Here is a 144,179-nt window from a genome sequence, read left to right on the forward strand (position 1 = left end):
GATATCTAAATAACTTTAATCTGATTACGCAACAAGGAAGTTGTCTCTTTTTTAAAAAAATTATTTATATGACTTTGAAGAGCAATTCAGAATGCAGGTGTTCATAAAATTGCAAGAATAACAAGCTCGGCGAAATCTCCAGTAGTGCTTCCAAGAGGTCAGAAGGTTTTAGAGTTGACATAAGGTGATAAACAAGTTAGAACTAAGCCTTGGCACTGGCACATCACCAGAATTTTTGCTTTGTTTTATGCATATAACCTAGATCTGAGATAAACACTAAAGTTAATTTACACATATGTGAATATAGATGCAGATAACTTGTTTTATGATAGCCTGCTGAATCTATACAAATAAATCTGATCTGCATGTAAAGGATCAGACAGAAGTAACTCATCATTTTAATGACACATTGATATATTCGCTGAGTCATTTGTACACATTCCAAAGTGTGTTGAAGAATATACCATTGCCTTACAGTACCAATTGAGAAATCTTTATTAGGCATTACTCTTGCCATTTATGAAACAAGGTTCACTGGAATCCATAAAACGTCTTTAGCACGATCAATATGAAAGCTCATTGAGACAGGCAAGGTGCTCTTTAGGCAAATCTGTAGACCATTTACTGTATGTTCTTTTACTCAAAAAAAAAATCATTAATAAGCTACTCTGGAAGCTTCAGAACAGGGTACTGGAAGTCTGCTCAACAGGCAAGTGTATAAAATTCCTACAAACTATATATTTATTCAAACAATTTTTCTAAAGAGTCACATTTATTACATTTACTCATCACAATATTCCATTAACAAAACAAAAACAAAACAGTCCCAGTTGCCTTGAATAGCATGGGAAAAACTTTAATGAGTGTTTTGGTTTTTCCCCACATCAGCACCAAATACAATTCTTAGGCACAATAAATGTTCAAAGCACAAAGAGAATACAAAGGGTTTGAAGCTTTTTCTTGTAAGACTTGTACAAGTATACTACGTTTACAAACATAAGTAATTTGCTGTGAGCTGTAGGTTACATCCAAGGAACAGCAATGCTAAACTATAAAAACAGATAGTAGTGCCAATTTTGGGGGTTCAGGTTAAAAATTTCCTAACTGATCCATCAGTTTAAGTTTCCATATGTAGTCCTGCTGTAGATAGACAATACTACTGCCATTTTCCAGTAACTCTTTAGAAACCAAGAAAGAAAGCCAAAATTTCTCCACTTTCCTTCTGATTCATACACCTGACTGAGGTTTGGCATGCATAGCTATTTTTCCTGATAGGTTTTGGAGTCAACTGGAACCACTAGTTCATCAATGTTTTACAAACTTGGCAATTTTAAGATGTTCCAAGTCCTGAAATTTCCCAGTCAGCAAGCTGTCAGGTAGGAAAAACATTGATGTATTATTCTATGTATATATTTGATTTGGGCTAATGTATAAATGTATTTATTATGGTTTGAAAATCCTGACTAAATGTCAGCAAATCTATCAAGGACTAAGTTACTTTGTGCAAAAGAAAATTATTATAGAAAGCAATCCCAACAGTGATGATAATTATGAGTCTATATACTTATATGATAGTTTATTAATTAAACTTATATACAAAATCTAAATATGAAGATCAACCGACCAGAGTATTTACAATTTTACAAAATGTTTTACAAGAAACACTGCCTCGAAATAACATGACGCACAATTAATTCTTTTGTATTACATAGATAAATAAATACTGACTTTTAAATGACTGTTATAAAAATGTAATTTCTACAGTCAGCTGAGTTAGCAAATATGTGGCTCTGTTTTCTTTATGCTACAATATAATTACATAAAAGGGAGGAGTATTTTTACATATGGATAATCTATTAATTATTTTTTAAATTGTACCTTACCATTATATTCAATAGAGGTAAACAGTCATACAATTCATGCCTCTAACTGAATTATGATTTTTGGCATGCAAAACCTATAGATCCAACAACATCTGGAGGCATTAATTTCCTTTTTTTTAAAAATGAAGTTTGAAGTCTTAAAAAAACATGCAACCATTAAAAACCATTAAAAGCATATTTCTGTAGTACAATGTACAACTTATATGACATTTATAGTTATATGTCTACAGGTATTAATCAAAGATTTAAGAATACTTAGACAAATAACATAAAAGTAATGCCATCTAAAATAAATAAGTTATCATCACAACTGCTTTTATATGCCCTTTTTTAAAATAAGAGGAAATAAAATAAAATTGCTAGCTTCCATTCTTACAGTTTTTGAAGATTAATTTGTAATTAAATGCCACTCCTGCGTAAAAGAGCACTAATATAGTTTGATAAATCTTCGTGTTTTCAATACAATTGTTTTTAAAATCTGATTAACAGAAACTGATTAATAGCTTTTTCGATATATTTTCCACACACATATATAACAATTGTTTTCAACTGAATGAAGAAACAAATTGCACCGAACAGTGTTGTGTTGGCAGCATTTGGCAATTTCTGTTTTTTTAAACAGTCAAATCATTGAAAACACTGGACTAATTTATAAAACATACTGTAGACACCCAAAATCAAATTGGTCTTATTTGGATCAAAACTTTTGTTTTAATAAAATCGTTGTTGGGTTTTTGTTTTGTTTTAAGTTAGAAAAATAAAAACATTGAAAGTGAATACATAAGGACTACCTCTTGCTAACTTGAACCTTTTTTGAAATGTCTTTTCAGTGTTTTTCCATTATCTGAATGAAAACCAGCCATTATTATATATAGACTCTTAAGCATATTTTATGCATGCAAGTCTTTATAGATGTAGCAAGCAATGAATATGTGCAAATCTTCTCTTAATCATCTCCATATACAAGCTGTCAAACATATGCTCACAAGTACGATACATTTTCTGAAATAATTCAAAGATATTGTTTTCCTATATGCTCTTCAAAAACATTTATTTGGCCTCTTTTTTCTTTTAAGAGGGATATTTTAATCTTATTTATGAAAATTAAAAAATAATGTATCTTGTTATTGATTAAACATGTATGCAAAAAAGTGTCGCAACCTTTTAATTTTTTACTGCACTGGTTATGGACAGCATTGTTTTTCCCTTCACTTGATATACATTAAAGCATGTAATGGAGAGATAATGTCCCTGTAAGAATACAGGATGCTATTTTTTTTCTAATAAACAAGATGAAAGAAAATTAAATCTGAAATGTAATCTAAAACTGTATTGTTAAAACATATGGTTACTATTTAGTTAATAAAGTGTGTCAATGATGTTTCCTATACATCATTGTATAATTCAATAACGTTTTATTTAGAGGTGCAGGAAATTTTTAGATTTAGTTTAATTCAATTGATGCCGTCAATATTTTATTATTTAATAAAATAACTTTGACTTCATGAACTTGGTCAACACCAATCTTCTCCTTATATGAGGATTCAGTTTTTCAGAGTAATTAGATAAGCATCCTTCTATTTGCCAAAGATATTCCTATAGTGAAATGAAAAACAAGCTCCTTCTGGGTGGAATATACAGTGTCTATATTGTTGGATGCATCTTTATTGGTGGTCAAGTTCTGAAAAGGGTAACTATAAAATGTCTGGTTTCTCTTCCTTTCTGACATACCTTTGCAGTATCAATTGCTTCTTCTATAGAACTTAAATGTTGCCAGGCTAGAGTTCCTTTTTGTTACCTTGTGGGAGTGTACAAAAACCTACATTCATTTCCTCTACCACCCCAGCCCTCTAATAGGCCATTATTTGCATAAACCAAGAAAGCTACTTCTTAATGTGACTGTGAGATACCAGGATGGTGGCAACAGATTATGGTAGAAGGGAGACTCCCAGGAATTAGCATGAGGCAATTTCTGGTAATAAGAATGGGAAGTGGTAAAGGGAGAGAAATTGTCCAGAAGAAATGCTGGAAAACTGTTTTAGAACTGTCATGGAACAACTTGCAGCACCAGGTGTAAAAAGGCCCTAGATCTTACATGACAAACTTCTTCTAAAGTAAAAGTCTAGTTCAAAGACCTTAACCTTAACCCCTCCTCTTTAAATTCATTCATTTCATAATATATTGGGTGATACTAGTAGCATCCAGCTATAAGACAGAGGTTATTTACATTTCAATTAGTATTGTAGTGCTGCTTTAAGTATTCCATCTGGTTTCAGTTCCAGTCTGAAAAACTTCTGGAAAAAACAACAGTTTGATCATTTTTCTTCATAACTCAGGAAAAACAATCTCCACTTAATGAAACCCTCAAAAGTTAATGTGTCTACTTCATGGAAACAAGATAATATTTCTTCATCGAATGGACAGGAATCTTTCTCCATTTAATGGGATTTCTGAAAGCAAATTAGATAGAATATTGAAATTCTACTCAGCTACTAAACAGATATTATTAGGTCATGTATATCATATATCATGAAATGGACAGGGATTGTTGTTATGCTGTTATGCCTGTAGCAGCCACAGATAACTTGGATGGACTGATCTGTTTAAAAAGCATGTAAAGATATTAATGGGAAGTGATAAAGCAGGGTGTCGTGTAGCATATGCAACAGTAACAGGTAAATTGGTGTGTGTGTGTGAGAGAGAGAGAGAGAGAGAAAGAGAGGGAGGGAGGGAGGGAGGGAGAGAGAGAGAGAGAGAGAATAGATGTTAAATGCTCTGATAATATGAATACAGCTGATCTTTGCATCCTATACTGTACTGTATCCTAAAATTAGTACAAACATGCTTTCTTCAATCCATTTCATACAGATTTATACACAACTCATACTTGGCAAACATTTATTAAAACAAAAGCTCATTCCATAACTCAATAAAGGTGCATTTTTCTGGTCTTCTTTCAAGAACTTCTTCGCATTGTTTTCCAGCTGATTAATAATTTATGGCAATTTAGTATTTTTCAGGGGGTGATTTGTAGTGACGTGGATGGTGCTGCTTCAGATGAGGTCCTAAAAAGAAAAAAAATACTATAACCCTAGTTCATAATTATTAGTTGTTAGCAATCTTTAAATCCCTACTGGTTTGTCCTACAACAGTATAACATTGTTATTTTTCTGGCCAAAACAATATTATTCCGTGACTTCTATTAGCTTCAGAAATAAATCAATTAATTTTTTTGTTTGACTCCAGCATCCCCCTCCCCAAAAAAACTCTAAACTGTGAGCTACTTGATGTTCCTTACCTATTCCCTATAATCTGAATCAAAATTCTCAGAGTGACCTAAGAAAACTGGATACTGATACAATTAGGGTTTGATCAAGGATCCATTTCATACACTGTCAAAGTATGTGAAATACTATGGAGTCACTTTTGGTATTTATTTATATTATTTTACATTCATACATACATACAATTTATGGGATGCCTGACTCCAAACAACTCTGGATGCTTAAAATAAAAAATACGAAAAGGGATAAAGATCAAAAGACATCATGAGCATCCCTAAGACAACATATGAGAAGACAAAAACTCATTCACCAGAGCCTCAACCTTTACAAGTGAAGGTCTGTAGACTCTATGTCTTCATCCCATAAAAAAACTATAGAAAATAGTCATAAAGAAAGGATGAGAACCGCTGCAAAATGGTGCCTCCACATCCAAAACTTGTAGCTGGCCCAGATGATTACTGAGATCAATGGCAAGGAGCACAAAGAAGGATGTACCCTATTCCAGTTCTGCCATGACACCAACAACAAGTCATCTTTTGGCTAGCCTTGACCAATCATGTTGGACAAGGATCAAACAGATGTCCAACAATCATGTTGGACAAGGATCAAACAGATGTCCAACTATCATGTTGGACAAGAACAAACAGATGTCTTAAAGAACTAAGAAGATGCTTTTGTTTGATTTAGAGAGTTCTTGAGAAAGAGCCTAATTCTGAGTTTATTAGGCTTAGCCTAGTCTATTAAGCTTTTGGCTTGCTTGAATAACCTTGAATAAGGTTTTTTTCTTGCTATCCTTTTCTAAATATGCAGAAGATTTGACAGCAATTGCTACATTCCAAATATCTGTGATCATCAGTGAAGTAAAATCCTGTTTTTAGTATTATCATCCTTTCTTTCTTCCCCATACAGGGCCATTATAACTTTATTGTTTAAATCTATGTCCCAAGAATCTCACCAGGCTGCTTCCCTTTCCCTGGGAACAACTAGTTAAGGCTTCATGGATATTGGAGGGGGTCATGCTTATGCCACTTGCAGCTGTACAATGATTCCAAACTAGCCCCTCACTTGACCCTCCTTTGGCCTAGCTAGCAATTCCCCAGTATCAACTCTTCATGTTCTTATCTGGCAAAACAGAATTACCCACCTTAGATCTCTTTGTTTTTATCATGCCTATTGCAAATAACAAGAAAACAATCTATTAATAATATGAATTAAATATACCTAGTTGGCCCATATCTCAAATGAAACAAACATGTACCCTCACGAGTATTGCAGTCTAAGATGTTAACTGTTTTGATGTAATATTTGGCAAGTTGAAGTATTCATTTAACTTGGAAAAGTATACTTTTTTACTAGCATCATGAATAGAATTTGAATGCTTAATAAATCACATGAATAATTATAATAATTATGAATTGATTTCATACTAACCCATAAACGTTTTGGATTCCTATATTTGCCAGTGTATCAAGAAAAAGGCTATGGCTGAATGATAGAAAAAAGTGTATGTGAAGAAAGTTCATCTCCCAGAAATTCCAAACAGGATTACCAAAGATTCCTGTCTGAAGCTCTGGAGAGACTGCCAATTCTGTAATGTTGTCTGATTATGCATGGCAAAATTGAAGTACTTTCTTCCTTCTCGAAATTGCTGCTTCCTTTGTCCAAAACTTACTTGAAGATGGCAGATTGCTTGAAAATAGGCCCATACCATAGCTTAGAAAAATCCTAAAACTAATGTTTAGCAGCATACAAAATTTGAAAACATTCCAAGATGGTAGTTTTTGAGATTCTTGAATGAAAAGGATAAATATTCAATGTAACATCTAGAGAACTATAGGAAAGCCAGATATGACAGAAAATAAAGATTTGGAATGCACCTGTTGATTACATTCTGGATTTTGTTCTAGATAGATTTTACCAACTTTCCTTTGTTGAAACTATTATAATGTAAGATTTAATCTATTAATGAGAAAGACTATAAGCAAGGTAAATCAAAGTTGAGCTATATATAAGTTAAGCAGCCATTTCAGACCAAACTGACTACTAATTTCAGAATGATTATTCAGTATTTTTATCCTAAATAAATCAAACACTATGTTCAGGCTGTTAGGTCAGATGGAGAAGAATATGTCTAAAAATACTCATAATGTATTATGTTCCATATAAGAAAGAGACGCCAATGCATGCATCAGAATAAGTTCTTGTAGCATGTCAACACTCACTCTGTGGTGATATCAGCAAATTGGGTGTTCGGAATGATTTTATTGTAGCTGGTCCCTCACCACTTGTGGTTAACGCTTGAACCTCTAAACGGTAAAGAGTTGATGGTCTTAGGTTGGGTACTGTCAACATAGGGTGATCCTAAAAGGAAATGGAAATAGTTATTTGAAGTAAAAGAAATATATTTGAGGCATTCAGCACGATCAATAACTCAGCTTCTTCCTTGCTTCTTCCCTCCTATCTATCCCTCTCCCCTACTGAAGAGGCACAGACTTACTACTGGCAATATTTGTGATTGGGAGATAATGCTGTTTGGTAAGCTGTTTTGCCTGCTTTCTGTAGTGACTTCTGCCCAAGTGACTTGAAATCCTGTCATTGGTTGGTGAAGATTTGTTTTTGATATTTTCCAGGAAAAGTGGCCTGTAATATTAATGTCCTGAACAATAAAAGAAGCAGAAAGATTCTCTGGTTTTGCCAATATTTTTGAAATAACAGGATCTGTAAAACAAACAGCACCACAAAGAGAAAAGTTAGCATCTCTCTCAATCTTATGTACAATTTTAAAAAGATATACATTAAATTAAGAGAGACTACAACAATATGTCATATAAACTTCGCTCTTATATGAGGAGGATGGAATGTTTACTCTCAAATGAATTGCTCACTATATCATTTATTTTATCTACCATGAATATAGTATTCTTTCACAAATTACACTTCAATGAATAAACATTACCACAAATTCTAATTTCATGATTTGATATTGTTCTGTAAATGATATAGACTCATTTATATTATTATATTATATAGTATTATGTAAATCAACATTATGTATATGTTTTATATATGACTAAAATGTGTTTTTAAAAAAACATACGGTAACTGCTTTATTACTATTTATTGAATTGAGTACAATGAAAACATTGTGTAATTTATTTATATAAAATTTAAACAGGAAACATATTCTTCCTTCATATTTTAAAAATACCAATTAATATTTGAAGATATTAAATTCATTGTATGGCTATAAGGATATCAAATATCAAAATTATAATATCATTTGTATTATATTCTGATCCACTTAAAACTAATTAAATATGATACATTTGAGGCCAATGCAGTTATTGATCTTGTTCTGGAATAAGCATGTATGTATTTTATAGTGTATAAAATATAAAATAAAATTCCACATTCCTGATCAATCCCACATTCTGTTCTCTAAAGGTCCAATGCTTTTGGAAATTTTTTCTTGCTGTTTAATCAAGAAAAAAACTTGGTTTTAAAACCAGCATTTCCTAAATATTCTTTTGGCTTTAGTTTCAAAGGTGAGTCATGTGACTCATTCAAAAATCTAAGATGTTGGAGAATATTTGACAGCATTTAGCATTATTTATTGTAAAAGTTTTAACAAATGTTAAGACAATTTTTGGTGTCAGAACTGAAACTATTACTTACAATACTATATTTTTCTATCTAAGAAATTGCCCCAAAGAAATGTGACCTATCAAAGAAAATATAAAATGTTTGGAGGTAGCTAGACCAGTTGTGAAAGGAATCTTATCAAGTTTTTAAAAAGCATACAAATGTGTAGCATTTTGATGTATCTAATGCCTAAACTGTATTCTTCTATTACATATAAAACTTGTAAAATAATTCTATTTAATGTAGCGTAAAAAGAAGAAGGTAATAATGAAGGTCATATTGAGAACTTCTAACTTTCTGTCTGTAAAATTACATTACAAAGAAAATTAAACTTGTGGTTGTTTCTTTTGCATTTTGTATTCTTATTAATTAATCTGCTTTTGCAATACTAATTAGTACTTGTAAGTGGTTACATTAATTATTTTAAAGCTCTTCATATAATGTTGGAAGCAATTCATTTTAAAAAACTGGTGTTTGAATGTTTAGCTACTTAAGTATTTTATGTCACTGTAAATTGTTTTGAATCTTACCTCCTTTAGCCACGCAGCTTACATACTTGTGTTTTTTCCCTTTTAGATCAGAACAAGATGGAGTCATAAAGAAAATGCTTTCAGATTTCAACTGACCATTGGATCCTACTGGCTGAACTGTAACCTTATACTTGCATGAAAAGGACAGGTTCTGAAGAATTATATAGTTTTCCTATTGAGAGACATAAAATACTTTATTATCCTCATTTTGGGTTTAAATTTAATATTTTCCAAGCCATCAATGCAAAAATACATTTTTAGAAAACAAGACAGCTTAAAAAACATGTAAATATTCTCATATATCATTTATTTATTATAGGGAGATGAAATAGGCGATGAAATAGATAGGGCTGAAGGCAACACATTCAGCCCAAATCTCTAGATGACTTCTTCATATAGAGGAAATTTCATAATATGGCACAAGTTGAAAAGGGGAAAAATGTGCCACATATTTCAATGGAACTGCAAAAGATATTGATATCTTCAATATGAATTCCTCTACCACACGGGTGGGCAGTAATTCTCTATCCAAAAGCCTGCACAAACACATGTCTATTTGGTAGAAAGGAATAAAAAATAAACTATATTGGATAATTTAATCCAATTAAGTGCATGAAGACAATAGTTGATTTTTGCAAAGCATACTTGAGAATTAAACACAAAATTTTATTTAATAGATGTAATATTACACTGCATATTGCACTACACACTGCACTGCACATACAGGAAAAGTTTCTGATTGCTATTAATAAGGATTTTCTAACTAGCTTAAATGAATTTAAATAATTTGTAAAAGTTGATAGAAGAAAATATACAAAAATGTGCATCAGTTAAATGGAAATAATATAGCTTGTTCTACCTAATCCTACAAAAATCAGTTTGTACCACAAACAAAAGATGGAACAATTCTCTTCCAGTCTCAACTTCTTGAAATAACTACAATTGGTAAGAACCACAATGAATCAATACTTCTTTTTATGATGCCTTATATAATTACATATTTAAAATTACAAGTGTATGACTTCAAGTGTTAGCAATCTGGAGTCACAGCTAGGATAAAGTTGGACAAGTAGGCAAATTCTTGAACTTCTTGTTAATTTCCCCAAGGCATACTACTATATTTGTTCAACAAACTTCAGAAAAATGGAAACATAATTCATGCCAGTTTTAATAGATGCTTTTTTTAAAAAAAAAAAAAATTCAATTTCCCCTACAAAATAACCCCAGAAACCCTAGTGCTATCTTCATCTACAATACAATTGCCATCCCAGCTGCAGTTAGTAACCATCCAAAAGAATTAATTAACAATCTGGTTCTTCATACAACAAATAAACTAAATCAAGTAGCCTTCCTCAACATAGACCACTTCAAAGGATTCAAGTCATATATAATGCACATTTATTAGAGCTAATGGCCAATTGGCCATATTCAATCTATAGCACGGTTGTCAAACTGGTGTCATCACGGCGGCATCATGTGATGTATCACGCCTTTTTTCCCTTTTGCTAAACCAGGCTTGGCCAGCGTGTGACGCATTTGGGCTGCAAGTATGACAGCCCTTATCTATAGGAACTGCAGCCAAATATACGTGGAAGAGTCTGAGGAACTGAAGTTACAATAGCTTTTCATTACAAAGGACAAAATGGATGCTTTGAAGCATAGAATAAATTTGTATTTGAAATGTAAAGGGAACATAATGGGATCTTTCAAAGTCATTTATTCTCTTCCTCACAAAATAGAGGATCATATCTTTACAGTTTTTGATATTTAAAAGTTAACTTACATATGTTACATCATTGAATTTTTCAGGTTCTTCGGTACTGTTGTAAGAACATAATTCTGGGAACCACTGAACATGATATCCTTCTCTGCTGGTGGCATCTATCAATGAAATAACATAACAAGGGAAAAGTAATAGAAGCGTACACTTTAAAATCTTCAATTTTTTTAAATAGTTCATGCAGAGATACACATAAATACTGGATGTATTTATCATTTATGGAAAAATGTATACAATGAAAATGTATATGCCTTTTAGAATATTGGGAGCAATAATGTCTAAGCAAATTCCAAAGATCTCAGGCTGACCTGTTGAATCAGTTTTTACACAGCTGTGTGGCACCATTAAAATATTACCCAGGAGAATGGGATTTGCAGTTTTAAAAGCCCTCCAAAAAGTGGAAATGGAAAGTGCAGAAAAATGGACACAATTCTATACTAAATAATTATTACAAATTTATGACAGAATGCTACCCATTTAGATAATCTAAATGTATAAGAGTAGAAGAGAACAAAAAAGGTAAATTAATCATTTTACTAATATTCATTTCATTCTGCATGTGATTTTACTAATTTGCTTTAAAAAAAATCATGAAAGTTCTCTCTCAATTTTCTCATTTCTAGTTTTTTCCCCATAGATGGGAAACACAATCATGCAGATTAATCTGCATTTAGTTGCCAGGCTGACACCTTTGATATCCATACTCAATGCACATTCAGGTTTCAAAGCACCCGGGGTAGTAGCAATCAAGATTTGGAGCAAGGTAAGTCTGGCCTGCTTATGTGAATTAAGAAGGCATGACAGTCATGATAGAGAATTGTTAATACATTTTCTTCATGAAAATACACTGCATTTAGAATGCAGACTGTTATATCAATCATACAAAAACTAAATAGTGATGTTTAAACTATAGTATGCGCTACATTTTATTTGCAACTAACTATTTTGGCTCTGCTCAAATGCGTACAATGAGTAACTCAAAAGCAATGCAAGATAGTAGTATCACATATTTCTTTCTTATGCAGAAAAAAAAGCTTCAGTAGAACTTTTGTTTGCTTTCCCATAATATTTGTTTTATTCTGTCTTGCTTTTCCAAGCAATCCAGTTTAACAAGTTTATCTCACATATTTCCAGATCCCTTTTTTTCCTTACCTAAATTTATTATTTGCTTTATTCTAGGCAAACATTAAAATAAGTAGTTCAGATGCTAAGTTAATTGATAGTTGTTTAAGATATAGGAAGAATAGACAATCTGAGACCAAATCAAACACAGTTTCCACTGATTAAAGAATAATGCAACACAGAAAATGCCCTTTTTAACAGAAAATTGACATTATTATGTCAAAATTCTACCTTATTCTTGAAAAAGAAGTTTTAAGCCGTGCTGAACCGAAATGTAAGTTTAGAACACACATCTAAGTACATACCACTAATGCAAATATTTGCCTATACAAATAGCTTCCTATACAATTGTGCTATGGCTGTTCCAGTGTGTTATTTGCTAATGGCTTCTGCATCTGAAATGACTTATGACTCAGTCTTGTTATTCAATAATCTGTATGCATACAAAGAAAGATACAGGCTATGATCAAGCTAAAAGTTTGGGGGTGAGTTTGGAAACTGTAACTATGCTCTGGAGTTTTTTTCAGATGATTTGTCCTAAATGCTGCATAGGAAACTGATGTTCACATCCACTCTGAGATCCTACATGGCAATGCTTTTTTCATCTTGACCATCAAAGGCTATGGCTAGGTCATTTCTTGAGTCATTTGTACAGCAATATTAGTCTCCCATAGGGAATCTTCTACAGATCACTTAACTACTGTTTCCTTTTTAATATAGTTAATGGTTTCCTAGACCCATTAAGATTCTGACTGATCTGTCAAGAGAAGCCTTGTACCTGAAACAAAGAACAAAAGGCCTCTATAATTGATTAACAAAGATAACCTGATTTGTGTTTTATCCATTATCCTATATGCTTATCGACATTGATAACAAGTATTGAAATGCTGCAAGTCACAGAAATGAGCAGCCTAATCAAACATTTAGAGACAGTATTGACACAAGCCCTGCTTTAGTCAGAACATGAGAATTCAAATGGCATTTTCTCTTCACTTACATCTATTAACTCAGGGCACAGGAAGGATACAGGTGGCTATAGAAGAGGGCATGGCCAGAAAGCCTAATACAGACAGTGGTATCAGTTTAATAAGGAAAGTGGTTAGTTCCATTCCTACTGCAGGCTTCATTACATGCCTTCCTGCCTTCTCAATGAGCCAGCAACTTCCTTGCATCAGTGGAAATGGTAGTGATAAGCAAACACATTTTTTCCTTTCCTTTTGCTATGTAGCTTTTGATTCTAGTTAATATGCCCACCAACACCATCTCCATTGCAGCAAGAGAGTTGCTGCTTCCATAGATGTAACACGAAGGAGGCTTGTTATGCCAACAGCTTATGAGAAACTAAATACCATTAGTTTGGAGATTTCCCCGCTTTGTATTATAGTAACCCCTGAGGAAGCTAGAAAATGGAAACATAAAACTGTTATTATTAGGGTTGAAAAGATGGGGAAAAAACCTTTTAATTATGGCATTTAGGTCAAATCGACACTATAGAAAAAGAGGGTCATATTGATGATGAACACTTTATATGTATGTGTATATATGCAAATTAATAGTAAACAGAATGCATATTTGTAAGCAAGATTCTTCTCCTCCACTCTCCTCCAAATATATGCTTAGAAGTTGGAAATCTTTGCTTCTACATTAACTTAAATAATAAATAACAGCTCATATTAATTATAATATGTTTAATAATACCAACAGTATATCACAAAGCAGTCAGACTTTCTATATTTGTATATCTAAAATTATCAGGAAGCTATCTGAATCAGTGTTTATTAATAACCAACAAATTATTTAGGCAAGGTAACATGGTTTTGCAACTACCTTCTGTTTTCTTCCAGTAGACTTTCACTTGAAGTTGGTCATCTTGGAAAAAAGGCACTCCAATTTCAAGAAGACGATTAAGTCTACTTCTTTTGAAGAATGAAACATCAGTTGCTTTACCAATGGTAGATGTCCATTCTTCTGTAAAAGAAAATATTTCTGAAAATTTGCCAGTTGCATAGATGGCTGAATAACAAAGGTTATTCAAATCATATTTGAAATGCATCTAATAAGAGATCAATGGATTACAAATAAAAAGAATAAAAATGCAATAACAGGAACAATAATGAATATTTATTTATAAAACAGGAGTAAACATACTTTACAGTTGTTGGCAGCTAATTCTAAAAGAAAATGATTGATTCCAGAATATTTAGAAATTTTCAAATTTTCTTGTTTGTTAAAATACAATATGATCAATCCTAGCTGGTAACCTAGCTATTCTATTTTCAAAGATAGTCCCATACATATGGCATTGTATTCAGGTAAACAGAAGATTATTACAGTGTAGATAACTTTTATTCTATTAATTAATAATGTAATAACAAAACAATAATGAATTCCAGTACTCCTGAATTCATCATAGTAACTCAACATTTAACAAAAATGAAAACAAGTTTTAATAGTGTAGCTCAGGGGTGTCCAAACTTGGGAACTTTAAGACTTGTGGACTTCAACTCCCAGAATTCCCCAGCCAGCCATGCTGGGGAATTCTGGGAGTTGAAGTCCACAAGTCTTAAAGTTCCCAAGTTTGGACACCCCTGGTGTAGCTGTTACTGACAATGCATCCAGAGCCAAACAAATCAAGAAAGTAATAAAGTGTTAAGTTTTATCAATAATAGCCACCACAAAAATGCAAATTGACTAATGTGAAGAAGAATATACTAAAAATGAAGATAAAGTTATATTACAGTTGTTTTTTTAGAAATGGAAAAGAATATTACAGTTCTAAAACAATATTTTTAAACTAGGTTTAGTGATGAAAAAGAATAAACTATTATTAAACAATGAGATAAATTTGCATTGAAATGTTCATGTTATACTATTGAATTAATGCATTAATATTCAAGGAGCCATAACCATTTACTCCTAATTTACCAAGCATAGTTCAGATAATGTGTATATCTATTTTTCATAAGCTAATTATTAAAGCAAAACACACAAGAGAAACACTGCTTTAAAACTGTCAAGCATTATCAAATATGTCCATGAATTGAAATAGCTGTCATACTAGAACCAGGACAAATATTGGATTTCAGCAAATCATATATAATCACCAATGGTCATATATTCTCTGATGCTGCTTTTACTCAGCTGTAAAACTAAAATATGAAAATCCACTAACAGGAAGGAAAAAAGATGACAAATTCCATAGCGTTCACAAAAATATAAACTCTTATGGGGGAAAATGAAGAATAATAAAGTAGTGAAAATAATTCTGCATTTTCCAAAGCATCTTAAAGAATGAATCAAAGATTAATTGTGAAATAAGAAAGAAAGGGTGCCCTCCAACTGAATGTAATTTGATGAAATTGTGGAAATCAGGGTAACTGGACCTTGATTAGCAAAGGTTTTATCTGCAATGTAAATTGAATACGATCTGCAGCAGGAGACAGAAACTGGTATCCATAAAAAAGGTATTTGTTTCAGTTACCCTGGTGTAATATGGATACAGAGATTAGATGAGAAGTTTCAAAGCAAGCACTAAAGGGAACAAAATATGGTGTATCTTTAAATCTGTTTTGTAATCCTCTAAGAAGTCCTTGGAAATAAAATATTTAACATTAACTAGCACTAATCCTAACATCCTACAGTAGAATATTCCTAGTGTACTTAAATAGTGAAGAATTAGACATATGCAGAAGACATGCATTAATTTGCTTAATGTCACAAAAACCAAAACATCTAGCACTTCTTAATATTTCCAAAATATATGACAGACTCATGCTTTCCCTATTGTATGTTGTATGTGTTTCTTAAGGATTAGGTGTATATTCTACTTTTTACTCATGACCCAAAGATGCAGTTTACATAGTGCTCCCACCTCCCACTCCCCCACAAACAGTCTATGGGATAGTTTGGAGTATGATTGGCTAAAAGTCATTCAATGAGCTTTCATGATTGTGGATAAATAAAACTTTAGGTCTTTCCATTCATTGTCCTTAACTACTAAATCATGTTGAGATAATTATGATTTCTTTTTATATTTGGAGAAGCTCCAAATATGTATATATTGTAAGAAATGAACATCAGTATTGATTTTCTATATGTGCCCAGACAAAAGATTATTAAATTCACAGTATCTCCATCTAAGAAGTATTTCTAACCAAAGTTAGAATATTCTGGACCAAGGAGAACATACCCAGTAGACTACTTAGGAATGGAATAAAGACATAGAGTTAGAGAGATAGAGATAGAGACTTAGAGACAAAAACTTTACTATTTTTTATGGAAACACCACTTACTGTTGCTGACAGTTGTCTGAGTAGAACTAAAGTAGAGAGACACTTTTGCACTTTTCAGACGTATTTGACCCCAGTATGTAACTGCCTGCAGTTCCACCATGTAATTACTATTGGGTTGAAGGTGTTCAAGGATCACATAATTTTGAAACTATAATGGAACAAAGTTAAGTTGCATAAATCAATTATGGTTTTGCTAACTCTTTATTCATGTCAGAAGCAAATAATAAACAGATAGCATTCAACAGTGAGAAAATAAAATAGGTCATAAAATTATAACGTTTAAAAAATATGTAAAATAAATAGGATTAAAACTAAATGACATTTGCCCAGTATTGAGCCACGTCGACAGCATTTTCTCTCACCAACATGAAGTCTTTCTCCATACACGTTGAAGGACATTGTATGCATATATGAGATGGATTGTTGTTTTCCACATTAACACAGATGTAATGCTAACACTGAAACAATTTAGCTGTTATATATTCTATCAAATGAATAGGCTACTGTTGATCTCTCAGAACCTTCCAATTACTGAGGTTCAAGAAAAAGAATCATTTTATTGACTATAATTATTATTTTTATTAATAGTATTTTCATTAATATTCTGAATTTTACCAGAGTCTACATAATGAAAACATGTAAGCATTATGTACAATAGGATATTATAAAGCCTAGTACCCTAAACACAGAGTAAAATAATCCTTCTCAAAATATAAAAACAGCAAGAAAAATCAGAAGCAGTCCATTAAACTTTGAATGCCTGCCTGGATAAAACCGCTTTAGCAATTTAGCAAGGAAGTAATTTAAATAATGTAATGTAATTCATTTAATGTTTGTCCTTCTGCCATGAACTTCTAAAATATTTTAAGTGCCCATTTCCCCTGTCCTCTTTTACAAAGTGTTCTTCAAGATGCTGTTTGGAGACTGGAAGGCTTCTAGCATAAAGAAAATTAAACGCACTAGGCAGAAGCAATTGAGACATTTATTTTTAGAATTTCATTCTATTTCCTTTTTTTTTTACTTACTCCATCTGTAGTCTTCCTTCTCTTCTTTTTTGCTGGGACAACAGCCTTGCTGCTGACAGTCCAGCTCCAAAAGATTTTGTAATGATGGACTGGAATATCTGGCTCTTCTGGGACATCCCAAATAATCCTTATATTTATACTTCCATCATTGTTTACTGTAGAGTTGGCAATCCTGAGATTAGATGGAGCAGGTGGAGCTGATGGATCTGATGGGGGGAAAGAGCTTTGTAGGAATGAATAATTTCTTTATAATCAATATCAACATGTTCCAAAGGTTTTGGATAGGAACTCTTTTGCCCTTTTTGACAAATGCTTCAAACAAATGCTTGTTTAGTGGTTTAGTGCAAGCATCGTCCTTTTCCAATCCTCTCAAATCAAAACATCTAGGATGTGATTTGCAAAATTGAAGTTGAACTGTCAGTGCTTATGCCAAAATGAGCTTTCCCATAAGCTAAAGCAAAGAAATTAACAACGGGAAAAATAACTAGTACACAATTGTTGTGGATTATGTATCATACAGAAAAAACTTGTTTAATGCAGATCAAAATTTCTATTGCTTTGTTCAGGGCGCAATTTTAAAGATGGGTGATTTGAATCCTAGTACCTACTCCAATAAGCCTAATTTGAGGCAAATATTATTTCTTTCAGCACATTTGGCTAATCCAAAACACATTAACCTAAAGTTGTCCTTTGATTGAGCCACTGATTCAGCTGATTAAGATTTATGCACAGCATGAGTGAATATAGGAAATGCAACAATAACTCAACCACAGATTTTTTTTGTTCCATTTTGGTGCTAAAATATAGGGCATATTATATAACAAGTGGCAGATATCTAGAAGCTTCCTTAATTGAACTTGAACCTAAACACAGGTGATAGGGAAGAAGTCAAGGAGGATTGTGTAAATACAGCAGAACTCTTCACAGTCAGCCCAGCTGTAAGGATCTTTACATGAATCAACCAGTAGAGAAGCAGGACTGATGGAAAGCAGAGGTGTTCTTCCATCCTATTAGCTCAGAGAACCTTGATCTGTCTGAGCACTATCATCATCGCAACCCTTAAAAAGTAAAATATATCACATCTGGGGGAATGTTAATGGTCTGTACTAAAGTGGTGAAAGGGAACAAAAGAATAAATTCACTCTGCAATCTAGGCGATTCAGGGGAAAATGGAAAAGTCATTTACAATTATATATGTAACATCTGTTTAGCTATACGTGAAATATTTTTAACACTTTAAATTAAAATGTTTCTCTTCTAATTACAGTTAGATCATTAATTGTACTTTTTTAAAAGCTGCAAATCTAAACTACAGAATTTATACCATAGATAAAGGGTCTAAGATTTTATAGCATAAGCAAAGTGATAGTGTTTGTCTGTCAGAATTGGTAACCTCCCCCCCCCCCAAAAAAAAGTACAATACAAAAATAACTAACAGGGGAAAAGATGTGAGTGTTAGAAATGGGTATCTGTTCATTCTATTTGTGCATAAGCATGAAATTACATTTAGCATTGGCATTTATATAGTATGAAATCATTGCTGTTAGCTACATCTACTATGCTTTTATGAAATATTTTTTTTTTAAAAAATGAATAGTACAAACCACCATTTAAAAAATTCAGGAAGCATAGCTCCAAAATGTATGCAGCAATTGTAATGTGTATTGTCATAAATCTTGCAAATATAATCCAATTTTGTTGTAAACAATAATTATTACAGAATTATGTTTGCATTGTCACATGATGCTATACTATTAAATAATTCATTCATATTCAGTCTGCACATGAATAGAGAACTGAGTTCCCTTTTATCAATATTCACTGATTCGCATCAGGTTATCTAGTGAAATAAAATTTGCCATACAATACTGTACATTAGTCAACTATAGCACATCTCTAAGATTAAACTAAATTTAATCTTCCCTTCTCATGGAACTGGAACTGTAAAACTTACTACCCACAGACAAGGAAATACATCAGCAGATTTAAAGATAATTCTAAATATGGCAGTAACACAACCAACCCATAGACAGGCAGAACCCATTCTTAAGGTGACAGCCACAAATGAGTTCAATAGCGTGCACTGTTAGGAAATTGGGAAAGATAGAATTAGAACTGGAATGGGAGGGGGGATTTAGACAAAAAGAAAAAGAAAAGAGCCAATAAGCCTTTTTAGGATTCAAATTGAGACTTTAAAATACCATAGACACTGAAGTGAGAGTTGGCCACAAAAATCGATTAAGAAATCCAAAGTGTAATGAGCATTGAACATCACTGTGCCCTTCCAAAAAAGAACAAGGGGAAGAAAGAGCTCACTATGCACAGAATATTATTCATGAACAAAACGGATAAAACCAAAGGAAAAAAATAAATTTTGCATCAGAAATTGTTCAACTGCTGTAATTACAATTAATCTACAAGAAAATAACTTGTTACAAAAACTTGTTACAAAAAAAGTCTCATTTCTGTAAAGAAAATTCTTTTCAAATATCTCCACTTTTTAAATATGAAACTTATGTAGAGAAATTAGCATGTCACAGAGTTTTTATTTCGATTGCTCGTAACCCTTGCTCAAAATTATTTAGAAAATGTTCTCTCACTTTCTCTCTTTTGCTTTCCAATTTATCTCATATGCTGCTCTGATGTGACAAAAATTGGGATAAAGATTAAAAAATTATTGAAAGATCTACTACTATTATACCGTCTTATTTCACTCTTTACTTCAAGTGAGATAAATACCCACTACTGCAGTGGTGGGTTCTGATAGAGACTATTGCTCATTCATCAGGGGCGCGCTGCGCATGCACACTTGATGCACGCTATGCACGCATGCACAGTACAACTAAAATGGCTCAAGATGGCAGTGCCTATGGCGCTGCCAGGAGAACCAATTCGGGAGCGTGGCAGGCCTGGGTTGCTGCCGGTTCCAGCGACCCAGGCCACCAAGCTACTACCGGTTTGGCTGAACCAGTCCGAACCAGTAGGAACCCACCATTGTACTACTCTCTTAATCTAATGAAAGGAATTCATGAACAGAATCACAAATAGCCCCAAACATTCTGTGTAACACAAATGTTATATCCCTAAATGTGCTCAAAACTCTCATAGGACACGGTATAAATAGAATAAATTCTATCTTCAAATACTTCAAATAACCTATGTATTCCAAATACACAATGTTATTTTTGAGCACAGCGAAGTTCTCTCTGCTTTCTAAGATTCTCCAAATAATGAACTAAATATTATCTAGGGACTGAAAAGATACTTGAATCCCATTAAACTTTAGCCAATTGGACTTAAATATACAGATATGAGTTTAAGCAACTATAAGTATAATGGTTTAAAGCATACTTAATTCACTGGATTTCAATGCAGACTTTACATATACTGTTCCAGTAATATCTTCAACTGTACAACTCAGTTCATGAGGACTAACTACTAATCCCTTCTCTAAATTATATTGCTGAAATCACTGTAGACCTTTCTCTCCCTGGGCATAATTGTCAGTATACAGGAATCCTTCACATACAAAGACTTCTACATGACATGGGACCCTAATATTGCATGTAAAAGCATTTGCATATACTGTATGTGCAGGCTTAGAAAATAAAGGGACTTAAAGAAATAACTTAGAGGAAGGACTTTTTTCATCATGAATTCAGCATTGGGTTGGTTGCTTGTGTATGTATAGTTCTCTTAAGTTGCATTAGTGGTGAGTTGCAGACAGTATGCCCTGGTATGGGCATACCGGAGGCTGCCCAGAACACCTGATATCGTTCTGGTACAGTGCTCTGGAGGGCCCACCTGCCCGCCTGAGCTCCTTACCTGTCTTTTAAGGCTTCCGCGCTTCTGTGCTTCCACGCCCACATATGGCGCGTACAGCGCTTACACGATGCTCCGCTGAGCAGCTGGAGCATCGTGGAGGCTCGCGGAGCCGCTAAGACGCATGCACATGCTGCGTACATCCATGTGGATGCTGCCAGGCCCATTCCAACTGTACCGGTTGTAACGGGATCTGGAACCCACCACTGAGTTGCATAGAAAACATATTGCACACGAATATATCACAAAGATCTTCATCTGGGCTTTAAAAACCTTCTCATCATAGTGGTAGAAGTGTTTCCAGAGTACAATTCTTCTAGTAGATGATCTCACCAGCAAAGGTGGGGAATGCTCCAACTAAGCATAAATACATGCTGGTTTTCATGTATGTTGGCAAAATACTCATGTTTATCTCCTGCTGTACTATTATGGCTGCCTATTATATACAAAGAATCACTTGGATTGTAAAAATATTCTATGTTCAGATTGATGTCACCAGCAATCATACATTTCAGCTATACAAATTTTAAGTGAATCATCTGGAATCTGATTCTTGCTCCCTTTCGAAAACATAGTCATGACTGTAATTCACTTAATTCTCCAAAATTTATCTGAAAGAACTACTTTTAACTCTCAAGAGAAGTTTCCAAGCTGTTTGAATCAGAAAGAAAAGGAAATCTTAGCCTCGGTAATAATTACAAATTATATCTGGCAGGAGTCATTGTAACATTACATACAGTGTTCAGCATGTAGCTGTGCCTGCCAAACTTCACAGCAATCAGATTCTATATATTTATTCAAATAAGTAAACAAAAAGCAATTAATACCAACTTTTTTCATATGTTTATTTTTGTTGAGATTCAGTATGATTAAGTCCAGCTCTCAAGTTGTATGTAGACCTACGTATGCAATTTTATCTTTAACATTCTTTTGATCTTATAAAAATAAAGTTCCTAAAGTTTTTGTTATTATAATATTTGTAATTTTGCTAAGCAACATCAAAAATTCACCTTCATTTCAACAAGCACCTGCAATATATATTAAATTCCTATAAATATATTTATTTAGGAAATAATCTGAGTATCATATTGAGTGCATTAATATTGCAATTCCTTAAAGGTGGAGATACAAGCTGATATTGTACACAGGTTCTTAACAGTACATCCTATTCAATGGAATGAAATGTACTTACAAATAAAAATATATAGGATTAAACAATATAATACTTAATTGCAGTCAGATAATACATCTTCTCTGAATTAAGTGGGTAATTTTATACAGGAGAGAAATACATGTACATTTTATTAACCTGGAAGGAAGGAATTGACCATAATCTACCACACTGGTCCAATGTGGTTGGCAGATGTTATCAGTGCTAGTTTGGGGTATTTATCATGTCCTGTTCACCTTGGGAGACCGTTCTGGACATATACATGTCCGACAACATAACCTACGATTTCATTTACCCACACAAGCCCCTTTACCTCGTTAAGGCCTGAATGGTTTTATATGGTTTCCAAATTCAATGTGACTCTGGCAAATATACAACAACAAATGAACAGAAAAAAATAATAGCACTGCATTAAAAAACAACCCAATATCTAAAACATAAAATAATTGAAAATTGTAATTAAACAACCAAAAGGAGACTCCATTGAACTGACCCCCGATGCCTGGGGGAAATGTCAGGTCATGTTGACTTTTCTAAAGGCAAGCAGAGTTGGGCCCTGTTATGTATAGGGAAATAATTTCATAGCCTAGGGTTAGCCAACAAAAAGGCACACTGTCTAGATCCCTTGAGATGACAAAGGTTAATAGGAGTGTTGGCAGGAAAATGCTCACTAAAAGCAAAATCAGAGCATTTGGAAATAGAAACAATAAAGTATACTTCATGGGAAATACTTCCAGTGAGTTCCCTGTCAGCAGACTGCAGGAGAGAGACACAAGCAAGCTTCTCACAACATATGTGTTGGCAAAAAATATTGGAACAAGCAGATAAAAGATAAACAGGGTAATGTAATCACCCAATGCCTTATCCTGTACCTGTGATTAGAGTATTTTTCAGACTTGTGGCATCCTCCCTGATGTTATCAATATGTACCATAAACATTGGTGTTTACTTGTACTCTCTATTCACATAAGCGTAAGCATTTGGGTTCTGCTAATTGTTTCCACTTTAGGGTTGCAGCACTGGAATTTAGGTTATGTATTTATCTATTGCTACTAAAAGCCATACCACCTGATACATTTATATATGCTCACTATAGATTGGATGCTTTTTGCCACTAGCCTTCATATGGCAACATATGGGACAGAGACATGTTCTTGGGAGAAAGCAATATAGGACTTTAAAGCTGATAACCAGCACCTTGAATCATGTCTCAAAGCCTATTGAGAGCTAGTGTACTTTGCAGTGCAACAGCGATACAAAGAGGTAATTCCCTTAATTATCCACACCATTAAATTCTGGCCAATTTCAGAATAGTTTTCAAGGCCATTCCCATAAGTGAGAAGGGCATGAGTGACAAAAAGCAAGGTTTCCAAGTCCTGGAATGGCCACAACTGGTGGACATGACAAAGAACCTGCCATCACTGCTGCCACCTATTCTTTGAACATGAACTGCAAGTCCAGGAGCATATCCAGATTATGTTCCAAATCTGGAGTGAAAATTTGGTATTGCCACTGCTTGTACAATCAAAGATTCAGAGGCCATAGAAGATCTTCAGAGACATTGGGCATTGGGATGGAATCTTGATCACTTCAATTAATGGCTGGGGTAGAGGTATACAAATGACACTGACAATGATGGCCCTCTGAACCAGGACAACCATCTTTTCAGCAGGACTGAAAGAGATTTGTTCAGATTATTCAGAAGGGAAACCTTTCAGAGGCAGCAGAACCATAACATCCGGAGCATTTACTACTCCCTGAATCCAGGTCATATTGAGGTGAACTGAAGAATAATCTTGTGATGGTATCTGGGATGGGTTCAAGCCTGGTAGTCTCGAGAAAGTGAACAAGATCTTTGGAACTACAAATGTGGTTATCCATTTTCTATCTATCCATTTCTTTGGGACTACCTGGTTATCCAGATAACGAGGATAACTGTCAGGAACTCTACCCTCAGCACAGAGATTGCCTAATGCAGAACAGGTAAAGATGCTCCTAGGGAGCAGGGAGTCTGTTACAAAAGAACTTCCAAATGATCCCTAAAATCCAACCTCACCAGTACAGCCTAACATCTGCCTATCTGTGGAGCAGCATCTTTGACAACATTCAGAGTCTCTCTATGGACAACACACATACCCCATGCACCCATGGGAGTTCTGACTGACTATTAATTGTTAGTATATTTATTTTATTTTATGAATGAATAAATGTACTGCTATCACACATTTTCAACCAACTTCTAAGAATCCTGAGACTGACCAAATTTAAAGAAAATTAAGTATGGCAATGAAAACTAAGAAACAAGATTACAAAAGTAAAGCTAAATATATTAACTCCTCCCCTTTCATATAATTCATTCTGATAGAGATAAAAACAAGAGAAAGGAAATCTGATAAACAACAAGGAAGGAAGGAAGCTGCTGAAGGCAAGCTAAAATAAGGAAGTGTGGAGTATCTTTAAAGAAAATTGATTGAGAAACATAAATGCAGAAAGTTGTGGTTCTAGTTTATTATTTTAGTAATTTTTAGCTTGGCCTGCTTTAGTGTGGGTGGCTAAAACTTTCTGATTTTTATGAATTGATTGGCCAGCAATTCTTAAGTGACTTACAAAAAAGCTATTCTTTGACTAGAGAGTGAGTTAAGAAGATTTATTAAGAATATTAAGAAAATTATTAGAGATGTATTTGAAAAATATTTAAATAAAATCTATCAGTTCATAGATTAGCTATGATCCAAGGATATTTCAAACAACTTTTCAAACTACTTCAGAGATACAAATATGTGTAGGAAGTTACCAAACCACTGAGGCAATTTCACAAGTAGCTGACAATGAAGATGAGTCAATTGCAATTTTGGAATGTAAACCTGACACCAATCTCCAAGAAAATCTGTAATTTTAAAAGGATAAGTTTGGGATGTCTTCTTCATGGACATTAACAAAGTTGAAAAATCCTTGATAAAAAGAGAAGCTTATAACTACTTGACAAATATTCTTCTTCCTGTGTCATATCTGTCATCAAACATTGGCGATCATGTCCGTAATCTATTTTTGTCAACAACCACATGAAAAAGTGCTGCCAAGCTTTGTCCAAATGAATCCCTTAGGTTTTGAAGCCATGATGTTCTTCTTCTGCCTGGACCTTGTTTGCCTTCAATCTTTCCCTGGAGGATTAAGTGAAGTATGCCCTATTTTTCTGGGGGGTCACATCACATGTCCAAAATACCCTAACTTTCACTTTTTAATGGCTTTGATTATTTCCCTTGGCTTTCCCAGGAGGCTTATCACCTTCTCATTTGTAATTTTGTCACCCAGCTTATACGTAACATCCATCTGTAAATCCACATTTCAAATGCTTCTAGTCTTTTCAAGTGGCTTTCTGTCAGAGACCAAATATTCACTCCGTAGAGCGGGATAGAAAAGATGTGGCATCTGTCAAGCCTGATTTTCAGTCTTAGGCTTATGTTGTCACAGCAGAAGACCTTTTTACATTTTGAAGAATGTTGTTTGAGCTTTTTTACTTTGGTGCTCACTTTCCAGCTTTTATGTAAATTAGAACCGAGGTATGTGATTCTTCGACCTTTTCTAGTAGTATTCCTTCTGAAGTTATCAGTGGTAAATTTATGGGTTGTTTGCTGATGACCATGATCTTGCTTTTTGAGGTGTTAAGTTTCAAACCATATTGTTCAGATATTTCTGAGACTCTGCTGATGAGGAACTGAAGGTCTTCATACTTACTGGCAAGCAGAACTGTATCATCATCATATCTTAAATTGTTGATCTGAACACCGTTTACTTTGAGGCCAGCATCAATGTTTTCCAGTGCTTCGTTGAAAATTGACTCAGAGTAGATATTAAATCTACGGAGCCAGAATACAGCCCTGTCTGACCCCTCTTCGTATTTCTGCATCATCTGAGTATTTTTGGCCTAGTCTCACATTTGCTACCTAATGCCAATATAGATTCTTTATTATTTGGATGTTTGTCATCTAGTCCAGCTTGTTTCAGGATTTGTAATAGTTTGCTGTGTCTTATTTTATCAAATGTGTTTTCAAAATCAATGAAGCACATGTAAACACTGTGATGTACAAGAACTTGAATGCTGAATAGGGCATCTTGTGTACCAAGATTGTTTCTGAAACCAAATTGTGTATTGCTGAAATACTCCTCAATTTTATTGTATATTTTTGTGTGAATTATTCTCAGGAATATTTTCAGGGCATGACTCATTAAGCTAACATTCAAACATTCTAGACAAACATTTTAGAGAAGAAAAATATTTTATATCATGATTGAGTGAGTTAAAGTTAATAAGTCAATTGGAATTAGGATGGATTTCTATCGGTCTGATATTTGTAATTGAAAGGAAGTTTTAATCTAAGGTTTGAAAATGTATTTTTCCTTTATCTATAATGCTTACATAATTCTGAAAGTTTGTAAAATATTATTGAAAGTGTATTTGAAAGTATCTATGTTAAGAGAAAGTTAAAGAAATAGATGTATTAGCTTAAAGAAAAGTTCAGAGTTTTTAAAAGGATGTATAGAAGAAGAAGAAATTATTCTGTGAGGGTACCTTGGAGCAAATGATCTAAATTTAATGAGTTAATTGGAATTTTATTGGTCTGAAAGTAAACTTTATGTATCTTAAGAGAAAGTTTTAAAAGATTATTAGAAAGTTTTGATTTTAGAAAAGTTTTTAAAGAAAAGATCAGTGTTTTAAAAGGGGGGGGGAGTATTTTCCCTTTAAGGTTAAAGAATCTGAAAGTACACAGTGAAATTTATTTATATAAATGGTAATAGTTTATAAAGATTATTATATGCAAATAAAAATACACATTATTTCTACAGCAACGAAAATTTTATTTTCATGCTTTATTGTGTCACATTGAAGTAAATAGCCTTAATTATTACTGCTAATGTGTTTTGTATTGTAAAAGGGAAGCAACTTCATTCAGAGAACTTGTAGCACGAAGCATTAATTGAACCTTAAATTCTATGTGGTTACTTCAAAAAATAAAATTATTTATCTTTAGAGTTATTTGTGTTATTTGTTTAAACCTTCTGCTGCTCACATACTGATTCATCCAAAGATGACTGTACAATGAAGAACATTAACACAAACCTTTTGAGGAGCGAAAATGTTTGCTGGGAGCTGTAAAACCTCTTGTTCCATGCACATTTATGGCTGCCACCCTAAACTGGTACCACCTACTAGGTCTGATGTCAGTCAGTTGTAATCTCTCATCTGTGATCTGCAAAATAAAATCCAGTTAAGATACACATTTACTATTTTTATGACCTCCATCATTGGACCTTTCATGCTTTGCTTATTGAAAGAGGAATCCCTTTTCCTATTTTTCATGAAATAAAAATTGGACTAGGTAAGATTTTTCAAACCATCTACTTCAGCCATCCATAAGTCTTCAGGATCCATCCCAAAGAACTTTTGTCTGGCTGAATTAAAAAAACAAAAAACGCTGAAGTTACTAAAGGTTGAATCTGGTATCTTTAATAGATGCAATCCATACTAGATGTACATGCATCATCTTATATGCATTTTTTCACACCATACCTTTATACACACATCTTACCAGTTCATTTTATTTCTTTGTATAGTGATGAGCAGAGCACCCTCATATGCAAACATCAACATGTACCAACTCTTTCAAAGTTGTTGTTGTTGTTTTTTGCTATAAATGCTGCTGGAATCCATCCCACAGCATTGAGTAGAAACAGACAGTTTGCCTATTACACATATATAGTGTATATGTGTATGTGTTTTATACCCTCTGTGTGTATAATATGCATACTGTCCACTTCTCTCTCTCTCTCTCTCTTTCACACACACTAAGAGAGAGAGAAAGACATAAATTCTTGCACATCTTGCTATTATAAGTCAACATGCAAATAAGCCCTAGTCTTCCCTTTAAGACATCCTCCTAAACTGAAGGCCACAGAAAATGATTTCTATTATCTCTTCTTGCTGTAAAAAGTTCATTAACCATTATTAAACCCTGTTCCAAATCAGAGTTAAAAATACAGGTGCATGCAGGAAATGCCTCCATTCTGTTCCCAGAATAAAACAGTTACATCTATAACATATTCAACAATGGCCCAAATGGGGAAGACTGGTAGTATCTTTTTCAAGTCCAAAGCACAGAATTACCTGACATGTTTCTACCAAAACAAGAGATGGCCTACTTATTTGTGTTGCTCCACATACTTGGCAAGTTGCAGAATGAAAGCTGCAATGACTTATTTTCAAATTAAGCATGATACCAATAGCAATAATATTTAAAATTATAAATTTCCTCATAGTGCTTTACAGCACTCTCTAGGTCAGGGGTGTCAAACTGGATTTATTCAAGGGCTGGATTAGCATTGTAGTTCTCCTCCATGGGCCGGGCATGGGGATGGGGATGCATGTGCCCCCCCATGCCCTGTTTTCAGCCTGGATGGCCTCCTGCAGCCCCCTGTTTTGGCCAGCAGAGTGCTGCAGGAGGCCGTCCAGGCCGAAAATATGCTGCAGGGGAGGTGCGTGCGGATCTTCGTGCCCCCTTTTGGCTGCCAGAGGTACCATAGGCTGGTCCTTTGCCCAGGCTGGCCCAGCAGGAAAGGTTTAAGCACCCCACAGGCCGGTTTCAACCCGCGGGCCTTTGAATTTGACATCCCTGTTCTAGGTTGTTTACAATGTCAGCATTATCTGCATATTGCTCCCAACAATCTGTGTCCTCATTTTACCAACCTCAGAAGGATGGAAGACTGAGTCAACCTTGAGCCCTGCCAGAATCAAACTCCAGGTTATAGGCAAAATTAACCTGCAATAGTGCATTCTAACCACTGCACCACCAGGACTTTCTTGGTCTCCCTTTCTCCTCTACTCCTTCTGAAGCAGACTGTCAAGCATCGAGGAAATCAGAAGATTCATGGAGTTCAAATGAGTATAAAGATTTATTGCAAGCTTAAGCTCCTACAAGAATCTGAGCAAGGGAAATTAGCGGGAATCAAGAAGGCATTCAAGGTGGGTTGGACTTAGATCTCTTGTGGTTGTGCAGGGATTCATGACTTATGACACATTTGACCCGTTCCTTGGTCTCAGCCTGGTCATCTCCTATACAGACTGGAAGAAAGAAATGAGAACTTTTCTTTGACCTTACACAGTATTTCAGATCTGCAGCACAAACTTCAAAGAGAGAACTCCAGGTCCTGGGTATGTTTGATGTTTGATGGCAATTAATATCAGCCAAAAATGTTTAATATCTGATTAACAAAAATAATATTAAGGAAAATCTTAAAGGTAACAGAACTCTATTCAAAGTACTGACCTGTGCTACAGTTTGCCAACTTGTTGCATCATCTTCACTGGGATGAATCCCATAATTCCATCTCCTTTGTACCACATAGAGCACAGGCTCAATGGAGATATTGAACTTTGAAGACCATTTAATTTCCAGCTGTCCAGACTGAAGTTCACTAAATTTTAATTCCTTTCTGGGTTTTAAAGGAACACCTAAAATATATAATATCCATAAAAAGAAATTGTGTTCACAACTATTTGGAGAAGCAAGTGTATATCATATAAATAGAACACCTACCCTCACATTTTATCCCAATAACAAATACATTTTTGCCTGTGTTGTTTTAAAATATGTCATGTGCTGCCTTTAATACTGAAAATACCTATCAGCTGTACTGTGAATGTATTATGGAGATAAGCTATCATTTCTATGATTTGGTAGTTGTAATAAACAATTTAATATTTACAGAAGTTGTTCCTATTTTCTGTTTTCAGGTGCTGACACTTTTTTCCAACTGATTTAATATCCAGAAGAGTTTACATGGGAAAGCATGGTCAGCTTGAGACTCTAGGGTGAAATTAGAAGATCTGTCATATAAAGAATTAAAAATTATCCTATAATTTTATAAGAAATATAATATGTGTGATTCTTTCTTATATGTAGAAATTAATTGTTCATATATGACTTAACTGATTCATTACGATAAATATGGGGTCTCAGTACAAATAGTAAAACTATTTCAAGTTTATTTCTACTGCTTCCACATGTTTACTAGATTTTTCGAAAAAACTGGTAAGACTTTAAGTGTGGCATATGTGAACATTTAACCAGAAGTAATACTTCTTTCTAGGATAGGCTATTTTCTCTAAACTTAAATCTAAGAAAACTGTTTCTTTAAGAAACTACCAAAGTGCTACAATTGCTAGAGTTATTTTTTGCTTCTGTTTTGAACTTGTTACAATTGTTTGTGCCACTTAAATCATCCGCAGAATAAATCAGGTTTATTTTTTGCCAGCCTCCACACTTTTCTTGTTAAATCAATTGTGTTTTCTATAAATTTAGGATTTTCTCTAACAAAGAACGTAGAATTCTAAAACTGTCAAGAATAAAAAATATTGTAAGCAAAATTATTTTTATATTAGTCTTCTTAAGAGGAACTATGCAGCTTCTCAATAAAAAATATGTTATTATTATGTGTAATAATCCTATAGCCTCCATTCTAAGGAACTTCCCATCTGCTTTGCATTATGGTCACTAGAATTCACTTGATTGGAACTAACTCCAACAACACCAACTAACCACTAATGGCCGTAATTGTGTGCAGATGGGTGTCATGCAGTAGAGCAGGGTTTCTCAACTTTGCTAACTTTAGGAGGGTGGACTTCAACTCCCAGAATTTCCCAGAAGAATTGGATTTTTGATGATAAATGTATATTTTTTCATCTTATTCTGAAGAAATATCTGAAAAAATTCTTGGCGTGACAATTACTTGGCATGCCAAGTTTAGATTTCACCCCTCAGAAATACGGGTATAAATTCATTAGTTTCAAGACATAATAAATAGTGTTCATGACAATTTTTCAAAATCCTATTTCATGGTCTAGGACACAAACTGTCTCCAAAGAAGCTGCTGCGGATGAACCAATAGAATGTCAGCATCGAGAGATACCAAGCCAGGAATCATTATGGTTTCATTTGCTGACACACCACTCTTTATACCCATAGAACCAGAAATAGCAAAAGAATCCACAGCAGCAGTATTCTATGACATACCTGAGATAGGCAAATACATTAAGATCAAAATATCCAGAATCATGGACTTCATCAACCTCTGCCATCAACTACTTTCAGTTTAATAAACAGGTACACAAAAAAAAAACCTTACCACCATTCTCAGAACTCAAAGCAGAGACTGTAATGCAGGGTGTAGAAACTATAGAACATTCATATAATCAAAAGCATGGATCCATTATGTGGACAATACCTTTGTCATAATAAAGGGACAAGTATCCTGTATATGAAATGAAAACATCTTCAAAAGAATAACATTCACAAGAGAATGAGAAAGTAACACACTACCTTTCCTGGATACTATACTAGCAGAGGAAATTACAGAAAACTAGAAATGCAAGTCTACCCAAAATGGCCATGCTAAGTGCTCATTACCAAAATAATAACCAGCCTCCATAAAAGGAGCTGTATAAGAGGATTACTCAGAGGAATATAAATGTACTACAGCAATCCTGAACACCAGAAAAAAAGAAATGCACTGCCTATATGACATATTCCAACAAAATTACACTCACAATTTTATCAAAAAGTGTCTGACCAGTCAACCCACTACAGTATAACCAATGCAAGCAATGAAAAATATAAAATTAGTATACATCAAAAACATCTCAGAAATATCAGACTATTACAATCATACAGCATTATCATAACACACAAATGAACTAAAGCTATCCAAAACATCAAAAGACCAGTAGCCAAGAAGGAAAAAAGAGTAGTCACCTGTCACATACAATGTAAGGACTGTAAGTTACTAGTAGGGCATACAGGCAGAATAGCACATCCATGAACACCAACTAGCAGTTAAAAAAACACATGATGAAACTGTAATTTCATAATACATGGACATATTCAATCATAGTTTCAACTGGGCAACAGTAAGCATTCTAGACCAAGCTAAATACAAAATGCTAGGATATTCCTAGAAGATTGGCATTCAGATAAATCAGCCATCAACAGACATCCAGAATCTATTTACAAGTCAGTAAGATCATTCTGGATTCTACAGGTTTTCTTATTAAGAACTTCTTTCTGAAGGACAAGCGAGTGATCACACAGTTTCATTTTGACTGGATAAGTCCTACTGCACCTGGGTTTTCACCCAGCCATCAATCTTCACTATTTTCTCTACCTGGAACTCTCCATTGTTCATTGTTTTTTTAGTTATTGTTTTGGGGAGGGGAGGGAATGCTCAGTCAAATCATTCAATCTACCACAGTAAAATGGTCATTAATTATAGAGTGACCTATTTCCACTAAACCTAAGAAGAGGAATGAGAACTTGATTTCAAATAGCTTTTTGGATCTTCAATTCAAATTTATTTATTTAACTGTTTAAACTAACTATACATGAGATTTTATTATTTGATGTGCTACTTCTTTGAAATATACAGTAAATTCATTATTCTATAAAAATGTCTATGATACCAATTAAATTTTATTTTTAAATTTTATAACCATTTTTTTTTAAAATGAAGGAATTTATGAACTGTAGGTATTATATAGTTCTTATATCAGTTTGGTTTTATGGCTTTATGACTAGGAGTTATATTCTATAAATAATATATAATATAACATTTTTGTCACAATTTTGAACCATGTTGCCCTTTAGGCAATAATTGCTTAAGGGAAACATTTTGCCTCCTTGAAGCCATACTTCATTTATCAAAAAAAGACACTTAACATCTTCAAAGTCTCATCCCATTGGAAATGAAACTATAAAACCTATTCCTTGTTTGAGGTGTTTGAATAACTCTAGAAAATGCTATAAGGCATTCACTGAGAAGTGCCCTATGTCTCCTGATCTATTTGTAGATCTATTAATAGGCTTCTAAACAGGTATTATGTCTATTCTGAGGCCTCTTTGACTTTGCCAAAGATTGTTGGAGAAGGCTGAGGAAAAAGTGTTGCCTTGCTGTTTTTTCTATATTTTCTAGCAGCACTCATTAGAGTCAGAAGACGATGTTTCTACTGTTCTTAGAAGTTGCACAGAAAAAGCTGATTGTATAGACCAGTTGTTTTCAAAGACTAATTCAGATTAAGAAGTCTCTCCAAAATTCATTGTATTAATTTGTATGAGTCAAACCATGCAGAATCTTAGCACAAGTATTCTGCTTAGTCGTTTAACATAAAACTTTCCAACCAAAAATCAATTAATGAAGAAAGGGAAGTGCTACATATTTAGATTCAGTAAAGAGTTAGGTAAGATCCAATTAATATTCACTTCTGTTGCTGAAACAGATTTTTTAAAACTGCAATCCTAAGTGTTAGAAAAAGAAAATATAAGAGTAACATTTGAGTATACACATAAACAAGTCATACTTGTTTGATAGTCAACAACCTACAGAAACCTATTGAGAAAATATGAACAATTGTGAATGTCATCATCTACCGTAATTCTTCACTTCTATACTTTAAGCATATTTTAAAAAATGATTAAATGTTTCAGCATCCCAGGATGAATTCTCCCTATCCACTTTAATACAACTTTATCACAATGCTAATTGTTAACACAAACTATTATACATTCCTCACTTGAATTTTTAACCGGTATCAGACCTGAAATTTGTTTTCAATTAAAATCTAACCTTGGCTTGACTTGGCATCACAACCCAAGAACAGTGTGGGAATGTTGGCATACTTAAATGACACACTTTTTCTCTAGTCACTTCTAATAATAAACTCTACCTTTATAAAGATTTTTGGGCACTTGACATGTATGTCCACATCCATTGGAACAGCACTTTTTCACCCCAGAACATTCATTGTCAGTCTCACAACTTTCAACACAGGCAGCTGCAAAGCCACTGGCCTTCTCAGGTGCTGGGCAATCTCCTTGCTTCACTGACAGGATGTATTTCAGGAACTCACAGCTAGTTAGACATTCATAGTTCTTCCTGGGGAAAAGAGGCTAAAGGAAAAATAAGAAAATGGGGGGGGGGATCACAGTGAAATATGTTGGTTGGCTTTCCAGGAAATTCTTGACTTTCTTTCTTATTGACCACTTCCTCATTCAGAGGATAAGAAAATGTATGACTTTAAAGCATCAATGCATTAAGTCCTTGACATGATGTAAACAATTACAGATGAAGGAGTAGAAACAGCTGAAACACTAGATGAAACTGACTGTGCAATAATGAATTCCTTCATTTGGAGACAAATGCACTCAAATGTATCATTTGGACTTTAAAATATGGCTTTTTTTTCCCAAAAAAGAAAAGAGTCAATGGAATCATTGCTTAATAAAAATAGTAAAATGCTAGCAGATAACATATAAATGACAAAAGTACTTAATCCCTATTTTGCCTCATGTCATCAAGTAGTGGGTAGGTGCTACATCAAACAATTATGTAAAAAAGATGAAGTGCAGAATCAATGCTTGAAATTGATACAAACTTGGTCAGGGAACTCATTTAATTTGAATGTTTAAAACTGCAACCTGTATATTTGCATTTTTGGGTATTAAAGGAACTATCATGGTGTTTTCATCTATACTTGCAACAAAAGGGCAACATCTAATGAGGGAGCAAAAGATTTTAGAAACAAACCACTGGCTTAAAAACTGGTGTCATTAAGAGAACTTCAGAAGTCCCAGAAGTCTGATTTTCGGGTCGCGCATGCATGCATGGGGGGGTGGAGGGGGTCATGCACATACGGAGGGGGGCAGGGGGGGCAGTGCACCCCCAAGCCCATTTTTGCTCCCAGGAGGCTGCAGGGAGGCCTACTAGGCCTTAAACAGGACATAGGAGGGCCGCACGTACATGCACAGGGGGTAGGGGGGAGTCATGCATGCATTATATTATGGGTGCAGGCAGGATGCACACATGCACATGCACTACTTGCGTGTAGTCAACATGTAACCACAAAAAGTTTAGGCCTAGAGCATGCATTGGTTATTCTAGATGTTATTATAATTACAAAATAATGAAGTGTGATATAGAAAGTATGGCAATTAGATGAATTCATAACTGGATCAAAACTGGTACTCAACTGGTACTCAATCAAACTTGACTGCTCATCAAACTAGACATAGGCATGGAGGCACATCTTATACTCAAGGCATATATTAATAACTTGCATGAAAGAAGGAATGTTTATAAATCTATATATCTTATAAATATAAATGAAATCACTAAGCACATAAAAATGCAAGCAAACTTCAAAATTGCCTTGAAAATTAGAAGCCGTTTTCAAAATATGGGTCATGACCCACCCAGGGCCCCACAGGAAACTAGGCAGAGGATGCAAATATTTCTAATATTAAGCACACACAGGCAAAAGTGCTGTCAACACTTCTTCTGCTCGCGAGATGCCAACACTTGCTTTTTGAGGATAAGTCCAGCATGGGCTTTTACAGGCTAAATGGGTAACAAAGCTCAGAGCAAGTTTGAGAAATGACTAAACTGATGGGTCTAGCTTTTACAAAGTTGTTAAAAATGACTTATTTAGTTTTAGTCACAGGAAGCTAACATGAATTCATTTACTATTTTAGGTTAGGATTCCCAAATTGTGAATCATGACTTGCTAGAAGTCAATAGCAAATCTGAGGAATTGCATATATAAATGTGGATTGCTGCCTAAAGTTGCAACTGGTTTTTTTAAGCAAAGGTACTGACAAAGCTACTTACATTTTGTGCAGACTAAATAACTTCAGTCAACTTTTCTTATAGCATGAATAAAATATACACAAGTGACTCTACGGATTTTTTTCACAACTAACATACCTCACAAAAATTTTGGCAATGGTTTTTCTTCAGATCCCAGGACTCTTTGCAAGGTTCCAAACACTGAAAAGAATAATTTGAAAGCATGTCAGAGAGTAAATGAGATACCTATTTCTTTAATCAAGATAGGAATTTAAAACATTGCTTTTGAAAAAAACAAGAACTGTATTAGTGCAGAAAAATGAACATATAATGTATTTTGAAAGAATAATAGCATAGCTAATTGCCTTCAGCATGGAAAACTTCAATTAAATTACAATTTTGATGTTTCTTATTTATAATAGTATTTATTTCTTTTTCTCATGCTCCATAAATATGATCATCAACACCTCATCAGTGACTTATGATATCAAAAAGTTTAGAAAAGCCTCATTTTCTGCAATGGCAGTAGATGAGTTGATTTAAAAGATTTGGTTATCAATTCTCTTTAAAGTGGCTGTGGATCAAGCATTTATCATTCATGAATCATAAGAGAATACAATTCTGATTCTAACATGTGTGATTCCTTGTCCAAAAACATGGCTTAAACAATATTAATGGCAAACTGAGTTTACTTTATTGATTAGCCCTTGATTGAGCCATATCAAAGTTTAATGGCAAACTGATGAGGTTCCTGCCCATCATCTCCTCTAACTTTTGATTGCGATGACAACAACCTAACTGATGTCTCTTTTAGAGGAAAGGGGAGAAAGAGGGAACAAGACAAATGGACACATTTCCAAACAGCAGAATTACCTATGACATTTTAGAATTCTTAGCAATGAATTCCTTGGCTCTACTTTATATTATTATTAGATTCTGTTATATTTTATTATGTGAAATAGTTTTCCATTTATTTTAAATTTTAAAAATCCAAAAAGAAGTAAATGAAATGGATCATGTTTCCTGGCTCATGACAACAGACCTTCTGTTGGTGACATTGGCGCCTACAGATGCTATGTTGGGAACCTAGAAGTCACAGACAAAAAACTCCATAGATTTTGATTGTATTAAAACCTTAATCATGCATGATTATATCTTATGTAATGTCCACAAGAACGTATTTCCCTACAAAGTATTGAGACTATCATTTAAGCAATCTTTCATGACTGTATTCAGATGTTAAGACTGATTAAATCACGGGAATAGAAACAATCTGTCATGCAAACATAAGGGTTGAATATTTTTGTATGGTTTCTACTATACACAATCCGAAACAGGGAAGAGAAAGATTGTCTAACCATTACCAAGCTTCTCTTTTTAGCTTTTCACTTTCTTCCTAGCAATCCACATTGACAGATTCAGCATTACTAAACAGCAAGAGCTATAGGGCTCTTCACTTTAATTTCACGCTTTAATAAGATACAGTGGTTGTTTCACTAAGGGACTGAAAGCTTTTCTTTGTAAGACCTATTTGATGGTCAAGTTAAGTATCACATTCTGGCAATGGGCATCTGTTCTCCAAGGAGAAATGGTAGTCAGAAATGAAAAACACAGGGAAGAAAGATGTGGAAACTTTTCAAAAGTCATCTTCCTCATTAAAGAAATTAGGCCTATTCAGGTCCCTTTACATCAATGCAAGTGAAGTGCAAATCAAATTAGCTTCTCATTGGTGAGCTGACAGATTATTTAAGGTTTACTATACAATGGGGTCAGCTGTTTATTCTAATCACATTCAGCACTAAACTAGTTACTGTTAATGAACCCTATAGTTACACTGTATCAAAGCAAGTAGGGGGATAACATGATTTCCTGCCAGAAGATTCCAAACTTAAAGTTCTTCAATTCTTCCAATATGAACAAAACTGTAAAAAAAAATCTGGCGTTTCCAGAATTTCTTGTATTGTATTGTACAGAGCCAACGTAACTTTGTATTCTTCATTACTACAAAGTCAATGCCCTCGGATGACATAGAGCACGTCTATGAAATAGTAAGGGGTAGGATGGTTATCACAGGATATTCAAACCACTTTCACATTGATTTGTGAAAGTGGAAATTTCTGAAAGTGGAAATCCGATAATCACACACAGAGCTCTGCATTTAGATTGCCAAAACTGGCACATATTTAGGTGGAGCTTTTTTGAGACGAGACAGCTTACAAGGACCTTCCCATAATTTTCTTATATATAATATAATCTTCAAAAGCCAACCAGCTATTGTGGAAGGTTGGCCTAACTCCCACAAAGCACAGATTTACTGTATGTCCATATGATAGCGACCACAAGAAGATAATAAAGGGATTTCCCCCCTTAAATTCATGACTGATTATGTAAAGACTTAGGGTTGCTCATTAAGCTTGTGATTAATATTTAGAATATGGTGATGAACTAAATTTAATTCCATACATCAGGGGACAAATTATTCCAACAGGATTTTATTTTTCTACTGCCTGTTTTGAGCATGTCCTTTAAAAACGTCTTCATCCCAAAACCCAAAATATTTTATTTTAAAGGTGTATATTGAATTTAATAGGATGAAGTAAAACTCCATCCATTTACTCAGCAAATTCAGGCAGAAGGTGAGGAATATTCCTTTTTCCCCTTTATTTTACTGATAGCATATTCTGATTTTATAATCAGATAATCTGACTTTATAATAGCAATGTATTAAAAACTGAATCCTTATATACTCTGAGAAGAATATTTTCACTGTAAATTTAGATATAGATTAACTGATTATAGATATAGATATATACAGAGACATAGAGACATAGACATAGATATATAGAGGCTAAAGGGCCTCTTTATTCTTCTTTATTCCTATTTTAATAGTTCAGCATAGCATTGGATTTATTCTTGGCTATTACTTATTACTTATTGCTTGAAATAACAGGGAAAAGCCAAGGATCTTGATTCTAATCTGGTTTAGTCCTGTGCTGGCTACAGAATTTTAGCCAAGAATCTTGTAGTCTACCTGAAAATGCCAGAGATTAAATTTTGGTCTTTTCGCACACAAATACAGCAACAAATGTTTTTGCTTTTAATTGACTGGCTCAGCAATGTCAGAGACAGGATCTATAGCTGTTGCATTCAGTTTATCAGTCCACTCAAAGCAGTTACAAGATAAACTATGTAACAGCTGTCTACTTATTTGCATTAAGACAAAGACAGCTTGTAAAATCTTTGTTGTAGAGGAAATTAAATTCCAAGCACATTTACAAACAAACCAGTTGATCAGATAATCAATATTTAAGCTCTAATAAAAGCTGTATCTAACAACCACTCTATTGGTATGATATAATTCCCAATTTATTTGCATAACTGTCATACATTTTATAACAATCAAGCCAAGTTTTTTTTAAAAAAATGCACAGGTTGCTCAATCTAAAACTGTTAATTATTTACATAGACTCAAAATTAGTATTCACAGTCTGCTTTTCACTAACAAGAAGCTTTCAAGCTGCAATACTTTGTAATTCAAAAAAGACAGTCTGGTCAATAGACTGAGCATGTGAAACATGTTTTGCACTTAAAAAGTCCAAGACCTGTTGAGTGCATAAAGTATTGGCTTTCATGTTCTTTCAGTTAGTGAAAAATAATTACAATGGATGTGCAATATGTGAGAAATTGATTGCTTCTATGGCAGCAAATTCATGTATCTTAATCACATAAGATCACATTTATCGAAGCTATATTGAAAATTGAATTAGTGTTTTAAACATTCAATATACAAACTGCACATATTAAGATTTTTTTCCAGTGTAATTTTAGTTTTAGAATTTACTATTTTACCAACTTCTTTGAAGAAATAACTGAAGCAATTGAAAAAGCTAATTTCCAAAGCAGTGTAGTATTTATTATGCAATTACACATAGATTATCTTTAATAAGATGGAGTTGTCATATGGATGTAATATTTTAAAAGCATGATTGAATTAGCAGAAATTCACTCACATGACTCTGAATCCAAGATCGAATTTTTATTTCAATAAAAGTTGTCCCATACATACTGCCAAAATAGAGAGATAAAGGGAAAGCATTCTAAATCTGAAGAGACTTTTATATATACACAATACAGGTAGTCCTTGAGTTATAAAAGTAATGGAGCCTGTCAATTGCCATTGGAGTGAATCAGATAAAATGAACATCAAAACTCCCTGCTTTTCCCACACATTCGCTAATCAAATAGACAGGTCATTAAGTTCACATGAGGTATATCAAGGTGGGAAGACCATGGGAGGCCTAGTAATGGAACATGCCACCTGCTTAAGACCATCCAAGGCCTCCCCCAACCCACTGAGATACCTCATGCTCCCCACAATTGCTTTCCCCCATCCTGCCATGATGGGACACTTACTTTGTGAAGATCTAGCAAGCTGTCTCCTCTCCAGCCTCTCTGCTGTGCAAGATCATGGCCCTCAGAAGTTTCCACGCAAAAAGTTTGCAAGCCAATGGAATGCTTTGAGGCAGCATGATTTCGCTCCCTCAAAGCATCCCGTCAGCTTACAAATGTTTTGTAGGAAACATTTGTCAACAAATATCAGGAAGCTTCTGGGGGTCATGATCTCATGGTCTGAAGTCCTGCAAGATCATGGCCCCCAGAAGCTTCCAGTCTCTGCACAAAACATTTACAAACCAATGAGATGCTGGAAGTGAAATCATCCTACTCTCAAAGAAACCACGGCAGAGAGGAAGCAGATCTTCACAAGGTAGGTGAATTCAGGGTGGCATGACAGGATGGGGGAAGCAATTGTGGAGAACCAGCTTTGGGAGGGGGATAGCAGGGTGAATGTTGCAGTGCTCTGCAATTGTTTGTAAGAGTGAATAACTGCTGTGGTGCTGCAACATTTGTAATTTCGGGACAGTAACACTAATATTTGGGGGGAGGGGGTATTGTATAACTTTGAACAGTCACTAAGTGAACTGTTGTAACTTGAGGATTACCTGTATAAGAATAGAATATATGACAGCTAAGATATATAGTATCTCCATACAAAATGTTTCTGTATAGGTTGGTTCTTGTTCCATGCTTCTACATAATACAATCTAAGCATATTGGAAACCTAAAGGCAAATATTTCCTCTTAAAAGTTGAGAACTGTTGGGAATTGAACATAATGCAAATTTGATAAATTATTATTATGACAACATTTTATTGTATGTCCCACTTGTTTTAAAAACCACAAGCTAGACTATTAGAATGGATCATATTTCATACTCCCAAAGATCATTTTATACACACATGCATATGAATCCAAGCTGATAAAAATTTCTAAGAGTTTTTATATTGTTTTATAAAAAGTTGGCTAAAAGTATTGTTTTATCGTGTTTTAGCATCTCTGTAATAGATGCTCTCTATTGCAAAATGATAGCTCTCTACTGCAACCATAGCTGAAGAATTAAAGTGTTTATTGAACACTTATCAACTGGATTACTGTAACTACCAGTTCATTAATTAAAACAGTCACTTCCACATACTTAACCCACTAAAATTATCACACTAATTTTATTATGACTATATATTAACTCTTGAAAACCCAAGGTAACTCTTGTCACCTTTAACCGGTCATTGCTAGTGCAAAGAAAGAAAAATAAAAATTAATGAAATGTTACCTTGTTAAGATATGCAGGGCAGGGCAGGGAAACTAAGTTCATGTGGCTCTAAAGACTTTTGAAGGAAGGATAATGCAGAAAGAAAAAGATGATCTGCAAAGAAAGCCCAGCCAAAGAAGGCCTGAAAAACTCCAAGACTAACAACCATCACGAGTCGAATTCCAGAAATATTTCTACTGGGTGACCTAAAAATTCTCTGCACTACTTCATGACCCTTCACAAACGCACCAATTGACTTGTAATGTAAATTAGGTTAGACATGCAAACTCAATCCTTTAGATATTTGTACATGAAATATGAAATACTGGAACTTACATTGGGATCCTGTGCATCACTGTGGTTAGGAATAAATGCCTATGTGGGTAGAATGACCAGGTAATTGCTAGTAAATCTACTACTCAGAAGATAAGCGCCTCTTTTACAAGACATCAAAAAGGTAAAGAATCCATAAACTAAAACATACGGTTTAACAAACAGTACAAATGAGATAGAAAAATCTTGCACAAAAACAAGTTCTTTTCTCTAAATAAATTACTTTTGGGATTTCCATAACAAAGCAGCTTAATCAATTTGGTATTTACATTTTTCTTCCATATAGTTAAGACACACAAAAAAGCTTTAAATCTTGAAGGATTTGAATGAGTTAAATTTCTAGAGTGTATCCAAGTGGCACCCTTTGACTTTACAAATGAACAGGGAAAATATTATATATTGTGGAATTTCTTTGGTCCTTAAAAATTTGTTTCAGAAGATTCTGAATCTGTGGGATACATCTTGGTGTGCTGAAACGTAATGAAATTGCCTTTTTCTTTGTTATAACAAGAATTAAATTCTATCAGCAGAACACGGAATAAAGCAATATAACATCTAATATTATCTTATTAATCTAATAATCAGAATATATTTTATGCACATAATCTAAATAAATAGTTATCATAGATTAACCATTGCGGCATTTTCACTGTTATTTTCTTTTCAGATTTTTAAAACCAAACATCTGCTTGACATTCACAATTGGAAAAACAGTAAAAATCTATCAAACCAAGATCAATTCTGAAGTTCTTATTCTGGCTGCATGGTTCCTGTTATACTGTTATGTATATCAAATTTCCATTTTTAGAAAATTTTCAATCAAAATTTATCAGCAATAATGCTTCCAGCTGCTGTTCCAAATAAAGCAGAAGCCAGATTTGCACCATAGATATTTGTTGAGCAAACAAACATTTGATCCAATATTTGGCTTCTATTTGCTCTACACTTTGAATATGAGGGAAATATGCAATTAATCATATAAGTAAATAGAATTTGTTTTTATTAAGCAAACAAATGAACCATTGTAAAGCAAATTAAGCAAACAATTACCATGCTGTAGCATTTTTGAAATTTTGCCTTCAGAATTGCAAATCTACACTGTTCTGTACAAGTGCATCTTCGGCTTGGTATCTTGTGTTCTGCAATCAATTGGGAAAGGGAAGGGGGAACAAATGGCTAATAAAGCTGCATACTTTTATGATGGGAAATTGGAAATGGGGATTGACAGTTGAGGAAGAACAGAGTACTTTGGAATTCAGTTTGTGCTGGTACATTGGCATCTTCAAGGCTGTTTGCCCTGAGAGTGGAATTTCACCAGCCCAAACACCTCAGCATTTCCCAAAACATCTTGACAGTGCCAGATTGGCTATACATGGATGGCCCACGGGAGGGGAGGGCTAGGGGAAACCAAGGGTTTAGTTTTGCATTGGTGCATGGGAATTTTAGATACCACTTCACTTTACTGCAATCAGCACCTCGTATTAAAAATACCTTTTCTTTTTCTTTTTCAATAATTTTTATTATACATATTTCAACTTTAACACCACAATTCCACTCTTAACAGCGTGTCAGTATCACTATCATTCATGTTTACCTCATGGCTACTTCAACTTTCTTTATACATCATTCTATATACTGTATGCTTATTCATATGTGTACATTAACAAATCAATATTTACAAATATATACAATATTTCCCCTTTTTAATATATCTTTCTAGTAGTTTTATAAATGCTCTTTATTTCTGTTTTCTAGCCAATTATACCATATATTCCAAATCATGTAGTACTCTGTTTCTTCTCTATCTTTTAATGTTATAGTTATCCTGTCTATTTCAGCACAATCAAGTACCTTTTTATTACCATTACGTCAGAAGGGGTAAAAATACCTTTTCACTTCAACCAAATGAAGTTGAGAGCTTTACTTCCCAAAGGAATCAGACTGGGGCAGATCTGATATTAAGCAGAATCTTCAATTGTGATCAACCCGGAGAGGATATCATATCTACCATGGATACCGTACGTGCAATATTAGCTCAAGGGAGCGACCAGGAGAAAATCGAATGCTGGAGGGAGGCTTCATCAGGGCCTCCTCTTGGCCTGGATCTCTCTGAGTAGACAAGAGATGCAGTGATCCAGCTGTAGTCCCTGGACATGGGTCTATGACAATTCACCACAGCCAACTCACCATGGCCAACTTGCCACAGTGAACTTGCCATGGCCAACTCGCTGCAGGACACCTTGCCACAGTTGGACAATAGTTACACTAATACCAAAGAAATGGTGGAATAGAATCAATAAAGAAAGGATGCAAAAGGAGGGACAGAGTAAAATGTGAATGCCAAAAATTAAAATAATTTTATTTATTTTAAATAATTAAATAGAATTGTTAAATTGTCCCATGGTGAGTTGTTCCATGGTGGCCATGGTAAGCTATCCTGCAGAGAGTTGGCCATGATGGGTTGGCCGTGGCGAGTTGGCCCATTCCCAAGGGCATTGGGAGGAAGGAGAACTTGAAAGAGAAGTCTGCAATGGTGACTTTTACTGACAGACGCTGCAGAAGCCACCAATGGGAACAGGGGATGGAGCTGAAAGAATAAGAGAAGGAGGAAGAGATGGGCAGAGAGCCCGGCCAGGCAGACTGAATGATGAAGCAAGCCATCAAGTTTACATGAGGGGCTTTCAAAAATCTCGATGTACGTGAAAACCAAGCCCGAGCTTCCCAGCCAGATGATCAACCCCATCCAACCTCAGCAACTGATGGGGTGACTGCATTCACCACAGAAGGCAATGGGGGAGCTGGATCTGTGGCAGAAGCCACCTATGCAGCCCCAGCACCTGGAATAATGGTCCAGCATGGGCCTCCTGTGTGATTGACACTAGTGAGAAGGAGCCACAAAACCCCACCACTGGGTGTAAAATTTGAGAGAGATCCTCAGCAGCTGGGGTTCTTCCTGGTGGTGTCACTTAAAGACATTCAAAGTTATGTACTAGCTGCCCAGTTTGTGCTTCATCCAAGTGGCAGCAAGGGAGAACACCAGGACTCCTTCAACCAGTGGTGGACCCTAATGCTCACTGGAAGGAAATTTCTATGGACTTCATTGTAGTTACTGGAAAGCTCAGGAAACACCATAATCTGCTTGATCACGAATTTGTTCTGTAAATAAGTGCATGTTGTGGCCTACAAAAGGCTCCTTTCTGCCCACACCTCAGCTAAGTTGTTTATCTACCACATCTATAGTCTCCACGGTGCTCCACAATGACTAATTTCCAACCACAGAGTAAAATTAATTTGCAAATTCTGGCAGGAGTTCCTAAAGCTTTTTGGGACATCCCAAGGGCTCAATTCGTCATCATCTTGAAAGGGTGGCGTGAACGTGTGAATGGGGTTCTAGAACAATATCTGAGATGTTACATTAATCACCAACAGGACACTTGAAGAGACCTCCACCCATTCACTGAAGTAGACTATAATGATTCTGTACATAGCAACAGCAAGTTTATCCCTTTCAAGGTGGCTATGGGACACGACTTTGTGCCCGTGCCTGAGCTGTCCTTGGTGAGCCCTCCCCCCTCATTTCATGCTTAAAAGACTGGTCAGCTGCAGAATTCCTAGCCAGTGGCCAGAAGATCATTGGAAGAGGAAAGAGAAACCTACAAAAAACACACAGACAAAAAGTGAACAAAGCCCAAATACTTTAAAATAGGGGACTGGGATTACCTCTCCACAAAATATCTGCAATCCAGACAGCCTTCCAAAAAACTGGGACCAAAATATGTTGGCCCTTTCTTCATCAAAAGGATCATCAACCTGGTCACAGTCGAACTCGAGCTGTCAAAATCCCTTAGGTGCATTCATCTGATTTTCCATTGTAATCTACTAAAACCAGAAACTCGGTCCACTCTGTGCCCAATGCTGCCCCCGCCACCCGAGCCACTTATGATTGAGGGGGAACAACATTTTGAATCTAAGAACATTTTAGACTCTCATAAACACTGAGGAAAGCCCCAGTTATCTAGTTGCATGGAAAGACTTTCCTCCTTCAGAAACTGAATGGATGGATCTTAAAGTGGCTAAGCTCTTCAAATGCTTCCATAATCAGTATTCTGATAAACCAAAATAATTCCATTATCTGACTGTATATCTACCTTGTTTCTCTCTTTGTTGTATCTTTTCATTTGTTTTTCAGGACTCATATCCTTGTCAAGGGGAAGCAGTATGTCAGATGCACCATCTTCGGCACCTTGCTGGTGTTCTGCCATCAATAGGCTATAAAGATGTATACTTTTATGACAACAAATTGGAAAGGGGGAATTGACAGCTGAGGAAGAACAGAGTGCTTTGTAATCCAGTTTGTGCTGGCACCCTGGCATCTTCAAGGCCGTTTGCCTGGAATTTCACCAGCCCAAATACCTCAGCATTTCTCAAAACATCTCAGTGGGGCTGGATTGGCTACATATGGATGGACCATGGGGGGAGGGGGAAAACCAGGGGTTTAGTTCTGCATTGGTGCATGGAAATTTTAGATTCTGCTTGACCTTACTGCAATCAGCATTGATTAATAAAAGTGCCTTTTCACTTCAACCAAATAAAGTCGAGAGTTTTACTTCCCAAGATCAGACTGGGACAGATCTGACACACTATAATCCCCATCTTCTTGCAGCAGCTAACTCGGTGGTCCATTGTTTCTTCAACTTCTTTGCAGAGGCCGTATTTGCTGTCTATTGCTGTCTTTGAATTCTGATTTTGCATGTATTTGTTCTTAAGACTTGGTGTTATGTAACCAGAACTAGCCCCTCTGTCTATTCCTTTAACTTTCCTGCTCTTAGACATTGTAAGGTTCATTGTTGTCATTTGCTTTACCTGCTTAGTTTTTTCATGTAATATTTTGTCTCTTTTGTATTCTTTATTTGATCTTTTTTGTAAGCAATTTTAGTCTCTCTGATATTTAGTAAGCCTTCATGGCACAACTGTCTTCTGTATTTGTAACATTCCAGACCCACATATGTTCGTTGGTGAGTAGACTCTTGTTTTACTTGAAAGTAATCTATTTTAAATGATACTTTAAGGATAAATTGGGGTGCACTGCCAATTAATCTACCACGTCATACAGATTCTTTATGAATTGCTTTCAACTAATTGAGTAAAGAGTAGAGAGAAGAGAGAAGAGCAACGAAGATGATTAGGGGACTGGAGGCTAAAACATATAAAGAATGGTTGCACAAATTGGGAATGTCTAGTTTAAGAAAGTCTAGAAAAGGAGGACTGGGGATGACAAAATAGCAATATTCCAATATTTAAAGGGCTGCCACAAAGAAGAGAGGATCAACCTATTCTCCAAAGCACTTGAAGACAGGACAAGAAGCAACAGATGAAAACTAATCAAGGAGAGAAGCAACCTAGAACTAAGGAGAAATTCTCTGACAGTTAGAACAATTGATCAGTGAAATGACTTGCCTCTAGAAGTTGTGAGTGCTCCAACACTATTTTTAAGAAGATATAGGACAACCATTTGTATGAAATGGTGTAGGGTTTCCTACCTGAGCAAGAGATTGGACTAAAAGATCCCCAAGGTACCTTCCAACTCTGTTATTCTGTTATTAATTATTCATATATTAAATATAGTTGTTAAAAATAAAATTGAGCACTAAACAGCTCCTCTGTAGGGCTTAAAATGCTGGCTAACTTATTTGAAAGGTGGCTAGAGAAAAATGAAAAGGTACAAGAGGGAAAGGCAAGCAAGAAGGAACAGGGATATGTAGGGTTGATAATAGAAATAATAAAAGGAGGCAACAAAAGCTGAAAAGAAAACCCAAAGGGAAATTAAAAGGGAGACCGAACATTAAAATCATATAGATTTCCCTATTTGCAGAGGACCAGTGATTTTATTCATATAGTTCACAAATGTCAAAAGATAAAGAATGGGGAGAGAGGGAGGGAGGGAGGGAGGGAGGGAGGGAGGGAGGGAGGGAGGGAGGGAGGGAGAGAGAGAGAGAGAGAGAGAGAGAGAGAGAGAGAGAGAGAGAGATTTTATCGTTCCAAGTGATTAATATTCCCTCAGGTGTCAACCATCTGAAGTTTAGATGGTTGACACCTGAGAACTGAAAACTATAGAACTGAGGCTAATGGAATTTTAGATCACTTCAAAAGCTAAAAAAGGCCACCAAGACTAGTACAATATCTTTGCTACATCAAAATATTTCCAATATAAAAATCAGAAAGTAAATAAATAGTGAATCCCAAGAAATGACAATCAAGAAAACATGAGCTTTTCTTTTCTTTTCAAAACCATAAATATTTAGAAAGTATCTTATTTACTGCAAGTTAACATTTCCCTTAGTAAATACTAACACCTTAATGTAAAGACCTACAGTAAGTCTGCTTTTGCTACTACATGGCAAAAATGCCAGAACAGATAATACTACACAATATTGCCTTGAAAAGCAATATCATGAAGTGTAAGGGGAACAGAATAGAAAATGGGCTGACAGCTACTCCAGGCTCTTTTTACTGTTCTTGCTGCTTTCATGGAAGCTGTGATCCATAATCAAACAAGGTCATACTGTCATGTTATCTATCACAATATAATTCAATAAGCAAACTGGATACAATCATAGGTCATTGCAAGTGTTGACACACCAGAAGCTGGATGTGAATGTGTGAAGGAAGAAATGATTGATGCTGTAACAATCCAGCCTCCATTTTTATCAATCAATGAATAACCTGTAGCACACTGAATTCTTGTTTCAGAGATAGTTCTTTACCTAAACAGAGAAACAGAATGACCTTGAATGGGCAAAAAGCAGTGGAAGAGAAGCAACTTTCAACTTCCTGTTAGCTACATCACTGTTGTTTATGGGAAGCTGGCAGGGATCATTGGAAACATTCTCTCATCTTCCTATAATTCAAGAGTTTCCTGTTGAATTCCATTCTCAATTCTATACTATCTTGAGGTTCCATGAAGTAAATTTGAATAAATTTAGTTTGCTGGTTGGGCTCTGACATTAAATGTCCAATGGAATGGCGGATTTGCCTTTCAATAACCACTGAAATATTTCATCCATTCCTCATTGTAAGGCCTTCTTTTGCACCAAATGATGCCATTTGGAAGAGGTAATTACATTGTCAGGTGTTCTTCCTGAACTCAATGGCAATAGGATTACTATATAAATTGAAGAGTAAATTAGTTACAGATTGCCAATTGCTTATCCTGATCTTTCCCTTCGTACAGCAGAAATTGAGTGTTTCTCCAGGGAACAGGAATGCATGACATCAAGGGCAGACTTTGGCCATGGTGCCAAGACCAGCAGAAATATTATATCATGAAAGTTATAATTTTTCCTTGATCTTTCTGTGTTGAAGGTTGATACTGTTGTGTTGAGGAACTCGCACAGTAATTGGTATTTGCCACATATTCTCAAGTTCATCTTTCCTTTCCTCCTCCATATTTTCTTGTGTCCTCATTCTGTACCTTTCCTTGTGATTCTGGAGATGTTCAGCTTTTTCTTCTCTGTTTCTTTCATCTTTCCCCCTGCCCCATTCCCATAATGTTTAGTGCTATCTCCTGACCATGTCTCGCCTCTTTCCACATTGCATATTTATGATACATAGATGAAAGAGGTTATATCTGAATAAGATATATAATTTATTTATTTATTTATATAAATATTTAAATGTCATAATAGATTTTTCAGATGAATTATCCTCACAAGAAAACACAAAACATAAATAATGAAAAAGCACCTAGCAAACTTTAAAAGAACAGCCATATAATAGGATATGCATGAAAATTCCAGTAACTTGGGAGTAAACTGAAAATTATTCAGTTAAGCATTCACTTCCAACTCTTCATGATCTGATATTACAGACATAATTTCACTAGGATTACTGTCAGTAACTCTTCTTGGAGTTCTGTAGCCTTATGTTTGTGTCATTAGTGATAATGTCCAGTCAAGTTATCCTTTGTTTGATATGTTTTTGACTGCTTCAAATTATTCCAAACATGAGGGTATTATTAATGACTCCTGCCTTCACATTATGCTTCCAAAGGATTTAAGTTTTAACTTCATTATTAAAGCTCATGTGAGCAGTATGATTTCATTTCACTAAATGTTCCTCCAGTATGAACAGTTCCAGGTATTCTGCATAATTGCCTCCAGCACCACATCTCAAAACTGTCAGTGGTCAGTAATAGTTAAAAAGGGAAATTAAAGGTTAAAATAAATTGGCTAGTTCAAAAAATAACAGTCAGATACATATCTCCAAATCAATTGGGCACTTTTTACAGGAAAGAAAAATGGGAGTTTTTGAAATGAATAATTCCCAGACTTGAAATTCCTGAAAATCTGTGAGGAGATCTAAAAACATTCAATGCACACAGAAACACTTAGGAATATTTCTTAATTAGAAGACCTCTTCAGGGAAGAGTGAAAAGAAAGACACTTAGCTAGCTAATTAATATGTTTGATTCTATATCTGGAAATGTCAGATACAGCAGTATTGTCATGCAAATATTCTTTTCTATAATCATAGGTCCCCAAAAAATTAATGTAGAAATATGTTTCACCAAAACAACCACTACTCGGCATGAAGGAAGGAGAAAAGAAAAGATCCTCCAGGTGCAACTATTGTATCTTCCTTTTTTAAAATCACCAAATGCTTTTAATGAACTTTACATCTGTCAGAGAGGTACAGGTAGTCTTCGACTTACGACCACAATTGAGCCCAAAATTTATGTTGCTAAGTGAGATATTTGAAAAGTGAATTTTGCCCCAATTTATGACTTTTCTAGGCACAGTTGTTAAATGAATAATTGTAGTTGTTAATAACCTAGTTGTTAAGTGAATCTGGTTTCCTCACTGACTATGCTTGTCAGAAGCTCGCAAAAGTTGATCACATGACCCTAGGACACTGCAATTGTCATAAATTGCAGCCAGTTACATAAGCCTGTTGCCAAGCATCTAAATTTTGATCATGTGACCAGGTGGATGTTGTAAAGGACGAAAGTGTGAAAAAAATGGTCATAAGTCACTTTTTTCCATGCAGTTGTAGCTTTGAATGGTCACTAAATGAATTGTTCTAAGTTGAGGACATCCTGTAATGGCACTTACAAAAATAAGGCAGCAATACAGTTCAAAACCAAATACATTTTAACAACTATTAAATGGACATATATCTTCCGGCTGAGCATGGTAGAATTCTGAAGAGCAAGAACAGCTAGCTTGGTGAACACAAACAAGACCAAAACTGGGTATGTATTTTGCTTTAGGTGCCAACTAAAACAAAACTTTCTCTGGGTGAACATTTTCTCACCCTGGAAGCTTGTTATGGATATCCTCTGTGAAAATATTACATATCAAATCTAGATTCATAGTAAAACTCTGACATCTCTTACCTTTCTTTCAGTTCAGTTTTATCAGTCCACATTAGATTTATGTTTATATTGAAAAGTAGGTTATCTGTTTTATAAGCTAATAAAAACAAATTGACAGTTGAGTTTGAGCAAAATATTTTTTCTGAACAAAAGTGCATTCATCATATATTATACTAGGATGTACGTATATCTAGGCAAACTAAATATGAAGCCTAAATCAGTTTTGCAAAGTCTTTTTAATTGAATGTTATAAAACTTGAAACTAAAGGCTCATGGCTATACAAGGTCTTTGGTAGCTTCTTTGTTGTCCAACTAAATCAAATCCAAACAGGTCCAAGTTTTTATTAGCCACTTTGAACTTTAGGCTACTGGGTTGAATAAAGGAGATTTAACATGCTTTTCTTCCTGAATCCAGGAATCCCTGATCCATGAAATCCATGAATTCCTGAATTTTTTCCTTTCCTAAATCTGCTACTTAACCCAGAAGACTAAATACATAGAACAGAGACAAAAAAGAAAAGAAACCACAATATTTTGTTAATAATAGAGAAGAGATCAACTGAAAACAGGAAACAAATTCTAAGGTTGTTATTTATGTGTTGGATTTACCCAGATCTCTAAAGTTAACTATTTTCTCAAAGACAATTTCCTCCCTACAAAAGCCACCATAAACCTAAATCTTCTTTCTAATGATATGCAAACATTTAGATTTATTAATAATTTTACAGGCAATTCACAGTTCCGGGGAAGAAGAGACATTTGTCACAGAAAGGATTATTCATATAATCTTAGTTCAATGACTTACAACAACAATTGAGCCCAAAATTTCTATTGTTAAGTGATTTTTGTCCCATTTTATGACGTTTCTTTCTGCAGTTGAGTGAATCACTGAATGGTTAAGTTTGTAACATGGTAGTTAAGTGAATCTGGCTTCCACACAGATTCTGCTTATCTGAAAGTCGCAAAAAGTGATCACAAGGCCACAAGACACTGCAACCATAATAAATAAGTCAGTTGCTAAGGGTCTGAATTTTTATCATGTGATCATGCTGCAAAGGTTGTGTGAAATCAATCACCATCATTGACAATCAGTATCTGATTGACTAGCAACATTAATTGAACTGTTGTTAGATGCCACTACTTTGTAAATGCCAAAAATGTACTGCTTATGAGGTAGCATAGTTCATAGTTGGTGGCTCAGCAGTTCCCGCGTCACCTGGAGGAATCTGATTATCTAGACCCGCGCCAGTCCGGCTTCCGACCCGGACACAGCACGGAGACGGCCTTGGTCGCGTTGGTGGATGATCTCTGGAGGTCAAAGGATAGGGGTTGCTCCTCTGTCCTTGTCCTATTAGACCTCTCGGCGGCTTTCGATACCATCGACCATGGTATCCTATTGCGCCGTCTGGAAGGGTTGGGGGTAGGAGGCACCGTGTTGCGGTGGTTCCGCTCCTACCTCTCTGGCCGGACGCAATGTGTGTTGGCAGGGGAGCAGAGGTTGACCCCGAGGCCCCTTACTTGTGGGGTCCCTCAGGGGTCAGTCCTCTTGCCTCTCCTGTTCAACACATATATGAAGCCGCTGGGCGAGATCATCCGTGGTTTTGGGGTGGGATACCACCTGTACGCTGACGACACGCAGCTGTACATCTCCACCCCAAACCACCCCAACGAGGCCATCGAAGTGATGTCCCGGTGTCTGGAAGCCGTGCGGGTCTGGATGGGGGACAACAGGCTCAGGCTCAACCCCTCCAAGACAGAGTGGCTGTGGCTTCCGGCTGCCCGGTTCAACCAGTACATCCCATCTCTGGCCATCGGGGACGAGCAATTAGCCCCAGTGGAACGGGCGCGCAATTTGGGCATCCTCCTAGATGCCCGGCTGGCTATGGATGACCATGTGGCAGCCGTGGCGAGGGGGGCGTTCCACCAGGTTCGCCTGGTGCACCAATTGCGACCCCTTTTGGACCGGGATGCCCTGCACACAGTCACTCACACGCTGGTGACGTCCCGCCTGGACTACTGCAATGCTCTCTACATGGGGCTCCCCTTGAGGTGTGCCCGGAGATTGCAGTTGGTCCAGAATGCAGCCGCGCGGGCAATTACGGGGAGAACGAGGTTCTCCCATACAACACCTCTCCTGCGCAAGCTGCACTGGCTTCCTGTGGCCTACCGGGTGCGCTTCAAGGTGTTAGTCACCATCTCTAAAGCGCTCCATGGCACAGGGCCTAGTTACCTGCGGGATCGCGTTCTGCCCCACACATCCCTGTGACCTATTCGCTCGCACAGAGAGGGACTTCTCCGGGTGCCGTCCTCCAGAGAGTGTCAGAGGGCGGCGCCCAGGAGTAGGGCCTTCTCTGTGATGGGCCCTACCCTTTGGAATGACCTCCCCCCAGACATTAGGACAACAACTGACCTCCGCTCCTTCCGTATGAAACTTAAGACCCACCTGTTCCGATTAGCCGGCCTGGCTTAATTTAGCGCTTCTCCACCTCTTGGGCATTTTTAATTGGTAATTTTAATTTTTAAACTTTAATTATCATTGGGGTTTTAATTGTTTTGAAGTATTGTAATTTATTTATTTATTGTTCCACCTCCTCCATATTGTATTGTTGTGACCGTTGCTAGTGTACGTCACCCTGAGTCCCTTGGGGGAGAGGGGGCGACTAAGAAGTCAAATAAATAAATAAATAAATAAATAAATAAATAATTCAGCATTGTGAATATGCTGCATTCTTCAATTCAAAATTCACTTCAAAAGGAGTTCCCCGCCTCCTTTTGCCTCTTTTCTGAAAAGATGTGCATAAACCTGAATTAGAGTAAAAAAAAAAAAAAAACCTCCAAAAATTATCTCAGAACATTGAAAGATTTAGAGAAGCTGGCATTCCAAAATAGACCAGTTTAAAAACTGTTAATGATTCCATGTTCTTTGAGGAAAGAAATGCTGTATTGAGCAATAAATACATTATTTTTAATTAGGTTCAACAGTACAATTATAAACCAGGGAACTGTGTGACAAAGCAACAAATGAGACAGATAATTTGCAGACAAACACCCAATAACTTTCTTTGTATAAAGACCCTACTGAGGTTATAATTTCAGTGGAAATTAGAATCAGTAAATAAATGCAAACTGTTATTGAACAGAGACATTTATCCTCTTAGTATTAAATGCTGACAACTTTTATCTTTCTCACTTAACATAAATAACATTTCATTCAGTCAATTACTAATATGGCTAGCATAACATGAGATACATCCTGCTATACTTCCTATATTAAAGACATTTAACTATTTTTATATGACATCAAGCCATCTAAGCCTAGATCTATTTCCTTTAGCTGATAAACATTTGTATATATTTTCAAAGGCAAAATATTTAATTCTATCTTCAAATATTGACTATATTATTATATTGTACAATAAAGAATAAAGAAACTGATCCTCCACCTTCTTTTATTAATTTTTAATAAGCAAATTTAAATTAATTTTATATATATATATTTATGTATGTATGTATGTATGTATGTATGTATGTATATATGTGTGTGTGTGTGTGTGTGTGTGTGTGTGTGTGTGTGTGTTGTATTTGTACTGATAAATAAATAAAGGGAGACTAGGATAGATCTATTTCGAGCTAATTAGCTCTCATCAGCTAGCCATACCCTTACTGGGATTAGAACCCAGGCTGTATATATCTTAGGCAGGAGTCTTAACCACTAAGCCACGGGTTCTCTTCCTTATCAGTTGAGCCAGGGAAATAAGTATATATTTGTGTTACAACCCCTGGTATGCCTAAATATGGGAGGAAGGTCACACTCCCTCATTCTGTCCTTCGGCTTCATCACAGAATATATATATGCATGCTGGTTTTGTTGTATTCGGGTCTTTTTAAAATTTTTAAGCCCACAGCTTGAAGATGGCAGGTGAGATCCTGCCGAAACGTTGCAAAGACAATCTCAACCTTACACGGGAAAAGACCCGAATACAACAAAACCAGCATACCTACACCCGTGAAAATCTACGAAAACAAATATAAATATATAATTTATTTATATTTATTTCTTTCTCATGGACATTATTTTTATTCATCACCAAATTATACCATTCATTTTTAATAGGGCAATTATTATACATATGTATATGATGTGTAATATATTTAATCAACAAAAGCTCAGCATCTATCTAATATATCTGTTACTCTTTTGGGATTTTTTAATCATATGCTCCCTACATTGCTGGCTAATGATTTGCTCAAATGTACACAAAGGCATGATTTCAGTCTCTACTCTGTGTTGGAGGCACAAATGAAAACTTTTATTTCTTCTTCTTAGAACTTTTATTTCAGTGCCTCCAATAGGTCAGCAAATCTCTATTTGGGTCATTTCTTCATATTCCTGCTTTCATGTTGGAAGTCTTGAAAAGCAGTTTCCTGAGAGAATAGTGGAGTTTGTGCATTCTAGAAACAGGTTCTACGTTTATGTGACTGCTGCATTTGTATCTTCAGTTATCTTTTCTTTCACAAAATCCCTTCTATTCTTAAGGCTGAAATGGCCTTTTGGCCACACTGTTGGGTCAATCGATCAGTGGCTAATGTCAGTAATGCTTTGTTAGTCCCAAGAAGAGAGGAAAAAGGAAAGCTGGGTTACGATTCATGGTGCATCCAGTAAATCTTCACTTTTATATGTAAATGTTGGGAAATGGGATGTCATATAAGTATCCCTAAATTATGCATTTCATTCATTTGTGTTTAAATGATTAAACTGAAATTTGAAATATAACATTATCAATACTTTAAAATTGCCTCTAATTTTTTTTTAAATTTCTTAGGGGTATTTTACACACAAAAAATTAATCTTAGTTTGAAAGTTTAACATTACTAGATATCATTAGTATTCAATAACTATATTTCACATATTACATGTTTTTTTTCTTCAGATGAGTTTTTATATGGGATATGCATTTCAGAGCATCACAAAAAGTTCAGATAATTGAGGCTATGCCTTTCTTGTCAATGTAAATTAAATATATTAATTTTCTAATAGAAGTAAAAAGCAAGACAAGGAATTAAATTATATATAATTGATATACAAGTTCAAGGTAACACAGATATTGAAATTATCATATTAATATTTATAAAGACAGATACAAGACTTGGGGAAATTTATGTTGGACCCAATTATGCAGCATTAGAATGCTTTATTAGAAATTGGCAAATAGTAGTATCAGTGGAGCAGACAAAATTGAGACAATATTACATTTGTCAAACAATAATATAAATAAGGAATATAATTATGAAGATCTGTTATGTTGGTGACAAAAATTAAATCAGTGATCATACCAGACTGGGATGGAGGAAAAATCAAAAGATTTAAAAGAAAAGGAGTAACTGATTTAAATTAACTTTTTCACGTGGATTTTTCTTTATAGTTCTTACTCTAGCAGCTTTGGCAGTAAATTCCAGTTTATGTCTACTGTTGTTCATACAGAAAATGAAACAAAGAAATATACTTAACTAAGAAATTATAGTTCTGGCATATTTGTGATGTACAAGTTTAGTTCTTCGTTGTTTCTTAATCATTGTTCCTCTAAGTTATACCCTCCAGATGTTTTTGATCTTAATTCCTAACAGCCCCTTGCCAGCATGTTAAATGAAAATGTCATATGGAAATTACAAAATTTATCATCTAATCCATATATGATTATCCTGCATGAGCAGATGTTGGGATGCGGTCTAAACTTGAGAAATGAGTACTACTTCTCCTATGTAAACTGTTCAATCAATCTTTTCCCCATCTGTAGAACAAGACCAAACCTTGGGGGCAAGTGGGGATGCTCCCCCATTTTGTTTTCGTCCATCTTTGAAAATTCTCCCATGCTTTCTTGTTCCATTTTAGAAAAAAGCCTTCATTCTGAGGATAACAAAATTGCCAGACCAATTTTCAGAAAGAATAACTTTGGGTTATCAAACCATCTTCAGAACATCTTAAGGAAAGCCATGCTAATCAATTCAAAGGCCTGTATCTTTTTGTTCTACAGTAACTATAAAGTTAGAGAGCTCTAAGCTGAATAGCAGGCTGAGCTGAGCTGAGCAGACCAGACAGCGAAGTAGACTGACCAGAGTGTGGAGAAAATGGAGCCAACCAGAGAGCTGAAGAGCAAGCCAAGTGGAAATAAACAGAACAGAGATGAGGTGGCATAGAGCTGGCAGAGAACGTGACAAGTGGCCAGAGCAGCAAACGACAGAAATGAAGGCAACAAATTAAGCCTGAGTTCGCAATAGGCAGGGAAGGAAGACCCCAGTAGAGAATAAAAATACAGAATACAAAATAGAAAATAATAAATAAATAAATAAATAAATAAATAAATAAATAAATAAATAAATAAATAAATAAATAAATAATAAATAAATTAGAAATCAGGGAAGAATAGGATTACCAAAACAATCAAATAAATAAGGCAAATTTTAAACTTTAATAAATAAGGTAGGGAGGAATATGAGCAAAATCTTTTAAAAATATAGGAAAGAAAAAGATAAATAAGTCCAATTAAACATAATAGTAAGGAAAGTTAAATAAATAGCAAGATAGAAAAAGGAGCTCAAAAAGGCAGGAAAAAAGGATAAAAAACAAGGGTAATTAGAAGATAGAAACACAGCTAAGAGCAAAGCCCTTTACCTCCATCACAAAAAAGAGGGATTTTCACATTTTATTTTTTTTAACTTTTAAATTTTGAAAACTTTAAATGAACTACTACATTTTTAAATTCTTAATTTAATTTTTTTTCTTTTGAAAAACAGTGGGAAAATCTTTCACATACTTAAATGCACTATTAAAATGAAACATTTTACATATTTTTTTCTTTTTTCTTCAAATATAAATGAAGACAAAATCTCCTACTTTTAAATATATATATATATTTTAATCCTTAAAAGAACCAGCAAAAAGAAACTCACAGAAAAGCTGACAGACACTATTGCAGCATGCAATGTATGTTCCATGAATGTGCTTTGGCAAAGAACAACCAAATTATACATGTATTAAATGTAATCTATATGAACTACTAGAAGAAATAGTAAAGAATATAGATGCAATTCTAGCCAAACTCCAACCTACACAAGAAGGCTATACTCAGATCAAACCAAGTAATGAACAAACAACACCCAAACGACTTGACCTATGGATGAACCTTTGGTGGAAGACAAATGGAGACATGTCGCACATAGAAGGAAACATGACAATTTAAGAAAGAAGCAACATACATCTAACAAACCTCTACTGCCCAATCTAACCCATCCTGATGCAGCTCAATTATAACTGAGTAAGGAATTTCTCCTAGATCAGTGGTGGGCAACCTTTTTTTTCAACTGAGCCAAATCTCGCCAAAACCACGATTGAAATTTACTTTGAGAGCCACATTTTTAAAACCGAAAATACATAGGATGGTACACTGTTTTTAGTTTCAATAAGTTTTTATTGAGAATATTCTGCATGCAAGTATCCACATAGGTCGGGAGGATACAAATAACACAACTAATAAAACAAAAACTTTAGAACGATATTATTTATCGATAACGTTAAATTCCGTAAAATTTGCCTTACAATGTAGAGAAAATTACATCCTGACATTGACTGACAAAGTCACAACCACTAATGTGAACATTGGCCTTGCATTTCCTTGGATAGTTTGAGTAAGTCAGGTTTGTATGTTGTTGTTTTTAATTTCATCTCTCTCTCCCACTTTCTTTCTTTTTTTCTTTTTCTTTCTCTCTCTCTCTCTGGCTCTTTGTCTCTCTCTCCCTCCCTCCCCCATCTCTGTCACTCTGTGTGTGTGTGTGTGTGTGTCTGTCTGTCTCTCACTCACTCTGTGTGTGTGTGTGTGTGTCTGTCTCTGTCTCTCCCTCTGTCTCTCTCCCCTCCCTTCCTCTCTCTCTGTCACTCTGTGTATGTGGGTGTGTCTGTCTCTCACTCATTCACTTAATCACTCACTCTGTGTGTGTCTCTCTGTCTGTCTATCTTTCTCTCCCTCCCTCCCCCTCTCTGTCTCTCTCTGTCTGTGTGTGTGTGTGTGTGTCTGTCCGTCAGTCTCTCTCTGATTCCCTCCCTCACTCCCTCTCTCTGTTCCTCTCTCTGTCTGTCTTTCTCACTCACACACACACACACACACTGTGGTCACCTTGTTGAGTGTTCCAATCACATTTGAAACACTCAACAACTGGCCTGCATTTATGGTATTTTGCAGCATTCTGCAGTCATAGGACCAAAATTGGTTGTCACTCGCCCGGGCTTTTGCAGAAGCTTCCCTCCGAAGCCCGAGAGGAGGGAGGGGAGCGGGCACCCGGCACACAGAAGAGCCGCATTAAAGGGTGTAAAGAGCCGCATGTGGCTCCCGAGCCGCGGGTTGCCCACCACTGTCCTAGATGAAAAGACAAAGACTCACAACCTCCCCCTTAACGAAAGCATGCTCACACCTAGAAAAGAGATATCATCAAATATCCCTAAAAAGTCACATCATCATACACACCTCTGATAAACAGAAAAGCACCTCAGACTGCCCCCCCCAAAAAAAGGAAGGGGTGTGTTGGTGATATGAGATTCTATTCTCAGAGGAACAGAACCAGCTGTCTACAGATAACATATTCAATCTAGTTATATAGGTTGTCTCCCGGAGCAAAAATCAAAGATGTTACTGAGAACATCACCAAAATAATTAGGCCCACAGATTACTATCCTTTTCTCCTCCTTCACATAGGGATGAATGACACAACAGAACTGCAAGCATGTAGAAACAAAATAAAGATATAAGTAGAAGCCAGCACAGGTTTGTTTAAAAAAAAGATCTTGCCAAACCAATCTTATTTCATTCTTTGACAAAGTGACTAAATAAGATGACCAGCAAAGTGTTGTGGACATTCTCTACTTAAGACTTCAGCAAGGCTTTCAACAAAGCAGACAACAATCTACTTTTTGGTAAGGGACAAAAATGTGGGATAGACAGCATCATCACCAGATGGATTTGTAACTGGCTGACAAACCATACTCAATGAGTAGACCTTAATGGTACTACATCTACATGGAGGGGAGTAAGCAGTGGGATACCACAAGGTTCTGTCTTAGGCCCAGTACCTTCATAAATGACTTAGTTGAGGGAATAAAAGGGGACGATAACTTAAACATGAGTCAGCAGTGTGCAGCAGCAGCCAAAAAAGCTAATACAATCTTTGGTTCAATAACCAGAGGTATAGAATCAAAATCATGTGAAATATTAGTACCACTTTATAAAATATAAGTAAGATCTCACTTGGAATACTACATGCAGTTTTTGTCACCACTTTACAGAAAAGATGTTGAGACTTTGGAAAAAGTGAAAAGAAGAGCAACTAAGCTGATTGAAAGCCTGGAGACTAAAACATGTGAAGAACACTTGAATGATTTTGTTTTGGCTAGTCTAGAGAAAAAAAGGGCTGGGGGTGACAGCAGGATTCCAGTATTTGAGGGGCTACCACAAAAAGGAGCGGGGTCAACTTATTTTCCAAAGCACCAGAAGGCAGGACAAGAAACAATGGATAGAAACTAATCAAGGAGAGATACAATCTGAAATTAAGGAGAAACTTCCTAACAGAGCAATTAACCAACGGAACAGCTTGCTGTCAGAAGTTGTAAGTGCTTCATCAATGGAAGTTTGTAAGAAGAGACAGGACAGCCACTTGTCTAAAATGGTACAGGGTCTCCTGCTTGAGAAGGGGGTTGGACTAGAAGATCTCCAAGGTCCCTTCCAGTTCTATTCTATTCTTCTTAACTAGCCTATGGGAAATCCATATGCAAAGTATGAATCTTTCTCTTGTATTTCCAAGAAGATAATACTAAGAGGTATAAATAACTTAGTATATCTTGAGAGATGTAATTTGGAACAAAAGTTCCATTTAATTTTCTTTTTGCTTACTGCCACTCAGTTCATCTACAACTGAATTAAGACTTTTATATAACCTTATATAAAAATTAGATTGATTTTTTAAAAAATCACAGAAATGTTAAATTGTTTTCTAAGGAATACTCTTTGAATATGTTAGTCTCCAAGTTAAAGCACAATATACAAAATAGCAAAAATTGTTATGCCTTCATTTCTTTCTTCTTATATGAGTCTAACACTTCACTGAATCGATTCATATCTTGTAAATATGCTTTTTTCTTTATATTTTACAAGGTGCTCAGTTATCCCTTAAAATTATTGTTCATGAATACCTCCAAAATACCAAGCAAATAAATACCTTCCCTGCACCAAAAAAATTGGTCAACTATTTAGGCATGATATAGAATAAATTAAATAAATAAAAATATTTGCTGCAAAAAACCAAGAAGGAAAGAAGACATATCAAACTACATCAAAACAGGGTATCAAAACCTTAAAATGTTATTTGTAAAAACAGAATTACAGAAGCAATATAAACTGCTAAACTGTTATAATTTGCAAGTAATAGATTTTTGGGAAGAAGAAATAGTATCTTTTTTTCCGTTCTCTGTTGGGTTTTTGGTTTGGAGTTTTGTATTTTGCATTTTAACCTTGTCTTGAATAGAATAAAATAAGAATATAGATAAAAAAGTGTGTGTCATCAAAATATCATATTATCATAGTCCACATCATCACTTTGTAAAAGTAATAATTTATGTTTCTTAATTTACAAAGTTACACTCTTGTCCTCCAAAATGATGAAGTTGTGCATTATTTCTTATACATGTTTGTCTAAAAATCCCATGAGACAATTAATTTCATTTAAAATAGACCTAATCTATTAAATAAATTGCCATGAGATAATTAAGTAATCTTGAATTTAGAATATATGCAAATATTTCAGTAGAAATTCACAAATAATGAAAAGTGCTGTCCAGAAGAAATATATACAGTACTAGTAGAATTGTGATCTTTCAAGTTTCTTTTTACATGGATTATCTATTTGTAAAAATAATTCATCTTTTAATCAGATATAGGTGTCAAAATTGCTGGTGATTTGGCCTTTGTTTTTTATTGTTACTTTATAAAGTCAACTATTCAACACAAATCTGAGGATGTTGCTTTGTACCATTATGAAAGTTTGACTAAAATAAGTGCTCCCTCCAATTCCTCTGCACATAGTTCTGGCTTATAAAGAAGGGATAAATGCACTCAGCAATGTATGTGAATGAAAAGAGCAGTCAGTGCCCAAGTCCTATAATTCTTCTTTGACCCTCTAAAGCTGATGAATCATTGTTGCTTCTCTTCAGGGATCATAGTGAGATGCTTTTCCAGTGGAATCAAATGGTTATTAGTTCGCTTACATTCTAATCTTCAGAAGGTCAAAAAGTCAAAACACACACAGAAGGTACCAGTAAGACTAAATAAAATCTGCAAAGAAATTAAGATCTGAGGACATAACATTACTAATAGAATAAATATTCAACATCAAAATAGACCTTGGAATGTTAGAGAAACATGTTGCTAACTTCCTTCCTTGACAGACACTGCTTGTAGAATAAATATTATTAGGAACATTTTAGTGATTTGTTTATGTTACAAAGCATTTCATGCTTGGACAGAGATGTTAGATATAAATCAAATAAATGATTCCCTGCTGCCCTCCCCAAAAAGTGGTGAATGTGGATTGATTTGTTCAATTTAGCCATGACTAATCAGTTTTTAAGTCTCTCTGATAGCTAAAATAAGCTATCAAAGCCAGTCAAAGGTCGTTTTTATATCATTAATATAAATGGCTACTGCAAAATCTTATCAATGAACAAGCAATGGTTAGTTGTTAGCAACTACAATAATATATGAAAAATAAAATACTTTTGTTTACAATTCCAAGAACAATGTTATAATACAGAAATACTATAGTGCTAGACTGAGAAAAAATACAGAAGTCCACAGGCAGCCAAAAATATAATGATGAATAAATATGGCAAGCACATACCTTTGAACATTGTTTGTGATTCTGGCACCAAACCAAGGAACTATTATTCTGTAGAATAAAAAGAAAGAATATAAAGATTAATGGCACAATTTTAGTATTCTCATTATCTTTCAGCTAGGATTTGATTTTAATACTGGAACTGAACTATTTATGCCTACATACAACATGATCAAAATATAAATTGTGAAAGAGAATATTTAGTTCACTGCCAATTTGTACTATTATATACAAACGTAATGAAAAAGATTTTGCTCCTGTTAAAAGCTGCTGATGGCATGTATCTTCTGTACTTAAGTCAGTAGTGACAGCCTTTAATTTTAAAATCCTTCTGCTTTTCTACATAGACTATTCATTGTGTCAATGATGAAATCTAGACTGGTAAAAAAGAAAAAGAAGATTCAACATTGTAATTAAAACCTTCTTATTTATTTATTCTCCTCTACATACTTCTATGAAGAGACTATTTTTAAGTTATCTATTTTAAATAAGGGACTCTCTTCAGGCGTTGCAGAAATCTATCTATATATTATGGTCATATTGGGGTCAGTATACGTAAAATGATTGTTTACCCCCTTAAAATTTTTATGAACTGCCCATCTACAAGATTTAAAAGAATATTTTAAATACAATCAAATATTATAACATAAAATACCTAAACTTTCAAATACATGAATAACAGAGATATGGCTATAAAATGTCAAACTACTTACAGTAATGCTGTCCTATTATACATTCATGTTTTATTTGTAGGTATGTCTACCAAATTACCATAAAGCAACAGGAAAAATTATAGCCATTCATATGCTAAAAACCTCTCAAATACATTTATGTCTACTACCACCTAGATTTATTAGAAAAGTTTATACATCAAAATAGTCCCCCCCAATTTTAAAAAAAACCACGCTTCAACTACACTTATATCTGTCCAGATCAAACGCTCAGAAGCACATTACGTTGTCAGCTATTAAATATCAAAACTTTATTTTTAGAATAATGTTCTTATATTTGTCAGCAATATCCATGCATTTATGTTAGGTATATTAAAGCACATGTACAAATGAATGTGAAAATAAAACTTGAGCAAATCTAATGAAAAGATGGGAAAAGAATAATATTTAGGAGGATGCCATAAATAACATACAGTTAATAAGGATCGCTTTAAGGGTTTTCGTGCCAGCTAAGAATGTTATTTCTTTTTACAATATCTAGCCAGTAGAATTGTTAAAGTAATATTCCAAATACATTTTCTTCCCTTTTCATATAAGAAATGACAGAACAAAGATTGCAGTAGCAGAGTAGTACCAATTTAACGGCATTATTTTACAGCCCTATAATATATTTTCACTAATAAGCACACTGCAAACATAAGCAAACAAACAATCACTTAAAATCTTTGCTTGCTCAGATGAGCCATCTTTTATCTTCATTGATTACATACTTGTATGTTTATTACCTAACTTAAACTAGTTTGATCAAGAAGAAAGCACTGTTTCTTCCATTTAAAGTAGATCTAGCAATATTGAGGTGAGTAGGATCAATGCAATCCCTGGAACATGCATACTGCAGGCTGGCCATTAACTATTTTTGCTTCATGCACTAATTATTAATCAAAGCATTAATTATTCACTCTCTTTTCAAGTTATAAAACATATAACAGTTATTACTCTTACAACTGAAAATACAAAAGAGCTGGAAGCAGTAGTGGTAAATGTCAAGGAGTGCAGAAAGAAATGGTGCAATAATTAAATATGAAGAGTACCAAATTAATAAGGTACTTATTAATGTACTAATTATGTAATAAGTTATAGCAATCAGCTTTAGAACTGACAGAGAAGATATTGAAATAGTAGATAGTTTCAGGTTTTTAGTACTGTCTGTCAATAGTACAGGAAATAGCAACCGAAAAACATCCCACATAGAAGTACTTAGTAGAAAAGCAATAAAGGCCTTGAAAAAATATTCAGATGCCGAGACCTGTTCATACATACAAAATTCAGAATTGTGCAGGCAATGCTTCTCCTTGAATACTTTATTGAAGTAAAAGATGGACAAGCAGGATAAAATCAATATTGACGTTTTTGAAATTTGGCCTTTAAAAATACTCCTGAGACTACAGTATTGTGGATGGTCAAGGAAATAAACAAATGAATTATAGAACAATCCAGCGTTCTCATTCAAAGGCTAAAATCATTTTATTTTGGATGCATTATGCTCTCTTTAAAAATCCATAATGCTGGCAAATGTGGAAGGAAAGAGAAGAGAACACCCAGCAGCAAGGAGACTGGATTCAACTGCATCAGTGGTAGATACACTGCTACTTTCAAAGAGATTTCAAAGAGATTCTTGGTGAGACACAGATAAATGTAGACCAGAGATTCCCAAGGGGGAAACCACTTTTGCAAAATCCTGTAGTATCAACTATTTAAAAAAGTTATAATAGCTATTTCAGTTACTTCAACTCACTGTCAACTCAACACTAGAAAAAAATAGAAATAAAATGCCAGAATGAAAATGACACTGTGGCCTGCTTCACTGGATATCACTGACTGTTTGCAAATCTCATGTAAATTATTTACCTGGTGATCCATGAGGACCCAACCAATGAAACCTATGTCCGTGGTTAAATGGAGAATATTAATTTTTGTGTCTGAATTTGCAGCTGATGCCACCATCTCTTTTTTTAATAAGTTTACAAAAGCAAAAACTCCAAAACCATATACACCAAAAATTCATGGCGATAAACCAATAATAATGCTACAATTGTATCTTTGTTCCTCAATGTCCACAGGCAGAAAGGAAAAAAACTAAGCTTCAGATGAACCCTCTTCCAACTTCAAAAATGTATAATATCCTGGTTAGGTACATGAACTGATAATTGATTTAGAATTGTGGGTTTGAGAATCTCAATGATATGGCTATTTACATAACTACTGTACAGCCAAGCTAAGAACAGACATAACGTATTGCATTATCTATTGGTTAACATCAAACCTACACTGCTGGGAGGCAAATGAAATAGAAGAATGAGTTATTAACTGTAGCATTTAAATTTAGCAGACAAAGATATTATTGCACTTAACCTTTTTTACTGGGATCCCAAGTAATCCATCAGGGTGGAGGGGTTCTTCTAATTTTATTCTCACAATAATCTTGAAAGATAGATTAGACTGAAATATAGTGACCAATTTAGACCATGTTATTCTTTAGTCCCAGGTTGTAGAATAAACCAAAATGATATTTTCATACACATTAAATATGGTTTATAAGTTACAAAACCTGAATTGACATACTGTCAGCCGCACTAGGTAGACCAGAATATGAAGTAATTCCACAGGATATCTACAATTACTTCACTGAAATTGACAGACTCTTGTAAGTCTCAGTTTTCCTCTTCCTATACCTTATGAATTAATGAATTAAGCAAGTTATCTTGACATTCTAGACTTCAATCCTTATTGTCTTGACAATAAAGTCTCTGTAACTCTGTCAAGGTCTTCTTCCTTATTCTCTATGCATATTACATTAAACCAAAACTACTAAACCTTCCTTTGTGAGTCAGCATCTACCACACAATGGTGGGTCCCAATCAGTCAAATCTTTGAATACTTCTGAGTTGAATTCATTTTAATTTTAATAATAGCAGCTATGGGAAAGATTTGTGTGGAAATCAATTCCTTAGAACTGAAATAACCATTCTAAGAGATAAGCTAGGATAGTGTTTGCACAACATACATTCATGCAGTCATAACTTGTTCTTTATCATTCTTAAATATTATGTAGTTTTTCCTTCAAAATGAAGCTACATTTACTAATACTCTTTTCAACTCAAGGAAATACTTTGAATAGGTGGCAACACTTCTTATCCTTCATGCTATACATAATGCACAAGAAGAAAAAACATGGTACAGTTTAAAACATTAATCTGACAAAAAGAACATGACTGCTTGGATCTTACTTATTCTCCTAACTTCTGATCTAAGTTTGCTTTCTCGTAAATTAGTCTTCCTAAATCTTGCATTAAATCTGAATGTGAGTCAGCACACATATAAAAAAATCAAACAAATTAGAATCACAGGAGTCACGTGATTTCCAGTTTTAATAAACCACTTTTCAAAATGTAAACTTTGAGAACTCAATTGAATTCATAGTGTTCGGTGCCAAGAATTAATAAGTGAATTCATATTTAGTCAATTAGAAATTGCCTTACATCTTCCTTATGCAAACATGGATAGAAAACCAAGAGTTCTTTACAGAAATATACTTTGGATTATTTCCAGAAGCATGACATACTCCACTGACACAACTCAGCTCTGTTTTGAAAATTGTGGGTACCTAACAGCTAATCAACACTTATTAGGTACCATTTTTTCTATCCTTTTGCTATCTGCCACAGTTCACAATTTTAAAGTAGAAAATAAGAACATATAAATGATATTACATGTGTGCACAGATCAAAACAGTAACACTGTTATTATTTTCTTTACCACACTGAAAACTACAGAATAGTCTCTCAAAGCATCCAAGTGCTTATAATTGTCTTGAATTCAATTGGGATAGGGGCTGCAATCTAGTTGTCAGCTTGCATAAAGACATAAGGATGAGTATCATTAAACCTATGTGGAAGGGGATAGTTTTAGTTGTAATCTTCACCTAGGTTCCAGCACAAAATATCAAAGGGCTATATATGATTTGCCTGCCAATTTCCCATACACTGGCATCTTTCCACACTCTTATCATAGTTTCAGAGTGCCGCCACCGCTTGCCACCACTGCTCGCCGCTGCTCACTACTGCCATTTGCCACCGCTGCCTATTGGCAGTTGGATCTGCTTCCCAGAATACTGCCAATCAGCTGTTCCAGGCAGCAGTGATCCCTGCTGCCTGGAACAGCTGATCGGTGGTATTCTGGGATGCCAATCCAACCATTGATAGATAGTGGTGGTGAGCAGCGGCAGTGGCAAGTGGCAGCGATAGGTGGCAGCAGCAACAGACTAGACCTGGGTCCCCGGAGAAAAAATCCATTGTGGAGACAGCCACACCTATGGGAAATTTCTTCTGTAGCTTCAAGAGCTTTTGGCTGAAACGATATAGGATTTCCGGGCCTGAGCAGGAAGCTGGACTAGAAGATCTTCAAGGTCCTTTCCATCTCTGTTATTCTGTTATTCCTTCCTCATTCCTCCCTCCCTCCCTCCCTTCTCCAACACTGTTGTTTTTTAAAAAGAGATTGGATAAGCAGTTGTCTGAAATGCTATAGGGTTTACTGCCTAAGCAGGGGAATGGACTAAAAGACCTCCAAGGTCTCTTCCAACTCTGTTATTCTGCTATTCTACCTACCTACCTTCCTTCCTTCCTTCCTTCCTTCCCTCCTCAACACTGATGTTTTTTAAAGAGATTGGATAAGCATTTGTCTGAAATGCTATAGGCTTTCCTGCATGAGCAGGGGGCTGGACTAAAAGACCTCCAAGGTCCCTTCCAGCTCTGTTGTTCTGTATAACAGCATGTTACAAGAGGCAACTGACTTAAAAGATTTAGACAAAGCTATGCAAGATTTTCGTGGTCAAAACAAAACAATTTTTTTGTTTTCTTGCTTTCCTTCCCAAAAGCTAGGTGCATCTTATGGTCTGGAGTGTCTTATGCAGCGGTGTGTGTGTGTGTAGACGTAGATATATAGTTATATATTATATGCTGTAGTTATATATTAAATCTATATCTAGTAATATGTATAATTACTTAATGAACACTTAACTATTGAACTGAGTTTAATGACTTTACTGAGACTTAGCTACTGACTTTGCTGAGCACCTACTCTTGTACAAACCTTGGTGAAAACTGCTGGTTTTCCACATTTCTGACACTGAGTGTCTACAGGATTTGATAGATTACTGTTATATGAGTGCTACTTGACTAGTGCTATATGGCTACTTAATTAAAAATCAGCAGAAAATTTCAGGGTTATAGATTTGCCACTATGATTTGAGATATTCTAATGGTATAACCAGACAGTTACAGATATATCTTGGTAGCTTAAACGGGGAATAATTGTTATGGAAGACACAAATACAGTAGACCAATAAATCATTGGAAGTTGCTCTTCAATATAAATAAATAAAATTTCCCTAGCTTTAACATCAACTGAATATGGCAATGACTCCATGGAGGAAAGAGTACAAAGGATTTCTAATCATAACAATTTTATTTAAATAATCATTCTCATGACAGTTACATTGAGCACATTATCCAAAATATATCTTTTACTTCTTCATGGTCAGCATTTTTTCAATGCATATCAGAACAATTAATTGCAGCAGGAACCCAGGAATAGGAGAATTAGTATGCAAATGGAATATTGGGATAAAATTTAAGAAGTGTCATGGTATACCAAAAGCATTTACTCTTTGGTAGAGGAGAGAGATCTAATAGTTCCAGCTAAAAAGAAGAACCAAAATGTTACCTTCAACAGTATTTAATATATCAGGTGGACAGATCAGCTTCACCACTTCTATAAGTTTCAGAAATTATATATGGCAAAATGCCCAGTCCATCCTAATATCAAATTCTTTAGCTATCCAATGTTATAGCCAAAAAGGAAAGAGACAATGTTTTAACAATTTAATGTCAATATTATACAGGTAGAAGATTCTGAATATGTGTGGAGGTTACATATATAAATATTTCCTACAACATGGCAAGAACACAAGTCTATTGGCATGCAACACTAATTTAGCTTACTTTCCTCCATCTCTCCCTGCTTTAAGTTCTAAGTATCAATTACTACTCATTCTTGCACAAACATATTTTACTAATGAAATCATACCCTGATTTCCTTACTAATTAGAAAACAACATGAGGTTTAGACTTATTTTCACTTTATAGCCAAAAACAGTTACTGTAACATATTTTGAACTTGAAAATTCAGCCTTAATAAACAACAAAATGTGTACTGGCCTACTTTAAAAAAGATTAGTCAACCTTTCTTAACCTTCTTTGAGACAATCTTACTACTATTAAACTCTGAATATGCTAAATCAAAGGCTGGTGCAGATAGTTCTGAATCCCTCAGGACACAAAGAACACACACATCTTGTATTTCTTACTGAAAAGGACAATTGCTCCTGCTATTCAGTTATTTCAAGGGCTGGTTCCTTTAAAATCTGAGACAGGTAGTGAATGATTCTGCTTGGAATCATTTACACTTTAAAGACCTTTGAAACTACTGTGAAAAAAGAGCAATTGCAAAGTCATCTTTGTTTTCAGGGCAAAACAATGGTGTGCACACCTGCTGAACCTAATAATCTCTTGTTCATCAGAAACAGAGCCTTCACTGTGTGCATCTTACCACTCTTCCCTCACTTGACCAACTTTTAAAAAGTTTAATACTTGCTACTGCTATCCATTTGCACTGAACTACTGTTATTTCATGTTTTAAATATATTTAATAATTTAGTAATAGAATTTGTTCACAAGTTACAGTTAAAAACAGTGATGGCCAATTGACTGACAGAAAAAGAGACTAGTTGACTATTAATAGTTATTAAGTGTTAACAGAATTTCCACCATTTTCTACCCAGCTAATTAAAATGAAATCACTATTATTTGGAAACATACGTTAGCAGTTTTGTTGCAGAATGAAATGTTGCCAAGAAAGTATACACATTTCTGTAGGAAATGTAAAAACTTTCTGTAGGAATAGACTGATGTAATTTACCTTTTTAACCAACTGTAAAACAAAGAGTTACAACCAGCTGACAGCAGTTAAAAAACTGCCTTTCAATATAATTAATTGTAATTAATTATTTGTATATACCTGATCAATAAAATATATGCTCTCAGAAGACATTTTCTCATTTTACAATCCAGCATATTTTTGCTTATTTATCTGGATTTTTAATTTATGTGTATATGCAAACTTCATTCATGAAATAAAATGCTTTCAAAGATGTTTTCTTTATCATTATCTTTATAATGATAATACCACCTGTGTCTACACAAAAATCTCTATTTCTCAGGGCTGAGCAAACCATTTCACAACCAAAGTAGGAATTTTCAAGACTAGGAACTGTCTTGAATTACCACATAATTACCAACTCAAAAAGTCAGATCGTTGTTTGAATACTCAATTGAAGTTTGCTATTTTAATCATTATTCTGTGAAACCCAAACATGGTCTTCCATGTCACACCATAATCTACTTTTTCCTAAAATAAATAAATACATAAATAAAAATCTAAGCCTCTTAAATTAGAAATGTATCTTATCATTGTCCATACTAAACATTATATAAGGATGCATTCCAAGTGGATAGAACAACGAAAGTAGTTTGTAGCACAGTGGCATTATCAAAGAAGGTGAAACTAGGGTTTGCAATAGTTTTAATAGAGGTGTGATAGAAGTTGTTTTATGTGGGATGTGTAAAGATTTGCAGGGAAAATTGTAGGTCTTATTTGATGTGTTGAAGCTTGTTAAACCCAAAAAACAGAAATCATACCTCAGGCTTTTAAAGTTTGACACAAAAATTACAAATCATGATTTATGGGATATTTGGGGCTCTAGCAAATACATTAAAGTTGATCTGCCATGAAAAAATGAAAAAGCATGTAATGAAAATTCTTGCCTGATATTCTTTATCCCCATTAACAATATGTACCAGATTCAATAAAATTATACAACCTAATCATTATGATTTAGAAGCTAAACATGTTTTTTTAAAGCTGTAGTGTTGTGCCATGAGATATGTCACATATCCCAGATATGCCAACTTTATAATATTGTAACTACAACTGCGATCTAAAGTTATTGCTGTAAGAATCCCAATTTCCCCAATATTTAAACCCACTTCTGAATATGGCGGAGTAAGTTGAGGGCATGTATGCATAATAGCTGCTGACATCATTGATTGAACATATTACAATAAGCTTGGAATGCACATAGCTAAGCCCTCTTATTAAACAAGGAACATTTATTCTTTTTTTGGATTTCAGTATATCCTGCTAGATGAGACACTTTTCTATTGTGTCACTTAATTCCATGAAACAATTGAAATCCCACCAGCAGAAGCAGATTCCCAGAAATATCCAGTGACATTACTGAATATATTTCTGAAAGGTTTGGCTGCAGAGATTATCTAATAGATTTTGAAAAGCTGGAAAAACATCCCAGTGGGATTTAGTGGGGCTTTTCAGTTGAGATGTTTAGGATGCACAGGCAATGAATGTATACCAAATAACTGCAATTCCATTTTGTGAAGCTGGAGGTGGGGAAGATGTACAGTTTAAATAGGGTTAGGAACATCCAGAAAATCCTAATCCTCTTTCACTTGCCCAGTATGATCCACAGAAATATACAAGCACTGCGCTATTTAGTTACTTTTGAAATTTCTACAAAGCTATTTAGTTACTTTTGAAATGTATACAAAACATAGTAGAAATAATATCATAAATGAATATACAAGCATGGGCAAAAATGATACACTTCAAACAAAAACAAAATGTTGAGAATGAAATCCCATTACTGATCTTCATCCTTAAACTGAGATTTACAAAGAAAAGTGTATTTTTCTTTGTAAAAATGCAAAGAAAAATAGTTACATCTTTTTATGCTTCATATGTCACTAAACACTATGAATGTTGAAATAGAATTATCCCAGCATGATTGTCTGGGCACAGAATCATCAAACCACGTACTAGATTTTTTCAAAATAACTCCAAGAACCACAAAAACTAAATGGGTCACCTGTAAAGAGCCACAGGGAAAAAAACAGCTTCTTGCTTTTAGAGACCACTTTTTTAAAAAATTATGGGTGAATAACCCAATAGTGTACAGACCTGTACAAACTGTTACACCATGACCTATTTATGTCAATGGAATGAGACATTCTGACCTCTGATTCCTCTGAGAAAGATCAAGCAAATTAGTAGTTAGTAAACTGATCTAGTGCTATTCTTCTTAGAAAGACACATCTGTTGAATAAAACAATCACAAAGTTAGAAAACTTAAGACAGCAATGCTATCTTGTTCCATTTTCAATATATGGAGACACACACTTGCAGAAACATACAGACATCAAACAAACATCCCACACAGCATTGTAATGGGATGATGATAGATATAAATCACTCCAATTAACAGTAATTTTGAGGCTCAAGTAATTTACAGATCTTAAGTTGACATCTATTAAAACTAGTGCAGCTACTCATAAAGTTTTTCTACTAACGGTAAGTCAATGTATCTTTAATGTTTCTGGATCAGATACAAAATCACTGTTTTTTCTAATCACAGCTCTATTAAATAAGTAATTCTCACATCCCCAGAGTGGACAAACATGTTCAAAAATTAAGCAAATGAACAAGGAGAATAAAACGACTTTATTTCTAAAGTTACATGTTGCCTGATTCGCAGCATCTTCTTTATCAACTTTATCAAAATAAGGCAATAAGCTATCTAAGCTGCTAACAGGGCTTTGATGTTTATAAAGCAAGTATATATGTAAAATCATGCCATTCTATTTATTATCTTAAATACTGAAAATCATGGTCACTTTATGCATCACATGACATACCATATTATAAATATTAATTCCAAAAACAAAATACACTCCACCCTTTATTTGGGGAACATGATTGATTATTATAGATCTACTTTAACTAGGCAAGTTTACTTTTGGCAGATTCCAATGAAGCCAATACGTTTTTACTCTTAAGTAAAACGGCACACAGGGTGGCAAGCTTAAAACTGCCTTCAGAAATGGATACATGTTCTTTTACACATCAACTTTGTCACTTTAAAATAGTTATTGCTTCATGGAAGTAATTTCCACCTCCAGGTTACATAACTGCTTAAATTTATGATATGGTATGTTTTCACCTTTCAAACCGCAAACATACCCAGCCTGAGCTTCAGCGGTTACAAATGACTAAATCGCTTCGGTAACATAGCTTCTATATACTAATTAAAATCGCCACTTCCGCTATCAGCGCCGGTTGAAAAAGTAGCCAAGTCAACCAGCGGCGCGACTCCCAAAACGGGAGCAGTCATCCGGTGGGGCAGCTCGCTTAGGGTCAAGAGATCAGCCCGATACGAACAGCTTTAAGAAGCTTATTCGATCGATTTCGCTGGGAAAAGGAAGGCTTGCGAGCTCCTTAAGGAGCCACAAAGTTCAGTGGAAAGCTCAGTGGAGTACCAGCGGCTCAGTATGGGACGACCTATGCTGTTGCGAGCCTGTTTTGCTCCCTGAGGTCTCCTCGGGAATAAATTGTGCCGAGGAGGTCTAATTTTTAGCGAATGCATTTCAGCCCATCCGTTTCGTCTTCTGCACTCATAAATGCACCCTAAGCGGTGAAGCACCCAATTGTGAACATCAGCCAAACTGCCGCCTAAGGCTGCGGTCCACCGCCTATGTATCTCTGAAAACAAATCCCATTGAATTCAAAGGACTTCTGTCCGACGAGACCTGGCCAAGAGGGGAAACGAGAAATCGCTCGGGTTTCATTAATGCGCGGCCCGGCTACTGGTTTGGGTGTTTTTCCCCATACCTGGAAATGCTTGAAAAAGGCGGAGATACGCGTAATCTGCAAGCTGAGACACCTGGAGCTGCATCTGGCTCCATAAATACTGGTGGCGGAGAAGAAGTCATCCTGCTGGCGAGCCGCCGCTGCCGTTTCTCCAGCCCAGGCAGCGCAGCCGGGCAGGCAGCCCCAGGAAGCGGTAATCCAAAGGAGAAGAGTCAAAGGAACGCCGGGCTCCTTAAACCCCATGGCTTTGTGCGCAGCCGGGTGCGGGAGAAGAAAACAACCCCGACAGTCCTAAACACTCCGCACCGCGTGCAATTGCACCGTTTCACCTCGCCAAGTGAAGGGAAAGGCGGCGGCGGCGGCAAAGCCTCAGCGCAGTGAAAACTCAGCACGGCAAAAAAAGTTCAATCATTCAACTCTCTTCAACACCACCACCCCCCCCCCCCCGGCTAGTATTCAGCTCGCAGCCCTCCCCTCACTACTCCCAGGAGGACAAGGGGGTGGGGAAAGGTGGCAGGAGACTGCCCGATTGGCTGCGGAAGAGCGGAGTGACAGGGCGGTTAGGAGGGGCGGAGTGTCTGACCGCAAGGAGGTCGCGCGAGCGGAGAGGCGGGGTGGGGAGTCTGAGGTGGCGAGTCGCTTTGGGGTTCGCAACTTTCCCTCCCGCGTGCGCGCCGCGCTGTGGCCGGGAGCTTGCTGGGAAGCACCTTTTGCACCCCGCGCGCGACACCTGCCTTGGCTCCCTCCCTCGCGAAGCACGGCACGAGAAAAAGAATCTAGCAGACGTCCACATTGGGACCGGGGTTACATAAACTTCATCTCACCTCTCCACGCCTTTTAAGAGTCACACAGGCTATTGTTGGGGGTGCGATTTGGTCAAAGTTCGAGGCACCGAAAGTTCGGTATGCGGGTTGCTTACTTTTAAAATCCTCAACCTGAGTATGAGGCTCCCTCCTTCATTCTTGGTCTTAGATCTTCTCCACGGACACACCCAATCACGGGCACAGACTGCTCTTAAGTTTGATCATAGTGCAGTAAACCCCCATACAGAAGAAACTTGGCTGGAGCGGTAGCTCGTGGCTCCACACGTGCAATTTCCAAGATGCCCGGTTGGAAAAATAATATTGAATTGCCGCCGTCTATCAGATTGGCCATTGGGAAATAAACTTGTACACCTATGCCTGATGTAAAAATTTTGCCTAAATGGACACATCAAATCAAGCCATGAAGCACCAATTGTTCTTTGAAATCCACTGATTCATAGAACCTATTAGTACTGAGAATCTATTGGGGCATGGAATCGAAAAAATGTTAAACTTGTCTTTTTTTATCCTTGGCACTGAAGCCTTCAGGTACAAATACCTATGTAGATTTCATTTTTTTCATTTATTAAAATGAGTACTCAAATGACTTTAATCGCAAGATTTAGAGAGATGAGATAATGTTATAGAACTGGATTTTAATGTTTAAGCATATAGCAAGATGTGTAATGATAAAATATTTCATATAAAATTAGCATAGGAATATTTGTATACAAAATTAGCTGAAGTGCAGGTAAATATTTCATATAGTGACTGTTAGATTCGGGCAACGAGAGAACAGACTCCGGACAAGTAGTGACTTAATAGCTCTTTATTAATAGTAGTAGTGATCCAGCTTGCTGTGTGGTCTGAGGGTTCCCCTTTTATAGGGATCGGGTATGCCTCTCGACCAATCAGAATGATCCCTAGTTCCCGCCCTAGCGGCGGACCTGAGTGGAGACTTACAGCGATATATGCTAATATCTAACACCCCTCCCTTCTTAGATGGAGTGTTCCTGTTAGTAATAAAGTCCTTTAAGTATGTCGGTTTCTGTCTTACGCGGGTGGATCGTCTGAGTTCAGGTTGAGCTGGAGAGGGTGCGCGATCGGCTTGTTTCTCCAGCTCAGTTCCGCAGTCGATGGGTGGAAAACTTTCCTCGCTCGGATGCTGTTCCGCTCTGTCGTTGATTTCTGGTTCCACTCCGGGCTCCCGGGTGTTGTGACCCTCTGTATTTGGGCTTTCCGGTTGCAGACTTTCCAATGGAATATAGTCCTCGTTAGCTGATCGCAGGTCTGAGTGTGTTAGGCGACCCCGGAGTTGGTCTATGTGCCTTTTCCAATTCCTACCATCTTCTAGTTCCAGCAAGTATGATCGTGGACCCGTGATACCAATTACCTTTGCCGGTATCCACAGTGTTCCCCCTGCATAGTTGTGGGCGTATACTGAATCCCCTATGCTAAAGTTCCGAATTTTGCTTGTAGAGTCTGGGGGCGATGTGGCAGAGTAATTTGGGTGAAGTCGGTCCAGGTGAGACCGTAGACGGCGGCCCATGAGGAGTTCAGCGGGGCTCCTACCCGTCGTGGCGCTGGGGGTGATGTGCTGGATTAGAAGGTAATGATCAATGCGTGTTTGCCAATCACCTGGACCCATCCTAGCGAGGGCCTCTTTTGCAGATCGCACCATTCTCTCTGCCTGTCCGTTCGAGGCTGGATGGAATGGCGCGACGAGGGCATGCCGAATTCCCTGACTTGCTAGATATGTTTCAAATTGCATGGCTGTGAATTGGGGCCCGTTATCGGAAACCAGGAGGTCGGACAGGCCATGAGTGGCGAAAAGTCGCCGTAGTACCTTAATGACTGCCTCTGCCGTGATTGAAGTCATTAGGACTACTTCCAACCATTTGGAGTATGCATCCACAACTATAAGGAATGTTTGTCCCTGGACTGGCCCTGCGAAATCAATGTGTATTTGCGACCAGGGTGCTTTTGGTTTGTCCCATTCTGTGGCAGGCGCTTCAGGGGGTGCTGGTCTAGACTCTTGGCACGGATCACAAGTGGCCACCCATTCCTCTATCTCTTTGTCCATGTTTGGCCACCAAACGTAACTCCTAGCTAACGCCTTCATTCTAACGATTCCCGGATGCCCAACATATAATGCTTCTAAGACATTTCTCCGCAAAACGTAAGGAATAACAACTCGATCCTCCCACAATAAACAACCTTGTAACACTGATAGTTCATCGCGTTTCGACCAAAACAGTTTGAATTCGGGTCCCACGTTTCCCTTTGGCCACCCCCTCCAAACCCAAGTTTGAACTTGTTTTATTACACTGTCCTTAGAAGAGAATCTCGCAACGTCGAAAGAAGAAACAGGTCCTGAGTCCAAACAGTCAATTAATAAAACCGGTACCTCGGGGGTGGGGTCTGTTAATAGTTCTGGAAGTGGGCAACGGCTGAGTGCGTCTGCATGCCCCAGAGTCGAGCCCGGACAATGTATCAGCTTGTAGGAATACGCAGCCAGGAAAACAGTCCACCTGGTCATGCGCGGGGAAAGTGAGACTGGTGTGGGGCGGTTTCCCGCCAAAAGTCCCAGCAGTGGTTTGTGGTCCGTGATAAGTTCGAAATCGCGGCCGTAGAGGTACTCGTGGAAGCGTTTGACTCCAGCCACAGCGGCTAATGCTTCCCTGTCCATCTGGCTGTAGTTCCTTTCGGCTGATGAAAGAGTCCTTGAATAGAATGCTATGGGCGCTTCATTCCCGTTCGGCATTCTGCGGCTGAGGACTGCGCCGACGCCGAAAGGTGAAGCGTCGCAGGTCAATACCAATGGTAGCGTCTGGCTGTATTGCACGAGCAGCGAATCGGTGGTGAGCAGGCGCTTGACTGCGGCGAAAGCTGCTGCCTCGGCCCGTCCCCATGTCCATTTTGCGTTCTTGGCGAGGAGTCGGTGTAATGGCTCAGCAACAGTCGCTTTCTGTCTCAGAAAAACGCTGTAGAAGTTAAGTAGTCCGAGGAATGCCTGCAACTCGGTCTGCTTTCATGGTGTGGGGGCGTCCTGGATCGCCTTGATTTTCTTTGATGTTGGGTGTATGCCCAAACCATCAATTCTATATCCCAGGAACTCTACGCTAGGCATGTTAATTTGGCATTTTTCCTTTTTGAGGCGGAGACCCTTTTCTCTAATTCTGGCCAAAACAGTTCTGACTCTTTTTAATAGTTGCTCCTCGTTTGCAGCTGACACCAAGATGTCGTCAAAATATGGGACGACCCCAGGGATTCCCTGCAAAAGTCGTTCCATGACGCTCTGGAACAGGCCAGGAGCGATGCTTACACCGAATTGTAACCGGTTGCATTTGAATGCGCCCCTATGCGTCACTATAGTCTGGGCCTCCGCCGTGGCGCTATCCACTGGCAGTTGCTGGTACGCCTGTGCCATGTCTAGTTTAGCAAATAATTTCCCTGGCCCCAACGAGTCTAATAGGTGTTGGACTACTGGCACAGGGTACGCGCTTTGTTGTAGAGCGACATTAATTGTGCATTTATAGTCCGCGCAGATACGGACTGACCCATCTGGCTTAACTGGGGTCACAATGGGGGTTTCCCAGCGCGCGTGATCCACCGGTTCAAGGATCCCTTGCTCTACGAGTTTATCTATTTCCTTATCAATTTTGGGACGGAGTGCAAAAGGCACTCTTCTTGGTTTGAGTCGGATTGGCGCCACGTTGGGGTCTAAATTGAAAGATATAGGTTTACCCACATACTTACCAAGACCGGGGCTGAACACATCCTCGAACTCCTTAAAAATCTGTTCAGCGCTGCTGTTCTCCACGGCGTTGATTCCAGTGACTTCTAACCCCAGGGCTTCAAACCAATCCAGTCCCAGGAGGCTCTGTAATGGTGCGCTGGCGACGGTCACAGGCAGCTGGGCTACGATGTCCTTGAACTGCACCCGAAACGTGCCTTGACCCATGATGGGGACCCTGTTCCCCTGGTAGTCTCGTAGCAGGATGTCTGGTGTGCGCAGTTGCCTCTTTTTGAGGCTCGGGATTGCCTTTTTCATGGCGGACCATGAAATGATCGTCAGGGACGATCCTGTGTCAACTTCCAGCTCGCAAGGGGAGTCCTCCAGGAGGACCGTGACTTTCAGCTTTTTAGGCCGCTTGGTGCGGACCTGACCTATCGTTGTGAGATAGGTTCGCAATTGTTCTCTCTGGGTCAACTCTATCTCGGCATCAGTATCCTGGAGATACTCTCTCTCCGCGCTCTGGTAATACGCTCTTTCAGCTCTTTGTGTGTAATCTCTCTCGGCAAACTCTCTTGGGTTTCTCTCTGGGCGCCCTTTGTTTTTTTGCCAAGCCCCTGGGTTGGGCTTCTGTTGGCGGTACATAGAAGGCTGCCGTTGTGAGGCAGGGCCTTCGCTCCGGCACACTCTTGCGATGTGCCCAAGTTTGTCGCAATGCGAGCAAACAACGTTTCTGAACCGACAAGTAGACCGGGGGTGGTTCCCTCCGCAGCTTGCACAGGGTGGCAAACGGAATTTGGGTTTACCCACCGGTCTCATGTGACTGCTCCGCATACGGTGACTGTCCTCGAACTCGGGATCCTCGACTTCTAGGTCGGTGTCCTCATAGTGAACTCTGGCGTGTCTGGATCCGGACTGGCTTGCGCTGAATCCGCGTTGTATGGTCTCGGAAGATCTGTCTGCCGATTCAGACGCCCTTGCTTCATTGAGTGCAATCTGTAAGGTTAAGTTTGAATTGGCCAACAACCGTTTCTGTAGAGAGATGTCTCTCAACCCACAAATGAGTCTTGCCAGGATTTGCTCGTCCAGATCCCTGAACTCGCAGTGCGTTGCCGCTTTCTGTAGTGCTGCAACATATTGGTTGATTGATTCTTCCGCCTTCTGGTTCCTCGTGTTGAATTCCTGGCGGCGAACGTGGCGGGAAGGTTTTGGCGCATAGTGTGTTTGTAAAGTCTGTTGTAGCGCCACCCATGATACCGCTTGTATAGGCGTTGGTTCAGAGAGATCACTGGCCATCTCGAAGACTTCTCGTCCATAGTAGCTCAAGAATATGTTCTTCTTACGAGAGTCAGGTACTCCCGTGTATTCGTTTGCTTCGAGAAAACACTCGAACCTGATCATGTAGGACTCCCAATGGTCGTTCGTAGGGTCGATCGCCATCTTGTCTGTGTTTGAATTTGCCGCGCTGAGATGGCTGCCGGAATTTCTGCCGAATTCCTAGGCTGGATCAAAACCTGGGATTCTGAAGGTAGCTTTCTTCGTCCTATCTGTCTCTCGATCCCACCCTCGTCGCCAGTGTTAGATTCAGACAACGAGAGAACAGACTCCGGACAAGTAGTGACTTAATAGCTCTTTATTAATAGTAGTAGTGATCCAGCTTGCTGTGTGGTCTGAGGGTTCCCCTTTTATAGGGATCGGGTACGCCTCTCGACCAATCAGAATGATCCCTAGTTCCCGCCCTAGCGGCGGACCTGAGTGGAGACTTACAGCGATATATGCTAATATCTAACAGTGACAAATGCCTAAAGTGAGGATGGCAATCTATAGATAAGGAACATTACCAACCTCATTTCCAAGCACTGTGCAGCCTCAGTTGGAGAGCAGGGCAGATTTTAATCTTTCCCTCTGCCCAAAATGCAAAGATGCAACATTTTGGTAATATCAGTAGGTATCTTCTCTGTAATCCAAAACTAATCCCTAAATTCTCAAAAGTTTTCCCATCCTGACATAAACCATCCTAACATAAAAATGAACTTAAATCATTCAAATATTGTGTTACTTTCTTTCAATGTCTTTGCATCAGACATTGAAGTAAAAAGAAAAAGAAACCTTAACATACAATAGAAACTGTAGGAGAGAGACTGGCTGAGTCAAGGAAGAAGTCAAGTGGGGAATTAGTCTAGAATTGTTATGCAAGCATAAAACAGCATACCCCTCCTTGAATGAAATTGAACCTTGTCTAGTCTGGTCCAGGTGCAGACCGCTGGTCTGGGGAGATTCCTGTGAAATAGGCATGAACAATAAAATAGCTAACTTCTTCACTTGTGGCTTGGGGGGGTTGTGTTTTTTCTGGATGGCTGTCAAGGCTTCTTTTATAAGCACTTGGGTGAAGTCAAAGGCACCACAGATAAAATCAGCAAAATTCTCCACAAGCACAATATCAGGACAGCCTTCACCACTGACCAAAAAATAGCCAACATCTTAAGAAACCCCAAAGACAAAATCCAGCTAGAAAACCAAGGAGTCTACAAAATACCATGCAAAATCTGCCCAGCAATATACATAGGACAAACAAACAGAAGGATAAATGCACGCATCACAGAACACAAGAACGCAGTAAGAAAAAAAGAAAAAACTTCCTCCCTTTTCCAGCACCTTAAAGCTACAGGACATGAAATCAACTTTGAAGGAGCCAGGTTAATCTCCAAAACAGAACACCTCCACAAGAGAATAATCATGGAAGCCATCGAAATAGAGAAACACCCCCACAATATGAACAAACGTGATGATACCTCCCGCCTACCAAACATCTGGAAACCAGCCCTAGCCAACAAACGAACACCACCCACCACCCAAGCCGTTAAAATACAAAACAACAATGCACACACAGCCTGCACCAATCAGCACCAATCTACCAATCATGATACAACCACACAAGCAATCATTCCACTTACTGAAACAAAGCCAGCACCCCATCCCCTCCCACCAAGACTTACAGAAAGACGGCAGCTCCGATCACATTTTAAGCCCACAGCTTGAAGATGGCAGGTGAGATCCTGCCGAAACGTTGCAAAGACAATCTCAACCTTACACGGGAAAAGACCCGAATACAACAAAACCAGCATACCTACACCCATGAAAATCTACGAAAACAATATATATGGAGGCAGAAATGTTGTCGGCGCTGTCGGATGATGAAGGCACGAAAGAGACAGTCGCTTTCATGCCTTCGTCATCGGCAGCGCCGACAACATTTCTGCCTCCACCCTCCGCAGCCCCCGGACGCGCCCAGACGGAGGTAGCCAGAATGGCGCCGAGGCAGTCCGGCGGGTGAGCGACCGAGGATCAGGCTGCCTCGCTCGCTCTTTCGTCCGCCCGGACCGCCTCAGCGTCGCTGTGGCTACAACCGTATGACCGCGCCCGGGAGCTGCGGAGGGCGGAGGCAGAAATGTTGTCGGCGCTGCCGGATGATGAAGGCACGAAAGCGACTGGGGAACGATGAGAACCTTCCTGCCTCTGCTGGATTTCACACGATCCTCGCGACTGCAATGAGCGCGCAAAGTCCAGCAGAGGCAGGAAGGTTCTCATCGTTCCCCAGTCGCTTTCGAGGACTGCGGAGCGCGAGCCGGCGGAGCACGCTCAGGAAGGCGGGGAATGGGATCACGTGTGCTGGAGGCTGAGGCAGCCTGAGCCTCCAGCACACGTGGTCCCATTCCCCACCTTTCTGATGACGTCACCAGCCTCACCAGCCATAAACCTCACCGCACGTCACTGATTTATACATATAATTACGAGTGCAGTCTAACAGCCTGCAGTAGGTGATGCAATTTAATGATATATCTCTGAACAGTCATGTATAAAACACTGGGCTGTACTTTTTAGATTTTCTATAAAATGAGCATTTCTTTAATTTGCTGAAGCTTTATGTCCCCTGTTACTCAAAAGCAATCTGAGTGCCAATGTAAATTATATTTATATCAGTGTGTGATAAAAGACAATTTGGAGAACTACCTATTAATTAACCACTAGCCAGTTTGGTCTAGTGCAGGGGTATCAAATTCAAGGCCCGGGGGCCAGATCTGGCCTGCAGGGTGCTTAGATCTGGTCCGTAGGGCTGTTCTGGGAACAGCAAAGCATCGGCCCATGGTACCTCTGTCAGGGAAAATGGAGCTCAGGGGGGCTGCAGGCAGCCTTCCCAAGCTCCATTTTCCCTGGTAGAGGGTTACAGGAGGCTATTGCAGACGAAAATGGAGTTTGGGAGTCCATTTTTACTGGCAGAGTGCTCGGACCACCACAGGTGTCCCTAACACTAATGACGTTGGGCTAGCCATGCCACCCTGGCTCCCAAGTTCAAACACAACCCTGATGCAGCCCTTAATGAATTCAAGTTTGACACCTTGGTCTAGTGATTAAGGCACCATGCTAGAAAATGGGAGACTGAGTTATAGTCCCGCTTTAGGCATGAAAGCTGACTGTGTGACTTTGAATGAATGAATGAATGAAATTTAATTTGTTAGCCGCACCCTCTCCAAAAGGACTCGGGGCGGCATACAATAAAACACATACAATATACATATATATACAATACATATACAAATACAAATAAACACATACACGTACATGTACATGTACATGTACATGGAGGAGGTAACACTCATAAAATATATATAAAATAGAATTAAAATAACTATTTAAAACACCCTCAGTTAAAATTACAAAATTTAAAAAACCCGTCAGGAGCAATAGGATAAAACTATGGTTGAGCCAGGCCAGCTAATTGGAAGAGGTGGGTCTTGAGCTTTACACGGAAGGAGCGGAGATCAGAGGTAATCCTGATATCAGGGGGGAGGTCATTCCACAGGGCTGGGCCCGCCACAGAGAAGGCTCTGCTCCTAGGCGTCGCCCCCCGACACTGTTTGGTGGACGGCACCTGGAGAAGTCCCTCTCTGTGTGAGCGAATTGGTCATAGGGATGTATGGGGCAGGATGCGATCCCGCAGATAACTAGGTCCTGTGCCATGGAGCGCTTTAAAGATCGTTATCAGAACCTTGAAACGCACCTGATAGACCACAGGAAGCCAGTGCAGCTCCCGCTTTGTGACTTTGGCCTAGTCACTATTCTTAGCCCAACCCGCCTTACAAATGAGGAAACTTTTGGTTGAATCAGTAGAACTGAATAGGTCTTATTGTATCTATAGGGGTTGGGGATCGGAGGCACCGTATTGTGGTGGTTCCGCTCCTACCTCTCTGGCCGGACGCAATGTGTGTTGGCAGGGGAGCAGAGGTTGACCCCGAGGCCCCTTACTTGTGGGGTCCCTCAGGGGTCGATCCTCTCACCTCTCCTGTTCAACACATATATGAAACCGCTGGGCGAGATCATCCGTGGTTTTGGGGTGGGATACCACCTGTACGCTGATGATACCCAGCTGTACATTTCCACCCCAAACCACCCCAACGAGGCCGTTGAAGGGATGTCCCGTTGTCTGGAAGCCGTGCGGGTCTGGATGGGTGACAACAGGCTCAGGCTCAACCCCTCCAAGACAGAGTGGCTGTGGCTCCCGGCTCCCCGATACAACCAGCACATTCCATCGCTGGCCATCGGGGATGAACAATTAGCCCTGGTGGAACGGGCACGCAATTTGGGCGTCCTCCTTGATGCCCGGCTGACTATAGAAGATCATGTGGCAACCGTGGCGAGGGGGACGTTCCACCAGGTTCGCCTGGTGCGCCAATTGCGTCCCCTTTTGGACCGGGGGGCCCTGCGCACAGTCACTCACGCGCTGGTGACGTCTCGTCTGGACTACTGTAATGCTCTCTACATGGGGCTCCCCTTGAGGTGCACCCGGAGACTGCAGTTGGTCCAGAATGCAGCCGCGCGGGTAATCATGGGGAGATCGAGGTTCTCCCATATAACACCTCTCCTGCGCGAGCTGCACTGGCTTCCTGTGGCCTACCGGGTGCGCTTCAAGGTGTTAGTCACCATCTTTAAAGCGCTCCATGGCATAGGGCCTAGTTATCTGCGGGATCGTGTCCTGCCCCATACATCCCTGCGGCCCATTCGCTCACACAGAGAGGGCCTTCTCCGGGTGCCGTCCTCTAGAGACTGTCAGAGGGCGGTGCCCAGGAGTAGGTCCTTCTCTGTGGCGGGTCCCACCCTTTGGAACGACCTCCCCCCAGACATCAGGACAACAACCGATCTCCGCTCCTTCCGCAGTAAACTGAAGACCCACCTGTTTCGGCTAGCCGGCCTGGCATAATCTCAACAACTGTTCCACCCCTTGGTTAATTTTAATTGTCAATGTTAGCTTTTAAACTTTTATTCTTATTGGGGTTTTTAACTTCTCTGATTATTGTATTTATTTATTTTTACCTCCTCCTTTGTAGTCCGTAGACCGTTGCTTGTGTACGTCGCCCCGAGTCCCTGTGGGGAGAGGGGGCGACTAATAAGTCTGATAAAATAAATAAATAAATAAATATAGCCATCAGTGTGCCTCTAAAACCATTCTTTACTACAGTATTTGAAATTATTTTTATTAACTATCAACTTCTGTTATTTTTAGTTACAATTTTTTTCTGGACATCACATGAATCCCACATTAAATACAATTAATTTTATTGTATTTTATTTTATTAGTGTTTGCATATTATTCTCTGGAAGAGTTCTTTCTGCCTGAAGAAAAAGAAAAGGTAAGAGTCATAAAGAATATTTCCCAGAACTATACAAGTAGCAATAATAAACGTATGTTAAGCTCCTACAATTTCCACTAGTTATAATATCAATGACTAAAAATTCCCTAAATTTCAGCTGTCATACTTCTCACTTCTAAACTACTAATATTGCTATAAAATTTACAAAGCAATCCTGTGAATAGAATACAATCAATTATGTGAAAGGGTGTTTTTAAAATTATTGATGTATTCACACAACACACTAAACCATAACCATTGTACTTATATGACTGGAGAGATTGCAGTTTAAATCTAGACCTGGAGAACAAATAGTGTTATTTTCCCCTTCCTTTTCCCCAATTCTGTTGCTTGTTCATATGTCACTGTTAGGTTCCTAGGATAAGCATCATCAATATAAAACAATATAAATATAAATCAGCTACAGAATTGTCATTTCCTGTATTCATATTTAAAGAAATTTAGAAATTAGTTACAGGACACCAGATTTTTTAAATTATTTCTTGAACTTCCTTTTTCCACTCTCAAGAATCTAAATCAGAACGTATTTTTAAAATAATAATCTATCCACTAACCAGCAATAAAAAATAGATAGCAAGATTTTTTAAGTTAAAAGAAAAAAGATAGTTAAAAGTTACTTAAAATCACAGTAGCAAAGAAATAGTATATATAAAAAAGCTTTTAAGAATACAATTGAATGTATTCAGAAATAATCACACATAAATACAGCCTGAGAGTGTAATCTTAGTTTGCTTAATTATAAGTTAAGTCCAACAGTGCATCTAAAAAAAAAAAGAATTTGTATCTGAGAAAGATCCACCAAACGTACTGGGTATAATCTCTATACTGGTAGCATGGATTTTTTTCTAAATGTCTCTAAACCAAACAATATTGTCTTTCAGTTCATTAAAAACCACTGTGTTTAAAAGAGAAATGCATCTTACAAACAAGGAATTGCCACTGAAAGAATCTGATTTATACAACAATTTAATGGTGTTATTCCATTGCGTTAAAATGAGAAAAAGAAAGATTTGGAGATGGAGATTCATGAGCAGTCTTGGCTATTGGTTTATAGTAATATTTTTTTCCTCTTTCCAAATCATAGTTCAAAATTATACAGATATTACTTTTAGTATAACCAATGCAAGAAAAATTACCAAATTTATCAAACTTGAGTATTTAAAATATGAAATTTACTTCTATAAGTAATATTCCATTTTGTCAAAATTTTAAAAAGAATGTTTGAAAGCATTTCCAACATTGTTCAGCAATAATTTTATACTGCTATCTAATATAATAGTTATATTGCTATAGATTGATTGTATAATAAAAAACCCCAAATAATTAAAACATCTACAGATCACAAAATTAAAAAGTTAGAATGCTTCTTTATTTAGAACTTCATAGGGATCCAGGATTTTTTTCTGGCAGTTCATTCTTGACAAGACTGTTTGAATTATTTTAAAGTAAGAATTTCATTTTCCAGACAGAAACTGTCCGTTTAACATCAGTTAAACTCAATTCCCAACTAAAATGCTGCTTTCTGAGGAGAAACACCTAATCATTAACATATGTACATGGGCACAATTTTTATAGATATCCAGTACATATATCATGTATATAATATTGTATTTAAATATGAATATGAGGCTACAAAACTTGGGAACACTAATATTCCAACTGGTAGTCAAGTATTCATACATTCCCCGTATATGAATTCTATGGAATTCCAGTGAAAATTCCTTGAAGAGACTTATGGGAGAAATATTTATTTTTGGTGACAGTTTGAACATGAATTCATTATCATACTTTCATGTATCACACTAAAATAAAACATGGATTGTTTCATGTTGGTTTAGTTTATTGCATGAAGTTATAATGGTTCATCAAGGCTTACCCTCTATATCAGTGGTTCTCAACCTTCCCAATGCCGTGACCCTTTAATACAATTCCTCATGTTGTGACCCCCAACCATAAAATTGGTGTCTCGGTTCCTAAGACCATCGAAAATATGTGTTTTCCGATGGTCTTAGGTGACCCCTGTGAAAGGGTCGTTTGACCCCCAAAAGGGTCCCGACCCACAGGTTGAGAACCACTGCTCTATATAATATTGTATTAACTCAGTCATAATACTGAATTTAATTTGGCACATTCAAATAATTCTAAAATATCCCTGAGTAATCATAATCAATAATCATATTGACTTTAGATGGCAACTTTGCTATCCATGGTTTGAAATAATGGTTTCATTATTTAGAACAATGACTGTGTTCATAGCTCTAGATTTTATCTTGTTATAATTTATTACTTAAGCAAAGAAGCTGAGAACTACAGTGTTGGATACTGTAATCCATTTACTCTGTAAAACAGGTAACTAGGAAAATTAATTATTAGCTGCAATCAAGAAATTCCTATCAAAATGCAATCATGCTACTAGGCCATGGCACACATTAAATTTGCACGCACATGAACGCACGTGCGCACGCACACACACCCATGTGTGTGTGTGTGTGTGTGTGTGTACTTACATACATACTGTATACATACACCCACCCACACATTCAGTCCTGTCTAACTGTGGAGGCTGTGAAGTTTTCCTGGGAAAGGTTTCTTAGACATGATTTGCCATTGCCTCCTTCCTAGGGCTGAGAGAAACTCATGGTCTTCTGATTTATGTTCTGATGCTTTAACCACTACACCAAACTGGCTCTCAAATATGTGAATATAAGTATATATTCATACTCATATTATAGAAGATAGACCTGGAATCTATATAAATATAATGTAAAGTTTGCAGTTCTTAAAGGAAAGTATTCGAATTCCTTTTGTGTAGGAGTATGTTTTGAAGCCACAGTTAATTAATTTACATATCTGAAGCAAACAATATGATGTTTTTAAACCAATCCAACTATTTAGCAGGTCCTATCTATAATTTAGATTTGATTAATAATTCATGTTATCTCTTTTTAAATAGGTAACATTTGATCGGAAAAGCACGACTTCAATTAAGAAATATTTTTTTAGATACTGTTGCCCTTAGTATTTTGCTAAGGATAGTTGTTACTGTTATCCTGGGCAAAAATAAGTCTTCTGAAGGGTTAAGTAGGATAATGCAAAATATGAAACCCTGTGTACTATGCAACAATTCATGTTTGAATTTGACAGAATATATTTGCCTTTTTATGAAAAGTTGTTTTTACAGAAAACAGTGCCACATGCTGGCAAAGTAAGAAAAATGAAAATGCACTCAAACTATTATTCAAAGTTATTAATTGTACTCTAGTAAATCATACTTTAACCAGAATATTTATAATAAATGTCATGTCTAAATCAATAGCCATAAAGTTTTACTTGAAATTTAAGGAACCCACAATTCTTTGTAACTTTTACAACATAAGAGGGGGAAAACAGCCCTTGAGGCATAGTTCACATGGGCCAGTGCTGGGTTCCTACCAGTTCAGAACAATTCGGCTGAACTGGTAGTGGTTTGGCGGTCTGGATAGCTGGAACTGGCAGCAACCCAGGCATATCCCCAAACCGGTTCTCCAGGCAGCGCCGTAGGCAGCTACATCTTGTTTTTTTGCTTCTGCACATGCGCAGAACAATTTTTATTGCACTGTGCCCGCGCACGCAGTGTGCATCAAGCACACACACCCACAGCACGCCCACGAATGAACTAGCAGTAGTGCCTGCCGGAACCCACCCCTAATGTGTGCTATATGTTTAATAAAAACAGGGGGGGTCATAATTAAAGTAAGATTGGTTATACAATTTTGGTTATATCAAAAATGGAAGTGATCAAATACTTAGAATAAGGATTTTATGTAATCTTAAATGAGAAGAAATAATTGTAGCACATATATTGTCTTTCCATTTTGCATAACAGCTTGACCTTCCAAAGTTATAACTATTTCTTATAAAGTATAGTTTTTTATAGTCCAAATTACATATAAAGAAAATGTGTTATCTATTCTGCTTTTTTGCCGCCTTTTTCTCTGACTTTTTGCATTCTTATATTCATATACATCTGGACTTTACCTTAAAATAAACTATATTTTTTTAAATGAGGAAAGGACTAGGGGAAATGGAGTAATTGTTGTAATTTATGTATTTCATAAAGGTTTCGTGGTTTTACTGCTTAATAAAATTGAGTTGGCTTACTAAGATAATACATCTTTTGAAAATGTAAAAGAATGCATGCAATATAAATGGAAATCAGGCAGAGCTTCAATCACACCATCACACCTTCCATCTTGACTCTGTTGACCACACCATAAAAACATCCCTTTAAAAACACAAGCAATTAGACTGTGTTGAAATTTAAAGGCAGAGGACAGTAATATTATTGTGTTTTGTACTCACCAATGGGACCCAGACAAGAAACAGTATGCTGAGATGCAAGGAAAGAAATATCATCCTCGCGATGATAGGCTGCCCTGACACCCATCATGAGACTCTCTTGCAATTCCTCTTCTCTTAGGCATGTCTGTAGTTTTGTATAGAATGGAATAGAATTGCACATTCTAATTCTTTTTACAATTAATGGTTATCATAGCTAGAAAGGGAGGGTAGAATTCGGGGCACTTCTCAAAACCTTATTTTTATCCTCTTTTTATATAACAGTGAATTAGGTTCCCTCTCCTATTAATTTTTACATAGGACAATTGTTCATTTCAAGTCTAATAAAAGGCAAAAAATCATAAGCAGCAAGAGAAGGAACTTGTTACCATCAATTAAGCAACTTCCCATCAACATGCAACAGGTAGGCAGGTCAGTTAGTCACAGACTTTCTTGGTATGTAATTTGAAAAATTGTATTAGAATATGCACATTTTGTGCAAATCTATATCTTTGTTTGTCTTACTGGTCCTCTTGTATCATTTCTGTAAGCTATGACTAATTATCAGTCTGCTTGCTTCTGTCAGCCTCTCTAAAATACTATTAGATTGTACCACTAGGTGTGAAGTATATACAGGATGTTATTTGACATTGCCAGAAATTGCAGAAAATTGTGGCATAGTAATCAGTCTGAAAAGCTATACATGCCACCATTTGTCAACCTCTGTTGTAAGGACAGGGACACAAGAATATTTTTCCATTATACCTATTACTATAAAACCTATTAATTTATCAGAGAATTTGGAGAAAAGCTTTAGAATAAAAAGCTGGCGCCTTGGTATTAATTTGTAAACTGGAAAAAAATCAGAATCTTAAACTATTTTCAGATTCAAAATAATGATGACTTCACATCAAATTGCAGTAGAAGCTATTATTTGCAGTTATAAGCCAAGTAGTGCTTTTGTTTATTTGTTTGTAGGATAATCCAAATCCTAATATTTTATTTTCTAAATTACACTTTTTTGTGCAGTAACAAATTAGGGAAGGGTCCGTGTAAAAGAGAGGAACATTAAAGTGCATGAATTTGTAACTTACAGCATATTGAAAAGTAGACTGCCTGAATAGGAAAATATAGTTCTGTAGGCACACCTGCCCACAAAGACAAACACAGCTGTTCAGTATAATTTAGATAAGCTTTCTAATGGCTTACTAATATGTTTGTTTTTCAGAAGTGTTGCCATAAAAATGGCATCTTTTCAGTAAATGCTTTGTTCCCTCCTGGTTGTTTTTTCTAGCTCAGACATTTGTAGTTATGTTCTTCATCATTATAAAAATTGTGACAAGGCTAGGTTTAAAATGATTCATTTATATTATAAATGTGAACAATAGCAAAAGGGTAGATTAAATTAAAGGTAGAAGACTAAGAGTATAATATGTGGTTATGGGGGATTTCAACCTGCCGTCGACGGGAGCAGCATCTGAGGTGGCTCGGGAGTTCATGGCTTCCATGACAGCCATGGGCCTGACCCAATTAATTCAGGGCCCACACACGAAGGCGGCCACACACTGGACCTTGTTTTTGTATCTGAGCAGTGGACGAGTGATCTGGGTATAGGGGACCTGGTTGTCACACCCCTGTCATGGTCAGATCACTCATGTCTCCGGCTGGACTTCCCTGGCGCTACCCCCCACCATGAGGAGGCGGGACCAGACGGTCCAAGCTGGTACCGCCCCAAGCACCTGATGGAACCGGATAGGTTCCAGACGGAGCTTGGGCCATTACCTGTAGCCCTGACCCGCGCTCGGTCGGAGGACCTAGCGGCCGCCTGGAATAGGGCGGCGGCTGGGGCCTTGGACCGGGTTGCGCCTTTGCGACCTCTCCTGCGACAGCGACCCACCCGGGCTCCTTGGTATACCGAGGAGCTGAGGGTGATGAAGCGCCATAGGAGACGTCTAGAGAGCAGGTGGAGGTCCTCACGCTCCGAATCTGATCGAACACAGGTAAGAGCCTATTTACGGACCTACCTTGTGGCATTAAGGGCGGCCAAACGTAGATATTGCGCCGCTCTTATTGCGTCCGCGGATAACCGCCCTGCCGCCCTGTTTAGGGTGACCCGCTCCCTCTTGTCACAGAGGACGCGGGGGGCACCCTTGCAGGGCAGAGCAGAGGAGTTTGGGGAATATCTGCAGGACAAAGTCGCTCAGATCCGGAGTGGATGGGCCCCCCTCAGTGGACCAGACGGGCCGCCAACAGCGAGTCTTGTGAGACCATCCTGGGAGGAGTTTGATTCTGTTGCCCCCGAGGATTTGGATAGGTTGCGTGGACGGCTGCGACCCACCACATGTTTAATGGACCCGTGTCCCTCCTGGTTGGTACTGGCATCTTGGGAGGTGACCCGAGGCTGGCTTCTGGGCCTGGTGAATGCCTCATTGGGTGAGGGATCCTTGCCAACCGCCTTGAAGGAGGCGGTGGTGAGGCCCTTACTTAAGGGGCCTTCGCTTGACCCAACGGAGCTAGCTAATTACCGTCCAGTCTCCAACCTTCCCTTTTTAGCGAAGGTTGTTGAGAATGTGGTGGCGCAGCAGTTTCCACGACACCTTGACGAATCCGATTATCTAGACTCACGCCAGTCCGGCTTCCGACCCGGGCACAGCACGGAGACAGCCTTGGTCGCGTTGGTCGATGATCTCTGGAGGGCCAGAGATAGAGGTTGTTCCTCTATCCTGGTCCTATTAGACCTCTCGGCGGCTTTTGATACCATCGACCATGGTATCCTATTGTGCCGGTTGGAGGGGATAGGAGTCGGAGGTACCGTTCTGCGGTGGTTCGGCTCCTACCTCTCTGACCGGAAGCAATGTGTGTTGACAGGGGGACAGAGGTCGACCCCGAGGCCACTCACTTGTGGAGTGCCACAGGGGTCGGTCCTCTCGCCTCTCCTGTTCAACACATATGTGAAGCCGCTGGGTGAGATCATCCGTGGTTTTGGGGTTGAGTGTCACTTCTACGCTGATGATACCCAGCTGTATATTTCAACCCCAAACCACCCCAACGAGGCTGTCGAAGTGATGTCCCGGTGTTTGGAAGCCGTCGGGGTCTGGATGGGGGACAACAGACTTAAACTCAACCCCTCCAAGACTGAGTGGCTGTGGCTACCGGCACCTCGGTTCAGCCAGCTGATTCCATCGCTGGCCATAGGGGGCGAACAATTGCCCCCTGTGGAACGGGCGCGCAATTTGGGAGTCCTCCTTGATGCCCGGCTGTCAATGGATGACCATGTGGCAGCCGTGGCAAGGGGGGCGTTCCACCAGGTTCGCCTGGTGCGCCAATTGCGCCCCCTACTGGACCGGGATGCCCTACGCACGGTCACTCATGCGTTGGTGACGTCCCGCCTGGATTACTGCAACGCTCTCTACATGGGGCTGCCCTTGGGACGCGCCCGGAGACTGCAGTTAGTTCAGAACGCAGCCGCGCGGGCTGTGATGGGGAGTACAAGGTACTCCCATGTAACACCTCTCCTGCGCGAGCTGCACTGGCTACCTGTGGTTTTTCGGGTGCGTTTCAAGGTGCTGATTACCATCTTTAAAGCGCTCCATGGTACAGGACCTAGTTACTTGCGGGATCGCATCCTCCCACATACATCCCTGCGGCCAATTCGCTCACACAGAGAGGGACTTCTCCTGGTGCCGTCCACTAGGCAATGCCAACGGGCGACACCAAGGAGTAGGGCCTTCTCTGTGATGGGCCCAACCCTCTGGAATGACCTCCCCCCCGACATTAGAATCACTACTGACCTCCGCTCCTTCCGGCAAAAATTGAAGACTCACCTGTTCCGATTAGCAGGCCTGGCATAATTACAACTGTCCCTCCTGGCAAATGTATTAACTGGTTATTTTAGGGGTATTGTTTTTAACTTATTGTGTGTGTTTTAGGGGTTCAAAATCCTATATTTATATATATTGCTTTGTACAGTTCTTTTAATTCCATTTTTAACCTCCTCCATTCCAACTGTACATATTCAATTTTTATTGTATTTTGATGTATTTTGCATGGACTGTACACCGCCCCGAGTCCCTTTTTGGGAGAGGGGGCGGTCTAGAAGCATGAATAATAAATATCTATAGTATTTTTTATCTTACATATCTAATTTGGGTTGAAGATTGAAAATACTGTCAAGAATAATAGAGTTGGAAGGGACCCTGGAGATCTTCTAGTCCAACCTCCTGCTTGAGCAGGTGACCCTATACTCTTACAGATAAATGGTTGTCCAAGTCTCTTTTTGAAAGCCTCCAGTGATGGAGCACCCACAACTTCTGAAGGCAAGGGGTTCCACTGAAGGTTAATTGTTTTCACTATCAGGAAATTTCTCCTTATTTCTAGGTTGCTTCTCTCCTTGGTTAGGTTCCATCCATTGTTTCTCATCTTGCCTTTTGGTGCTTTGGAAAATAGTTTGACTCCCTCACCTTTGTAGAAGCCCCTCAAATATTGGAACCCTGCTATCTAGTCCTTTTCACTAGACTAGACATACCCAATTTCTGCAATTGTTCTTCATATCTTTCATCCTCCAGCCCCATAATCATCTCTGTTGCTCTTCTTTGCACTCTTTCCAGAGTCTCAATATCTTTTTTTATAGTGTGGTGACTAGAATTGCTGCTGGCAAAGGGATGCAGCTAACATATGGGAAATAACTGACGATCTACACAGAAACTGGTCAAGCTGATTCCACCACAACTACCCCTTCTTTTTTACCAAATCCTCCAAATCCCAACCTTTGTTAGGCTGATGGTGGCTACCAAAAATTGTATTACAGAAAATCAAGACTGCAAACTTCAAACATACAACTTCCTTCTTCCTTCTTCTTATTTACAATACAATAGTAGAGTTGGAAGGGACCTTGGAGGCCTTCTAGTCCAACCCCCTCCCTAGGCAGGAAACCCTATACCATTTCAGACAGATGGCTATCCAACATCTTCTTAAAGACTTCCAGTGTTGGGGCATTCACAACTTCTGGAGGCAAGCTGTTCCACTGATTAATTGTTCTAACTGTCAGGAAATTTCTCCTCAGTTCTAAGTTGCTTCTCTCCTTGATTAGTTTCCACCCATTGCTTCTTGTTCTACCCTCAGGTGCCTTGGAGAATAGTTTGACTCCCTCTTCTTTGTGGCAACCCCTGAGATATTGGAACACTGCTATCATGTCTCCCCTTAGTCCTTCTTTCTCTTAAGCTAGACATACCTAGTTCCTGCAACCGTTCTTCATATGTTTTAGTCTCCAGTCCCCTAATCATCTTTGTTGCTCTTCTCTGCACTCTTTCTAGAGTCTCATCTTTTCTACATCGTGGCAACCAAAACTGAATGCAGTTTTCCAAGTGTGGCCTTACCAAGGCATTATAAAGTGGTATTAACACTTCACGTGATCTTGATTCTAATCTATCCCTTTGTTTATGTAGCCTAGAACTGTGTTGGCTTTTTTGGCAGCTGCTGCACACTGCTGGCTCATATTTAAATGGTTGTCCACTAGAACTCCAAGATCCCTCTCACAGTTACTGCTATTGAGCACAGTACCACCTATACTGTACCTGTGCATTCCGTTTTTGTTGCCTAAATGTAGAACCTTACTCTTTTCACCATTGAATTTCATTTTATTAGATAGTGCCCAATGTTCAAGTTTGTCAAGATCCTTCTGTATCTTAAGCCTATCTTCTGGAGTGTTGGCTATTCCTGCCAGCTTGGTGTCATCTGCAAATTTGATGAGTTCCCCATTTATTCCCTCATCCATTTCCTTTTCCCCATTTATTCCCCATTTATTCCCTTTTCCCCATAGTTCCCCATTTATTCCCTCATCCATTTCCTTTTTACTTCTTACTTACTTCTTTCTTACTTCTTACTTACTTCAACTTATTTCTTCTTAGCATTCAGGCTGAGTCCAAAAAACTACTTTGGCATGGCAGATGCCAAAAAGTGTTGAAATAGAGTACAGATGAACAGTATGATTGCTTCTATCACAGAGTTAGAAAGAAGTTTATGTCCCATTAAGATATGGTAGGCAAAAGTAGCTTGGAAAGAGCTGAGGTGGGATCATATATATTGATTTGAGTAAAAAAAAGGTTTAACTTTATAATCAGCATCAATAACTAGCTTAGCTTTTCATTTACGAAACCTACTATGTGTCTCATATAATTAAAACATCTAACCGCATTGCTCAGAAGGAAATGCATAAACATCAATAAACCTGGTGAAATAAAGAGAGGGTGTCAGGGGAGTGGACATACTTAAAACAAATTAAATGATGAGCAAATATTGACACCAACAGAGAAATTTAAATGGTGAATCATCCCTAAGACAACATCAATAAAAAGGCTCAATTTGATTATCATCTGCAATGATGAGAATCTAAAGCATAAACATAATTTTAATGAATAGGTAGGCTGACTTAATCTTTATGGGTTTAAAGCAATATTTTCAATATCAAGATAATGTTGAATGGGATACTAATTTGACAGCTACTAGTTTTCGGAATATGATTTGAATTAATGTAACTTTATTTGACTTTGAACAGATCCCATTAAGAATGTATCTACATCATGCCATTTAAGGACTGTTTCATCTAGATAAAAGTTCTGCTGACACTCAGAACCTTAAAATCAAAGCTTTTTATTTTGACCAAGAAATAGAAAACAGTTCCACTGGTTCAGATAAATTAAGCATCATTCTACACATCACAATTCAAAATGCTCAAAATCAGTATGGATAGTTTAAAAGGAAAAATAGCATTAGACAATTATTTTCAATATTTCTAGTTGATTTGACACCTCAGACTTCAAGATCAAAATTATATACAGTAAATATATGATTATATCATAAAAACACATAATCAAAATCATATAATCTTTAATAAAACAGTACAAAATGAAATTGATAATGTAATGTGAGAATGTTCTTTAAGATTTATGGCCACAACTTTCTAAACCGGAATAAGAATACATGAATTTATATTTTGGTGATTCCAGAATATTCTAAACTATACAGAAATCATATTGTGATCTGACACAAAACTGTAATGTTTATCATGGCAATTAACTTGAAAGTTATGGTTCAAAAAAATCCAAATTATGCTTTTTGTATGAATATGTAATTTTGTTTTATTTATATGCTAAAACTGCTCAATACAGGAAACTTATTTTTAGTCCAATTACTTAGCTTAGTTTATTTGTTGTAATATCTCTAATATTCAAAATTCAAAGGACTCTACCCTGTCTCTCTATTCCCCCCTGAGGGCCTCACTTGTGTTTAATTGTGTATCAGCATTTTCATCTCTAAGCCCTCAATTACCACCCAATTCCACTCAGGCTACTTCAAGTCTTGATTCTTTTTCTTTGCATTTTGCAAACAGCACATTCTTTCTATTTTTTGAATTTTAATAATCTCATATGATTCTTATGGGATTTGTTAAAAAAGCTTCAGTATCCCTTTTCAGTATCCTCCTGTTCTCAAAGTTGATAGCATAAAGGCCAAAGCTTATGTAGCTAAAATAGCATCCTCTACTTAACAGAGTGAGTCTCAGCAATTCTGGTGGAACGTCAAGGCTTGGCCGATCATAACATCTGAGCTACTTCCCAAAGAAAACAAATTGCCCCTCAAAATATTAAATGCAATTTCCCCATCTGTAATTTCCCAAGAGTTCATCAAGCAGATTAGCTAAAATGGAGCAGAATACAAAAAGGAAAGATGTGTAATGGGCACTGTGATAAAAAGGAAGAGGAAGGATACATATGAGAGGAAAGATGAGGGACATAGAAAATGAAATTGGTAAAGTAACAAAAAGTATGATGAACTAAAGAACAGAGTTATTAAGTGCAGAATTAGACCACATATAACATTTCCCCCTTTCCCATAATATAACTATTAATAACTATTTGATTATATTTATCAACCGATATTTGTAGATATCTGATAACTGAATTGCTATGCCAGTACAAGTGTTAGACATGTTATCTAGGAGATGTACTTACTTATAGCTGGTTTTATATTTGTAAAAAGTATTTTGAACATGATGTGATGTTCAACTTAGTATCTTTTTTTACTTATTCTTTTTTCAGCCTGCCTTGAAGAACTATTTTGCAAACTAGACTGGGAAAAAAATGGAATAAGACTCAATGGCTCCTATTTAAATCATTTAAGATTTGCAGATGATGTTGTTCTCTTTTCATAAAACCCAGAAGAGCTACAAAGACACATACAAGAGCTGCACAAAGCAGGAGAACCATTTGACTTAAAAATAAACCTGAAAAAGAGCTAGTTATTTTTAGTAAGTTCACCAAATAATTATTTTATATACGGAGAAGAACTAGATGTAGTATATCACTACATGTATCTTGGCCAACAGATATCAATGGAAGGTGATACAATAAAGGAAATTGAACAGTGTGTTAAATCTGGTTGGCAGGCATTCAGCAAGCTAAGCATAATTTTCAAGAACAACCCACCCCATGCCTGAAGACAAAGGTTTTCAATCAGTGTGTGCTACCTGTCCTAACATATGCCGGTGAAACATAGACACTAGCCTCACAATCGATACAAAAGCTTTGAGAGGCAGAAAGAGCCATGGAAAGATACATGCTCTTACAAGACAAGATAGAAAGACCCACACATGGATTAGAGAACAAATAAAAGTATATGATATCATCAAATGAGTAAAAGAATTGAAATGGAAATGTGCTAGTCACATAGCAAGAAGAACTGATGGCAAGTGGACCACAGCATTAATAGAATGGTTCCCACTTGATAAAAAGTGTCCATGAAAGAGACCTAAAACAAGATGGATCGACGACATCAGCAAGTATTGAGGGAAGAAAGCTCAGGAACATATTGGTTAGAAACATGCAGAAGAAACTTTCATCCTGCAGTGGATAGACAATGGCTAAAATGATAAAGTAATATTGATACACCTGTTTAAAGGTGCGCACAGTGAAACTGTGTGTGATCTGCAGTTATATTCCAGGGTTTTAGAGATCAAGATCTGTGCAGAATACAGATCTTGATAAAGTAACAAAAGTTTGATGAACTAAAGAACAGAATTATTAAGTGCAAAATTAGACCTCATTTCCCCTTTTCCCATAATCTAAGAAACAGATAAGAAAGGGCTAATTGCAACCGACCTTCGCTCCTTCCGTATGAAGCTGAAAACCTACCTGTTTCGACTAGCTGACCTGGCATAATACTACAACCTCTCCAGCCCAGGGCATTTTTAATTGGTAATTTTAGTTTTTAAGGGTTAATTTCACTGGGGTTTTAACTTTTTTAGGTATTGTAACTTATTTATTTATTCTTACCTCCTCTGTACGCTATATAATACTTTTGTACGTTGCCCCGAGTCCCTGTGGGGAGAGGGGGCGACTAATAAGTTCAAGTAATAAATAAATAAAATAAATAAATGTGGTGGAATGTAAATTTATGCTCTCTGCTATGTGTACTCGGGGCTGTCAATGGCATTTTCAAGGTAAAAAAACAAATCCATGATTACATCTATAAATAAAAAATAAAATTGTAGGAAGGAACAAAATGTTATGTGAGCAAACATGAAGATAATATTATGATTAAAGTGTTGAAGAAAACTGATTCAATTTATTAAAACCATGATAAATAGCACAGTGTTACAACTCAAGGTCATATTCTCTTCTTTTTTATTTTATATCCTAGGAGTATATATAGTTCAGATAGCATATTGAACTTCATGACTGAATGTGGCCTTGATTGCTTTCATACATATTTTGGATTCTAACCATTACACTATCTTGATGTCATGGCATTGCACAATTATTCTTCATTCTATATTGGGAAAAGATCAAAACTGTACGAAAGTCCAACTTGTTCCTATTATTTTATTTTAATTTGCCATATTAATAAGTCAGAGGAGAAAAAGATGAAAGTAAACTACATGACTTTTTAAAAATTAAAATATGTTAAAATTCCAGCTGATAATACATTAAAAAGTGAGAGTTCTGGTTCTTCCATTTTTAAAAAATTACATTTTCTTCTGAAATTTGAAATGATCCTTAGAGCTAATAAAATGACGTAATTGTGAAGTAACTTCCTTCCTAAAACACAATCAATTGTAAATATACTGTCACATAAATCAGAAAAAGAGTTGCTATTTTGTTTTTACCAAAACAAAAACCTTAGCATCTTTTACAAAGATAACTGATCTAATGAATGATGCTTAGTAAGACACCAGGTGGCAGTATATATATATATATTGTGTTATTGGCAAAGGAGAACAAGCATAAGTAAGATGAAAGATGTGGCAGAGAACTGAATGATAAATGATGTTACTTTTATTTATAAAGAACGTGAGAACTTTTAGAAGTCTTTTCTTCTCTTCCATCCCAACACACATCCAAATTCCTCTCTTCTCTACCTTCCTGCTAATATCCAATAGGAATGCTAAATAAAGAGGGTTACTGACCTAGCCTACCTGAAAGGTTGACAGCATAATAACTTCAAATTGCATAATCTAAATAAATTTACAGACATAAATATTTATTTCTGATTTACTTGTATTGGATATGTTTTAAGTGGTCATTAGAATTTTGTTACTTTTCCTGTATTTTCTTGTGAGCTGCATTCAATAATTGTGGGAAAGTGCAATAGAAATGTAGTAAATTAATAAATTCTATTATGCTATGAATAAATTGGGATACTCTTCTTTATAGCTAAGAGAAAGTGCTATCTCAAGAAAACATTTATTGTTTAATCAATTTCTGCTGCCTTGTACCCTTATATTTAAAGTCACATATGGTTATTCTTCTGATAGGGTTAATGAACATTTGTCATGTTGACAAATTAATAATGTCAAAGAAACAGGCACAGATTACTACATAGAACAATGCTTGGAGTGGTGAATTACCATCTGAATAAGCATATTTTTTCAAGAGTAATGACACGAATAATTTGATGACACTCTAATTCTCATTGTTCACTTTATTGTTTTAACTGCTATCAGTTATTGCTGATGGCTAATAGAAGACAAATACGAGACATTCTGGGACTTCTGGCCATGGAATGAATTGTAATGTGAAAAGATAAGAGGGGGAAATTCCAGTGTTCTCTATTTCAGTTTCTCAGATTTCCATGACAAATGAAAAGGTTATTGTATATCAAGTAGGCAAACAAGTAATTCATTGGCATCTTAGCTTATTAATGTTACATTTGTGTTCCACATAAGGTTGTTATCATTTGAGAATGTCATACGCTTTCAAGAAGTGCTATAAACTAAGAACAGCTGAAGTGAGAACAATCGCAAAGTGAATACCGCCCCCCAGGTCAGCTGCTTGGAAATTGATTTGAGCTAGTAATGTTTCCACAAAGATGAATTCTTATAGCATGAAGAATAAACAGAATGGATGGTACACATCATGGATTTCTTATTTGACTTGTTTGATATTACGTTAATGTGTATTGCATACTGTAAACCCAACTTTTTTTGTATTTATTTTTGTCTATATTTTGTACATGAGAGCCAGTTTGGTGAAATGGTTAAAGCATTAGGCTTAGTCACCTTACACCAGTCACTCTCTCTCTCAAACCTAAGAGAATTAGGCCAACCAATTCCTGAAAACCTTGTCAAAAGCTGAAGGGTCTAGTCCAGGCAATGCTTAGGCATAAAATCTGTACTGTGTAGCCACAGTTAAAATAGCTACAGTTATTGGATTGGGTTTTTTTTAAAAAAAATTAAGTTAAATAGCGCCTGTATAAAAATAAAAGTTTCTATTATAATATGTAATAAAAAGCAATATAGCAAATTACATCAGTTGCAACTATTTATCAGTGATGAAGCTATATAGCATTATTCTTCACAAATTCTCATATTTAATCTTAGGTGATATTCATGATTTAAAGCTGTATTTAAGGCTTTTGTGTTTTTCCAGCTACACTAATTACTCTCTTTGGTTAATAATTGGAATCATGCCATCCACAAGATCACAGCAGTACAACTGTGTAAATCACATTACAGTTCTAAAAGTTGCCACCTTAAAAGAGAGGTATATTTTTTTTAAAAAATGTGCAATTTATCATAACCTACACAGAATTCAATTTTTGAAATTATAGGAAACTGTCTCAAGTAAAGGTAATTTTCTGTTAAGTTGGATATTATAGTGTAATACAGTAAGTATATTCTAATATTTCAGATATTTCCTACTTTCTACTGTACTTCCTACTTTTTAAAGTCCTGCACAAGATGGCAGTATAATCTGTAAAAATAAATGAGGTTGGGGGCAAGCAGCTCTTTACAGCCCCCCCCCAACAATACCCAACTCTAAATCTATGTAATAGAAGACAACAAAATGACTATAAAAACGTTGCTAATATAGCTTGAGATATATTTTTAAATTGTATTTTCTGGATGTTCCGTTTTCTTTTATTGTCTTTCTTGAGTTCCTTCAAAGAAAGGCGGAATAAATGTGATTTATATAAAGCGATTTATGTATGTGTAAAAAAAAAAACATGAGATTTGTTCCATCTTCTGAAAATGCATTTTTGAATAGATATAAACAAAACTGTTGTAAATAAAAAATCTAGGTTTCCTCAACACTGTTCGTGACTTTCACACTTTTCTATCATTACAAACCATCCATGCAACTAAAACTGATTACCAACAGGACCTAAATATTAGTTCTTAGATATATAGACACAGAATCACTGTGTGCGAGTTTGGGCAGCCATATAAATATATTTAATTAATAAATATTGAAGAAAAATGATAGAAAATCTAAAAATATTGTATTTGAATTTAAATATTTCTAAAAAAGAAAGAGAAGAAAATATTATTTTCAAAAAGCTCTATTCCTTGCTTTCTATCTTCTATTCTTCCACAAAAGCAACAATTGCTTCAATGTCATCTACACAATAACAACATAATTCAACTACTGTGACAATCATCCTAATTTTAGAAGCAATAGTTCAATATACCTTTATTTCTACTCTGTTTCCTTTAATCAGTTACCTATCCAAGAGAAGACCTGCCATGTTAACCTACAACTCCTAAGCTTACTCAAAAGTGTTGAAAAACTTTGTCAAATATGTTTTAAAACTCTAACATACAATGGTACAGTAGGTGGATCACCTTACTATACGTGCCTATTCACATTATCAAAAATTGCCTGCTCTCTCCTGCCTCTCCAAACAAATTGAAAAGGATAATGGCTGGTCTGTTGCTACTAAATTTATTAGTGAAGAGGAAGAATCCCAAGGCAGGAGGGAGGTTGGGCAGCACAAACCTCGGTTGCTAAAAGTAGTCTTCAGCTTACAACCTGAACTCAAATTTCTGATAGCCACACCCTTCACATTACATGATCACAGGCAGCAAACCTTGGTCATGTGACACTGATTTATTATTTTTTTGACAGAAACCAGCATTTACTTCCAGTTTCTGTCAAAAAAACACCCAGCTATCAAAAAATACTCATATTCACTTAACTATGGCATTTCCTCAATGACCCTTGTGATTCATTTAACAATCACCAGCTACAAAACTAGGTCATTAAATTGGATCTGGTCATGTAGTGGTCCACGTAATGTCTAGCAGATGTTATGATCATAATCCCAGGCTTAATTATAGTCATAAATTGAGAAGTATCTGTACTCATTCTTAACAAAGAAAAAGAGCCTCAGTTGGGCAGAAGTAGCATAGCTTGACATTGACCAGGTAACTGGTTAGACTCATGAGATCCATATGTAGTTAAATGTCCATTAAAATATTTCCTTAAAAATAAGAATATGATGAAAGAAAGAAAGATAGTAAATCTTGGATTTCGGCTTTTTTTTTAGCAATAAATTTCTCTGCCCCTAAGAAACTCTGGAACACTAAAGAACAATATTAAATATGCAATCATAAAACCTTTAAATCAGTGTTGACTCATGATGATTGCCTGGACAAGACTCTGCAGTTTTCTTGGCAAGATTTCAAAATAGTTTGCCCTTGACCACTTCTTAGGGCTCAGAGAGAACTAATGGCCCAAGGTTACCCAGTTGGCTTTGTGCCTAAGGTAGGATTTGAACTTGACAGCTTGTCCTGGTTTCTAGCCTGTTGCCTTGATCATTACACCAAACTAGCCATTACACAAAACCAGGAGTAGGTTCCTGTCAGTTCTAACCTCTTCTATAGAAGAGGTTCCACAAATCTACCGTGCCGTTTAGAACCAGTTCCAGCTCCCTCCCCCGCCCATCCGCACCACACTTGCCCCGCCTGCTGCTCACTGATTGGCTGGCTCACCAATTGCCCCACCCGCCTCTAAGAGTCCTATCTAAACCTTAAAGTCTTAAAGTTTGAACATCCCTGGGGTTTTTTTTCTAAAGGGTTAGAGGTGCAAGGGTCTTGTAACTTGACAGCTTTAAAACTTGCACACTTCAATGCCAGAGTTCCTGAGCCAACATGACTGGAGGAGGAATTCTGGGAGTTAAAGTCCACGAGTCTTAAAGCTGTCAAGTTTGAACACCCCTGGGGGTTTTTTTCTAAAGAGTTAGGGGTGCAAGGGTCTTGTAACTTGACAGCTTTAAGACTTGCGTGCTTCAAATGCCAGAGTTTCTGAGCCAACATTTTGGTTGCTAAGCAAAAGCGTTGTTAAGTGAGTTTCACCACATTTTACAAGTTGGCCTCGCCCACCCAGTCACATGACTGCCAAGCCACTCCCACTAGGTCACATGGCCGGCAAGCCACTCCCACTCAATCACATGGCCAGCAAGCCACTCCCACAAAGCAGGCCACACCTACAGAAGAGGTTATAAAAAAATTTGAAACCCACCACTGCACAAAACTCAGTTTAGATCAGTGCTTCTCAATTATTTTCTGTCATGCTCCCCCTAGGAAGAAGAAAACATTTCGCGCCCCCCGCGCAACTGTAAATAGTATCATTTGTCTATAAAATTGTTATAAGTACACCTCTGCATAACACTGTATCCTTATTAACGTAAAGGGGATTAAAAAAGAAAGAAATGTGGATCAATTTACAACAAAGAATAGCTTTATTAACTGTAGCAGAAAAGAGAGAGAGAGAGAGAGAGAGAGATTAAATCTCTCTGAATAAATATTCAGAAGAATCTATCCACTATAGATGATTGCTCTTTGCAGAATTACTATAGCTTTGTGTCCAAGCGTAGTTAGTTTAGCACTGTTTTGATAAGGCCTAAAAAGTGGAACTTGAATATGCTTAGGATTGTAGATATAAAACAAAGGGAAAAGAATGAACTTTCAGTTTTGTTCAAATAGTTACATATGCTCTGATAGAAAGACATTACCACTTTCAAGGACAAAGTTCTCTGGCTTCCAAACTCCAAAACTCGGCTGCTGAGTCTTCCAGCAGCGTTGGCTCTAGGAGGGTGCTTTATGGTTGTGGGCTGGCTGCTGGAAGACTCTCTGTCTGGAAGACTCTATATCCAAAAGACTCTCTGTCCAGCAGCTAGCCCACAACCATAGAGCGTACTCCTAGAGCAGCCACTGCTGGAAGACTCGGCAGCCGAGTTTTGAAGTTTGGAAGGCGGAGAAGAAGTTATGCTCGTGAGCGTGGTCACCTCATGGCAGCTTCGCTCCTGACAGTCAAACGAGGTCGAACGAGCCCCCTTTTATGGAGCCTCGCGCCCCCCCTGGGGGGCGCGCCCCACTATTTAAGAAGCACTGGTTTAGATATACATTATTTAAAAACTCATTTTAAATAGTGTGATAAAGAGAGAAAATAGATGGGTTTAACCTACCAATTGTTTCAGCTCCATCTACTATTGACAATGTGGTTCAGTCCTCAACACCTGCAGATTCTTCTCAATAGAAAAATGTAAGCTGTAAATATATGACTAAATACTGTAGTATACTGTGAAAGAAATCTTTATTTGGGAAAACATATCCACATTAGCAGAAGTGGCTACCAAACACATAAATTTCCAGATTTTGCAAGATTTCACTGTTTTTATTTATTTGATTCACCTCATGCCTTTTCTTCAGGATATCCCAAACACATGCACAAAAAATGACTGCTGGCAAATGGTTATTCAAAGGTTGAATATCTCGCTAAACTAGCAAAAGAAAAACATTCAAACTCAAAAGGCTGTATTGCTCTCAACAACTACTTCTTCACTTCAACTCTCCATTCCAGAAATTCTTGCAGCTTAATACCAGCATACCTCAGAAGTCATATTCACCCCCAAGGCGCTCAAAAGGTAATTTGTTTGCTCAGTAGAAGATTTAAACAAAAATCAATCCCTTCTGAAACCAAAGGGCATGCTTATGTAAAAGTACCCAATGGACTCTTGAGTAAATTGCATTCTCCTGGACAGGAGCCATGCTTCGAATATCAAATAGTAGACATGACCCAGTGCCCAGGATAGATGCAGTGCCAATTTTTAACCAAGTTTGGCTGCCATGGAGTATTTATGTTTCAAAGGATCAAGAATGGACTTTATGTGAGGGCTTCAGATTTCTTTTCATGCTGCACTTGCCTCCCCTTCTATAGGAATCTGAGATTCTGCAGTTTTAGATTTGATAATGTCTCACACAAATGAAACAAGTAATGCCAACATACTTAGTCTTCTACTTCGACATCTGAGGGGGGAAAATATGTCCTACATGGCATACTGGTACATACTCATTAAATTGTTTTTTCCCATCTCAATCCTTACAGATGTTTCAGAGTAACTATTCTTATCAAAGTAGATTAATCATGTGCTACTGGGTGATGGGGAAGAGTACTTGAATATATTGAGACTGAACCAGATTGGAAAGTTCTGATCTAATAAATATGAATCACTGACTAACCTGAGAAGAATAGCCCAAAAATGTCTCCTAGCAATGAATTTTTAAGATTATTTTTTCCCAGCACCTGAAGGCTGCCTTCAGGAAAAGGGATGTTTCTTGTATATTTACAACTGTTCAACCACTCAATTGTTCCAGTCACTTTTTTCATCCATCGGTTATCAGCCAAATAAAACAAGAATGAGAATGGAAAAAACAATAAACAATACACACATATTAGAATCTAATATCTATTATTTATGGACTTAATACATTTTTGAAGCAAGTATGTCATACAAATCACGTGTTTCTATATGGGACACGTTAATATATAACAAAAACCATTAAACTGAAGAATTTTAAATCCTCTATATGGCCCAAATTCTGCAAACATTTGTACAAATGGTCATGAAATGATGCAGATAATCCAAAAAACCTGAGCTTATTTTGCCATTGATTTTATGGACATCTTAGGCATTCAACCTTTCTGTCACACAATTCTTATTCCACAATTAATTTGCAGTTGGAGTTGACCAATCTATTCAGACTATTTCAACTACTATTAGATTAACAGGATAATATGGGAATTGGTATATTTTCATATGTTTAACACAAAACTAACATTTAATTCAAAAGTGTCCTGTTGGACTAACAGTAAACAGAGATAACTGCCTGATACCCATACATAGTTGTCAGGCAATTAACAAATGCTATCCTTTTTAGACATGATGTCAACTCATCTTCGTGGCTAGATTCAATAGAATTAGAAGGTGGAGTGATCCAATACATCCCCTCCCATCAGAGATAATTGCCATTAACTTGCACATTTTCATTCAGTTCCTATTGTAGATCTGTGGCTGACGTATGCTCAGTTAAATTATGAAAGCAATGCTCATATTATTGTTTTCAGACAGATCTTCACATAATTGTCTCTCAATGCTTGTAAATATGGAACATCAGCTACTGAACAATTACTGGATTATGTTTCTGTTGAAACATATTTTCTCCATGCCTAATGAGTTTCACATGTAAGTCTCTTAGTAAGCTAATAATCAAGAATCTGGTAGCACATTTTCCAACTGACATTTTATCAAAAGGCATAAGCTTTTGTGTGCAGCAGCTCAATTCATCAGCTGCATAGAGTGGCTAGACTGAAGTCGGATTTAAATTCCTGCCTTTTCTCTCCACCTCACCCCAATTTAAATCCAACCTCCATCTAGCCACTCTATACATCTGATGAAGTGAGCTGCAGCTCACAAAAGCTTATGCCTTTTAATAACAATTTTAGTTGGGAAAGCTGCTACCAGACACTGATTTTTTTCTCACCATAAATTACCACAGTTCTCTTCCCACAATGTAAGATAGATAGTGTAATTGGATTCATGAATTTTAGAGCAACTCACAATAACCTATTTCAGAGTTGCTGTAATTCAGATTAGATAACCAGAGTGTTTTTGGTGATTTTTTTTTCTTTTGCATCATTTTAGTGGGCCTATTGGATTTTTAACAAAAAATGTATTAAAAAACCTCAGAAGATTTAGAAGCAATCAATCTTTTTACCACAACCATTTTCTATTTTACCTATTAAAAATGTACCAAATTATTTATGCTTTAAGAATATCAAAAAAAAATGTCTTGTGAAAGAATCACATCACAACTCATTTATTCCATCATTAGCATAATAACCTTTACATATTTCCCATTTACCATTTGCTTCAAATAGATAAAAATGGTGCAGCAGGGAAATACCATCTGTTGCAGAACCCAAGGATCCAAAGTATTTATTGATTGATTTATTAATCAAACTTGAATAGCTGTCCATTTCATTGAAAGCAGTTCTGGGTGGTACACAACAATCAGATTTAAAAACCCAGAGACAGATAAATAACAGATAACAAAAATATTTTTAAAAAAAACATTAAGGAATGATTACAAAAATAAGCATACAAATCTCAGGCAAATATAGGGAGCCACCTAAACATAATTGGTTATGATGACATAACCAGAATATGAAGAGATGGAGTTAATCTAATTTAAGAATGTTCCATAAGGCGGGTACCTCAGCAGAGAAGGACCATCTCCTGGGACCTGCCAAATATAAGTGTCAAACTAAAGGCACCCACAGCATACCCTCTCTGACAGACACTGTTCCCTCTAAGGTGCGCAGCTGCGCGGCCGCGCAGGTGGCAAGAAAACACCGCGCAGCAGTTTCCAACTGCCGTGCAGTGTTTTGTACTGTCACAGGCGCCGGAGGCTGGGGAGGTCCTTTGCAGGCGGCTAGAACTGGTCGCCCGCAAAGGACCTTCCCGGACTTGTTTTGATGAGCGCGGGGTGACTGAGTTCAGGAAAGCAAGCCCGGAGAGGTCCTTTGTGGGCAGCCAATCCTAGTTGCTTGCGCCCACGCTGCGGCTAAAGTAAACCCCCAAAGCCCCTGCCGCTACCGGAATATCTGCTGCCGCCTCCTCCTCCTCTAACAGCACCACCACATTTGCTGCCCAACGCTCGGCCGAGGTGAAGCCGGCAAAGCTCCCACCGGTGTCCCCACCCGTGGCAGCGGCGCCTCCCCCTCCGTTCAGAGCACCTGAGCTGAGCCCCATGTTACCCCTGCCCCCTCCTCCTCTGCTGTGCTTTTGAGGAGCCATGAGGCCGCGGGAGCCAGTAGGAAGGCAGCGGAGGGGGTGCAGCAGGGGAAAAAGGCACGGCAGAGGAGGAGAAGGCGGCAGGGGTAACGCGGTGCCCAGCTCAGGTGCTTCGAGTGGAGGGAGACGCGCCGCCGCCGCTGCCACGGGCGGGGGCGCCAGCGGGAGCTTTGGCTTCACCTCAGCCGCAGCGCCGGGCAACAAATGTGGTGGTGCTGTTGGAGGAGGAGGAAGAAGAGGAGGCAGCTGCTATTCTGGTGGCGGCAAGGGCTCGTCGGCATCTTCAGCAGCAGCCCTGCCCCCTGTGAAAAAAACCAAAGATGGAGCAGATCCACGCAGATGATGTCACCAAAACATGACTGGAGGAGGAATTCTGGGAGTTGAAGTCCACAAGTCTTCAAGCTGTCAGGTTTGAAGATCCCTGGGTTTTTTTTTTTCTAAAGGGTTAGTGGTGCCGGGATCTTGCAACTTGACAGCTTTAAGACTTACATGCTTCAATGCCAGAGTTTCTGACCCAACATTTTGGTTGCTAAGCAGGAGCGTTGTTAAGTGATACTATATAACACTTTTAATTAAGCGGGTACCTTGAATAAACATAACTTTGAGTTTCAAATAATACAGATTTCGTTGTTGTCTTAGATGACACCTGTGAAAAGAATTCAGGTGCTGCTCAGGCATGAAAATGTGCCGCTCAAACACTATACTTTTCTGCTCACACTGAAAAAAAAATTAGAGGGAACATTGCTGACAGATCTAATGGGGCAAGCTGATATAACCAGGGAGAAGCGATTCCTCAGATAACCTAGTCCATTGTTAGTTGTATGATTGACGTGTGCATTTTATTATATTGACAATGATAAATTATATTGAAAGGCATTAAACTTAAAAATCATGTTTTGTAATGGAACCCATTGGGAATACTGCAACAATTACAGAATATTAGTTTTTTAATCATTTTCTTCCAAGATTTACAAGATACCCCTGTGAAGTATCTAGCAGTTCTACTTAGCCTTAGTAGTAGAGTGAATACCAGTAACTATTGTTTTGCCAAGTTTCCAAACTTGGATGCACGGTTAGCCACTTGAGGTTTAGAAAAACTTTATTCTAAAGTTTTTTATTTAGAAACTACAATTAGGAAATATCAGGTACTGAATTCATCCATTTACTTAGAGCCATGAAAAGGAACACAACCATAAAATTTAGATCAATGCTACCAGGATCTCTTTATGCACGTTCCAAAGTAAAAGAGCATAATCTGCCTACTACTGTGAAATTAAATTTCTGGAGAAGTTTTGTTGCTAATTTATTTAGTTTTATTGACTTGCTACTAATCAGTCCAGGGCTGTAAAGCACTGTGAAGCGGTATATAAGTCAAAGCTGTCTTAATGCATGAACCTGATGGGCACTCGCCTGTGAGCTCCACAAGCATAGGGACCCCATACTAAACTGTGTGTGTTAACCCTTCAATGCACCTTGTATCATATAAATACAGCAACATATTTATTACATTTTATTGGATTTTTTAAATTAATACTAACATGCAAATATATGTTTAATTTTATCAACCATTTACATTTTTATTCCTGTGAGTAGTTGTCATAGGGGCCCCAGTACACTGCTTTGCCTAGGGCCCATAATGCTGTTAAGATGGCCCTGATATAAGTCTAAGTGCTATTGCTATATTGAAAGCAGTACTGACAGTTGTATTATGTAGTATCTCAGAGATAAACAGTTTCAAAAAAATGTATCCATAAAAACAAAACACAATTAGAATAAATTCTATAGATTGATTATGCTTTTGAAATCTTACCCCTTTTCCCATTGGAGTACTAAGGGCTAAATATTTTCCATATTTTTATAAATGCATGCATAGACAAAAAGTACGCCTAAAGTAAAGTTTTAGATTTTTACAGAGCAGAAAGATACTGAGTTTTAACTTTTTTTTTCAATTATTTCCCTGATTTTGTTTTAGCAAGTTGTGTGAACTCGGCCATTTTTGTTCAGCATCTTATTTGAATCCAACCAATTCAATGAGCCATGGTTAACTAAGTGTTTGAAGATCCTAACCCAGGGGTGTCCAAACTTGGGAACTTTAAGACTTGTGGACTTCAACTCCCAGAATTCCCCAGCCAGCTGGCTGGGGAATTCTGGGAGTTGAAGTCCACAAGTCTTAAAGTTCCCAAGTTTGGACACCCCTGTCCTAACCCATCACATTTGATTGCCATGTTGTGGAAAGATGTAAAGCAGCCCTATATATGTTAACGCCAATGGGGCTCTTAAGAGAAATCTTACCCAATTCTTAAAATGTGTAACAAGGGTTAATGAAGAAGAGCAATATAAATAACTTCATTAATTCTGCAATGGCTCTGGCATAGGGCAGTTCTGGAAATATTGTGTGGAAAACCTATCCCTCCATGTATTGTTCTCACAAAGTGTTTCCAGATGAACAATTCTAATGTTTCCAATTTAAAAAGTTGTACAACTATTATGCCTTTCCTATATAGTTTTTGTAAGAAAAATGTTGAAAGAAACAATGACAAGATATAGAAGGCTTTTAAATAGAAGATGGCAGTTTTCTGAGTCTACTCCAGAAAAGGGGAAGGTCTAATCAGAAAATGTTCTCTTATACACTATTTAGAGAAGATTGCCTATAAAATAATAAAGAGAGAACATTGTCTAAATTTCCCAAAAAAAGCCTTTGGAATAAATTTGCCGCCCTGTTTCGGATGACCCGCTCCCTCTTGTCACAGAGGCAGCGGGAGCCCCCTTTGCAGGGCAGGGCAGAGGAATTTGGGGGATACCTGCAGGATAAAATCACTCAAATCCGGAGGGAATGGGCCCCCTTCAGTGTTCCAGGGGGGATGTCCGAGGCGAGTCTTGAGAGACCATGCTGGGAGGAGTTTGACTCTGTTGCCACCGAGGATTTGGACAGGTTGCGTGGGCGACTGCGAGCCACCACATGTTTATTGGACCCGTGTCCCTCCTGGCTTGTGCTGGCATCCTGGGAGGTCACACGAGGCTGGCTATTTGGACTTGTGAATGCTTCATTGAGTGAGGGGTTCCTGCCAGCCACCTTGAAAGAGGCGGTTGTGAGGCCCTTGTTCAAGAAGCCTTCCCTGGACCCGATGGAGCTAGCAAATTATCGTCCTGTCTCCAACCTTCCTTTTTTAACGAAGGTTGTAGAGAGTGTGGTGGCTCAGCAGTTCCCACGTCACCTGGAGGAATCTGATTATCTAGACCGACGCCAGTCCGGCTTCCGGCCCGGGCATAGCACGGAGACGGCCTTGGTCGCGTTGGTGGATGATCTCTGGAGGGCCAGAGATAGGGGTTGCTCCTCTATCCTGGTCCTATTACATCTCTCAGCGGCTTTTGATACCATCGACCATGGTATCCTACTGCGCCGGCTGGAGGGGTTGGGGGTAGGGGGCACCATGTTGCGGTGGTTCTGCTCCTACCTCTCCGACCGGACGCAATGTGTGTTGGCAGGGGAGCAGAGGTCGACCCTGAGGCCGCTCACCTGTGGGGTGCCGCAGGGGTCGGTCCTCTCACCTCTCCTGTTCAACACATACATGAAGCCGCTGGGCGAGATCATCCATGGTTTTGGGGTGGGATACCATCTGTACGCTGATGATACACAGCTGTACATTTCCAACCCTAACCACCCCAACGAGGCCGTCGAAGTGATGTCCCGGTGTTTGGAAGCCGTACGGGTCTGAATGGGAGACAACAGACTCAGACTCAACCCCTCCAAGACGGAGTGGCTGTGGCTACCGGCCTCCCGGTTCAACCAGTGCATTCCATCGCTGGCCATTGGGGGCGAGCTACTGGCCCCCGTGGAGCGGGCGCGCAATTTGGGCATCCTCCTAGATGCCCGGCTGTCTATGGATGACCATGTGGCAGCCGTGGCGAGGGGGGCATTCCACCAGGTTCACCTGGTGCGCCAATTGCACCCCCTATTGGACCGGGATGCCCTCCGCACAGTCACCTGCTGGTGACGTCTCGCCTGGACTACTGTAATGCTCTCTACATGGGGCTCCCCTTGAGATGCACCCGGAGACTGCAACTGGTCCAGAATGCGGCCGCGCGGGCAATCATGGGGAGAACGAGGTTCTCCCATATAACACCTCTCCTGCGCGAGCTGCACTGGCTCCCTGTGGTCTGTGGTCATCCCTGCAACCAATTCGCTCTCACAGAGAGGGACTCCTCCAGGTGCCGTCCACCAGGCAGTGTCAGAGGGCGGCGCTCAGGAGTAGGGCTTTCTCTGTGATGGGCCCAGCCCTCTGGAATGACCTCCCCCCAGATATCAGGACAACGACCGATCTCCGCTCCTTCTACACGAAACTCAAGACCCACCTGTTCCAACTAGCCGGCCTGGCTTAACTAGAACCTTCTAACCTCCCTGGCAATTTTAATATTTTAATATTTTAAACGTAAATTTTGGGGTTTTTAAATTGTTTTAACTGTTTTAATTTATTGTTATTTATTTATTGATGTTACCTCCTCCATGCCACATTTGTATTCTTGATTTAATTGTACGTCGCCCCGAGTCCCTTTGCGGAGAGGGGGCGACTGATAAATCGAAATAAATAAATAAATAAATAAATAAATAAATAAATAAATAAATAAATAAAAAATATTTTCAGATATAACAGGGATAAATAATTATTGAAGGAGAATATTTGGGATCCTGGAGAGGATGTACTATATATCTAACTAATGTATTTGGAAGAAATTGGTTTGCCATCTATGAAATATAAAGTTGTTATTTTCTCCGTATAATTCTTCAAATTCGTCTAATTCTTCATATGCATGAGTTGTACAAAATTGAGTCCCTGCTTTGTTGCTGCTGCTGTCAGTGCTGCATTGTTTATCTCATTATCTCAGTATTTAGAGATAATGAATTTATATGTGCATTGATAAAGAAAATTTTGTGTCAGATAAGGTAGAGGTAAACATATGAAGATTGTTTGGAACAAGGGCGTTCCTAAGCCTTCAGATTTCAAAACAGAATTGTAGCTCAGTTCTATACAGATTTAGAAATATAAAGCTCCAAGAAAATTGAAAAATAATGGAAAGGGGAAAAGAGTTCACCCCTCCAAGATTGCATGCATACCGTATTTATTAAAATACTCTGTTAGCACTTTTTAACATTAATGGATGTATAAGTGTGAATCCAAACTTATGTGGATTTTTTTTTCAATCTTATTAATGTTGCAGAATGAATTCTGCATTTGAAGTTAAATGCATAGAATTAAAATAAAGCCATAATACCTTTTTTATTCTGAGAGTTTAAAACATTTTACTGATATCAATTAGCATTGAAAAGGTTAAATCTTTACCTCAAGAACTATACAGATATTCAGCTTGTAAAGTTGACAGACCAAATATTTGCTGAAAATGATTATAAATGCATATGAAAATAAAATTCAGTTAGTCAAGCCTGCTTTGAAATTCAGTACTATTACTCAACCAAATAAGATTGCTTGTTATCTTGCTTGTGTTCTTAATGCATGAAATGCATGTCATTGACAATATTTTGTAAGCCAAATGGCCCTTCTTAAATTTCTCTGTATTTTCTTCCACACACTCATATGATTAGGTTCCAGACTCTCCTGAAAGCCTACATTTTCCAAATATTAGCTATCAAATGGACACATTTTAAAAATCTGCTGGTTTTAATGATAAATTTGAGTATATTTTGAGATCTCTCGAACTGAACATGGAGCTCAACTTACTTGGTAACATCTTGGCAACTACCTAAGTTATTAGAAAAGAATTTGATTTTTAAATTGTATTACGGGGGTGGGGGTGAGTTTGCCATGGGTTTATATATAGGATTTCTTTGAGCAGACTTCACAAAAGTGATAATTCAGTGGATTGGTATTTGGGTGTTGCATAATCTGTGCATTTATGTGTTAGGCAAGTTAAATAGTCACTCATTCACTAGAGGTAGGCATTGAAATAGGAATGACACAGGAGATTACAAGATATGGTCCCTCAGTCTGGGCCAATTCCCATGGCTTCTTCTAATTGATAGAATTTCAGAATATGATAGTAAATAAGTTTATGATGCACCAAGTCCCTCATGTTGACAGTTTGGAATCACCAGATATTCCAGACTCGATTTTTGGCTACAAGCCCACAGTTCTTGTAGTTTACTGTGGTACAATGGGCAATTAATTGCACTGAAAGATGTCTAGAATGATATTGATGAAAGTCAACTACTATTCTAGACATAAAGTTAATTGGAAAATTTACACTGAACAACTGAAGATGGAAGAAAAAAAATCTATGCCACATTACATTTGCAGAAAATGAAATTTGTTTGGAGTGGTTTGGGACTGTGGTGGGATTTTTAAAAAATTACTACAGGTTCTGTGGGCATGGTTTGGTGGGCGTGGCTTGGTGTGCATGGCAGGGGAAATACTGTAAAATCTCCATTCCCTCCCAACTCCAGGGGAAGGTTACTGCAACATCCCCATTCCCTCCCGATCAGCTGAGACTCGGGAGGCAGAGCATATATGTGGGCAGGGCCAGTCAGAGATGGTACTTACCAGTTCTCCAAACTACTCAAAATTTTCACTACCGGTCCTCAGTGATGTGTGATGAGGTTTGTGGCTGGTGAGGCACTGACACAGTGGTGGGTTTCAAATATTTTTAGACTTGTGGACTTCAACTCCCAGAATTCCACAGCCAGGCATGCTCAGTTCCAATTAAAATGACAGCATTTGTTTGTCTCTCCCTTCCTCCCCCTCTCTCAAACACACACACACACACACACACACACACACACAGAGAGAAGTTGGATTGGACTATCTCTCCTACCCCCTTCCCTCTCTCACTCACTCTCAAACAAACACACACACACACACACACACAAAAGTTGGATTGGATATCTTTTCCAGTGGCTTGAAAGCAGCTCCTCTGCCACCACCACCCCATTCCCCTGCTGCCTTCCCCAAACACCTCCACCATTGCAAATGCAGCCTGTTGTCTGGGTGGGAAATGCCTGGAACACAATAAAGCCCACCCATTCACCTCTTGCTGGCAGGCTGGGATGAGAAGAGAGGCAGAGAACCTGGAGGAGAGCCGATCCGAACCTTCCAAAAGAAAGAGGCTGGGGGAAAGTGTGTGTGCTACAGCATGGCTCTTTGCCTGGCTTCCGTGGATGACTCTGTGTAACTGTTAAAAAAAAGCCTCTAAAAAAGCACCCTCTGCTATGAGGCAGGAGAACTGCATGCCTCAACTACGTCAGGAATTTTTAGGCTTTTAACCCTTGCTTAACTCTGCTCGAGTGATCATAAAACACCTAAAGTCAGACTAGAGGAGGCATGCAGTTCTCCTGCTTCATAGTAGAGGGCACTTTTTAGAGGCTTTTTTTAACAGTTAAGCAGAGTCATCCACAGTGAGGCAGCAACTAGCTCAGCTTTTTCCTTTTACGTTTGTTTTCTTTTCATGATGAGAGCGGTGAGGCTGTGCCTCACTTGCCTCACCTGACTGCATGTCACTGCCGGTTCTCCAGAACTGGTCAGAACCTGCTGAATACCACCTCTGGTTTGGGGCCTAACAGCAGGTCCTTCAAGGTAGATTTCTAGGGGTCTTGGAATGTACTTTAAGGTAGTTGGGTATTATAAAGGCTTTTGAAAACTTGTCAGAACGCTTCTCTACACCAATTTATGCCTAATACAATCAATACAGATCTATTTGAAGTTTCTTACACTTTCCATTTTCCCTCAAATATCAAGACTCAATATTTTGCTAATGGCTCAGCATTCTCCCCTTGTGAGTCAAACTGGCATTCTATCACATTGTCACAGTGCATTAAAGTTGTAAAAAGCCTCTACTGCACACTCAGTACACTTTACAGAATTTTAGTTGTTGTATCTGGTGCCAGAATGACCATTCACAGTCCTTTAAATGTAGTTCTGTTGTGGCTGGATATAAGCTGGAAAAGATCAAAAAGAGGCACTGAATTTGATTATTCATGCCTTCCTCAATGGGAAGGATGATCTCTTGAACAAACCAACTTCAGATAAGTGTAGGAAGATTAAGAACCACATAAAGAATATTTTACTAAAAGTGCATGGTTAAACTATAGAACTCATTTTCAATAGCTGGGAAGTGGCAGGCAATTTATATGTTTTAAAATATGACTGATCCACAATGGATCTTTTACTGATGCTTGTTTACTCCTCCTGAAACACAGACAGCATGTTTTATTGCTGGAAAAAAGGTACCCTCTTTTAGTGCAGATGTACGAGCTTCCCAAATGGATTCAGTTGACCTCTTTGTAACACAGAGTGCTGAATTATATCAGCCTGTGGCAGGATATATCAAGGCTTATCTTATATTCTTAAAAAAGAAGATCTTAAAAAATAGCAAAAAGAAAAGAAAAGTTTTGATAGCCCAAAGACAAACTGATCTGCAGCAAAAGTGCACCTCTTAGACAGACTTGAATATCCCCTAGAGATCATCTTCAGGGTAGTTACAGATGTGGCATGGCCATGCAAGCTAGAGATTACAGGCTTTGGGGAAATTGCAAAGAGTCAAATTGGGGATGGATACCTGGTGAAAGTGGCTGGCACTTAACTTTATGCATAAAGAACATGTGCTTGGTCTCAGAGAAAGGCACTTCGCAAGTTTCTTTAGCCCTTTGGTCTTAGTTGTCCAAAACAAAGCTTGCCTCCACAATCTTTAACATAGATTATTTGTCTGCTACCCTTGAATGATAACAAAATAATGTCATGATTTATATATCTATCTTGCCAGCAGAAAATATTACTAATGGACTAATAAGAAGATATTCATCTTACAGTCAGTACTAATGTAATTTATTTAACAACTGCTTTGAAAAAGGTTCTGCTTGGCATTCATTCAGATTAAAATGTGCCTGTTTATCTTGAAAAAGATCCCACAGTACCTATACTGAGGGTAGCATTGATTATATCTGGCATCATCAGCTCATCCAGCTGTGATGAATGTCAAGATGACTAAATTCAGTAGTGGTCACGCTACCCTCACCAGTTGGTTTCCTTTCTTCCAGAACTATAAACAAACAACTTTAGCAGATTAGCTATGGGAGTCATGTGGACACTTGATGGATGCATTTTCTGAGGGTTAAGCCAGGCTTCCTGGAAAGATTTCATTTAAGCAGAACACTAAATCAGAGTTATAACACTGCAATATCATTCCCAGAAATGCCAGCATGCAAGATAGTAATTCCAGGAAGTGAAGCAAGAGTGTGTATCTGTAACTCAGTTGTTGTGTAACAAATTGCACCTAGATTTAACTACTGGATAGAAAACATAAGAAGTAATTGGCAATTGTCATTGCCAACGTTAGGTGGAGGTTCTGAATTTTAATGTATTCCCCACCAAATGTTCACCCCAACCCCTAAGCAAGTGCCCAAGAATGATTGCACTTTTGAAATCTTTATCTGACTATAGTAGCTTAAAAGTGCATATCATGCCCCATGCTTTTATCTAGGAAAGAGGAACTGATATTTTTATACATACATGCCATGTGTAAAATGTAAAGAAATTGTCCTGACTGTACTAAGAGTGTATGTGGAAAAGACACTGTCAGCTGTTGGAACCCAGGAATAGGACATTACTGCTAATTTTTCTAATTGGCTGGAACACAATTTAAACAGAGGTGCATAACAAGCTATTTAATATAGCAACTTATTCATTCAGCAATGCAGTTTCTCCTGACCAAATTCTTCCTTCAACATTTATTCACGAGTAATCCCATGTAGCAGTGGCTCTTAGTAATGTTCATTACAGGTTTCCACCTTGTAAATGTAGCTTGTTTTATTCCTTACTGGTGAATGCATCCAATACATTAGAGATAACAGCCAGTTTAATCTTTGAGAGATTAATTTATCCAGTTTATTTTTTGTAGAAGAAATTTAATATATTTCCTGGGGGTGGGGGGTAGTGGTGCCTATTTCGTACAGAAAAAGATTGTATACATGCTTTTTTAACAAGGGGAAATGTTATGACAACTGTAAAATAAAAAACATAACAGCCTTAATAAGTTTGCAATAGTCAAAAGGCAACTGAGTGAGCTGTTCAAAGACAATTAAACTCAATCTTAAACATGCCCTTATCAAGAATCACTAAAACAGGCTGAACATGATAGGAGTGATAAATTAAATTATATTAATTTTAAAAGCAGCAGAGATTTAATCTGTATATATTATATACCAATATGCATATCCCGATGATATTTAATCTGCACACAGATATCAAACAGTCACATCTGCTTCTGTGCATGGTTTTATGGATTTGTACAGTACTGTATATATTTATACAGTATGACTGTTTCTGAGAGCCAGTTTGATATATTAAAGGCATTAGGCTACAAACCAGGAGACCATGACATATAGTCTTGCCTTAGGCACAAAATCAGCTGGGTGACCTTAAGCTAGTCACTCTCTAATACACTAGAAAGGAGGCAAAAGCAAATCACTCCTGAAAAGCCTTGCCAAGAAAACCGCAGTTCTTGCAAGTCACCAAAAGTAAAAACTGATTCAAAGGCACACACAACAGAAATGACTGTTTTACGATGTATTTGATACCTTTTTTCAAGGAATTCTTTGGTAGTCTTTGTTTCTATGTTGGTTTTATTACAATAAGAATAATAGTTATGGTACCTACATAACCAATATATAAAAATAATTGTATGTATGTATATGGAGAGGGGAGAGAGAGGGAGAGAGAGAGGAGAGAGAGAGAAGCAGAGAGAGAGAAAAAAAGTGGGACACATATAGTACCTTGATAGAACTCTACATACTGATAATTATTTCTTCATGAGAAAAGGAGAGGTCTGTGAAGTATATCAACTAGATTATAACGTTAACATTTATATAAGAGCTTTTGCACATATTAAAAATATTTATTTGTTAGAAGGTCATCCATTCTAGAACATCCTGGATGACATACAGCATTTCAAATAATAAAAACTAAAATAATGGGGAAAAAGAATAATGCACATCCCATAAGAAAACATTCAAATAACATTTAATTAATTAATACAATAGATGCAATTGATATCTTGAGTTACTCAAGGCAGCTCACACTAGAATGAAAAATATATCTTAAAAACATGAAAATAAACAATTAAAAATATCTTGTACTTTAAAAGAGCACCATATAAGGAACCAGAATCCCCTAATGCCCAGAGACATGGCCATAAAGATTTTAAAAATTAAAACAAGATGTGACTTAGTGCCACAAAAAGCTACTTATTATATCTTAGTTTGCTTAAGCCCCATTAAGTTAAACAGACTATAGATGAGCTGACAATAAAAAGTCATAAGGTACAATAGTTGGGTTCATGCACTGAACAAAGTCAAACCCAACATTTATTTGTATTTATTAGTAGGATTAAATGCTATTCCAATCAGTATGCCAATAAATGGTGCATGTTCCCAGTTCATTATTAATAGAATTAATAATTTAGTGCAATAACTGGACTCAATGATTTACATTATTATATATGATACTGCATTAAGAAAGAAGATAAGATGATTTCACATATAGCTTCTTAATCTATTAAGTAATAAGATAATATATTAAGAAACAACGTGATAATATATAATAAAATTCCATGGATGAGAATCCTCGAGGGGAAAACAACTCAAGAAGCTTGGGAAATTTTGAAAAATGAGATTAGAAAAGCCCAGTCTAACACAATACCAATGAAGAAGAAAAACAACAGCTCCCAAAAGAAACCAGCATGGCTGCATAAACAACTATCTGACAAACTGAAAGACAAAAAAAGTAAGTATAAAAAGTGGAAGGAGGGGGACATAACTAAGGTAAAGTAAAAATTAACAAAAAAAGCTTCTTCCAACATGTTAAAAACAAGAAAAAAGTTAAGGAAACAATTGGTCCATTGCTAGGAGAAAGTGGCAAGAAGGTGACAAGCAACAGGGAGAAAGCAGAACTATTTAACTCATGTTTTGCATCTGTCTTTACACAAAGGGATAAAACAGTCCAACCTATCAAAAGCAGCACCACAAAATTAGGAACACAAATTGAAATAGGGAAGAAAATGGTAAGTGAGCACCTGTCTACCCTAGACGAGTTCAAATCACCAGGACCGGATGGATTACACCCCAGAGTTCTGAAGGAACTAGCAGACGAGATCTCAGAACCACTGAATTATATCTTTCAGAGATCCTGGAACACCGGGGAACTACCAGAGGACTGGAAAAGAGCTGATGTGGTTCCCATCTTCAAAAAAGGGAAAAAATTAGATCCAGGAAACTACAGACCTATCAGCCTAACCTCAATACCAGGAAAGATTCTGGAAAAAATAATCAAGCAACGAATTTGCGAACACCTAGAAGCAAACAAAGTAATAGCCAAAAGCCAACATGGATTTGTCAAAAACAGATCATGCCAGACTAATCTTATTGCATTCTTTGATAATGTGACAAAATTAGTGGACCAGAGGAATGCCGTTGATATAATTTACTTGGACTTCAGTAAGGCTTTTGATAAGGTAGACCATAACCTACTACTAGATAAAGTAGAAGAATGTGGGTTAGACAGCATCACCACCAGATGGATTGGTAACTGGCTGACCAACCGCACTCAACGTGTAGTTCTCAATGGAACTGCATCTACATGGAGGGAAGTATGTAGTGGAGTACCCCAAGGCTCTGTTTTAGGCCCAGTACTCTTCAACATCTTCATCAATGATTTGGATGAGGGAATAAATGGGGAACTCATCAAATTTGCAGATGATACCAAGCTGGCAGGAATAGCCAACACTCCAGAAGATAGGCTTAAGATACAGAAGGATCTTGACAAACTTGAACATTGGGCACTATCTAATAAAATGAAATTCAATGGTGAAAAGAGTAAGGTTCTACATTTAGGCAACAAAAACGGAATGCACAGGTACAGTATAGGTGATACCTTACTCAGTAGTAGTAACTGTGAAAGGGATCTTGGAGTCCTAGTGGACAACCATTTAAATATGAGCCAGCAGTGTGCAGCAGCTGCCAAAAAAGCCAACACAGTTCTAGGCTGCATCAACAGAGGGATAGAATCAAGATCACGTGAAGTGTTAATACCACTTTATAATGCCTTGGTAAGGCCACACTTGGAATACTGCATTCAGTTCTGGTCGCCACGATGTAAAAAAGATGTGGAGACTCTAGAAAGAGTGCAGAGAAGAGCAACAAAGATGATTAGGGGACTGGAGACTAAAACATATGAAGAATGGTTGCAGGAACTGGGTATGTTTAGCTTAAGAGAAAGAAGGACTAGGGGAGACATGATAGCATTATTCCAATATCTCAGAGGTTGCCACAAAGAAGAGGGAGTCAAACTATTCTCCAAAGCACCTGAGGGTAGAACAAGAAGCAATGGGTGGAAACTAATCAAGGAGAGAAGCAACTTAGAACTGAGGAGAAATTTCCTGACAGTTAGAACAATTAATCAGTGGAACAGATTGCCTCCAGAAGTTGTGAATGCCCCAACACTGGAAGTCTTTAAGAAGATGTTGGATAGCTATTTGTCTGAAACGTTATAGGGTTTCCTGCCTAGGCAGGGGGTTGGACTAGAAGACCTCCAAGGTCCCTTCCAACTCTACTATTGTATTGTATTGTAATACATTAAATTAGTAATAAGTAAATTAGTAATAAGAAATTGACTCTGAAGAGTCATTTGTAAATTACATAAACAGAAGAATATCTACTCAAACACTAGTGCTTGGAAAAACTAAAATGAATACTCAAAGAACAGTAGCATTTTAATCAATGCTGCCAATCTTCAGCTAAGAAGATAACATGATGAGTTAGTTAAGCAGTTTCAGCCTATTACTATTCACCTTTCAAATGCCCACATCACTTGACAGCTTTAAGAATTTAAGATTTAGATAGGACTCTTAGAGACGGGCAGGGCGATTGGTGAGCCAGCCAATCAGTGAGCAGTGGGCGGGGCAAGCGTGGTGTGGACGGGCGGCGGGAGGGAGCTGGAACCAGTTCTAAACGGCATGGTAGAACCTCTTGTGAAACCTCTTCTATAGGTTAGAACTGGCAGGAACCCACCCCTGATTTGGGCCGATCCTTTGCTACTGTATTTCATAGTCCATTTGCACTGCCTTTTTCAGATATCATAAGGCACCACAAACATATTGTCATTATCAATTATCTTGCAAACCGTAGGAGTAAATAATGGGCCATTTGTGGAATTCAGAGAGATCTCCATGGTAACACTTAATCACTGACATTTAAGCTTGGCAGCATTACTAAGCAGGGGCTCACTGACCTGTTCTAATAGTCTATCAAGGTAAAAAAGTAAAAATAAAGTGGGAGGGAGAGTGAGAAAGAAAGCAAGCAAGAGACTGCAACCTAGTATTATACCTTTCCCCCCCTCTCTTATCACAACTGATCTTGAATTCTTTAATCAATCCCTTTTTGCCCTTTTCTTTATTTGCATTACCCGTTACAACATTTAGCCTGGAAGAGAAACTCTAAAAGATCAGGCACTGTTGAACATAAATTTGCAGAACTTTAACATTATCTGTATCATTGATCAATTATTGTATGTGCTTCCTGCCAAACAAGTGCTAGCATTATTCTGTCTGTCTGCTTAGCCATAAGATTGGTAATGGTTGGGGGGGGGGTTAAAAAAGCAGTGGCTAAACATTCAAGAGTTACAAATTATAAGGTGACCAACCATCCTCCTTTAGGGAGGACAGTCCTTCTTTTGTAAGTTCTGTCCTCCCTCGAAAAGTGTCCTCCTACATGTCCTCCTTTTTGATATTTGAAGACTAATCTGTTGCGCGTTATGTGACGTATTTTATTAAACAGTTTTTAATGGTGTTTTTTTTACTTCATCGCAAGTATATTGAACAGATATTGAATCTTGTGTTGAATTTTTATCTAAAGAAATGCTAGACATTAAAATAGACGACAATTGTCTCTTTGAAGAAATTAGAAGACTGAATGTATATTTAAATTCTGAAAAATTAATACAATGGGAAAATCAACATGTTGAAATTGATAAAAGATGGGTGGATATTTTCAGCCATTTCAAAAATGAACATATTCCATGTGAACATTTATTTATACTTGTTCAATTTACGTTGTGCTGCCCTGGAACTAATGCAGCAGTTGAAAGAGTTTTTTCAATTGCCAATGATTTTTCGACAAGTGAGAAATCGAGATTGAATGTTGATACTCTAGCTGCAGCACTTGCCGTAAAATTCAATATGAAGGATATTTCTTGTTCAGATATTTCCAATATATTGTTAGAAGATGATACATTGACAAAAATATTAATTCAATGGAAAAGTACTCATTTAAATAATAATTAACAGGCATGTAAGCATAATTACAATATAAAATGTTGCAAATGTTTTTATTATGCATATATCATATTTTAGTGTATTATTGTTGCAATGAATAAAATATTTCTTTTATTTACGATATATTTTTTCCAATTTATTTGTCCTCCTTTTTATTGTAAAAAAGTTGGTCACCTTACAAATGAGCCCTGGTGTTGTTTGCCATTCCTGCTTCCCTTCTGATAAATTCCATGGTGGTTGCAGAATGGGTTTCAAATATAAACAAATTATGTTCTAAAAGTGAACATAAACATCTAACATCTAAAAAGCCATATACAATAGGCACCACATAAATACCACACACAGAACAGCCCAAAGCACACCCTCTGCTAGAGAGAAGTTTCCTGAAGATGGGCTCCAGCACAAGTCCTAAAGCTCAGAAGACAAAACCTCTGGTCCCAGTGGCTGATCCAGATTGGATCCTGCAACATTAACCTGGGACACATATATTCACCTTCATTCATGAGAGATATATGCGGCTAGCACTTCAAACAGTTTGACTTTGGGAATCCTTCGCAGTATGTGAGGGATCCACTTACAAACAGTTATGCTTCCTATTTCAAAGAAGGGGTCATTCCATGCAGCCTACAATAGTGACCACTGGTCAACTCAGAAATGGGCAGACATATGGCAAAAGCCAAACATATGGTCCAAAATTTATCGAGCAAACAGTTAAGCCAGCAGGAACATAATGAGGGAGTCAACACTTGAGATGCCATATCAAGAGAATTCATAACAACATTGGAATCCATATTCAACAGAGCAGAGCCAGAAAAACATGCTATCAATATTGTGTATTGGCAATGCTGGACATACACAAACCAAGTAATACACGCAGCCCTACGGAGCAATGCAACTTCGAAGACCTGAAGCAAGACCAGCACATTATTATTTTACCAGCATACAAAGGCTGTTCAATGATGGTGATGAACCACACAGATTATGAAATGAAGGCATTTGCCCTGCTCAATGATTCATTAGCATATAGACCAGCAAAGACATCAGAGATGAGAACAATGGCCACCCAATGAATGCTTATCTCAGCCAACTCTAAATAACACAACTGTATAATAGAGAGGGAACGATGGAAAATGTGAGGAACAGATGCCATCCCAGTGAAATTCTACAGGGTCCCCAAGATGCACAAAATAGGAATCTTCCTCAGGCTAAATAACTGTTAAGCTTCCTGATCCAACTTTCAAACAGCATGGTCACATCATCTACACAATATGTGACAAAACTACAAGGCTTAGTTGTATGTAAAGCCACTAACAATAGGCACCATATAAATACCACAAACAGAACAGCCCAAAGCACAAACTTTGCTAGAGAGAAGTTCCCTGAAGATGGGCTCCAGCACAAGTCCAAAAGCTTGGAAGACAAAACCTTTGGTCCCCATGACCATCCCAGATTGAATCCTGCAACATTATCCTGAGGCACGTATTGTCAGGCCTGTAATTCTGTTCCTTTTAGGATCTTTGGCCTGCCACATATTTAAAACATATATATATTATGCTGTTTCATTGGTATAGTAGTTGGGAGGGGGGAATAGAAAGGAGTAGGATTGTGGAATGTATTGTTATGGATTTTCTTAGAAGCTCAAGGTCGTCTTTTGTCTCCGCACCTCGACTCCTGGCCGGAAGAAGAGGGGTGTACATGCCAGCGTGGAAGATGAAGATTGGACCATGTGATGAATTAGGGGGTGTGGGGATAGATGATGAACTTTTAACTGGGTGAACTCACAGGATGTGCGTTAGAGTTGAAATTCAACAGCATAATGCCAAAATGCCTGTCTTATTAAATTGGAGTTTTAAGGATCACTTTGCCTTGGACAATGATTTAATTCTGCATGATATTTGGAACGCTGACACATATATTCGTCTTCTTTGTGGGTGATCACAAAGTTGAGTCCATGCTATGTGTTTTTCAACCACATAAAAGAGTATTAAATAAATAAATTGCTGCATATGAAACAAATAGAGCAGAGTTCAACTAACTTTGTTGAATACTTGTGTATTTGAAAATGATGGATGAAAAAAGGAAAGATGAATGCCTTGGAATCTGGTCAGTCTATACTTAGAACATTAAGATTTGGGGATTTTAGATCAAATTCTTCTCCAAATAACAAAATTTGGATTTTTATTCCTTGCTTATATATCCTCAGCTATATTCATTGACTAAGAGAAGGTGGGATTTACACACTTCTCTGTGTAGGTTCATAGCTTAACATGACTACCTTCTTAAGACAAAGGGCCAGATTGGTGTAATAGAAATTTGCCTCAAAACTATAGGATGCCTCTTTCACCTTCAACATTTTAATAATTCCTCTCATTTTCTGCTGCCTTTCCATAGTTGGTATTTTCTTTTTCAAACAACTCTAGAATAATGAATAGCAACTTTGGATCCAGTTATTTATTGATTACCATGACATGGTTACTTTATTTTAATCCACTTAGAGACTAAAGGCAACTCAGCTTTTATTTGTCATCCTAGCAACAAAAGATAATAAAAATATAGGAAGTGAAATGTCTTACAATATATGGATCTATACCCATAAAAGATTAATGGGATAAGGTTCTGGCAGGATCTGACAGGTAACCAATACAGTTGTCTCAATGCAATCTAAGTCAGTTTACATTTCTCGTATTTGCCAGGAAGCAAAGAGTAACTGTATGCATTCACTCAAATTTTTCTGTATCATTGAAAGAGGTTTCACATAAAGCACATTATTTGAACTATTCCTATAACGATAAAAGCATGGATTAGCATGATAGGTACAGAGGAAAAAATTCTATACAGACTTTTAGTGAAACCAGATATTCACAATTTATTTATTAGGAGAATGCTACAGTAGGCATCTGTGATTATTTCCAATTTTTTTCACAGTAACTGATTCTTTAAAAGTAGCTATCAATCAATATAAATATAATTATTATAAAATGTTATTTTATATTTTTATTTACTAGCTTTTCTACCCAGTCTGATCAGAAGACTCTAAGCAGTTCACACTATACTCAGCAAATCACCTAAAATGTCCATGATAAGCATATAACATTAAAGATAAAACTACAAAAATAAAAACACAATAAAATACATTTAAACATGCACGCTAATCAAGTCAAAAACAAACTCATTTCGTAAATGATTATTCTGGCATTGGTTCCTTTTTTCTTGTGGTAACATCTGTTTTTCTTTAGATTTTTACATTTTACCAATGTAAATCAAGCTAGTGAAAAACAGGTTATTTGCCTTATTATGATAGAATTTTTAATGAGCAAAATAGTGTCGTTTTCCTCTTTTATTATTCTCACAATGAAACAAGAAAAAAGCTATAAAACAAAGCAGGGTCAGAAAAATAAATGGATAAACTTTGCATTCTGCCATCTTTCAGTGTTGAGCTGTGTATTACAAATAGATAGCATATTTGCACAAATTTATCTGCTGTTATTAATTCTAAAATGAAGAGATCTTGAAACATTCTGTTTTAATCTTCTGTTAATTTAAATACACTTTGCATTCTTCCCATCAAGATAAAATAGAATCTCTGCCTTATATTTTAGCTATATATTAAATCAGATCTTTCCATATTATTCAAAACACAAACCCTTCCCTTTATCTTTTGGATTTGGAGAACATTTGTTGGTACAGAATGTTCCATTATCCAATGTCACAACACTAATGCTATTTAGCCAAAAGCCAAAGGATAATGCACTTTACAAAGAACAGTTTATCTTATGTTGTTATTGCTAATTAAACAAAGAGTGCCACTGATTATTTACCTTGTCTCTGCAGACACATCTACATGGTTGATGAGAGAGAAATAAAGCCATAATAGTATACACATTAATTTTAAAGCTATATGCATAGTTGCTTAGAAATGAAAATTTATTTAGCCTTTGCTGTTTGCTTTGTCTTCATTCATCAATGAGCATGAAGTAAAACCTTTTCTTATTCTTAGCTGGAAAGTGCACGTAACCTTTTGCAGCCAACGTAAGTGTTGAATTTATTTTCCTTGAATTTATGTTGCAAGGTCTTCATTCTGTTTCATTGTCATAACTGTTACCATCATCCAACTCACAAATTACCAACTTGAACCAAAAAATAGATATCTTTGTAGCATTCCATCTAGGCATCCACATATCTAACATTAACTGAAGACAGTCACTTATTTTCCTTGTATTATGTTAGTAACCACTGCTCTGTCACTGGGGAAAAATGAATGGAAAATGACTTATGAAACAACATGACAAAAAAAATCCTACTGGAAAGTTGCAGTTATTTTTCTCTCAAAAAAAAAAAATCCAATAATAAACAGAAAGAGATGGATGCAATCCTACTTAAGTTGTTGCACTGCTTGAAACCTACATTCAACAGATTTGTTTGCTTTTTTTAAAAAAAATCAACTATAAATGAAGTATAATGAAATATTCTCCACCAGGGTTCAGACACACGCATACTTATAAAAGATGTATATAGCAGTATGGTCCATTGCCTTGGAGAAGAATTTAGGGAAAGGGATGCAGTTCAATGGGGCCAGCACTGCAACAGAAAAGGTATGATCCATAAGGTGACAGTGTTCAATTGATGGAACCTAGAAAATGCAACCTTGTTGTATTTTATAAAATAGGTAGGGATAACTGAAAACCAATGGTCTTCCAAAAATCTAGGCCCTCTATTCTAAATCGATCTTTCTTAGAGTGTGGACCTAGGACTTAGCTGTCTTCCAGAGCCCTCTTAGGGGGTCTACAAAAACAAAATTGTTTGCCATGTTGAAAAATAATATAATATTAAAATCCCATCAAATCGGTGTGAGAAGTGGTAGCAACAATGAATAACTCAATTATTTTTTTAACATGGAAAATATCAATAATCCATTCAAAAAAGCTGTTTTGGGAACTTCCAAAATTTATAAAAATGGAAAGTGGTCCCAAGAGAAATTAAGTTAAAGAAACACTGTTCTAAAACCATCCCTTAGTGAGGCTACTACTTCAACAAGAGCGAATGTCTTTCCTGCTTGAGCAGGGGGTTGGACTAGAAGACCTCCAAGGTCTCTTCCAACTCTGTCATATTGTTATTCTGCTTTTTAAAGACAGGCTAATGTGAGGTCATTTTTAATATATACTTGCATATTTATTTTTGGAGCCTCTTCCAATGTTCTTACTAATACATAAGTAAATTATTTTGCCTGCATTTTCCCTGGATTAATAAAGCCTTATGATTATACATCTCTGATAGAAACTTCCATTCTATTTGTAGAGCAAAATAGTGTTTGAAAGATAAAGAAAACTTTACTTGTAAATACAGCTGAAATCATAGCTGAAGAATTGGAATTTTAAAATTTTTGTTCTTTCCTTGCAACCCTGCAGTTTCTCTAGTGAAATAATTTACAAAAACATATTAGTTTTGGCAATATTGATTGCAAGAGAACAGCATTAAATTATCATTGTTTGCCACATTAAGGTCCTGAGCTTGATGAAGCTGAACAGTAATGATTTTCTGATGACCATTCAAAAAGCTTAGCAATATAGACAACCCATCTTAGCAGCCTTTATGGACAAAACCAATGAAGTTTTTGAATTAAGAATTTTATCACCTAGATTATTCTCGAAATATAGGCCATGCAACAAATTCTAACATTAAGATGAGTTCAGCATTCATCTTTTTAAAATTCTCAAATAAGGCAGATAACTCCAAAGCTCCATGAAAATGCTAATTCCTAAAATAGAATGAAAGATGGTAGCATATTTTTAAAAGAATATATTTTTTAAAATAATCACTATATTTATGTAAATTATAAGACAGTGTAAGCAGTCTAGGCATTTCCAAATGAAATTATATTGTTTTTAATATTTTTTTTACTGTTCCTGCTGGATTTTGATTTAGCTGCCCAATGTGGCAAAAGGGAGGATATTTGGAGCACTTTATCTGCACAACTGCATGGCTTCAGATCACAGGTACATAGCCAGAAACCCTTCAGATGTTTTCAACATTGCTCCAGAGGTTTAATTTTAAAATCTATTGACCCTTTTGCTCACACAACATTTATTTCTGTGGATAAATGTTTGAAATTTGCAATGTGGCAGTGTATGGCAGGCTTAAAAATCTTACAGCTGTTTCATACTACTGGAGAAATCGAAATCTTTCCCCAGTTAAAACTGAAGTTGTGGAGATAAAATTTTGCACCACGGATCCGAAATCCTACCCTAATGCATACAGTTTGGAAATAAAACTGGAAGACAGAATTGCTCCATAATAGAGTAAACTATACCAAGATGTAAATACTCCCAAATGTATGGATATTAAATAGTGTTTTCAATCATCTCTTCAACTCATCACTGCCAAATATCTCCTAAGAAACATGTTAGCATTTGAATCTCTTGAGCATAACTAATTGGCACTTAGAAATTTCCTTAGAAAGGAAATTAGTATATAATGTATTCCACCCACACTGTAACTTTAAAGGAAAGCAAAAAAACAAAGTATGTTTTTTCTCCCACTTGCTATTTCAATTTCATAGTTATTCAGTTCACATTTTACTGGATTTTTCAGAGTTTGGGATTAGAAAATAATGGGCAGAAAATGACTTATAGAGGAGGAAAGTAACTACACTTGCGGAACTACCAAATGGAGATTTGTCCCAAGATGTTTCTGTTTGTTTCTGTTTCTGTTTATTTGGATTTATATGCCGCCCTTCTCCAAAAGGACTCAGGGCGGCGTACAACATTAAAAAAAACGCACATCCCAAAGTTAAAAAATTATATACATATCAAAAAAAAAAAAAATTAAAAGACAATACATTTAAAATAAGTTAAAATTAACAGGCCAGGCCGGCTTGCTGGAAAAGCCAACTTTTTAGGGCAGGTCGGAAGGACTGGAGTTCAGGGATTATGCGAAGCGGGAAGGCGCTCCCAAAGAGAAGGCTCTCCCCCTGGGGGTCACCAGCCGACACTGTCTGGCTGACGGCACCCTGAGGAGGCCAACTCTGTGGGATCGTACTGGATGGTGGGAGGCTACTGGTGGCAGTAGGTGGTCTCGCAGGTACCCTGGGCCTAAGCCATGGAGCATTTTAAAGGTCATAATTAATACCTTGAATCGCACCCGGAAAACAACCGGCAACCAGTGCAGGCCGCCTAAAAGGGGTGTAACATGGGAGCACCTAGGTACCCCCATGACAACCCACGCGGCCGCATTCTGGACCAGCTGAAGCCTCTGGGTGCTCTTCAAGGGCAGCCCCATGTAGAGAGCATTGCAGTAGTCCAGGCGAGAAAGGACGAGGGCATGAGTGACTGTGCACAGAGCATCCCGATCCAGGAAGGGGCACAACTGATGTACCAGGCGAACCTGGTAAAAGGCCCCCCTGGTCACGGCCGTCAGGTGTTCTTCGAAACTAAGCCGCGTATCCAGGAGGACTCCCAGATTGCGAGCCTTCTCTGAGGGGGCTAAAATTTCTCCCCCTATCGTCAAAGATGGGACAAGATGTACAAATCGTGATGATGGAAACCACAGCCACTCAGTCTTGGAGGGATTGAGCTTGAGCCTGTTCCTCCCCATCCAGATCCGCACAGCCTCCAGGCATCGGGACATCACGTCGAGGGCATCGTTTGGGTGGTTTGGGGTGAACTGCACTCCTCTGTCCTAGATTATGTGTTTCGGGATCCTGTGTAGTCTGTAGATCAGGTGTGAAATCCTCCCAGTTCGGCCCGGTTTGGCCGAACGAGTAGGGATGATTGCTGTTGGTTCTGTGAACCAGTAGCAAAAAAAAAACTTCTGAGGATCGTGCGGCTCAGCTGTGAGCCACGCAATCATTGGAAACTTTTTTTCCACTTTTTAAAGCATTTTGTTCCTGCCTATTCACCCAAACCATCAGGAAAAAAATGCTTCAAAAAGCAGGAACAAAAGCTTCCGACAATCATGCGGCTCACAGCTGATCCGCACAATCATTGGAAGCTCTTTTTCCCCCACTTTTTCCCTACCAGTTAAGGTGAATAGGCAGGAAAAAAATGCTTTTAAAAGTGAAAAAAAAAGCTTCCGTTGATCGCACGGCTCACAGCTGAGCTGTGTGATTGTCAGAAGCTTTTTTCACTTTTTAAAGCATTTTTTCTTGCCTATTGCCCGAACTGGCAGGAAAAAAATGCTTTAAAAATTGGGAAAAGGTTGGCCATGCCCACCAGGTCACATGACCCCCCTCACCAAGCCACGCCCATAGAACTGGTGGCAAAATAATTTAGATTTCACTATTGCTGTAGATGTGTTGCACAAGCATCTTGGCCAGACCAAGAAATCTTCAGACACACCCAAGAAATCTTCAGACACACCACAAAGTATGCTTGCTTCAATAACAGCTTCATGACAGTCCAGATTACTGTATTCCGAACACTTGTGAACACTTCCGAACAAATGTGCCCACCAGGCTACCTAGCATTTCACCAGCCCTGGGCGCAGGGAAGGGGTGGTGGGGTAGCAGCGATTATCCGGGAGGATTTAGAGCCAAGGGAGTCCACTGTGCCACAGACGTCCGGGTGTGAATCCCTTGTTGTGAAATGGGGCCCTGGGAGACAGTTGGGCCTGCTGATAGTATACCTAGCTCCTCGCTATACATCAGCGACCCTGCCTGAACTCCTCGAGCTGATCGCATCGGTGGCGGTTGAGACCCCCAAACTCTTAGTGATGGGGGATTTTAACCTGCCATCGGTGGGAGAAGCATCCGAGGGGGTTTGGGAGTTCATGGCTTCCATGACAGCCATGGACCTGACTCAATTGATTCAGGGCCCGACACACGAGGGAGGACACACCCTGGACCTTGTTTTTGTCTCTGGCCAGTGGTTGAGTGATCTGGGAGGAGGGGACTTAACCATCACTCCCCTGTCATGGTCAGATCACACACTCCTCCGACTCGACTTCCCTGGTGCTACCCCCCGCTGCGGGGAGGCGGAACCAGAAAACAATAGATGGTTCCGCCCCAGGCGCCTGATGGAACCAGATAGGTTCCAGACGGAGCTTGGGCCACCTCCTGCAACCCTGACCCGCCCCCGGGTAGAGGACCTGGTGGTCGCATGGAATAATGCGACTACCGGGGCCTTGAACCGGGTGGCGCCTTTGCGGCCTCTCTGGCAGCAACGATCCACCCTGGCCCCTTGGTTTACCGAGGAGCTAAGGGTGATGAAGCACCGCAAGAGATGCCTAGAGAGTCATTGGAGATCCTCCCGTTCCGAATTTGACCGAACACAGGTACGAGCCCATTTAAGGACGTACCTTGTGGCATTGAGAGCGGCCAAACGTCAATATTGTGCCGCTCTCATTGCATCCGCAGAGAACCGCCCTGCCGCCCTGTTTCGGGTGTCCCGCTCCCTCTTGTTTCAGAGGCCGCGGGAGGCCCCTTTACAGGGTAGGGCAGAGGAGTTTGAGAAATACCTGCAGGATAAAATCGCTCAAATCCGGAAGGATTGGGTCCCTGTCAGTGGTCCTATGGAGACGTCCGTGGCGAGTCTTGAGACACCGATCTGGGAGGAGTTTGACTTGGTTGCCATCGAGGATTTGGACAGAATGCGTGGACGACTGCGAACCACCACATGTTTATTGGACCCGTGCCCCTCCTGGCTTGTACTGGCATCCTGGGAGGTTACACGTGACTGGCTCCTAGGCCTAGTGAACGCTTCGTTGAGGGAGGGGTCTCTCCCGGCCTCTTTGAAAGAGGCGGTGGTGAGACCCTTGCTCAAGAAGCCTTCCCTGGACCCTATGGAGCTGGCCAATTATCGTCCTGTCTCCAACCTTCCCTTCTTGGCGAAGGTTGTAGAGAGTGTGGTGGCTTATCAGTTTCCACGACATCTGGAGGAAGATGATTATCTAGATCCGTGCCAGTCCGGCTTCCGTCCCGGGCACAGCACGGAGACGGCCTTGGTCGCGTTGGTAGATGATCTCTGGAGGGCCAGAGATAGGGGTTGTTCCTCTATCCTGGTCCTATTAGACCTCTCGGCGGCTTTTGATACCATCGACCATGGTATCCTGTTGCGCCGACTGGAGGGGTTGGGGATCCGGGGCACCGTTTTGCGGTGGTTCGACTCCTACCTTTCCGGTCGGATGCAACGTGTGTTGGCAGGAGAGCAGAGGTCGACCCTAAGCCCCCTTACGTGTGGGGTGCCACAGGGGTCGGTCCTCTCGCCACTCCTGTTCAACACATATATGAAGCCGTTGGGTGAGATCATCCGTGGTTTTGGGATGGGATATCATCTGTACGCTGATGATACTCAGCTGTACATTTCCACCCCCAACCACCCCAACGAGGCCGTCGAAGTGATGTCCCAGTGTGTGGAAGCCGTACGGGTCTGGATGGATGACAACCGACTCAAGCTCAACCCCTCCAAGACGGAGTGGCTGTGGGTACCGGCTCCCCAGTTCAGCCAATTAATGCCATCTTTGGCCATCGGGGGCGTTCATCTTGCCCCCGTGGAGCGGGCGCGCAATTTGGGCGTCCTCCTGGATGCCCGGCTGTCCATGGATGACCATGTGACAGCCGTGGCAAGGGGGGCGTTCCACCAGGTTCGCCTGGTGCGCCAATTGCGCCCCCTACTGGACCGGGACGCCTTACGCACAGTCGCTCATGCGCTGGTGACGTCTCGCCTGGACTACTGTAACGCTCTCTACATGGGGCTTCCCTTGAAATGCACCCGGAGGCTACAGTTGGTCCAGAATGCGGCCACGCGGGTAATTATGGGGAGTTCCAGGTACTCCCATGTGACACCTTTCCTGCGCGAGCTGCACTGGCTTCCTGTGGTCTATCGGGTGCGTTTCAAGGTTTTGATAACGATCTTTAAAGCGCTCCATGGCTCAGGACCTAGTTACTTACGGGATCGTATCCTGCCCCATAGATCCCTGCGACCAATTCGCTCGCACAGAGAGGGACTCCTCCAGGTGCCGTCCACCAGACAGTGCCGAGGGGCGGCGCCTAGGAGTAGAGCCTTCTCTGTGGCAGGCCCAGCCCTGTGGAATGACCTCCCTCCGGATATTAGGACTACCTCTGACCTCCGCTCCTTCCGTGTAAAGCTCAAGACCCACCTATTTCAAGTAGCTGGCCTGGCTCAACTATAGTCTGAACATATCGCTCCTGACGGGTTTTTTTTATTTTTGTAATTTTATCTAATTTATTTAGGGGATTTTAATATTGTGATTTTAATTGTTTCCATCCATTTGTCCACCTCCTCTTTGTATACGTCTTTGTATACGTCTTTGTATATCTCTATATTATACGTATGTTTGTCCATACTTGTATTTTTATGTTTTTATTGTACGCCGCCCCGAGTCCTTCGGGAGAGGGTGCGGCTAAGAAATAAATATTATTATTATTATTATTTCAGACAACGTTCGTGGATATCTCTTCCCATGGTTTAGCTGGGTTGGCTACCATCTGTAGCAAGCCTGGATGCTTCCCAGGTAGGCACTTCATGGAGGTATACAAGGGGCAATTGGCCACATTTCCTTTTGTCCTTTTTCATTTTCAGCCACCAAAACTCTCTTCATCAAATAAATGGTTTTCACAAACCCAGAATGCCCTGTGGTTTTCGCATCATAGCTCCTCAGCCGGACCAAGGTTTTCTGGCTGGCTGGGATGTACAATTTACTCTTCTTCCACGGCAAGCCCTCCTTTAATATCAAGACATCCTTATGTCTTTAGAACCATTGGTTCCCCCCTCAGGACATATTTTAGCAGCGGCATCAATGAGTTTCCAGCTGGCTACAGAGAGACCATCCTCTGCTGTCTTGTAAGCATTAGCACTGGGAGCTGCCAGGATGGATTGGAGTTACTTCCTCTTGGGTTCTTCTGTACTGGGGTATAAGAGAGAGGGCATATTTTAAGAAATTCTTGTGTCCCCCCCTTGTTTTGGCAGCAGACTTGGATAATAAGAAGGTTGGGGAGGAACCTGGGCCAGTGCTGGAGTCTGGGGAAGGCTCTGATGGATGCTCTGTGTCGGACACAAAGATAGAGCCAGAGTCATATCCCGCTCCAGAATCGCCTTCACCTTTCCTGGGTCCATTTCCACCCCATCCTTAGAGATGCAATACCTCAGGTAGTCTAGGTTGGCCTTATGAAAGTCACATTTAGAAAGCTTCACATTCAACTGGGCCTTTTGCAACTTCTCAAGTATTACCCTCACTAGCCTTACATGCTCTTCCATGGTCTGGGTATAAATTAGAATGTCATTTAGTTTCACCAGCACCCCTCTGAAGAGGTGCTCCTGAAGGACCTTGTTTATCAACTGCATGAATACTGTTAGCACTCTTTGCAGCCCAAATAACATCACCTAAAATTGGTAGCAACCTACAGGGTAGTTATGTAAATGAGGTTTTCCATGCATCCCTCTCCTTAATCCTCACTCCTTAATATGCTTCCCTCATGTCCAGGATAGTGAAAATCTTTCCTTTGGACAGGTAACCCAGCATGTCCCTCATGAGGTGAAGGAAATACATATTGCACAGTCTAAGAGACCATCTTTCTTTTCCTTGAAAAGCACAGGGGCAGCCTTCCTTGACTTCGCTGGCAGCTAGGTTGTGGTATTTATTCGGAACGAGTGGCTCTAACTCCTTGCTTCCCTTTACTGTATTTGCTGTCTCCACTTTCACTTTCCTCACCACAGGCTCATGGCTGGCATTCAACACTTTCGCTGGCTCCTGCTGGCGAGCTGCTTTCTTCCTCATTCATCACTTGTTGCTGTCCCAATCTACTGACAGATTTCATTTCTTCAACCAAGCTAGTCCTAGGACCATGGTTTCAGTCATTCTGAGAACCACAATAAAATGAATAGCCTCTATGTGGCTAATTTGGCATTGAGTGCACCCAGAGTCCAATAAGGCCATGGGGTCCCCTCTTACTCCCAAGGAGGACACCAAAATCTCCACCCAGGTTATCATGTGGATACTGGGGCCACTTATCATTGGGATACCCTTCGCTATCTCTCTCATAGAAGACCAAACTAGGCTTGACATGGGTCATAGTTCCCTCCCTTCATTGGATTGGGGAGAGATCTCCACAACCTGTTGAGCTACCCACATTTTCTCTTTTGGCTTCACAGTTGGTTTTCTCCACTTTGGCTGGACTGGGACTCACAGTGCAGATGCTGGCTGCAACACAAGACAATCGGCCGCTCAGCAACCTTCCTCCCCACATCAGAAAAATAGTCCTTGGCTTTGGCAGGGCTTCTCCCCTGTGGCAGGCATGCACGCCCTTTTCCTGCACAGGTCACTGGGCATCTTTTGGGCATTCGATGTGGCCAGTTCTCATGCATCGCATGTTCCTGGTACTGTGACTCACATTTTCAGCCCTTGAACGCTTCATTTGAGACTCATTCAAGGCTGTGTGGATCACTAGAGCACATTGCCACTGATTGCTGCCTCCATGCATCATGTTTTTTTGCCTCTGTGCCTTGCATGTTAGGGCTTGTCATGCCCCATTTTTGGCCTCTGCGCATCATGTTTTGGGGTGCCGATCAGTGGTGATGTGCTTTGGCGATCCCCGCAGCCTTGAACAAGTCTCAAGCGGAGCCTTTGGAGGGGCTGAAAACATGAGGTGCAGAGGGCAAAATGGCAACCTGGAACAGCTGCTGCCTTGTCTGACCGGTTCCATGCTTTGCCTGCTTTACTCACTGGAGCTCCCTGCGACGATCACCTGTCTTTTTGGACCTGCATATCAGCCCCAACGAGAGTGCGCTCACAACCAGCGAACTATTGTGCTGAAGCTGACCAGGCTGTTTTCTAAGGACGCTAGCTAGATAAATACCAATGGATGCTGGTAGGCAGAGGCAGAATTTTTTTTTCTTATTTTCCTCCCCAAAAACTAAGGTGCATCTTATACTTCAAAAAATACAGTACACATTTTGTTTGTTTGTTTGTTTATAAAATTGGTTGCTCATCTTACCACAGGGTAACTGTCAAAGCTGACTCGCTTTCTTTCTTTTTTCCTGCATCAACCTTCAGCTCGCAGTTTGTGAGACAGAAGTGGGAAGAGGTTGGTAAATTCTTAGGGTGGGGGGAGGATAAGGATTGCATGAGAGCCATCTGCCATTGGAGAGGAGATAATTGCCACGGCCAAGTTTTCAGAGCTACTAGCAGGAGCAGATTGTTTTACCAAAACAAAAGTATTAAGTGTAATTGATGGACAATAAACTGTGAGCGGCCCAGGGTTGAAAAACAGACTTTACCCATTTGGGTTTTCATGAGAAAACCTCAGAGCTGATTTTGTTTCTGCTGTACCTAAATTGATCTTTCAATAAAGTTTTATTCTTGGTAGTTCCTACTTGCCAGAAGTTTCTTCTTTTGGGTGTGCCAAATGGGACAGTTGACAGAAATTCTGGATGATTTACAATAATAAAAGATAGCAAACACTAAAAACATAAATAAATTAATAGAAAAAGCCAAACACTAAAGTCCAATTAAAGATGGGGAGGGCAGGAGTAGAATGCAGTGGATGTGGGATATGTTGTTAATCTATCAACCACCTTCACTGTGATGGTCAACCATTGGAGCCTTGAGATTATTGGCAGAGATGGCCAACTCTGACCAACCCGTAAGGAGCCCAGAGGTGAACAATATTGACTGCGGAGACAACTCTCTGATAAGTGGCCTGATCACTCCAGTGACAGTTCCCACTGAACTGATAGTCCAATCCTTGGGGCATAAAGCCAGTCTCATGGCCCTCTTAGACTCAAGGTGCACCAGGGGTTTATCAATCCTGCCCTGGTGGAGGAGTTATTGGTGAGACTTAGACTGCTTAAAATTCTGGTGGCATTCTGCCAGCTAGTTGGCTCCATAGTGGGAGGGGGATCCCAGCAACATTCATCACCAAGCAGATAGAAATATGAATAGTGGCGCACACAGCGACGGAGTTTTATTGTGGCCCCAGGCATGAAGAGATATTTGGTGCTGGAACTAGAGCGGCTACAGAAATGGAACCCCTATGTGAACTGGAGGAGGGGGCTGCTAAAAATCCAGTGGGCTGAGGCTAAAATTAAAGTAGGAAAGAATTTAGCAATCCCAAAGCCAAGGCAGGAGGTGGGGCTAGCATGCAAGAGAGGAAAAAGGTTGATCCCTAAATTCGAATGGAGTACCGAGACTTACGGGATGTGTTTAATGAGAAGAGTTCAGATAAACTTCAACCCCACCAGCCAACAAACTGCTCCATAGAGATCTTTTCAGGAGCTAAAATACCCAAACCCAAATTGTACTTGTTAGATATTAACATATATCGGGATAAGTCTTCCCTCTGGTCCGCTCCTACAGCGGGAAACAGGTATCCCTCTGATTGGTCGAGGGGCGTGCCCAATCCCTATAAAAGGGGGACCCTCCGACTACCAAACAAGCTGGATCACTATTACTACTAATAAAGAGCTGTTAAGTCACTTCGTGTCCGCAGTCTGTCTCTCGTTGCCCAGATTTAACATTGGCGACGAAGGTGGGATTGAGAGACAGATAGGACGAAGAACGCTACCTCCAGAATCTCCGGATTTGATCCAGCCCAGGAATTCGGCAGCAATTCCGACAGCCATCTCAGATCACCGCAGCGCGGCAAATTCAAACAGAGAAGATGGCGATGCATGCTCCCCCCGCTCCTTTCGACCCAGAAAACGACGAATGGGAAGCCTTCATGATTCGTTTCGAGTGTTTCCTCGAAGCGAACGAATACACGGGGATCACCGATGCGAGGAAGAAAAACATCTTCCTCGGCTACTGCGGAAAAGAAGTCTTCAATACGGCCAGAGACCTCACCGCGCCTACTCCAATACAAGCAGTATCGTGGACAACGTTGCAACAGACTCTGCAAACCCATTACGCGCCAAAACCTTCCCGCCATGTCTGCCGCAAGGAATTCAACATGAGGACTCAGAAGGCGGGAGAATCCGTTAATCAATATGTTGCAGCCCTACGAAAAGCAGCAGCTCACTGCGAATACAGGGATCTGGAAGAACACATCTTAGAGCGGCTCATCTGTGGGATAAGAGACATTTCGTTGCAAAAGAAGCTGTTGGCAAACCCGAGTTTAACCCTACAGACAGCGTTAAACGAAGCAAGAGCGTCAGAATCAGCGGAGAAATCATCGGTGACCATACAACGAGGGGCCAGCGTAAACCAGCCAGCACCGAGGCAAACCAGAGTTCACTACGAGGACACAAGCCCCGACTACGAGAATCCCGAGTTCGAGGACAGTCACCTAATGCAGAGCAGTCACGTGAGGCCTGGGGGGAGACCCGGATCCCGTTTGCCGCCCTGCGCAAGCTGCGGAGGGAATCACCCCAGGTCTACTTGTAGGTTCAGGAACGTTGTTTGTTCGCATTGCAACAAACTTGGGCACATCGCACGAGTGTGCCGGAGCGGAGTCCCTGCCTCACGGCAGCCACCCATGTACCGCCAACAGAAGCCCAACCCAGGGGCTTGGCGAAATCAAAAAGGGCGCCCAGAGAGAAATCCACAAGTGTTTACCCAGAGAGAAAATTTCCAAAGAGCTGAACGAGCGTATTCCCAGAGAGACTACTCACAAGGAAGTGAGCGAGCGTATCCCCAGAGAGAATACACACAGAGAGCTGAAAGAGCGTTCTATCAAGACGCTCAACAAGAGTATTTTCAGGATGTTGATGATGAGATAGAGTTGACCCAGAGAGAGGAGTTGCGAACGTATCTCACCACGATACATCAGGTCCGCCCTAAGCGGCCCAAAAGGCTGAAAGTCACAGTCCTCTTGGAGGGCTCACCCTGCGAGCTAGAAGTTGACACAGGATCAACCCTGACGATCATTTCATGGGCATCCATGAAACAGGCTATCCCTAGCCTCAGAAAGAGCCAACTGCGTGCTCCAGACGTCCTGCTACGAGACTACCAGGGGAACCAAGTCCCCATCGTGGGCCAAGGCACATTCCGCATCCGTTTCAAGGACATCGAAGCCCAGCTGCCCGTGACCATCGCCAGCGCGCCATTGCAGAACCTTCTGGGGCTTGATTGGTTTGAAGCCCTGGGATTAGAAGTCACCGGAATCAACGCCGTGAGAAACAGCAGCGCTGAAAAGATTTTTAAGGAGTTCGAGGATGTGTTCAGCCCCGGTCTTGGTAAGTATGTGGGCAAACCAATATCATTTAATTTAGACCCAAATGTGGCGCCAATCCGACTTAAACCGAGACGAGTGCCTTTTGCACTCCGCCCAAAAATAGATAAGGAGATAGATAAGTTAGTGGAACAAGGGATCCTTGAGCCGGTAGATCACGCGCGCTGGGAAACACCTATCGTGACCCCAGTCAAACCAGACGGATCAGTCCGCGTCTGCGCGGACTATAAATGCACAATTAATGTCGCGCTACAACAGAGCGCATATCCTGTGCCCGTAGTACAGCACTTATTGCACTCGTTGGGGCCGGGAAAAGTTTTCGCTAAGTTAGACATGGCACAAGCTTACCAGCAACTGCCAGTTGATAGCGCCACAGCGGAGGCCCAGACTATAGTGACGCATAGGGGAGCTTTTAAATGCAACCGGCTACAATTCGGCGTGAGTATTGCCCCAGGATTGTTCCAGAGCGTCATGGAACGACTGTTGCAAGGGATACCGGGAGTCGTCCCATATTTTGACGACATCTTGGTGTCCGCTGCAAACGAGGAGCAACTAAACAAAAGAGTCAGATCTGTTTTGGCCAGAATCAGAGAAAAGGGTCTCCGCCTTAAAAAGGAAAAATGCCAAATTAACGTGCCTAGCGTAGAATTCCTGGGTTATAGAATTGATGGTCAGGGAATACACCCCACTTCAAAGAAAATTAAGGCGATCCAGGACGCCCCCACACCACGAAATCAGACCGAGTTGCAGGCTTTCCTCGGATTACTTAACTTCTACAGCGTTTTTCTGAGACAGAAGGCGACCGTTGCTGAGCCACTACACCGTCTACTCCAGAGGAACGCACCATGGAAATGGGGACAATCCGAAGCTGCAGCTTTCACCAGGGTAAAGCGCCTGCTCACCACTGACTCACTGCTTGTTCAATACAGTCAGACCCTACCGCTGGTTTTGACCTGTGACGCATCGCCTTTCGGAGTTGGAGCAGTCCTCAGCCACAGGATGCCCGACGGAAAAGAAGCACCCATCGCTTTCTACTCCAGAACTCTTTCATCGGCCGAAAGGAACTACAGCCAAATGGACAGAGAAGCGCTGGCTGCCGTAGCTGGTGTAAAACGTTTCCATGAATACCTCTACGGCCGCGATTTTGAACTGATTACAGATCACAAACCGCTGTTGGGACTTTTGGCGGGAAACCGCCCCACTCCGGTCTCCCTGTCTCCACGCATGACCAGGTGGACTGTTTTCCTGGCTGCGTACTCCTACAAGTTAATTCATCGACCGGGCTCCACTTTAGGACACGCAGACGCACTCAGCCGTTGCCCATTACCCGACATTCTGCCAGACCCCACTCCAGAAGTACTGGTATTGCTCATTGACTGTTTGGATTCGGGACCGGTTTCTTCCTACGATGTTGCAAGGTTCTCTTCTAAAGACAATTTAATAAAGCAAGTGCAAACTTGGGTTTGGAGGGGGTGGCCGAAGGGAAATGTGGGCCCGGAATTCAAAATGTTTTGGTCAAAACGGGACGAACTCTCAGTACTACAGGGATGTTTGTTGTGGGGGGATCGAGTTGTTATTCCTTATGCTCTACGAAAAAATGTATTAGATGCTTTACATATGGGTCATCCGGGGATTGTGAGGATGAAGGCGTTAGCAAGAAGTTACGTGTGGTGGCCAAACATGGACAAAGAAATAGAGGAGTGGGTGGCCACTTGCGACCCATGCCAGGAGTCGAGACCCGCAC

General features: G+C 38.3%; 1 protein-coding gene across 2 annotated transcripts; it reads right to left on the reverse strand.

Annotated features, from left to right (window-relative positions):
* Positions 1 to 840: 840 nt before the first annotated feature.
* On the reverse strand, positions 841 to 75,437 carry ANOS1 (anosmin 1). Of its 2 annotated transcripts, none has more exons than XM_081948203.1 (14): positions 75,035 to 75,437; positions 63,510 to 63,557; positions 36,358 to 36,420; positions 34,322 to 34,544; positions 29,874 to 30,058; positions 27,671 to 27,800; positions 17,559 to 17,764; positions 16,534 to 16,681; positions 14,069 to 14,206; positions 11,123 to 11,220; positions 9,340 to 9,511; positions 7,665 to 7,885; positions 7,390 to 7,528; positions 841 to 4,948 (listed from the first exon to the last, which is right to left on the reverse strand). In XM_081948203.1, the coding sequence occupies exons 1-14, from the start codon at positions 75,254 to 75,256 to the stop codon at positions 4,890 to 4,892; spliced, it is 2,052 nt and encodes a 683-aa protein (XP_081804329.1). In that variant the 5' UTR covers positions 75,257 to 75,437; the 3' UTR covers positions 841 to 4,889. The 2 variants fall into 2 exon arrangements, with proteins under 2 accessions (XP_081804329.1, XP_081804328.1); XM_081948202.1 differs by having other exon boundaries at positions 14,069 to 14,209.
* Positions 75,438 to 144,179: the final 68,742 nt, after the last annotated feature.

Source organism: Natrix helvetica (genome assembly GCF_964273705.1).
Source record: "Natrix helvetica genome assembly, chromosome: 3".
Lineage (NCBI taxonomy): Eukaryota > Metazoa > Chordata > Lepidosauria > Squamata > Natricidae > Natrix > Natrix helvetica.

What these genes read in the sequence shown, in the direction of transcription:
- ANOS1 (XM_081948202.1), bottom strand. Translation starts at nt 75,256, where the DNA reads ATGGGGTTTAAGGAGCCCGGCGTTCCTTTGACTCTTCTCCTTTGGATT. An exon ending in ATTGCCAAAATTTTTGTGAG is followed by an intron (nt 34,545 to 36,357) that starts GTATGTTAGTTG and finishes TTTTTCCTTTAG; the next exon opens with CCTCTTTTCCCCAGGAAGAA. An exon ending in GTTGGCAAACTGTAGCACAG is followed by an intron (nt 27,801 to 29,873) that starts GTCAGTACTTTG and finishes TTTATTTTGCAG; the next exon opens with ATCACAGATGAGAGATTACA.